Below are 103,264 nucleotides of genomic sequence, written 5' to 3'. Positions count from 1 at the left end.
CAATGTGTCCCTTGAATATTATGCATTTTACACCAAACTGGCACGCTTAGCCCTCCAGGTGTTCCACACCTATCCCTCACCAGCAATACAATCAGCAGCATCAATAATTCCACTATAATGTAAATAAAACATTATTATTATGAATTATTATAATTGGTCATTTATCAGATACTTTTATCCAGAGCAAGTTACGGAGACTAGGGGGTGAACCATGCATCACAATTGCTGCTGCAGAGTCACTTCCAATAGGAGCTCGGTTTTACGTCTCATCTGAAGGATGGATTTTCTACTTCAGCAACAATTTGCAAATCTATTCTATTTCTACTTAAAAAAAAAAATTCCACATGACCAAATATATTTTTTCAGTTGGCTATAGCATTATTCTAGCATTTATACTGTAAAAGCATAATTCTCACTAGACTTCAACATGCAAATTCAAATTAGGCTGTATCAATATGTACCGGTAGTACAGTTTCCAAAAGAATATAAAGCAATTTTGTATTCAATACATTGCAATGCTGGGCTAAGTAAACCACTTACAGAAAAGGCACTGTGCTGTGTTAACACCACACCATCTCTACAGTGCGAAGCTAAAAATAAGAATGCCTGATGAGACCAAAGTGATGTAGAGAGAGGGTTATTACAACAGCAATGCAGTCGTGCAGAAAAGCAATGAAAGCTTTGACAAAATATATACCATCAGAGTAAATGCACCAGATGTCAGACATAAATAACCATCACTGTTTTCTGGCAGCTTCAGTATGAGGAGTTGGTTACATTTGATGAGAAATAACAGCCAATTTACAACTCAACTCCATGTCAGCTCTACAGTGCTACAACTTTCACAATACTGCAAAGTTGTTTGCTCAGTCTACTAACAATAGAAATACAGTATAACGGACACCCTGGGTATTGTACTCAAGCTACAGCCTTTCCTAAACGGCAGATTAACACGGCCACACGCGCATGCATGCACACACTCCTATATTTGTGGGGACTTCTCATTAACTCACTATATTTTCATTTACTATTTCTAACTCCACTCACACAAAACTCCACACAGGGTGAAAGTCGACAACAAACTAAATATTTGGATCCTTTTTTTTTTTTTTTTGAAGGCATATTTAGTTCTTAAAAAGGTGTCTTAAAAAGTGGGGACGCCCCTACATTGTTTTTTCAGGAATTACTATCTTTATGGGGACATTTTCTCAAATTTTGTCCATATATTGATAGTAATTCCTGCCCCCCCCCAATCCCACACACACAAACCCCAAGCAAAGGTGTATTTGTATATAAACATGTATGTACGTACAGTACTGTGAAAAAGTATTTGCCCCCTGTCTGATTTTCGGCATTTTTGCATATTTTTGACATTGAACGTTATCAGATCTTCAACCAAAATCTAATATTAGATAAAAGGGACCCTGGGTGAACAAATAACACAAAATGCTGATGTTTATTTATTAAAGCATACAACACCCAATGCCCCCATGTGAAAAAGTAATTGCCCCCTTAGGCTCAATAACTGGTTACGCAACCTTTAGCAGAACTAACTGTAAACAATCGCTTCCTGTAGTTATTGATCAGTCACTCACAGCGCCGTGGAGGAATTTAGGCCCACTCCTTCATGCAGAACTGTTTCAACTCAGTGACATTTGTGGGTTTTCAAGCATAAACTGCTCGTTTCAGGACCTGCCACAACATTTCAGTGGAAGTCAGGTCTGGACTTTGACTAGGCCATTCCAAAACTTTAAATTTCTTGTTCTTCAACCATTCTGATGTAGACTTGCTTGTGTGTTTCGGATCATTGTCTTGCTGCATGACCCAGCTGCGCTTCAGCTTCAGCTCACGGAGGGATGGCATGACATTCTCCTGTGGAATTCTCTGATAGAGCAGAATTCATAGCTCCTTCAATACAAGTTGTCCACGTCCTGATGCAGCAAAGCATCCCCAAATCATGACACTATCACCACCATGCTTGACCACTGGTATGAGGTTCTTTCTGTGAAATGCAGTGTTTGGTTTTCGCCAGACATAAAGGGGCCCATGTTGTCCAAAAAGTTCCACTTTTGACTCATCTCACTCTTGAGGATCATCCAGGTGCTTTTTGGTAAACTTGAGACAAGCATTCATGTTCTTATTGAGCAGTGGTTTCTGCCTTGCTACTCTACCATGAATCCCATTTTTTGCCCAGTGTCTTTCAGATGGTGGAGTCATGAACCACTGACATTAGCCGAGGTGAGAGAGGCCTGCAGATCACTGGATGATTTGTTTAATTATTAAATATAAATGTGTCATATTGTGCAGTGTTTTTGTGACGTGTGCAGAGTCATTCTGACTCATTTCAGTTGTGAGCTCTGTCAGAACAGACCTCAGGAAAACAGAAGTGAATTTCATCACACTGTGCTTGTACTGTATGTTATTTCATTTGTTTGACACTACAACAAATTGCACCTGATGAAAACAGTTGAATTATTCATGTTAAGGTTCAAATGGCTGCACAATTACATTAGTGAGATAAGCTTTGTGTCTACATTTGTAAACATGTCTTGATTATTCAGCATTGTAGTGCTCCAATTTGTTTATTGCATGAAATTTATATTATATACAGTAATATAGAAAACATTTTTTCATACCAAGAGGTTTTAGCACAGTTCCTGTATTTCAACAGCAGATGGCTGTATGGCTCTACCTTGCAGAAAGATCTCAGCGATAAGGGGATTTTTCACCATTTTGCCTTCAGTGTGTGCGTGTGTGAGCTGTGCTCTAGAAGAGACACTAAATGTTGCAAATGCTTTGCGTGCCACTCAAGGGGGGGGGGGGGGGGGAGTTAATGATAACTGTGTGATGTTAAAAAATACGCAGCGGTCCTTATCATATATTAGTTGTATTATACAGTACCATTAAAAATACTTTCCAACCAAGCCATGTGGTTGACAATATGTATTTTAAATACTAGTGTATATTGTAGTACTGCATGTTTTAAACTATTCATGACATAGATTGAGACATAGATTAAAAACTAATGCAGGAACCTAACTAAACACAATGAAAAATAACGTTTAATAATAAACCATTAGTGGATGCTTTGTCTATAATCTGAAAAGAAGAGTCAATTAAACTCTTGCTTGGAACACAAGGCTGTATATGTCATAGATAGAGAAAGTAACTAATACAGTACTTGGCAGCATCACCTGGTGCTCTTCGATGCAGATTATCAACTATTGGACTTGAATTAAAGTTATTAAAACAAATAAAAGAATGAAAGATATTCAGCACAATGCAAGTAGACCCTGTGACACTGGAGTCTTTAAATCAAATCTGCTGTGCTTGAAACCATTTTTCAACTGTTCTAGAGAGGGTAAGGAGGTCTAATTGTGTGAACAGGACCACATCCTAAATAGGGTTGAAAAACGAGAGTATAAATAATAATAATAATAATAATAATAATAATAGAAGTATGACTCCAGTGGCTTTTAAAAGCTTCAAAACCTCTGAAACAACACCAGACATACCTGACAGACAAACCTTCACTATAGCACTAACGTTGCTAAGAGCAGGTCAGTAGTCAAAGTGTTGCTATGACACATACACTCCAGGATTCAAACGTCTTTATTACACAACATGAAAAAGGAACAAGATGTCATATCTAGCCGCTGATCATTTCAAATATGTCTTAGCTCGGAATCTGCTAATAAGGGACAGGGAGACAGTGGCTGTGATGCGTTGCTTTAGAAGTCAGGACAGAAGAATTCTCATTGTCTAGAAGCTATTGTCTGGTTCTTTCATCTAGAACTGTGGCACACTGATGGCTGCCCCACAAGCAAATAAAGAAAGCCAGATAACATAATACATCTTGTTACTTCTTACCGCAATAGCTTACCAGCCAAAACCTTAATTGCGGTTGTAATTAACATTCTTTAGTACTGGATCTTACACAGAAGCTGGTAACTGGTTTACAGTCTTTTTTTAATAATTATTATATATATATATATATATATATATATATATATATATATATATATATATATATATATATATATATATATATATTAGCTCAAAGAGCCAGCTGCCCAACGTTTCGATATGGTGTACATCTCTCTCTCAAGGGAGCATGTGTTTGAATCAAAACATTGGAGGTATTTATAGTTTTTGACGGCATGGCAACGACTTGTTATTGTTTATATTCAATAGCAATAGCAGGGATTCAGCCTATACCCGATACCCTGCAACCAATACTGTCCAATTTGTGTCAAGCACAGAAGTTTAGTGTCATTATGCAAGGTTTTGCTTACTTCTGTTGTTTATTTGATGCTATTTATACATGGCAAGGGGGCTGTATTCTCTCTTGGTGTGTAATTATACAATGCCCATAATAGAAGACCATGTCACCAATTAGGTGCAAGGGCATATTGAGGGTACAACGAAAGCCCAGTGTTAGCTGAACGCAAATTGGAAAAAATAACAGTGTATTAAAATAATGGGTCATGCTTTATTTTAAGGACAGCGTAATAACTATTAACAACCAGCTAATAAACATATTAATATATGTTATTTATTTTTCTGTTAATTGTTAGTTAATATATAATAACACAGCAAAAACTGCAAACATCAGAGCCCAACGGATTATCAATTCACAGTCGATCGTACTATGGTGACCCATTTTGTACAGCAGTATCGGTGCTATGCTTCTCCACCTGTGAGAATCCCCTGCTAGAGGAAACCAAGGTTCGCCACATTATTGTCAGAAGTGGATGCAGGTACCCCAGCATGCACTTGGAAAAGTGTAGCCTGATGAACAAGTCTGATGGCAGATTGAGGCTGGCAGGGGAGAGTGTAGCGTGCACGGGGGTAGGGGTCAGGGCTGGTAGGTGACACAATCTAAGCATGAAGACACAAGCCAGGTATCTGCTCCTACGAGGGAGCCCGGCTCTTTTGTACAGTGGTATTGAAGCTATATCAAAGTAGGTCCCGGGTTCAAGTCGAACCACTGCCTGTGAGAAGCCCCTGCTTGTGGGGACCGAATTTGAATATATTTGAAATCGGTTAAAATTATTACCGTAGTTAAAGCAGGTTGTTATTAGCGGGAGTCTTAACCACGATGTAAAAAAGCGTTCGTGGTTGTAGAGTTTTTAACCTCATCTCAACGACAGGGAACAGAGTCTGTAACAGCAATACATTACACAGCACTGCCCTTTACAATAGTTTATAAATGTATCAAAATGAACAACGTTTGTTAACAGTTAATAAACTAAAAAAGTGGCCCTTAAAATAAAACATGACCAACTAATGTCCATCGAGAACTGCCGAGAGTAGCTAATATTATTATAAACAGACTTCATATTTTACAGTCAGAAGACATACCATAAAAAATCTTCTGAAACTCTTATATATTACTATTCTATTCAACGATCTTATAACTAGCCAGCAATACAAGTTCTCAAGGGTGGCCACCTACCTTGATCTCATTAGAACAGCCTTGTTATGAATGTCATGTTGTGACTGAAAATGTCCTAATAGATCATATGAAATGCATATGTTTTCATCTACTGAAGAATAATAGCTCAGTCACCATTCTGCACCAGTCTGCAGCTCTTGTGTTAAATCTTAGATAAATGTTTTATCAATGTGGTTCAAGTTTATGACAATATAATTTTCTCAGAAGTATCCCAGTCAGTCATAATTTAAGGTCTTCAGAAAGTGACCAGTTCCATTCTTCAAAATATACACATGCAATCTTTAATAGTCCATATACTAGGCCTAGGTTTAAGGTTTAATCCAAGAAATCATACCATGAGAGCCCAGTTCCTCCTAACACAGTGCTGGGACATTGGTTGAGCTCGGCCCTGTAGAGGAGTGGTTCCTAGTGATCCAGCAACACAACTTTACTGTAGGTTCTTTCAAAGGCCTACCATCTGCCTAGGATTCTTGTTTGCCTGGTTTCTGAGGTCTAGGCATGTAAACAACTTTGTTACTGAACAGTCTGGCATTCCCTGAGGAATCCCCAAGTTAGCACCTTGTGTTTAATAATATTAAAGACAACTAAAGTAGGTTTCACACGTTGTAAAACTAAACCTGCTTGGAATGTAAACATTTAGCTCTGTTTTTTTTTTTTTTATCATGTTACTGTAGTTTAAATGGAAATGGGTTGTCAGTACATTTAACTGTGTACTAGTTTGGGTAAAATTATGCACAAATATTTATGTATAGATACAAAAGTGTAAAAAAGTGATAGGAATGAAATTGTATCACGGTAAAGATATGCATCCCAGACATGAATACCAGTACAAGGTATTATGGGCTCCTTTTCCGTGTTCTCTGAGGTTTGTAGGGATAGTACTTGCCTGCTTCTGTGAGGAGCTGTCAAGCAGGTTACCAGGGAATAAGGACTAGATTAGATATTTTTTTCTATAGAATAATACTAAACACTTCAAGCACCTATTATTGACATATTGATGTAAAATGGGCCAAACTGAAATAATAAAACAAATATTGTAGATTTACTCACAAGAGAATAAGACAGCTTTTTTAAATATTGTTTTAATAGGTCGAGAATAGCTGACAGATTTAAAGTTAACTTTGCTCTATTTTAATATGACACTTCACTGTTCAAAGGCATGCAAGTTTCACTGTGTTGACAAGGTGTTCCATGACTCGGGCAGGGCAGGTAAAGAACGGGCCAGTGCAGTGATCCTTTCCAACCCCGAGCTCCCCTCCAGGGTTAACCCCACTATGTCCCAGCTAATGACAAATTTTACAGGCCCATTCTCTAGCAGTGCAGGCTGTCAAGCGTTCATCCACACCATGCCTCAGATCTGCTCCTGCTAGCAAGCTGGAAGCTATGCCATGTAGACCACATGTCAGGAGAGCTGCAGCTGCACATACATCATGCTGGTCATTAGTGGAAGATCAGTCTGGACCTTTGCCCACTGCACTGCACTTTCAGTGAGGGAAAGACTATAAAACCCTAGGCTCTGTCACTCATTGTCATTTAAGCGAGAATCTATCAGGTCTCAGAATGGTCTCTGCCTGCAATGCTATGAATAATGAATGAATCTCAATGCCATACTCAGATATTAATAGGTCTGAAAAGACTGGGAGATGATCTTCGGTGTTAGAAGCATTGCTTTTGGTTACCCATCCTTTAGTTTCTGGATATGCCCCACTGCTTCTTACAAGAATCCTGCATTGAAAACCGTAGCTGTCGATATTCTTTGTGCCACTGTGATGGCAGCGTGTTTTTTTAGGATCAAAGTGATGGTTGTTCATTTTTCTTTCTACAGTTTGTTAGGGAGAGAATCTCACTTTTTTACTTTTAGTAATGTTTGATTAATTAAGGGACTCAACTGACAGGGCAATAGAAAACAAGACAGTAATATTCTTGAGCGTGCATGCTTGTTTCTTTCAGTGGTTTATCCCTCCTGTTCACTGAAGTGGTTTTAAGGAACTGAATGCAACCCTTTTTAAAATTTAAATGAGAATTTTGCTGTGTCTGAAACAACAACTCTCATGATCACTATAATACCTTTATATTGTCAAACCTTAGGGGAAAAACAGGTAAGTTATCAATTAGGACCTAATATCCAGTTAAGAAACAAACAAAAACAAAAACAAAGTTAGTCAGATAATGATAGGAATGGGTGAGGTTTGTTAATTATTAACCAACCAGGCAAAGTGGTTAAATATTGCACCTGCTCAATAAATAAAGAATCTCGAAACTCTCACTGTTTAGACCTATAATGATCCAGAAGAAAACTAAACCAGGTCTGCATACAGAATGACCATGGATCATAACAGTAGTAATTTCCTCTGCGGAAAAGTGGGGATTATGCCATTGATATAAACATTGGCAGGTGTAAATACTGCCACCATGTAATGATTGAAATCAGAACAAACCTAGCCATGCTAGGCATTTCTTTTCATTATAACAACAGCAGCCGTATGTAGACCTGCCACTGTTTAGAGCAATAGGACAGACCCCAGAATGCATCTGATAGATAACTACTGTTAGTCAGTTATTTTTTACTTGTGTTTCGAGACAGATCCCTGATTTAAAATCTTCATATACAGTAGATAATCACTTTGTACACAAAAACAACTATATTTACACATACAAAGCAAATGGCAGCCAATTCAATCAATCTAATGCTACCCTAAGCCTCTGATTACTGTATCTAGGGTTGCATGCTCTTCATTAAAATGTGTCACTCTTCCTTGCATGTTATTTGTATTGTATATTGCTAAATACACAGCAAGAACGCTTTAGAGAGAGCCCACTTTATTTCAGTGGGAGTCAGTCTGTGGCCAGTTCTTCAGGTGGGGTGGAGGCACAGAGATCAAGTGACTGAGCCCCAGGTTATTACAGCAAAGATATCTAAACTGTGACTAAAAGTCAATGACCCCTTTGGCTCCACCACACCGTTTATTGTTTAGTTAGTCAGATGTTTTTTATAGCTTACTCACCCATTAAAATCATGCTGAGTCATAGAAATATACTGTTTATGTATATATGGTTAAACATTTTACAGTTTTTTTTTTCACATCTGTGTTATTTTTCTACAGTGCAATCTAATCACCATGTTGTCTAGGCGTACAAGAGTTGTGGGATGGGTTCTAACAAAGAAAAACAGTGGTATATAAGATGTGGACATAGTAGGCAAAAAATACTATTAAGAAATATATATATATATATATATATATATATATATATATATATATATATATATATATGATATTAATAAGCCAAAAGCCATTCGTGTTCGGAGTTCTGACACTGTGAAAGTATATTCTCTTGGTACCATGGCAACCCAAAAACATCTGACACCAGAAGTGATGAAGGGATTAGGGTTGCAAAAGTAAACAAACACAACCACCAAACACGCTTACATGTTTAAATATTGTAAATAATAATAATAATAATAATAATAATAATAATAATAATAATAATGCAAAGTCAACACACTTTCATCCAGCTTAAATTCCATGTTTAGTAAATAACTTTGGACAAGGTTTACCCTAAAAACCCTAGGCTAGGTGTCACCCTGCCCCCTTTACTTCCGTGGAAAGCAGATAGCACATGTATATTTGTCCCTAAATTCAGGTCCACACAGAAATGAGGTGTTTGATACTTTTATTTGAAAAAAACACGTTGATGAAGAACTGAACAGGAGTATAATACCTCCCCACCCCCCATCCCACCTTGCTAGGACCTTGCAGCATCACATTAGGTTAAACATGTTTTAAATAAAAGGGTATCTATCGATCATACTTGTGCAGTACAAATAAATAATCAAATATACTGCATCATTTATTTAGAATGGCACCATAGCAGTGCATTCTGTGTACTATAAGAAGTAAAATGGTGAAATAATGGAATGAAGTTGACTTGCAACTCTGTAGAGATTCTAATGTAACTTCTGGTGTTAGTCAACATAAAATACTATGATTAGGTTAGGATAGGTCAGCTATATACAGGAAATGTGCTGTTCCCATGCAATAGACCAGCTATTCTGTCTGCAACATCCGATTCAACTTTGGTGTTTAGTTGTGAAAAAAAAAAAAACCAAAAATTGCTTGTAACACTAAGTTCTCCTTTATTTAAAGAAAGCCTTTCCAATACATTCATATTATTTTATATTAATATTCTTTCTTTCTTTGCAATTTTAATTTGAACATTCTGGTGAAAACTCTACTTCGGTAAACAAAGGTAAAAGCATAGGAAAGAATGCTAAATATATAGATACTGTGCCGATATACTATGGGTATTGTTTATAAGGAATACAATAGCATATTCATAGCACATACAAAACAATCAGATTGACCTGCTCTCAAGTACAAACGTTTATTTTATTTTTTTTATCACACTTTTACCAGTTTCCTTGGGGATTTCTTCACATATCAGATTCTTGGCATTTACAACTTACTAGACATCTGCCAACATTTCTTTTGCCGGATAGAAGCTTATTTTGGATCCTGCTGTGTATGCTTCTATACCTTTCTTCATGTGTGGCTGCCAATGCCATTATCCACTTCAGTACATTTATACTGTCACCTGGGAGATACAAGCAAGACTGGATGCAGCATACCCGAACAAGCAGTTTCTATGTTTGCTTTTGTTGTAATACTAAATCCTGCCACTGGAAACTGATTTTCTTTTGTTTGTTTTTTTGTTTGTTTTTTTGTACAATGTTATAGCAAGACAACCACAGGTATCATAAAGCATGAAGTACAATCACTAACATGCCTTTCAAATCACCATGAGAAAAGAATCTGTGACTGGGATAAGCTGAACATCCCCTGTCCCTGAGCCAGACTTACAAAATGCACTGTATGCGTGCAGTGGTAATCTTATTAAAAGTCACAGTGCATGAGAAGTAGTTGTTAGTTCCTTTCTGGAAAAAAAAAAACATGATGCAACTTTTCCAATGGAGCAAGAAAGCTTTGAAAATGATACTTTAGGGTTATTAACTTATATGTTTCCTGGAAATAAAGGTTATTTAATTGGGTTGTTGATCCATCGGCGTCAACACACACTAGGAAACGTTTTTGAAGAAAGCAAATGTACGTTTTCAAATTACATAATTAATTTAAAGAATTTTATTGGTCTCCTACAATCCACTTTCTGTGTTTTTTGTTCAGAAATATTTGATACACTTCTGCTATACTAATGTTGAAAATCTTACAGCGTTTATTTGCCTTTTGAGGGCCCGAAACAAGGAAGATAAACCTTGTTCCAGTTTTACTGGCTTGGCGGGAGGCTGAAACCACAGGACTGAAAGAAATGTGTTCTCTGCCAATTCTAACCCTCTTAAGAATAAAGGTGTTATTAAATTCATTGAAAAAAATCAGCAACCCAGTGTCATCAGATATTAACTCAGTATTTGTATGCCTGTTCTATCCACATGATGTACACACATTACATTGTAGCATTCCACACCTCTAATTATATTTTTATTTAATTATTTTATTTTCATTACTTTAAAAAAAAAAAAGCATGTCAGCAAACACACCTGAAATTAAAATCAGATGCTTCATTTGTTTGTTAAATAACCATGAACTTAGCCAGGAACAAAAATGTATTCATCTGGATTCTGTACTGTTTGTCAGTTGTTTAATATTGTTTCTCAATATCTGTTGTCTAATGTGTGTAACTGCTGCAATGTTTCAGTAAGAGTTTCATTCATGCAAAACTTTATTGAAATCAACTGGCAAAAAAAAAAAAAAAAAAAAGATTTTTAAAATAATTTCTCAGTTAAATCTTTAAGAGGGTCCAGTGCTTCAGAATTGTGTCATAGGTAATTGGAGGTGTTGTTGTTTGTTTGAGAAATCCAAAACTACAACAGCAGTGCTATAGTAGCTACACTTGCTACAGTTAAATTATTATTTTTTCTTTACATTTGATGTTGTCCAGTAAAATAATTTTACAGTAATATGTATATTATTATTATACTATATATATTATTATATTATATATTTATTATTATTATTATTATTATTATTATTATTATTATTATTATTATTATTATTATTTATGTTTTTGTTACAATTTAGTATTTAGATTTACTTTGAATTTATATCCAGTGATTTGAGTATGGAAATCAACTTGACACACATTTGGCTGTGCGGAAAGACCGACTTACGTCACCAAAAGAGACTTTCATTATTGCTGAATTATGTTTACTTAGAAACCAGTGAACACAAAATGTACCCTCTAAGCTGTTTCAGATGTCTCTGTAGAATACTGTGAACTTTAACCTGATGCTCCCTCCTTCCACCCTCCTAGTTTGCCCAACTCAAATCCGTGCAGTGGTTAGGATTCCAGTTGGCCCATAGTACAGAGGACACTGTAGGAAAATTGTTCATGGGGTTTTGTAGAGCAGATTGTTTTGTAAAGGAATACAGTTTAAATAGAATGTCTGTGGTCTCTTGTTCTTTATAAAACAATTCTCGTACAGAATGCATTTCATATGGCAACTAGGAAGGTAAATTGTTGGATTTCTGACATCTGGTAACAGTTTAATTTGTAGGCAACCTGTAAAACATTACAGTCCTTTGACAGCAGGAGTTTAATACACGAATGAGAGTGTTTGATAATCATTGCGAGAGTAGTGTAGACAGTTTGAATAAGGATTGAAATTTTTATAGGAGCAATAGGGAAGACTTTTTTGGCTCTTATAGTGAATGGACGAATAACAAAGATCGTATTTATTTTATTGTCCAGACTAGATATAGCCAGGGTTTGTCCTAAATTGAATCCCCACTGTTGAATTGTGCAAAATTGAAATTTGATTGAAACCACTTATCTGTTAGTTTGGAAAATTATCTTACTATACTGTTTGAGTTATCAGTAATCGTATTGAAATGGTTAACAGCAGGTGAACTGCTGTCTTGGTAATACTTATAAGTAATATATGAAATAAATAAACAGGCAATTAACTGTAGAGGCAGGGGTATCTTATTGACGGTGATATTTTTCAGATACCTCCAGGTTAAAGACACCAAAATGTAAACTGTTTACTTGGAAAATGAAAAATGGCATGTACAGTAATCCAAGCTGTTGTTTATGCACTATGTGGTATTATACTGTATGTATATATTAAGCACCATCACAATTGGTAATGCTGTCCAGTGCCCATTATATATATATATATATATATATATATATATATATATATATATATATATATATATATATATATATATATATATACACACACATTATATATACATATATACATTGGGTTTAGTCTCATAAATTAGCATTGAGTTAGCATTGGGCATCACAAACATAAGGTTTCTTGTTCATATGTTTAAGGCTAATGTTTGTTACTTTATTTCCTCCTCTTCAGACTCGTTACAATGATTCATTTCTCAATTTGTTTTGTAGTTCACTGACACCAATAAACACTGCATATAAATTATGTATAAAGGTTTGTCACACTATATTTTTGTAGACAAGCTGGCACTGCACTTATGCAATAAAACTTAACATTTTCAACAAAATACTCCTTTGTCACTTTGCAGCAAAAACTTAAGAGGATGACGCATACATTAATCTGATTGCACAGACCCTTATCAGGCCATTTTAGCCATACTATATTGATATAGGATCTTAGCATGACCAGTTGCATTATGAATGTATCACATTCCCCACTAAGGCGCTGTGATAACAGCTCTGCAGTTTGTTTGGTCATTGTGATGCTGTTAATAAATGTACTGGAGTCTATTTGCAGTGCTGTTGGCACACTGAAATATGTTAGAATAGAAATAGTGCATCTTTAAGAGATGCTTAATTGAATGTGATAAATGTCATTATTTGGGGCTGGTGATTAGACAATTTATAACTGGCCTGCTTATTAGATATTTCACCTAAATAAATCATGCATAGAAATGACATTATAGGAAACACTTTGGGAAGAATGGTATTTGTATGAAATATAGCAGGGATTAAAAAAATAAAACTCACAAATCTTATTCACCATCGGTACAATGGTGCTCTTACGGTGGACAGTGCATAAATTATGTTTTTAAGAAATAATAGGTCTCCAAGGGCATTTATTTCTATGGATTAAATGTCAGGAATGAAATATTGCATCTTAATTTCACTATGCCCTTCGTGGCAGAATTGAGGAAGTTTCAATGGAGAGCTTAGGGGAAGGTGATTAATTTCACTGCAGTCCTACCAACATACTGAGGTGCAGGCCCTTTATTTTGTAATTTGATTGATAAAGTCAGTGTTTTAATTGCAATAAAACTGCAAACCACTGACATATGTTGCATTTGTATTTTCCCCACCTTGTTGTTTCAGCTTGGCTACACTGAGTCCAGTCTAAGTGTGGTCTGTGACAGTCTTCACCTAAGTATAATTCTTGACCAGTCTTTGTTTTTGTAAGATACATTTTAATCAAAGTGAAAAGGCATTACCTAACTTTCAACTGTGTATTTTTCTACACGGTTTATGAATGTACCCTTTTAATTTTAATAAGTAACAAGCAACATTTAATCTTCTGACTTCCAATATAAGTAATCATTTACCATAGCACTGGCTGCAAGCAAGAATATTATGTATAATAACCACATTTAGCACCAAGAAAAAAACAAAAACAAGTAAAATCTAACATCTTTTGAATGTTTGGTAATTAACTTTAAATGCTCAAATCTCAAAACTATAGTTTTTTTCTGCTCAGCCAGCAGTATAAGCTTTGGTATCATACATTCTTCACCCCTTCACCAACCTCATTGTGAGAGATGAAGCCCACGCAGACCCACCTCCCTGCATCATTGGAGCTCTGCTGCTCGTCTTCAAATGACCTTCCATTGACTGTTGTCAGAGTTCTACTCGGTCCAGTTATCACAGCCCTAAACATATTCCAGCATATGACATATGACAGAATATCACTCTGCAGGTTTAATGTAAGATATAATGTTATACAAGCTTGTAGCTCCGAGCTCCCATGCGTGGCTTTGGAACCAATTGGAAGCAGTCTGGGGATGGTCTTTGTAAAACCTGAGTTTTGGGAGAACCTGAATCCTGTGATCTTCACCAGTTCTTTTTTTAAAATCTCAAACTGGATCTTGATTAATTTCTCTAGTAATACAATTGTACTTCTACTGTTTTCAACACACAATCTTTCATACATTGGAAGGAAGGGATGTAGCTGGTCTGCAGTAAGCATGTTTATTAGCCTACCCTTGTTCACTCCAGTAGTAGATATGTATAAACAGTTATAATGTGAATGACCACCAAAACAGGTTGTGTAATATTGGTTGACAACTCACTTTGCTGAACTACTTGGATCACTGAAAAGCTAGTGGTCCCCTAGCAACCACATTCTGAATGATAAAAAAAAAAAAAAAAAAAAACACTTAATTATACTCTATAGATCAATCTCCATGACATAACACTTCTTTGAGGCCAAGTAGTTAATGGAGCAATGTATATAGACTTAATTCATTTTCTCAAATATCTTTTTATCAACAAATAAGTCACACCTGTCCTTGGCAGAGTCATTGAGGAAAACAATACTGTAGGTCTGAATTGGATAACAAGTGCAGTATAGCAGTTATTTATTGTGCATGTAGCAGTCATATCATTTGCATTTCATTTTCACCTCGGATTGTCCAGTCTCAAGCACTCTGTGTGTGTGTCACTCACTTCTATTCAAGCCCAGGCATTCCTAATAGCACAGTCTGAATGCATATTAAAATTAAAAAAAAAAAAAAAAAAAAACATTATGGTTAACAATTAGCACGCTAATTATTATAAATATAAGGTTGAAAATAAATTAAAACATCTATTTATTATCCTCAGTATCTGAAATAAAGCCCACACTGGTATTTGGCATTAAAACATTCTGTTATCCTGTGAAACAGTGAAGCACTAAATACTGTACATATGCCTTTTAGCACATCAATGCAATTTACTGTAAATAATACACTTTGCAAAATCACAAAATCAAATGTGAAGCCTTACTGGAAATGATTTAGTGGCTGTGTTTAAAATCATTTTAGAATTTGTTAGAGATTCCTTTCAATTGTGTTTGTTCTAGAACTTAGAATTAGCCTGTGTTTTATTACACATGGATAAACTGCATCTGTCTTGTATTTTATTGTGCAATGTTTAACTCTGTTGTTCATATTTGGCTAAGGTAGTCTATATTGTATTGTGGTTTACATTCTGAAGTGCTGCTAGGTTTTCCATTTTATCAAGAACCCTATATGTAATCAATGACTTACAGCATGTAGATTCAATGCACCAGAATATCCTGCTCATGTAAATTATATATTGAAGCAAACATTGGTTATGGCAATGGTAAAGCCTCTTTAGATTCTAGCTAACAACACTCCCTGTGCTGAGGAGCTGTACTTCTTTATTGATATTAGTCCTAGCTACCACTGAACAAATAGCCTGTCCTTAGTACTTACCCTGGCTTATGCATCTTTCTTGCTGCACTCATTCACTCTGTCTGCTTTTCAGATCAGAAACCCAATAACCATTGATTCTGATACCTTAATTTTGAAATTCAAGTGAAAGCACCTGCTTTTTGTAAATGCTGATCTAACATGCTTCCTACTTTTTAATGTTACATTATACTTCAAATTTTTACAAAAAAAAAATAAACACAAAATAAAAATAAAGCACGGTGACTCCAACTCCATATAAATCGTAGGTGTCCATAAGTCGGCCAATTGTATAGTGAGCCATTTAAGAGCAGTAGGAGCAGCAATCCCAGACAAGTAGTGCTGGTTTTTAGAATCACAAACTTCAATACGGAAAGTGAACTCTGCCGTCCACTATTGTGTACAGATATTGTGCTAGATGGAAAACATTTTAATAACAGGATCAGGAACAGACTGCAATTCATATAAACACATGTCTTAAAGTGCTGTGCATGTCCAATTCCTGATGTGTCATTATCTCTCGCTCACTGGCATCAGGGGCTCTCAAAGTTCAGGTGATCTGACTTGTTTTTCATCAACATATCTATATAACCACATAAAAGATAACTACTTTTATATTGTGACAGGGTGAAGGACATTTAGTTGTAAAATTTGGCCTCCCGACAGGCAGAGGTGCTAACGCCATTAACATCCTTACTTTACCAAGATGGAACAGACCAACGTCTATGGCCGGTTTATGGTCGCCATCTTGGTAAGATCAGCCACATGGAGGCTTCCAAGTTCCAACCTTCCTTCTCCAATACAAGGATTAATGTGATACACACCTGACAACTAGATGCGTATCACTGACTGGGGAGGCGTGGATTAAAAGCATATAAGGGGACTGTGATGGTTTGGAAGTTAACTGCTTGGGAAGCACAAATAACTTCATTTTTCTTTGAACTTCATTCTGAGTTAGATTTTGTTTTGGGTTCTGACTAGCCCAGTTCCTAGTCCAGTTCACCTATGTGAATGGACAAAATATTCTGAAAGATTTATTTTTCATTGGGACTGGCCAACAGGATGAGGACATGTGGCATTTTTAAATTCAGCTCTGAAGTGAAAACAGCTGTGGAGGAAAATACCATTGTAGTGTGAATGCTACTAGTAAAGCCACATTCTGCATCAGGTTTCTTTTGAAATTTAACATGACGTTTGTTTTTAATACTGCAATTAAGGGGAGAGCATGTAAGAAAAGTACAAGTCATTTTTGAATACAAGAGCCAGACCAAACTGCACACTGTACAGTATGCTTGACAAAATTGGAACACAGCCAGTAACTTGCATTCTGTTTCAATAGAGGCTACCATATTCAGGCAAGGTGCACTGTCATAATTCTTAAAAATATACCTATGGCCACAGAATGCTTTCTTAATTGAGATTAGGTGTGCCTCTATGATTTTAAAACTGGACAACCCATCAGTCACAATAAGGAATACAGAATTACAAAGCATTACTGTATAAACAGGTTCACATCAGTGGTAAAATTAAAGCATTAATTTGTATTATATTCAATGGCCACAGAAAGTATATCTATAGCTATATTCAATTGCCCACAGTATTCTAGATATGGGGCAGTAAAGATCTCAACACTAAGCTCTCCAGAAGAACATCACTGCAGGGGTTGTACCTATTGGAATTCAAGTCCTTGGCACAGTAAACAAGACACTCCAATGAGCACCTCAACTGTATCCCAGGTACTTCAGTAAGGTCATTGTACAACAGGGCATGTAAGTCCTGTTCTGAGAAAGCATCCAACAAATCTTTGACTGGGGCTAGCTTCTTACTAAATATTGTGTTTGAAGTGTGTGCTTTATTGAGAAATAAATTGAGAAATAAATTCAGGGCATTTCAACATAAGCTTCCGTGCTAAATTTGGAAGTTTCAGTAATAAGGACAAACGATTTGTCATTAACCCATTAACCACCAAATTGCTTTTTCTTACAAAAAAAATTAGAAGATAAGCTGAGATAAGATAAGATTAACTTTTGCAGTTAACCCAATTACAGTAAGATATCAGAACAATATAATTAAATAGAACATTTAAATAACTGGTAGATGGCAGTTCAAAATATGAGGAAAATGGCACTTAATGGGTTAAAGCCTGTAGTTTCAGGCTCTGAAGACATCTAAAAAAACCTTTAAACAATAAATATACAAATTGATGATTTTTTTCTGTTCACATCTCCATTTCATGTGAACTATGTTTATTACTTTTGTATTATATCATACAAAAACAGACAAATATCCTACTTGCTAAACATTTATGGTTGCCTTTTATAAACGAAAAAGTAACAAAAATAATTTTTAATGGTTTCTGCCATTTTGTATCTAAAACTGTACTTCCACACTAACTATATTTTTTACCTTAATTTAACTGTTACCTGAAAAGTAAAAAAAAAAATCAAAAAACAAAAACAACATATTTTGCATGTAGTCATTTTAAATATATATACACACACACACACATATTTTTTTATATTCCAATTTCAATGCAGTACTCTCTTCGTCTTCTTCTCTTACCCCTTAAATAACCTTAACTGTGCAGTCGGGAATGTATGCACTATTCTGGCATTACTGACCAGGGTGCAAAAGCACAGAAAAATTGATTGTTGGAGAGCCTGTATGAAACCTATAAAATGTACACCCCACATTATACAGTATATTCATTTAACTAGTAATAATTACTCTTCTCTAAATCACTGTTCTAAGTAGTACCTGTAGATGCATTCAAAAAAGATCAATCAGGTACTATGTAAGGCTTCCTTGTACCTATCCAACAGGGTTATTATCAGTTCTAGCTGAAAGCTGTGTGGGAGGATCAGTGTAGATGTCCACATCACAAAACAACCAGCTGTCATTAATATCCATCTTTGGCCTTCAATAAGAGAAGCCAAGCATTGGATTTCCTTAAAGACTCAAATCTAGCCTCTCTCTGTCTAGGGTTCAGGACCCTTGAGGAACACCAAAGTAAAATTATAAATTCCTGTGCTATCCAATTATTTTTGTTGCATTGGACTGGATGAAACAATATCACAACAATCCCCAAGTTCAAAATAAACCTGCCAAATCCCCAGTGGAGGAAAAAAGTGATTTGGTTCTGGACAAACTGGCTAGAAATTAAGTAAAGCAAAATAAATATGCTTCAATGATTTACTGAATGTTACCTACACATTCGACAGAAACGCCAAGATTAAAATTTATTGTAGCCAGGGCTTCTCAAACTCGGTCCTGGTGACCCCCCCCACACACACACCCCCCCCCCCCCCCCCTCCCCTGGTTTTCATTCCAACCGAGCTCTCAATTACTTAACTAGACCTTTAATTGAACTGATAGTTTGCTTAATTAGACTTTTTGTTTTGTTTTGTTTTCAGCTCTTAAACAGATGCAGTTCAAGTTACTTATCAAATGTTATAGCTAACTTGAAATATGCAACTGTTCAAGAGCTGAAAACAAGTAAAAAGGTCTAATTAAGCAAATTCAGTTCAAATAAAGGTCTAGTTAAGTATTATTAAGATTATAACTTGCCATTAAGATGTATCCTTTTATCTGAAAGTGATGAATCCATTTTGATTAGTAATGCGTCACAACAGGCCCACAAATGAGGCCCAGAAGAATAAAGTGGCCAATGTTCTGGATAGAGGTGTAACAATAATAACAAAATCTGAATGGGATTCAGAGGTCATTAGTTGACTAGCTTGACATAATATTTAATATTGCTTGACATGATATAATCAGGTAAATTATTATTTTTATTTTTTAATACCCAACTCACAGCTTTTCTGGTCCTTTGCTGCTAGGCATCAAGAAGTATTAAATGCTGTAAACTGTAACTGCCACTAGATGGCTTTATTAATCAGCTCAATAAATTTGCCATCTGCAATACTTATTTTCATGATAAGCGGTGCAAATTATGATTATAAATAGCAACAATGCACACTCAAGCTTGGACAGATTCTCCTAAATTAGTTGGTATACAGTATAATCATTTTTATTTTACAGAAAGAAATATCCTATAAAGTGCATGTCATATCCTTACAAACTGTATATTACAATGTATCAAGATGTATACTTTTATATACCAATTGCAATAATAATGAATAGAGTATTATTTTGATAATGTTTTCAAAACAATTACCAGTACTAAAAAATGCAACATACTAGTCAGCGAGTTTTTAATTTGAAGATTAAATAAAGCAGAACTCTTTGGTCCCTCGTGGCTTGCATAGTAGAAATACTAGTCATGCTAGGGTGGTTCCAATCTTGTTTACAGATTCATACTGGGGTCCACATCAAGCACTGCATTGGCCTTTCAGCTTACTGTCCAAGTTAAATTACCATTTTTAAATGATGCAATAAACACACATGCAGGAAATATGCAGGAACACAGGACAGGTATTTTTTTGCAAAAATGAGACCTAGTGCTCACAAAATAACAAGATTTGAGTGTCTATTGAAAGCATAACAAAACTACTTTTTTTTTTATTCAAGGCAACAAGTTAACATGAATCATTGTTATTATAATATAATAATTTATAATGCAACTTATATACCATGATACACGAGGTATAGTCACAGCAACACCTACAGTATGCAGCTAATGGTGTTTTGTGGTAGAAGCACAATGCATGTATTTTTTAAAAAATTTATAAACAAATTACTGCCAAGTGCTTTACGCATATAGATACTCAATAGGATTGGCATTAATGTTTAATATGAACCTTTAATTGAATGCTTTTGATGGTATAATTGGAAAATACAACCATGAAATGAGAAAAAGATCATTTCAAAATGGGTATAATTTAGATTGCCCTTTCTACTGTCAACCAATCAAAGTACTTTTCTTGCTTTAACAAGATTCAATTGCATATTTTGTTCTTATTTCTGTACAGTCTGCAGTTACCCTGGATTTTCTAAATAAACAATCCTTTTGAGTTTACAAACAGAAAAAACACTGAATAATATATACTTTCTTATATAAATATATGAACGGTATTGCTTTGGGGAAAAAAAAAATACAGGATGAATCACTAATTTTCAGTTTGGCATTCTTGTCATTACACTCATTAGTAAATAATGCTTCCTTACACAGCAAGAGGTTGTTTGTTTTTTTTTTTTTTTGTTTTTTTTTAGCAAAAGGGAACACAGGATAAGCAACATTAAAGAAGTAACTCCACTTTTGAAAATTAGATTGTGCATTTTAGGTAATTATTCATTTTACAATGTAATTGTTTGTTATGGGCATACATGTGTCAATCAGCAAAACTAAATCACTCACTTTGTGTACAACTGAATTTATAACAATTGGACTTAAAAAGTAAAATAAAATAAAGCACAGCATTAGCTCACTCACGTAAAATAATTATCAGCCAAAATAATCACATTGTGCAAAACATTGGCTTATATTAGCACTGTAATTCCATCTGTATGGGGACATACTATTTAACACGTTAAACAAACATACACAACAAAAATAATTAAAAAAAAATATTTACGATAATTTAGTAACAGTTGAAAAGTCACATTTGTTGCATTACACAAGTGCATTGTGCATATATGGGAACTGAGATCATGTAATTGATACTAAAAACATAGACATATGTGCGAGAAGCAAGTACCAATCAAATATTTGTATTTTTTCATTTATTTCTTTTAGATAGTGTGGATATTTTATGTTTTTACAAGATTCAATTCTCTCTCCCTGGAATTTCAGTCATTAATCTACATTTCAAATGTATTTTATATTTAACACTGTTTATACTATAAATTTCTAGGGCATCTTTGTTAAAAACTTAAAGCATCTGCTAATTATGTAACAGGTTATTGTACTGGAGATGCTAATCTGATTTTGAATTAAATATTTTTTAACATTCCTCACTGTACAACAGTTCAGGTGTTTCTTTGCACCTGTCCTGTTTTACACCTTGAAACGTCAAAACACATTTCAGATAATGTTCTAATTTAAAATGTAGAGGCTTATGGGTTACAAAATGAATGCTAAGACTATGTGACGAGTTCTGTTGTGTCTTCTACCATGCAGTTCTACAAAAAAGGTAGACTTATTTATTTTTACTTCACTATATAAAGCAAAACATTGTAAAGCCAGCCTGCTCGTAACAGTGCAATGGCTTGAGCCACAATTCATTAAATATAACCTATACTTGCTCCATACTGTATTACCAACCAGATTGTAATATAAAGCATGGGTGGTTTAATCTGAAATTATGGGATATCAAGTTCATCAGGAGATTCTTCATGAGCAGAGAATATGCAATAAGCTTCACTACAGAAAGGTGTGCACAGTTTGAACAACAAAGAAACAAGAGTAGAAGTAATGGAATACAGAAGCTCTGCAATTAATAAGGCACATCGTATTGGGTGAGAAATATATATAGTAAAACGTAGGAGTTGTACATTACAGTGAGCAGTAACTGGACCAATAGGTCCATAGAGAAACACGTTCATCTGTACGGGAAACATAGTCCAAACATTGTTTTGACATGGACAATTTATGTAAATAATGCTTCCTTACACAGCAAGAGTGCCACTTTTTAAAATAATTACTGCACTCGTTTGACAGGACGGGTTGCTAAACAGGAAATTATACTTAATATGAATCTCACTTAGAGCCAAATTGGGTATTTGATGAAACCTATGGAGCTTATACCTTGTGTAAACTTTGTCATTTTCTGAATTAATACTTTTGCAATTAGGGTAAAGCAGGCACCATTTCTACTTTCAAAATCCATTTTCTGCCAGCAACACTGCCAAGAGTACCAGATTTTTAAGCGACTTCAAATTGGAAGCACACATCTCCAGTTTCATTTTACTGAATTACCCATTTAAAAGCAGACACAGTGTACAACTACACAACAGCCACAGTAATGTATGTTGCTTTCTGTAATAAAAATGGATTATATTGGCATGTGTCAAAACTACTAACATTTAAAACTAAAGCATAAAAAAATACAAAAAACAATAAAATAGACACTTAAAGCTTTTCCCTAACTCTAATGGAATTCAAATTCTTTATATGAAATAAGCAGTTTAAACTTGTGATGTCAATAACAGAACACAAACCAAGCAAGTACATTAAGAATTGTGTCATTCCATTTTTACTGCCACTAAACCTTGAGAGTAACACCCAGTACCACACCCTTCTTGGGCTTCATTAGTAAACACTTGTGCTTAACGGAAGCCAGAAATAAAATAGTTGAAGTACTCAATGTGTCCCAATGACATCTGTAGCACTGTCTTTGGGAGTGGGTGACTGCAGAAAACACTGGGAAATCTTCTGCCCTGTTTCTTAGCTCCCTGAGGTAAAAGCCTGCATCCTCTTTGCTACATCGTACACATAAGCAATATCGGGCCTTTTCTCCGGATCAGGGTTGATGCACAGATCTACTAGCTTTCTCAGCTAAAAGATACAACAGAAGAGAAGAAAAAGTCAATTTTTCATGGCTTAAATTAATAAAATGTTACTTTATATATAGATTTGAGCATATTCAATAAATACATTTTGCTTATAAATTAAAACAGTAATTGGACCTGATTTGGTTTATCTATAACTTCTTTTACGCGTTAAGTGTATAGAATTAAAAAGGGTTTGTTGACTCAAAAAAAAAAAACTAACCTTATATATATATATATATATATATATAGCAAGAGAGAGAGAGAGAGAGAGAGAGAGAGAGAGAGAGAGAGAGAGAGAGAGAGAGAGAGAGAGAGAGAGAGAGAATGAATAATAAATGGGCTTCAGTGAGCTACAGGAAAATAATTCCATCTAGGGTTTCTGTGACGTCATAAATTACGAGACCGAAGGAAACATGAGATGGAATTGTTTTGCCGTAACTCACTGAAGAGGCCCATCTATTATTTTTTATAATACATGGATACCCTTGTGATGCTAATATTAAAGAAGATGAGGTTCAGCAGTACAGTTGGGTTTTTTTTTAAACTTAGTGTTTCAGTGCTGTACAGACGTTCTATGTTGTTTAATTTCCTGTTCCACTCCAGTTTCTCTGAGTTATGAGTGTACCAGCTTTACATCTTTTTATATGTATTCTCATTTTGTTGGTCATTAATGAACATTTCTGTAATGTGGATGTTGTCGAGTGATTGAAAATGAGACATTTTGTGTTTGAACTGAAAGTCATTGTCTTGAGGAGTCAAATGGGTCAAAGTTCAAGTATATTTTCCTCTAGAGGAATTATCACTTTTTGTCACTACTGTGGTATTATGCCTTTTTTCGAATGGCTCAGGATGCAAATATAGCATACAAATATATAGTGTGTGTGTGTATATATATATATATATATATATATATATATATATATATATATATATATATATATATATATATATATATATATATATATATATATAAACACACACACACACACACACACACACACACACACAAACCAGCTGCCTAATGTTTCGATATGTTGTACATATCTTGGTCATATATTTTCTTAAACACTTAAACTGGGCTTGTATAGGCTGTGATTCTGCATTTTGGGGGACGTCGTCAGACTTATCGATACTAGCCCCAAAAAAAAGTACATGGGTTGAGATACCGTTATGAAGAGCTGCACTCCCCACACACCCAACTTCACACTTAAATGCAGTAAGAGGCTGAGCAGAGCAGCCCTGAAGGCAGGCTGACTTCAACCAACTACTAGTGGCACCATCATTAAAATCCTGCGCAAGGTCACCATGGCAACCGCCTGCTGAGGCTCCTCCGCTGCACTCGGCATCTCCTAATCAGCTAGCATGTGAAATGTAAATTTAGACAGTCTGAAAATTAGTCAAGAAGAATAGGGGATGAGGATGCAGATATGTGAAATATTCATGCACTTCTCAGCGGGGAAATAAGAATGGAGACAGTGTAAATGACACAACAAAGAATGTCTTCTGACAGATTTCCGAATCACTGTTTACACCCCAAATGTATTTCCAGGCCTCTAGAATTGAAGTTGGCTGAAGGAAACCCCCGATTATGCCACAGCAGAAGAAAGGAGTAATTAACAACTGCAATAAAATATGAATACAGATAAATAGGACACTCACAAACTCCATCATAAAAACATATTTTTAATTTTAATAAAAGAGTAAAAAAGAACGCTCTTATTAATTAATGTATTCTATCTGCTGGTTACACCATTTAGCACAAAATAACTCTATATTGAGTGTGTGACTTATGAAAGCCACACAAAACAGTTTAAAAATGTTTTATCAGTTTATATTTAGTAAATTGTGACTGTCATTTCCCTGAATGGGAGCCAAGCCCCTGTAAGCCCCTGAAAGAAGTAAAAATAGATAGAGATCCCAAGAAGCAGTGCGATTTTAACCTTTATCATATGAGTGAAAATACCTATTAATTTATACAAACCTTCTATCAAAGCTTTCAGAATTCATAATATTTTCTGTCTAAGTTCCACATTTACGTTTTTCTGATTAAAAGGTGGCTGGCAGACCGGAATCCAAGACCTGTACTCTGCCTATTGCCATTAAGAGTAAATCTCAGTATAAAAGCATGAATAAGAATGCCATTTAATGAAATGTCAAAATTATATAAATAGTTCTTATGAGACTCAAACACATCAAAATATAGAAGACAATGAATGTTAAGCTTGTCAAGATCAGTGAAACTGTAATGTGGGTCAGAACAGTTTAGCATGGTGTAATCTAGGCTGCTCAGGTAAGAAAAATATGTATTTAAACCTATTAAGATTCCACAAGAACAAAGTTGATGCCAATGTAGTTTTGTCTTAAGTTTTAGTCGACCAGTTGGTTAGCTTATACAAATTCATAGGGATAGAAAATACCTCTTCTGAATAGTGATCGGATGGAAGAGGAGGGTAGTCACACTGCTCAATCTTCTTACACAGAGAGTAGAGATTCATCTTATCTCCATAAAATGGGCTTTGTAAGGCAGCCATCTGTAAAAATAAATAAATAAAATTAGTCAAAAGTTGTAGGGAAATCAATTTATATTAGATCGACATGGCAGTTTTTATACACTTTATAAACAGTTTTGTATGTTATAAGCCCAACCTTAAGAGGTCATCCATGTAGGTATTTCCTGCAAAAAGTTGTCAGTATAATAAAAACTTATTTGGTATTTTCTGGAACTACAGTTGAGCTTTCTTATAACCCCACACTGCTGCAACTAGTAGCAAGAGCATGTTTGTACCACCCTCTTGAGCGCTGGTAAGTCAACTGGGTCTTTTCTGATGTAGCGAAGATACCAATGTGTCATATTTAACTGTATAATTAAATGCTGTTGTTGGGAAATTCCGTTTTAAATTTGAAATATTCTCAATCTGGACAGTGAATATATGACATGAAATCTCAGCAAAGGTGTTGCCTTGAGCTATATTTATCCGATTCAAAAGGCAGACTTGTTGGAGACAAAATAAAAGCACAACTACTTTCACAGCATTAGCATCATATATATATATATATATATATATATATATATATATATATATATATATATATATATATATATATATATATATAGAAATGAAAAGACAGGTTAAGGAAATCCAATTCCTTTAGGTTAGGTTTTGTATTCAAACCCTTATGGACATAAGACTCAATAAACGTACACACCAGATATTATATATATCTATATATATATATATATATATATATATATATATATATATAGATATCTATATATAATATCTATATATATATATATATATGTGGAAGAGGTTCACATGGGAAGACCACCGAAAGCCAGCCCAGACACGACAACAGGACTTTCAGACGCTGCCACGACTTGTTGGATGAGACAAAATTATAAAAACGCTACAACTACTTTCACAGCATTAGATATAATAATATATTATTTATATATATTTATATATATATATTATATATATATATTACTGAAAAACGAAAAGGACAGAAACAGGTTAAGGAAAATCCAATCCAAAAGGATGTTGGGAAAAATCCCTGTATTTGCAGTTTATGTAGTTATTGCATGTGGTGGTTCTGGTTTTATATTAATATATATATATAATATATACTTACTCCCTATAGAAGATTATATATATATATGCTCAACTATATTATATGGAAGAGGTACTAGGAAGAATTCAGTTTACTTTTAAAAACACAAAATCTACTTAATCAAATACAATATTTTTTTCAAAATATGCATGGTCAGTTCACAGTAGAGTTTTATTGTGTAACACTACAAATAAAGCATGAATACCCAGCTGATCATAAGAAGCGAGAACACTTCTGAGATGTGGAAGCACGTTTCTGCCAAAAGTTCAGCTGATCACATCCTCATTAGCTGTGAAAGGCTTAGATTACAACGAACAGATCATATGGCTCCAAGCCAGGAGATACTATGTTCAAAAGAAACATTTGCATGGCGATTTAAAAAATATAAATAACAAAAAACAGTTCCTACAGATGGTGTTGGCAAAACTTTTAATGGACCAAAATCTTAAAGGGATGTCTGGGAAATTAACGCAAATTTAGGGTACAATGAAAAACTAACTCATTTAAGTCATGCCACTTGGAAGCCAGTTTATTGGCCCTAACTGTGTATACAATCTTCTTATCTGGAGTAGTAACAGTATATCTAGAATGAAAAAAGCACCTAGAGCCCAAACATTATATCAGAGGACTTAAAAGGGCCATCACAGGTCTGGCATGGCTACAGAGTTTTGGTGGTCTGTTCAAACAGAGAATGTAACAAAACTGAACAAAAGCACAGAGAATAGACCAATAATTTATTTTTGACAGAGTTTGATCCATAGACATTCACTCCCCCTCTGCCATTAACAAAAGAGGGTCCCAAACTAATGTATCTTAATATGTTGCATGTTATGCGATAACAAACAGCATCTAGTGGTTTTTATAATATGGAAAATATTTTATCATAAGACTAATGAATAGTAATTTTGGCTCCTGGAACACAAAAAAATCCATAGTATTTTTTGTTACCGTCTGTCTTTACTGACTTCAATCCCCATTTTATACATAATGTAAAACAATGCTCATCTAATTTAAAATCATTAAAATAATATTAAACCCTTGACTGAGGTTAAAAAAAAGCATAAATCCACATAGTATACTCGTAGACCTTCACTACAGATTTTTACTTGAATTTATCCTCTTGATTATCTTAGCGCTAGTTTATAAATTTATTCAGTCATTCACTAACCTCCTGCCATTAAACATCTTAAAATTGTCACTTGTCACTTATCAAACTTTATGTATGGAAAGGACTGTTTTCTGAATTCATGCTGTCACCCATAATGAAGCACAGCACCAAACTAAATCAAGCTGCTTACAATCTAGCTGAGAAGATACCGCCTTTATACAATACACACTACATACCAGTGATGCCATCTGCAAAACACTAAATTAAATCAGTCTTGAGAGAGAGAGAGAGAGAAAACTAAATATTGTAGATCCTGTAGACAGTGCAATCAGATTCAGACAGTCCTCAAAACAGAACTTTTTGATATTAAAATGTGTATGAAAATGGTTTAGCTGTATGCATCTGATCTAATTTGCTTATTAGAACTGCTTTATCCTGATAAAACAGGAACCAAAGACAATATTTATAGATCGTATCCATTTAAACTTGGGGGCTACATTTTGCTTATTTTGAAATGTCCTTAAAATGGTTTTAACTTACACTTTAAAAATGCACTGAGGCATGACACCAAAAAAAAAAAAAAAAACAGTTTCTGGAAAATGTATTTATTAAGAAGACGCCTACCAAGAGCAACCACAATGCCTTCTTAGGAAACATCAGTTTGGAAAATCAAAAGCATTATAATGTAAAAATTCTACAACTTTAAAAATGACAATGACAACAACTTGGATATCAATTTAATAAGGCAAGCAACCAGGCAGACAGCATTGGCACTTGGAGGTGTCACCTCATCAACACTTGTAAAGGCTTCTCTCCCCCCGTCCCCTTTTAGACAAGATCTGGAGGCAATTTCTTGAAAGTTAACAACGAATAGTTTGTTAGGCATCACTTTATTTTTTGTTGCTGAAACTGTGCTTACCTATCCTCTATGTACCAACTTTTCTTTTTTTTTTTAAATAAACTGAATCCAGCTCATAACATGAGGGAATGTTTTGTGAGAGGCAGAGCTGCAGCTTCATCTTAGGAATCCTGTCCAAGTGCTGTGAAATCCCTCAAGCACAACAGTGTGAAGACTGCTGTGAGAGAAGCACTGCCCCAGAGTCAGTCACCCTTCTCTGCAAGTGCTAATAAGTCTGATTTTGAAAGGACAATGTGTACATTCCCCAGACAGACAACAGTGTGTGTGAAACACCCTAGCCCATCCTATGCTACTTGGTGAGCTTCAACAGGGACAGGACAAGCTGAAAATGGCTCTCATCTGTCTGGTTCACTTTCAAAATTGTGTTAACTCTTACATCGCCATACCAATATCACAGCAGATCTGTTCCAACGTATAATGCAAATGCAAACGGCTTGTGTATGATCTGTTTGAACATTTATAATGTTACAGCCACCCATCCCACTAAAGAGAACATCTTGAGGCAATCTGACAGCAATTTCAATTATCAGCAGTAAAAAAAATAAACACAAAAAAACCACGAGACCCTATCACAAAAAAGAAAAAAAAACAACAACTTTTAATTATCTCCACAAGGAATGGAATATCTGGACGTCAACTTTATTCTGTAATACTATGAGTTTGCAAAGACTGCTGTCGTAAGTTTTATGACACCCAATTTAAATGATTCGTTACAGTAAAAAGACCATGCATTGAGCTTTTCCTGCAACTGCTGAGATTCGGTTTTAACTGCATCTTCACATGAATTCGGGACATTTAGGTTATTCGAAAAGCAAAGCTTTAGATGTGTTTGCCGGTGACAGTAATTGCTTATGTAAGAGTTTCCTTAAAATCACTATACCTGGCAGCACAGCTTCTGACTATAGCACCTCATAATAATGCTTACAGTCACAAAATGCAGCAGCCCTGTGGGAAGCTTTACCATCAAAAAGTTCTATGTCATCATCACTGTAACAAAAAAATAACAATTAAAACCCACTGTTTGCCATAATTAGTCTTGGTTTTGCAACAATTTTTTCATATTCAGCAGCTGGATATTTAGGAATAAGATTTTATTATACTACTACTGTATTCACCTAACATAGTGTATATCTGTATGTGTGGGTTTTGAGTAAGGGGAGCGGGGGGAGGTGTTAAAGTGTTTTTAGATCAAATGTTCAGGAACAGTAAAGGGTTAAACAAGGACTACTGTATTTTCATGCATCTCCTGCTTTGACAGATGAAAAATGTCAACTGTCCTGTTTTTATTTTCAAGTTTTTGCACTATTCATCTGGTTCATTAGTGCATCTCGCTGCTGCCCCTGACAGCTGCTAGCCCTCTACTCCCAGCAGCTGAATTTTTCAGGCTAATTTGATCCTCCACACTGAGACGATCGCTGAAATGATTGACTTGCTCCCTGACCTCCAGGGCCCGACTTCTCCTGATTAGTATTCTGGGGCTGTGCAAGGTACAAGAGCCTGCTGTCTGTCTTCAGGGCTGGTGGCGGCACTCTCTCTTCTTTATCGTACGCCACCAACCTACAACCTCACAAGGAGGCAACCGCTGCTCTGAACAATAAAGCAAATGTGTAAAAACCACTTTCACTATGTAAAGGTCCTGTGTAGGAGACCAATTCTGCCATTATCTTAATTAATAATGATCCTTTTTTTCCCTTTCTGTGCATGCCAATTAAAGTCTTTTTTTTTCCCCTCTGTGGGTAAAGGTTATAATCAAGTGTGAAGAAATTAAAATGCTTCTAATATAAAAACTCGTCATTATTTTGTTGTACCAGCCTTCATGTTAAAACTTTTATGATATATTTATCAGGCTGCAAATTTCATTAATTTAACACAAGATCAGCAGGAATGTAGTTAAAGATATATACAGCAGGTGATTATTTGACTTTTCTTGATCCCCCTATCTTCAGATATGGGCCACCCCTCAGTTCTTATTCTTTTAGATTTAAGTGCAGCGTTCGACACTATTGATCACTCAATTCTGATTGAACGCCTTGAGAACCTCATAGGATTGTCTGGAAGTGTTCTGACCTGGTTTAAATCCCATCTCTCAAATAGGTCACAATATGTTAAAATTGGGGATGACTCCTCTCTTCTATCTGAAGTCACATGTGGTGTCCGCAGGGCTCCGTTCTAGGACCGATTTTGTTTTCTTTATATATGCTATCCTTGGGCAATATTGTTTGCAGTCATGTTGTAAACTTTCACTTCTATTCCGATGACACTCAACTATACCTATCTCTGAAACAGGTGACACTGCAGCCGTAAATATTCTGACTACATGCCTCGCTGACAAATAGCTATGGATGGCAAAAACTTCCTTGTTAAACTCAGATAAAATAAAGGTAATGTTGCTGGGTTCAAAAAAACAATTAAGTAAGACCAACCTGTGTTCATCACTGGAAACATCTTCCCTTTTGCGCTGAAGGCTAAAATGAAAAACTTGGGTGTAGTTTTTTGACCGAATTCTTACTTTCCAACCTCTTATTAGGACAGTAACTAAAGTGTCTTTCTTTCATTTTGAAATATTTCCAAAATAAGACGCTCTCTTTCACTATAAGACCTTTGTAACATATAATTGATTATTGTACTGTCTATTTCATAGCTTTCTTATGGTTTTATTGATCTTGTTTATATTTACCGCTGTTTTATCTATTTCTTAATCATTTACTCTCCTGATCATGTATTCTCATTTACTGTGATTATTGTATTTCTTGCCTGTATATTCTGTTTCGCTTTGAGGCATTGCTTTTGTGAAAGGCACTACATTAAATAAAGGTTGATTGATTGATTGATTGATTGATTGATTGTTTGATTGTTCAAAAGAAAATTTATCAGGAATTTATTTGTTATTGTACCAACATTCTCTACCTCTATTTAAATGGGGGTATAGTGCAACATTTGAAGGTGCACAGTAAGAGTAGATGCAGTCAAGCAAGTAAGATCATGAATATTTTAATATTTTTTAGAAGACTGGTAGTTGAGCGCCACCTATTTTAGTATATTTGAATGTACTGTCCCAAAGTTCTATGCATCATGTTTAACAAGCTACAGTATACACAAAGTAAATAGATATAATTGCTGCAAGTCATTTACTGTAAGCACTGGAAGTATCTGGTTGGATGGTACATATGTATACATTTGGAAAGGTTACACAAACCTTAGTACATTGGAAACAAAAAATATACTGCATATAAAAAAAAAGGATGTGGATCACAACTCTGCTATATATCTATAACCTTTTCAAAAAGGCTAGTAAATAAAAAAGGGATGTTTTTCTTAACTGTCAAGTAAAACAAGTTTTCCATGTTCCATTTAAGTCTAGTGATGTACAGTTTGAAAAAGAAAAGAATAGTAACAGAGAAGGAAGATGTACCTCACCTGTCTTGTTACTTTACAAACCAATGTTTGATAATGTGTTATTTAGGTTTGTCCTGGAAATGTAAGCTTAAAACATAATATTTCCAAAACTAATTATTTATTTTTTTATTTTTTTATTCTAAATGTAACGCTGCTTGTAATATCACTTAATGTCTAATATCACTTTTTTTGTAATTGCATTTCTGGATTTCCGTTTGGTTGATTATTATAATAATCTTTGGCTATGATGAATGTTTCTTTCAATCACTGTAGGTAACTTTCTCAGAGGAACCTTTCATAATATAGTAGCACATCATTTACCAGTCTAATAAAGGCAGTTTCAGTACTATGACCTGGGCATAAACCTGACTGAAATTTCTCATAAATGTTATGTACAGCAAGAAATGAGTTAAGGTGGTTCACTACTACCCTCTCTAAGACTTTAGATAAGAAGGGGAGATTGGAAATAGGCCTATAGTTGTTAAGAACGTTTAGGTCAAAAGTAGTTTTTTTAAGCAGAGGTTGTACCACAGCAACCTTAAACGAATTTGGAACAAAACCAGATGAGAGGGAATTGTTAATAATGCTTAAAGTAGTACTATCAATCATAGAGAATGCTTCTTAAAGTAATCTTGTGGGAACAGGATCTGAAACACAGGTAGTAGATTTTGCCTTAATAACTAACCAGTCAGCGTTAACTGACTTGATCAGAGAAAAGGCTACAAAAGACTGGCCTTGGGCAGCAGGATCTGAGGAAGTAATATTTTGAATGTTAGATGATGAATGGTCTAAGCTGGGTGAAATCTGATTTCTTATATTATTAACTTTTCTATTAAAATGAGTCACAATCATCTCTGCATGCTGGTAAATTTGGTACTTAATAAAGACTCCTTCTGCTTGTTTGTTAGTTTAGCTACTGTATCAAAGAGAAATCGAGGGTTCTCTTTATTTGTTTATATAAGGGCCACCAGCACGACCCACAGAACGTGTCTTCTGAAAGAAAGAAAAGCCTGCGGGACAGGCCTCTACTAGTGTTATATGCTTCACCCAGGTCTCAACTAAGGTTACAATATCTATTTTTGATTCCAAAATAAAGTTGTTGATTAGGAGAGATTTATTATTCAGAGACCTTGTGTTTAATAAAGCTAGACTGAGAAGGGGTCGATGCAGGACAGGCATGTCACCAGCTGAAATATTAATTTTAATTACAATCTCGGAGCATGAACCCCAGAAGAGGGCAGGAAATTGATCACTTCAATTGAGTACTTCAATGAAATGTTTTGGATGTAAAGTTTGAATACAAAGCAGAGGTTTGTGAGTTGCTTCACCGAACGACACACCAAGTAATGCTGTGCTTACGTGGGCAGGGGGTGGTTGAACGGAAGAGATAGGGATGCATGTAAAATTATGATGTCATGCATTATTACAGTCATTCTCTATGTTTTGTGTTAATATGAATGTGCCTTTCCTATTTGGGTGCAGACCATCTCTTTTAAAGAACCCCGGTCTTTCCCAAAAACAAATCCCAATTATCGAAGAAGCCTATGTTCTCTAAGGCACACCATTTACATAGCCAGCGATTCAGAGAGAAGTCTACAAAAGGCTTCACTTCCCCTCTTAACTACAGGGAGAGGGCCAGAGATAATTATATTGTTACATAGTTTTTTTTGCTTTTAGACAGATATAAAATGATCCTTAAGAAACTCAGATTTTCTACATCTAATATTATTGGTCCCCACATGAATAATCAGCCTAGACACTTGACCACGGTTACCAACCAGGCTTTCCAATTGAGCAGTAACATCCAAGAGTCTGGAACCAGGACAGCATTCTACAGAGGCCTTTTGTATGTTTGCAAGTACACTGATGTAAAGTACTAAACACATATGTATGCCGATATGCTTGGGGTGTATACATTTCCAAACCACTGGCGCAAAAGTTCAGATTCAGATTAAACTGATGGTCTTGGCTTAGCCTGTTGCAGTTGTACAATCATAACACCAAAAATTCAGCAAAAGCAAATATTTATAATACAATGCTATAGTAAAAATGTTGCATTCGGGTATACTGTTATTGCAGCTCGACCATTTGAGTGTCTTTGGAACCAGGAAGCAGCATCAGTTTTCACTATAGTGCTGAATTTAAAATATCTGCACACCCCAAATTAAAGTGTAAAAAAAAATATTTCCTTTGCTATCATTCCTTTACATGCATAGAATCTGGGAACGCAATAATTAATTATAAAAGATATAACAAAAGTGCAGAGGTGTGTACTTTCCCAGGAACAGATTTCCCAGCAGTATTTTATGGAATAAACCTAAGTTATACAACAATGGAGGTGTACTTTTGGGTTTTGCTGTCTCTCTGGACACTTGTTATTTAGATAAAAGGGGTCAACCCTGGTAAACAATATTAAACCAACACAATTCCACATCTAGATGACACAAAAATAAAGAAAATGCTGATTTTATTATTTATAAATTCAACACTATTGAGTATTAGTTATGGATGATCCTTTTAAATAATTAGATTATATTTAAATTGAACATGAGCTTTCAAAGAAACAGTGTATTTAAAACATGTGGTCATAACTGAAGAGCATGAAAAGATAATCATATTTGTTTTAATTGTAAAAATTTAACAAGCTGGGGTAATGTTTAGGACCAGGGAAGACTTAAAATGACTTAGCGGGATTTCATGATTTATGTATATATAAAAACGTAAAACAACCAGAAAGACAGCTGCATTTTTAACCAAGATACATCCCACTAGCTATTTCAACAAGTGCTATTAAAGACAGTTTAAAAAGACTTCAAAAGAACATGTAATCCATATAAATGCAGATTCATCGATTTGCACACTGCCTGTCTTTAATAGACATTGTAGACAGTTTGCTATGAAAATAATTCTTGTGAATCACAGATCATGCTGATTGCCATCTGCTAGTTTACTGTGGCCTTTTTCTCGGGATTATAAAACCAACAGCAAAACTTCAGATGAAAATTCCTTTGTGCATGAGTCTTCTTACCCACATTAATAAAATTCCAGTTTTTTTTTTTTTTATTGTGAACTGTCAACGGAGAAGGGGTTTTCTATGTCAAATAATGGTATCATAGGCCTAATTTATTTAAAAAAAAAAAAAGAATATAAAAACAGAATATGAAGGCTATTGATTCTGCTACTAACACTAGATAGGGACATTCAATATCCACTCAGCTTTATCAGATGTGTACCATCCAGAACCAGGCATAATTTATGTTGTTCTGTGGTTACGCTTGGATTAGTTTTTTCCTAATCCCGCCATACTATTTAAACCAAATTCTCTATTAGGGAAATGAAAACTGAAACCATTAGCATCTAGGAAATAACCCAATTCTTGGAAATCCCCAATGCCCTGGAGATTTAATGTGGTGAACAATACAGCTATTTTCCAAAACTTCTTTTGATTTGTTTATCATTGCTTTAGCTGCTTTACAATGCTAAAAACACCAGTCTACACCAAAAAACCAGAGAATGCAATGTATCCACTCCTCTTCCAGTTAAGATGTTGTCAATAAGGCACCCGCACAGTGCCTGTATATGGCATTGACTACTCCTGTTATCTGCCAAAAGACAGGTCAGATCAAGTAATTTGGTTTAAGTAATAAAAAGATACACAGCATGGAGAAAATAATAAATATGGCAGGGTGTGTAATACAATCATTTGCATTAAAATATCCCTCTGCCTAAAACTTAGCTAAGAGAAAAAGTTCCATATTACTTTTTTTTTATAAAAGCAAAAATGTATTATAAAAAAAAAAAAAAACGATTTCTAGATTTTGAATTGAACATAGCCACTGAAAGTGTAGTTTTTCTTTATTTGATTTGTTGTACTTCTTGTAATTCTTAGTTTGTTCATTACAATTTAATGTAAAATATTACTGGCCATTTTCATTGTGACACAGCACAAATGAGTCTGCCTTTAAATCAGGCAGAACCTTCTTCACAAGACTGCGACAGGATCAGGATCGTTCTTTGTTATGCGGGGTATCCATACCAGATTTGTGCTACCACTTCACAGTGGTGAGAAAGACGGCAGTTTGTGCAAAGTAGGTGGCAGCAGGCAGGGCTTGAGATGCAACTGACCAGAGAAGAACTGAGAGGGACGGGGGCAGTGGCAACAAACATCCACTTAACCTCCAGTCTCTTAAGAGCAATCCAAATCTTTTTTTAAAAAGCCAAAAACGATATAGTTCAAGAAGAAGAAGAACGATCAGAATGAAGAGTTCTGAATTGACTTGAATACTTACTTTTGCCTTTCTTCACTACTTTAATCATTGGTGTCTGATTCACTTTCAATATTTCATCACACTGGTGTCTGATTCATATTTACATAAATCTCATGTACACTTCTGTTTCCCAAAAGGTCAACATCTACATAAATCTCATTCTTTTTTTTTTTTTTTTTTTTTTTTTTTTTTTTTTTTTTTTTTTTTTTTTTTTGTGTGAAGGAGTAGCAAAATGGACGTATAAAGTTTTACCGATAACACACATGTAATTCCAGTGTTAGAACAATCCCCATGTTTATTGCAATAAATTCCAATTTTTTTTTTTTTTTTTTTTTTTTTTTTTTTTTTTTTTTTTTTTTTTTTTTTTTTTTTTTTTTTTTTTTTTTTTTTGTCATGTCTGCAATATTTTTTTTTTTTTTTTTTTTTTTTTTCCTTTCCTATGGCGTATGGATATTTACCAGTGATTTTCCCCTGTTTGAAAAGAAGTGCCGACCCATGGTAATATGCTATAATAGCAACACCCCTTTATGACCTGCTTTGACAAATCAGGATAGAGTATTTAAAATACCCATTTTATAAAAAGTGACACAATTAATAGAAGTGGGTTTGTGTGTACGATTAAGGCAACAATCTATCATGATATTAAAACCAACAAACCCCTGACATGGCATATATAATATTCCAATGAACACCAAAACCAGTCTATTTTAGTGTAACTCTTAGCTTGTAATCTAATCTCAGATTAGTCTAGTGTGGTCTTTGTTTCAAGTCATGTGATGTGACATGAGATGCAATTCTCACGATGAAAGCACCCACCCCACAACCCACATGAATCAGTAGTATTGTTTACAGGACTGCCCAGGAATGAAGTGCCAACAGCACCAAGGGATCTGAAATGCAAACTTGGTTGGTCTCTTCTCACAGACGGGTCTGACTTGAGTTAACAGCTAGGCAGGTGCATTGTGGGAGACTAATTAGTAACGGGAGCAATAGTCTCTGCACAGCTTAGAGTTGGAATCTCTGCGTTTGCAGCCGGAGGCTCTTTGGAAGTTGTAGTTACTATTGAATTACCAAAAAAATAGCTAACAACATTACACACAGGGAATCAAAAGGAACATCAACTGCTTTCCTTTCAGTGATTACATTTTTATTATGGGAAAGCTGAACACCATTTTTCCTCCTTAGCTTTTCACCAGAGCTGTTTATCCTTTATGTTTTTGATGATTCACTCAACATAATGTGGATGGCCCCTCAACTTCCTTTAGTAAGCTGAGCAAATTTTCAAACTCCAAAGTACGGAGTTGAGTATAAGGAGATTCAGTGGTATAAGCTACAACAAAAGGAAAATATACAGTGCACTCCATTTATAAGAATCACATCCGTCCCGGATCATTTGAGTCTTATAAGCGGTTGATTCTTAAAAGCGGACCGATATGATTACTGTGGTGAAGTGCTGCAGAATCAGTATGTTAGTTTGAGAATGAAAGCTTTGTTCCCTGCAGTGTAATGGGTTGACCACTAGATGTTCCCATATGTATGCACAGGGGCCACACAAAGTATTGTTTAGTTAGTGCTCCAACTGAAAGTAAGGTTTATTTTCTTTGTTTGTTTTATTAGTGGTTGTTTCCCCACCACACTGTAAGAAAAAAATAAAACCAACACTGGTTTTAAACTGTAAATCAAGACTCCAGCCTGATCATTTACACTGCCCTCGGAACACGTCACATTACAATTAGCAAAACACCTCTGCGTGTCAGCAGTTTAAATACAGTATACACATGTCAATGGTGCTCAGTCACTGAGGACAATACATCAAAACAAGTCCTCGTGGGTAAGCAACTTGTTATATGATCACGATTATTTTTACTCAAGGCTGCAGAATCCTATTTTACTACAGTATACTTGAGAAGCGATCGTCCCGTGAGGGTGCCTAGTTTAACTGCTGTGTGGCATTACGTATTGGCCTTTGAATTAAAATGACATTATAGTACAGTATTTTACCGTCAGGACTACCCAGCATTTACTTGTTTTCTGTTGCGATGCAAATCTCACAGTCTTTTATTAAGCAGAGATGCAAAGCAGTTTTTAAGTGTAATTATAGTTAACGTGTCAACATCATTTTCCAAAGCTCTTCAAATATTCTACAGATTTCCGTTTCATATTGCTTTCCTTGTAAAAATGTGATACTATAATTTCATGATAGATACCTCATCTTAATAAGGCTAGTATTACATCTCGTAAAGTGAAGAAACATCAGTATATTAAGTTGGTGGTATTTTATAGTTTACCTCATAGAGCAAGCAGCCTAGTGACCAGATGTCAGATTTGAAGTTATATCCATTTTCATGTATCCTCTCTGGAGACATGTAATAAGGGGTACCCACTGGAACACAAAAACACAGAAGAAATATGTTAGTTCTGGTATTTATAATTTAATGTTGACCCCTGAGATTGTGCCAGGCAATGCCTAGACATGTATAACATTTTGAAGACTACAACTGAATATTGTTGAATTTAAAGCGCTTTATTAAAAGAACAGATACTGCATCGAATATTGCTTTTTGAGAGACTGAATTTAAAAATGTATCTAAATTATATTTAAATCTCTGGCAGGCTTTTACAGCAAACAGAATCAGTAAAAGCCCACCTTTTTATAAAAATGCCACCCATTCTGAAATATATTTCACTCAATCCCTGTCCTGATAATAAACACAAGATACAGCCCTGCAGTGTAAACTGCAAAGCAATTGCACTTAAATATTGTACAATAGCCTTCATAGTATTAGTATTTACAGATTCAAATTAGTAATAAATAAAATCCCAGCTTAATCTACCCATATTTTACAGTTTAATTAAATGTAATATAGAAAAATAAAAAAGTAAGCACCCCACCCCTCCCCCTCCTATTAATCTACCTTTTACTCATACACTGTTTGAGCTATAGACCTGTGGTAGGTGTAATCGTATTGAAAATTACATTTGGAAGACAACCAAAAGATGATGCACCTTAACAAAGTGTTTGACCTTTGACCTTCGGGTGAAACCCCAAAAATAAAAACATGCAGTAGAAAAGTCACGGTCTCTGCTTCTTATGTGCAACATTTTAAGAAGGTAATACATTTGGTTTGCTGTGAAAAAAAAAAAAAAAATCGAAACCTAACCTGGCCCCCTCCATTTCAAAAGAAATCTGAATAATAATCAGGTAAAAATTCCAGTGAAATTTTCCGCAACAAAAATGTAATTAGACTCAGATGACATGACCAAAGGAATAACACGCTGGCGTGCAATTTCCAGTAAAATGACACCTAGCACAAATCTGTAGCACAAACCATTTCTGAGTAAAAGGTTAATTAACATTAGGGATGATCAACCTATGTCAGAATCTAGATTACACATATTTTTTTATTACCAAAATCAGGCAGGGGTGAAATTACACCCATTACTAACATTGGGTAGATATATTAGGCATACTTAAAATTCAAAAGGTAGAGCACAGCAGTCATGCTAAAGAATCAAGTGCATTTAACATATTTACTGATTACTGATTTGTTACGTCATATTTTCATAAAACAAAACATTCAACTTTAAAGCTACAGTGTGCAGTGCACAAGCACATCATGAAAAAAACACATCTGTAGGAGGAAAACACTGAAATAAAAGTTGCTACATTTAAAAAATGTAGAAACAATTGAAATGTTTGGTCCATTAAAATGGTTACATAATCTCTGTAAGAAAGAGATAGCATCCAAAGTAACACTACAGCATTAATATGAGCAATACAAAGAAAATGGATTGTAGCGCAACAGGAAAGCATAATCAATCAGACTTCAGGATCTTAATCATCTGATCCGAAACTGCACCGTTGATGTTGCAGCAATAGTCTAAATCATCACTGCACAGAGCAACTACTTGTAGGCAGTTTTTTTTTTCTATTCATGTGAGCCGCGATATTTCCCCTCAGGTATTACTTGCACATGGTTATTAAAAACCAGAAAATAATGATGGAAATTTTACTTTCAGCTAAAGGTTGGGGGGAGGAGAGGGCAATCATTCAAACCAAGGGCATTGACCCTGCAGAATCCGGTATATACTTTCGAACCAGGTTTCTGTGTTGATCTAGAAATTGGGGAGGGACAAAGTCAAAGATCCACCCTTTTCTTTGCCAAAAGACTAAAGGTAAATAATTGTCAGTGAGTAATGTTCAGACAGGCAGCTGTAGAAAATCCGCAGGGGGCAGGTAAAACACAAAAGTTTGAAGGATCATAGTTTACCGAAAGCAAAAGTAATTCCTACCAGCAGCTCAAGGAAAGCTTCTGGAACATTAGGGGGTAGATATGAGTGTAAAAGATTGATGATAGGAAAAATACAGACAAATGCTGGCAGTTTAGCCCTAGTACAACACCTTAAATGCACTACAGTCTAAAATCTCCTGTGGCCACCCGAGTGAAAGAAATACACCACAGGTATATAAAAACACATTGCATAGGAAGAAGCAGGTCATTAAGATTTACAGTATGATTTAAGCTGGTTAAGCATTTTGCAGTTGAAACATACAAAATCAATACATCTCTCTTCAGTTTAATGATCCACTTTACACTCATATGCATCACACCTTAAACTACACATCATCTGAAGGAAATACCTTAAGGCATTACTGGAACAGTGACACACCATGAATCATTACATACTTAACTTATAAAAACCTAAACATAGTTTAATATATATATATATATATATATATATATATATATATATATATATATATATATATATATATATATATAACAAGTTGTTAATAAAATTATTTAAAATATTAAATATCTAGTCTAACAAAGAATTAAAAGGACACAGACAAATATGATTCGTATTAAAAATAGAACAGCAACATGGCCATTAACAAAAAGATCAGTAGCTGCCTATCTAATTTGATGGTTTTCGCCTCACAATTTGCATGTAATAGCAGCATCTTTAGGTTAAGATAATTAGTACTATTCTTTGTGGAGACTGTTTGGATTCAATGCAAATATACAGTAACTCAAGGATTGCAATTATTTTTTCACTTTTATATAACTGGTTTCTTCCTGAATGGCTTTTGTTTTATTCTTTTCTTGCAATTTAAAGGGGAAGCAGCCCCTGGATCAAAAAGCTTAGATTACTACGATTTTGCAGTTTTTATCTGCAGGCAGCTCAGATGCTGAAAGAGAAAGTTAAAAGGCTACGTCTTGGCTTCTAAAGCAGAGAATTGACAGGCATATAACACAGCCTCCTGAACCCCCATCCAACGCACATCCCAGTGTTCTATAGTGCAGGTTTGTCTCATTACAGCTCCAACTGTCAAGCCCCCTGCAGAGTGTGGCTTTAGTCTATTCACCCAGTGGGAAAGCAAAGTACAGGGTCTATATGCCCCTGGGTGAATTTAACCCACCATGTAGAAATCTATGAATTGCAGACGCTGGCAAGTTTAAGCTTAGTAAATCACAAAAGAGAAATAAAGCACTGTAGTGTGTCTTATAAGAAAGGCAAACACAAGTTAATTAATAAACATAAAAAAGATTATGTAATTTGTATTATGTCAGCTTTACAAAATCACTTAATATTTGAAATGTAAAGTGTTCACAAAAACTATTCAAAATAATCTGTAAGTGGAATATAATATTTTATTCTCCAGTGATTGTGTGTGTGTGTATGTTTTTTTTTTTTTTGCCTGGAGCATTTCTTTACAGGATTACAGCAAAGGGTGCACATTCACAAAGATAGACAAAATGAGGTAAAATAAAGAAGCATTCTATTATTATTTAAAGAATAAAGGGCTTAATATACAACATATTGACTGTTCTTAAAAAGGATTTTCTTTTTTATATTTTTGTCTACACATTCGTGACTCAAAACATGATTTTTTTTTTAGACATTTGAACAGTTAAAGGATTTAAATCTAGTTTAATAATATGGAAAATCTTCCATGTTAACACTTCCTATAAACCCAATTAAAACTGCATTTCCCAACATACATTGGGTAAAAACCAGGCCTAAACTACACAAGAGGGAAAACAAGAGTAAATGGACAATATATTTTGTACTAGGGATGCACCGATAATCGATAGCCTATCAGCATGGTAATGATATAAGGGAAAAAAACTCAAATCGACTAATTAGCAGTTTTTGTTATTTTTAGCTGATAATGTACACCGATATTCATGCTTCAGTTTCTTTCTTTACTGTTTGGTCAGGCATGCTTACTAATGATATAAAAACATGAGACAGTCATTTTCATTGCAGGGCTGTGTAACATACAACCTGCAGTAAATTTGTCTCAAAAGAGCGGTGTTTGTTATCTGAAGACAGCAGAACCCAGTTGTGTGCAGCAGAACAGAACTGATGCTATATTACTGCGAGTAGAACGATGAACTGCGAGTAGAACATCACTGTCTTGCTTAAAAAAAAAAAAAAAAGTAGTTTGAATCCTAAATAACAGTAATGGTGAGTTATTATTACTACTACTGCACAATGTACCTTTTGTCATTTTTGTTGATCTTGCTTAATCTGCATTGGTTGCGGGTGTATTCAGCGTCATTTTGAATCAGAAATTGATTACTGTGTCATCTTTTAAGTAACAAACTGCTATGTTGTAAAACAAATATATAAATTGCTGTCAAGCATAATACAATATTACATTATTCTTTGTGTTCATTCTCTGAAGTAAATGCAACAGGTAAACAATACCTGTTCATTTTTGTCATAAATACACGAGTAAATGATATGTTCATTAACATTTATAAATTATAAAACAGTTTAAGACTGAGTTGATTAAGAGAGAGTTGATTAAAAACTTGTGCTTTAGTCTCAACCCAAACAGTTTCACACTGTCTTCACGAAGGGTTTTCGGGTACTGTGCAGGATGATCGTTTGAAATTACAGTACAATTAATTCTGTAGGTTTTAGGTGGCTGTTGTTGGGAACCAAAAATATTTACTTTTCTTTGCAAGAAAAATCACCTAGTCGTGACAATTTCTGTGGTGATTAATGGTTTTCTCCTTCCATCGCTGAATTCTGCACTGCTCGATCACAGAATCCTGGAGGGACTGTCTAGTACTATTGTCTAGGACTGTCATACATGCTCAGCTTCCATTATTTTGGTAGTTAATGTTTATTCCTCTGGCAGTTTTACCAGTCTCCAGTGGCAGAGAGTTAAAGCTCAGAGCATCAAGCCACTGAACCACTAGGTAACCTGCTGCAGTGTCTACAGGGTTAGAAACTCCCGCTCGCCCAAGTGGAATTAAATCTGATGAGGACTAGTTGATGTCTGTGTCTCAGTGGTCCTCTGGGTGAGTACTTAATAATAAAAAAAATGTGTACATATACTTTTATACTCAGTCTTGCGTTAAAAAAATGCAGGAAAGTCAATTTTCTAACGGGGTGTAGCAGTGGTGAATAAGCATTCACAAATAATGCTTAGAAAACATTCATTCAAATTGAAACCTCCCTTCATCTTCCTTGCAATGCCAACCCCACTTAATATAATAAATAATAATAATAATAATAATAATAATAATAATAATAATAATAATAATAATAATAATAATATATTTTTATTTATTTTTACATAGTGCCTTTCATAGTGGCTGTGAACTGTGCATTATATGCAGAGTCACTTAAAATAGGACACTGATTTACATCTCATCCACCGAACGGAGCTCAAGGAGGTTAAGTGACTTGATCAGGGTAACACAGTGTGTCCGTCAGTGGCAGAGGTGGGATTTGAACTGGTGACCTTTTGGCTACAAGTCCTGGACTTCAACCTGTGGATCACACTGCCTCCTAATGACTTTTTAGTTTTGTGATCTCCCTCTGTGCGGGATGCGAAGTTAACCATTTGAATTTACTGAAACACGTTGCATTTTTGAAGTGTAAAGCCATTTTACGAAAATGTAGAGATTTATACTGGGTTACAACCCTGACTGAAGATGTCATTAGCAAAGGGGGCCGGTTGTACCAACGAGGTCAAACAATAGGTCACATTTTACTAAACATTTTAAAACTAATAAACAATTGCCATTAATGAACATTATTGTAGTATGTTGCTTAAAACATAATAACACAGTATATTCAGTTTTTAACTATAAACAGTAACATGTTTAAAGCTTGGGACTCGCTGTCTGTAGCTTGGTGTTGTTTACATCATCGTCAGCATATTTTAAGTGATTCGAAGCTGAAATTTCTTTTTTAAAAACACACTTTTCTTACACCAGTACTGTATTGGTGAGCGATAATCAGTTTGTTTGAAAAAAAAGGCTTTAATCACTAATAATAGGTGCACAGGCAGTGATTCTGTGCGCTCTGGGGCTCAAGCACAAGTGGGGGCAAATAAATCACCTCTTCTGCATCACAAGCAGAACTGTTCTTGCAGCATTTAAAAGTATAAAATCCATTTACACAAAGTCTCCCAGTTTTTTTGAAAAGATCTGTGTTTTCCTCATTTTTATTTGTTATGATCTATAGCAGATTCAGCGTCCGTCAGTTCTACTGTACTTGCTGAAGCCGTTCTCCCACTGCTAATTAAAAAAATAAAAATAAAATAAATAGCCACCTAACAATTTAATCCCGAGGGCTACAGTGAAACGTACAGTCTTTAAATTGAGACTTTAGTGAAGACCGCATGTGTACGTGAGTACATTAATTATTGATGATAGTAATTCATAGCCAGTCAGTCAGCATTTTTGTAAATATCAACACATGTAATGTACAATAAAATAAACATTTTGTCATCAGTGTCAATTTCAGACAGAGGTTCATGGTCGGCAAGGTGACACAGCTGAGAGAATGTTTTCCCCTGTCATCCCATCTGCTGTTGTCAGTGTCAGTTTCTTAGCACACAGTACAAGTCAGTCGCTCAGTAACAGGCGATTGATCGATCTGTATGCGCGTTTACGAAGGTGCTTTTTAAAAAAAAAAAAAAAAAAAAAAAATGTAAATCTAAATTTTAATTTATAACCGTGTTAATTTTTTAGCAAAATAAACTCTAAGCCTATTTTTTGGGACCCCCAACTGTTGTTGTTGATTCCAACTTAAGCACTTCACATAAGGACTGGTAAGTTTACATCAGGACTAGCAAGTTTCAAAAGACACTAGTTCTTTGGACAAGTAGCACAATATTGTTAGTTTCTAACCCTGATCTATATATAAATAAACTTCATTTTTACCACTGCTTGTTTCATCACGAATCAAATCCAGAATACATTCTTGAAAGGGTATTGATAATAAAATAATTTTATTTTCATGTATTTAATTCATTTTAAATTGTCTACAGCTATTCATGAGCAGATCATTTCAGCATGAGTTGATATATTAGCAAACTTCTTGAATTGTAGATACAGTATCTAACTGCACCGCTCAAAACAAGGACGGCATTGAAATCAACACCCCACTAGAGACATTTTTATGGGGTGTCAGGCATTGCTGCAATACAGGATTTAGGGATTTACAGCCCCTATCTGAAAATCACTTCATCATTTATAGCTGTGTATTTTTAAACAGACATTTTCAAGCTTCTCAAGGTTTTGATTGAAAATCATTTTATTACAATTTTCAAAAAAAAAAAAAAAAAAAAAAAAAAAAATTTGAAATGTTTTTTTTTTACAAAAATAAATTTAACAATTTCTGCTTTTTTTTGTTTTATTCCTTAAAAAGATCAGCAGGTCAGCCCAGCATGGGATCTCAGTGCAGTCCATTTATCATAGCCTGCTTGTTTTTTTATGGCACTCTTGTGCAATCAGACTGCAGTAGCAGGGGTTAGACTTGTTACACCCAGGCATCATCTGTGAAAAGGTTGGAGGTCAAGGCAACAGGAAGCCCCTAAGTGCTCTATGAAATGGATATACCCAGCACCGCTTTGTAAGGTTTGCCTAAGGCTGCAGGAGTTTTTTTAACAATAGACACATGGTTTTAGTCTATGTGATATAATGAAACACATCCAGCTTCTATAATTAAATTGGCCTTCTACTGTGCTGAACTTGAAGGCTTTCTTACCTAAAGAATGTGCTGCTGTAGTTTTTGAGCTGAAGAATCGGCCAAGTCCCAGGTCTCCTAATTTTACTACCCCGGTGGCTGTAATGAACACATTAGCTGGTTTAATATCTGTAAAACATAAATAAAAAAAAATAATAATACATTGGTAAGCGGTTTAATTTTAATATGCAAAAACGCAGCTACGTTTGATGGATGTGTGTCACACTAGGCAGGAAGGTTCTGACCCCTTCTAAACCACACCCATTTACTCCTGGACACAATGGAAATGATGTTGTAGAGAGAGATGAAAAGGCACGATTCTGAAGGGCGGACTGAGATCACCTTCCTGTCTACACATAGATAAAATGGCAAAAGCAATTCACAAACATCTCACAACCTAAATTGCTGTTATAAATAAACAAACAAAGTAATAAAAAAAAAAAAAAATACATAATACAACATTTCACTTCATACCCCAATGAGAGTAAGAAAGGTGTCACAGCCACTACGAAGGTCAGAAAACAGAAGCTGATGCAGTGACTCTGCAGTTCTGAGTGAAGTAACAATTTCACCACATTGAACACAAGACAGCCATCCTTTTATGTTTAACATCTCTGACTGTAAAAGTGCCCTGAAGCATTGTTACATTAATTTAATTTGATCAGGACTTGGATGGGTCAAGGTAGAGTTATATTGCAAAATTGTTTAATACAATTAGCAGAAATTTTCATGTAACCTTGTTCAAGAATACAACCTGACGTTTAGAAATATAGCTTCTGGGCTGATGTTTTACGCCTTATTAAAGCGTTTTATTTTTCTACTGATGTTAAATGCAACAGGGCACAAAGTAATCTTGATAAAGATGATTGGTACCAAGATTCTCAATTAATACTATGTTCTGAGCACCTTCCTGATGTTAAATTAAACAAATAAATAAATACAAGATTCAGATTCAGAAATCTGGCTACAAACCATACAGAAGGAAACAAAAGCAGATATGCTGCTTTTCTAAGCACACAGATGTCACAGTAGATGTCCATCTGACAAGAGTACCAACTGATTTATTCTACATTGTACCTGGTGGAACGGCAAAGCTCATGCCACGATCTGCAATACTTTATTTAGAATGCAGAGTTGTACACAGCAAAGTCTGAAAATGTTGCTCTTGTTATTTTAGAATAAATAAAAGCAAGTATGTTCCTGGCTATGAATAGTGATGTTTTATATGAACAAAATGAGAGTACCTGTCAGTCACCCTTGCAGAGCATCATTTTTGGGGGTAAAATGATGAGAAAATGTTCCCCCTGACATATCTGAACAGTGGGTAACAACTGTATGGAAGACACTGATGCCAGGGATAGGAGTTATATAAAATGAACAAATGACCACTCTAGCACCAAAAGCGTGTTGTGTGTGTGTGTGTGTGTGTGTGCATGCATTTATATATATATATATATATATATATATATATATATATATATATATATATATATATATATATATATAGACACACACACACACACACACACACACACACATATATATATATATATCAATTTTAGCATGATGATATCTGGATTACTCTCGAAGTTTCCCTTGACTGAAATACCTCGGTGCATGACACGTCGAGAATGCATGTGTTCCAAGGCACTGCACAGCTGAACGAAATATTTCCAGACTGTCCTCTCTGGTATCAACCTCATGTGTTTCTTAAAATGCTGTTGAAATAATAATTAAAAAAACCAAAAAAGCCTCAATTTACAGCTGCCCAAGCACAAGACATCCACTGTACAAACTGCAGATACCACCCTATAAATGAGTCTGAAAAACTTGCAGGCACATTCTTGTGTACGCCCAAAACAAAAATTCTTGTACAGGTTTTTTTTTTTTGTTTTTTTTATAACCTGGATGTATGAGTATTTTCTTTTAAGGGCTTGACATTTTATAAGTAAATAAAAGTGAACAGGTGAGAAATGACAACAGGATTAATATTCAGTCTTCACTACAATAACTACCTTTGTGGAGACACAATAGGAACCCACTGATTGTTTTTTATGTCAAAATATAGACATTCATGAATTAGGTTGACATAACAAGCTCTATCAAAGTTCAGCAATGTTGGTCTACCAAAATCAGAACACTTCTCTTTTCATCATATTTTATACAGTAAAATATAATCTGTTTCAATTTAAATCACATGAATACTCTGAAAATCCACTTTGTGGTTATTTTCTTGTGTGCACATCTGGTGCATAACTTTAATATACATAAAATTGCCCTTTCTCTAAACTTTTTCCATTGATTTCAGTTTTAACAGAATATTCTTTTGGCTTTGGCCTATTTTTATACATCTTCAAATGAAATGAGAAAAAGGAGAGCATTACACTGAATTACTTTCCAGAATCTGATGGACAATCTACCAGACACTGAACCATGGTTATTTTGTCAACTTTTTAGGCAGAGGATTTTGAAAAAAATGACCCTTAGACATAATGCATTCTCATGAGTTACAGTATATAAAGAGTGCTGTTTAAGTGTTTTTTTATTAATTAAAGTTGGGATTTTATGAACCGTTTTATACTAAAGGCTTTAATAACTGATGACAAAAGTTTGATCAATACTAATAAAACTATGTAGAAAATAGAAGCAGAAAGAGGGGTTACCAAGAAAAAGCCTTCTATTTGTCCCTTGCCTTACTGCAAGGTGGTAAAGTGTTGCGTTGTGCAGTATCTCTACAGCTGATTGTGCCTATTTCTGTTTTATCATATGGAACTGCACCATTTAGTTGTTACACACTAGTTAAGAAGTGTGGTCGATGTAAATAAAGGAAAGAGCTTGCTAGGCAGGCATGAATATGATAACAGTAAGAGCAAACTAAAGCTATACATTACATTAAATATTATTATAAAGGCACGGACAATGGAATAGAAAGCCCCCCCCCCCCACTAAATATTAACATACAGTAAAAAGTCATTATCCATCTATTTTAAAACAACTGATATTTCTTCAATTACTACCACATTCTGTATATCAGGTACTCAGGTACTAAAATGTTTAATAATCCTGCAGTAAAGGGGTTACCAGTTTTCGCATCCTTGAAGAAACCAACTAGCTTTATGCAAATGTTCACCAACTGATATCAAGCAGGTTATATGCACACTATTCATTATGTGCAAGCAAAATATATTTATATAAAAATAAGGATGGATTATTTCTTTGTTCCTTTATAATTTTATTTTTTCCCATATTTAATACAACTTCTCAATATAGAATGTAGCACAGGAACCTTGGCCGGCAGCCAAACAATGCTGGTGGACCTATTCTTCCCGTAGCTCACTTTGCGTATCTGAGGGTTGTTTGATGTCAACAGGGTGCAAATCGGCCATCGATGCATTTAAAAACAAACGCATGCAATATTCTGTAAGTATATGCAATTGAAGGGCCATTTGATTTAACTTGAATTCTGAAATGGTCAGACTAAATCATATATAGATACTGCTGCTTTACATTTGCTACGGTATACTCTTCATATAGATTCAATAGATAGATTCAATCTGTTGTTGATTCTTGGGCCGTAATTTTGTTTCATTTTCAGAGTCCATCCAACTTCTGTACTTTCATTCTTTTTGTATTGATTTGGGTATCTACTGTAATACGAGGGTCAGCCACCAACTAATAGCTATTGTACATGATGAACTAAGCTACCAAACCAGGTTTATACATTTAAAAACAAAGAAAAATAATTTAAACAAACCAAGACCATTTGAGATCACTTTCTTGCTGGTAGTAGATGGAAACAAAGCATTAGTCAGAAATAACCTTCCTACCTTTATCATTCGTGAAAGGTCGCCAGCATCTGCAAGCTCCAGGACTATATTTAGCTCATTCTCTTCAATGAATGATGCATAATATTTAATTACATTTGAGTGGTTCAGTTGCTGAAATGACAAAAGGAAGTGCAATTAATGGTTTAAACATGATTTCTTTGAGATACTGAGCTTTCTTAGGGCAAGTGATATTAATGAAAATAAATTTTAAAAAAGCATTACCAAGCAGTTCACCAAAAAAAACAAAAAAAAAAACAACTTGGCTAAAGTAAAACTATAGTCATTGTTTTTTAAGAATGAACAGCATAGTATACTATATAGAATACCATAACCCAAGTATACTGTGAAATCCCTATAACACACAACCTGCACATAAAAACACAGAAATGATCCGGAAATTTGTAAAAGGGGTGGTGTTACATTCACGAAATGAAAATAAGGAATATTGTACGTGCAACATTTAATATTATACTAAACTTTCACTTCAGGCAAAAAATATTTGGCTATAAAAGCTGACCAATATATGGTTTGGCTGCAGAACACACAGATTTTAAAAGCAAATTTACATTTTAAAAGGAGACGAGTTAAAGGTCAACTACTGTGTAATATTTCTAGAACAAAAAGTGCCTAGTGCAAAACAAGATTGCCTTGTTGGCTGGTCAAAGACTCACAACATGCAACCACAATGACTTTATACATATATTTATGAACAGAACCGAATAAAGCAAATTCAACCAATCATAGAAAAAGTATTTGTCAGAGACCATTAATTCAGGACTAAAGGAGCAGACATGACATACAAAATTGATAGGATAAGGATTTACTATAAACTTACTAAATGTGCAGAATGATATTGCATTTAATTTTGGCAATGTCAATATAAATATTTCAAAATATTAAAAAAAAAAAAAAAAAAAATATATATATATATATATATATATATATATATATATATATATACACACACATATATATATATATATATATATATATATATATATATATATATATATATATATATAATATATATATATATATATAAAAAAACACTCTACATGGCACAAAAGTTTGAGAACCGTGGAACAGTAAAAAACAGGTTTAAATGTATTAGTAAAACATGGTACAGTTAAAATAGACACTGTCCTAAAATAAAGACAACCAAGAGCCACAAATTAAATTTAACTTTTTTACTATTCCAGTTTTATTTTGATTATTGCTATGCTTGCTGATAAAGCATCCACTATTTCTTGACAGTCTGTTAATTGCATGATGCAGCCTGGTATATTGACAAAAATCAATTACCAGTTAACTGTAAGTAACTGCTGGCGGGGGGGTTGGCAGGAACACACACAACAAGAGCGTATAAACGTGACTACTAAATTAACTTCTCGCCCCACTGAAGGCCATGTACATTCATGTTAGCTGACTGGCAAAACGCTGCTTGGGAGTGTGAGATTGCATTCACCCATGCTGTGACTCGTGTGGCTCGTGGATGGACGTCTCCTGTGTCATCAAGCCTCACCTTGCATGAGCACTGTCACACAAAGCCAGTCATCCATAAACAATTACCCTTACCAACCCAATGAAACAAATTTGGTGCTCTCAAAACATGAGCGCTTGCTTCCTCAGAGCAAGCACTATTTTCTGTGCCAGTGTAATTAGTAAAAAAAAAATGTAAATCCCAATTTATTGATCTTTTTCTCTCTGTCTCTTTCTCTCTCTCTCTCTCTCAAAAAAAAAAATCCCATTTCAATACACTGTGCCATTTATTCAGACAGATAGTTTTCTGGCATTAAAAAAGAGTCAATCTGGGCCTCAAGGAATGATATATGGAAGCTACTGTAGTGATCTGCATTCGCCTCACAGGAAACTGTGCATCTGATACAGATCAATTGTTTTTCTTCAGTATCAGGTTTCAGCTGAGGCACCTTTAGAAAACATAATACAACACAAGATGCTGTTTTTAACTCCTCTAGTGTTTTACCTTTAGGAGATCTATTTCTTTGATGCAATCTGCACGAGCTTTGGCATCCATCAAGTCGAATATCTATCAAAAGTTCAAAAGAAAATGCTGTTATGGCATATCAGTATACAGGATTGCACACAAAGCATTACCATACAAAGAAACTGCAGTTGCGGTACACACCTGGATAAACTGCAAACTTATGTTAATACAGGTAAGATCATGTATCTACTGTTTTTACATTACATAACTGAATTTGAATCTATTTTTTGCAAGCATTTTTTTTTTTTTATTTCAACCACAAAACACAATAGCATTTATTTGGATATTGCTCTGTGGTAAACTTTTCAGGACATGACATGTAAGTCACCTAGTCAGAAATTCTGAAAAAGACTATCAAAGAGAAGCAGTACATAGATCTTAATGTATGCCATCTTCAAAGAAAAGAGTGAAAACACGAAAGAAACAAATCTATGAATTAATTTGAGGTATTTCAAAATAATTGGATGGTTGGTATATAATGTGTTTTCTGGAAAAAAAAAAACTGACTGAAGGAACCTGTTCCTGTCTGGAAAACAAGTGAAATGGGAGTGGCCAGTATCATATGACAAAGAAGGGAATCCAGCTTTGACATTTCTAACTTACTTTTCTAAGCCTATAAAACCACAGAGAAGAAAAGGCCTTTCCAGCCACTGTGCTAGTGTACTGTCAGACAGTGTGCTACCAATGGACCACAGTCATTTAATTTGCAATAAATCACATTGCTACGCAAGCCAAGGCCACATAAGACCATTTTGTTATACATTTATGGATATGCTGTATGTAAATATCTAACATAATTTAAAAAAAAATGTGGGGGGGGGGGATTTATGTGGTTTCTGAAGTCAAGGCACAGACTTGGTTAAAAATAAAGTATGCAGTGTGAAAACTCATACTGCAACTAAATGCTTGTTATCTGCCAGCCATTAGTGGTGTATACCTGGAAAGAGTTCCTGCCAGGGTCCTCATTGCAAGTAATGATCCCCAACAACAATGACAGCACCAGCACCAGAGTGCAGAGAATAAAAGGATTAGGTTACAAACAGTGGCTGGCTAATGAAAAACTGCAGGAGCTAAGACTGTTTTTAATCTTTTTGTTTCCAATTATTTTTTTAATGATGTATCCATGGGAAACTGTATAATTTGTGTCAAGATAAATGCAGTAAATGTCACTTCTAAATTGGCTTTATGTCAATGCATTTAATACTACAATTCAGGACAGGGATACCAGTGCTTCATCAGTTTCTTTTAATCAGTTTAGATTTTTTATTAGGCCAGACAATTTGTGTTAAAAGATATATAGAGTTTTTACAGTACATGAATTTACCCACCCACTGTAAACTATAGTACGATTACTGTATTAACTCATAACTTGACCAGATGGTACAAAGATTGGAAAGACCTTTGTGGTATATTTTTCTTCTTCTCGATTTTATGTATTACATCCCTTATTTTAAAGGCCAAGATCAATGATCTGGACAGCAGAAGGCTGAAAAGATCCATTATTGATGGCTATAGTAAGGAATAACACTTGGGACTTGTTATTTATACTTTACACAGAGCACATCACCCTTACAAAAGATACAAAAAATATTTAGATATTACGCCTTCTAATGCATTACATAAATGCACTTTAAATGTATTTATTTATTTTTCTCTTACCTGCACTTTTTTCAGGGCTACTGGCATGGAATCTAGCAAACATGTTGCTCTGTACACTTCACTAAACTGTCCTTGTCCAATCTTCTTCTCAATCTGAAAATTTGCAAGTGCATTGTGACCCATATCTGGCCGCAGTGGCTTCTGTAAATGAAGTAGAAACAGCATTTATCACAATAAGCCATACTTGGATTTCACAGTAAATACATCTATCTACAATAGCTGTGGAAGAATAAAAACAAAAAAATACAAACTTTTTTTTTTTTTTATGTGACAACAAAATGCCATTTTCAAACATTTAAATTTAAAAGGCAGAGCGCATAGAAACAATAACACGAGCATTGTTTTCATTCCCACTGTCGTCAGCAACGTAGCAAAACAGCATGACATCCCTATCTTTGAAGTGACTTAGGTTGGATCAGTTAGCATGGAATCCCCCAAAATCCTTTAAAAGATAATTGTGTAGCACTCTGGTAATATTCAAGATAAGCCCTTTAGTTATAATTTTAAACACTGACCATTAGAGGTTTCTTTGTAACCTTTTATTGTTTAAAACTGTGGCAACAAAAGGTGACGGATATCTGACTGCCACATGTCACTGATGATAGTGGGAAGATGGCAAAGGGACTCTCTTGGAACCACCAAAGTTTGTGGGGAAAAACAGTATTTTAGAAACACAAGCATTAGTGCAAGCATCAATGTTGCTATATTCATGGTCGGACAAATTCCATATACAAATAGTCCTGGGGGTTTAAATCAAAGGATCTACCATGATATACTGCATACATTTTCAATAGTCCATTCAGCACATAGTTCTAGGTACAAAAGCCCTATGTGACTAGCGCTAAGGGCAACTAATTTGCCTCCTTCAGGAAATAAGTTGCCAAAGACAGAAGTACCAACAAATTAGTCAAAGCAATTTATTTAATTAACTATGTATTTATTGTTTTCTCTAATATTGGTTGAATATGAAAAGTAACCTTAATTAGGCACAGACAGTTAGTTCTATGCAAATGATACCTTGCAGTGCATTGTATATTCACAAAGTGTTATAATAGACCATACCCAATGCTTTATGCTTCAAAAAAATAATTCAAATAAAAAAACAACAAAAGGAACAGCCAATTTAAAACAAACATTCTGTATAGCTTAAAGGGTGACAGCAGATAAAAAGGTGAACTGAAGAATAGTGTTACCCAATTAGTAGAAATAAAGTCTATAAAAGGAGGAGGGGATTGTATGTAGAGCAGCTCTGTACTGTATACAGTTTGAGATTAAGACCAGGAATTACTTTCACTCACTGCATGGTAAGTTGACAAATGTTAGCATGAGCCTCTAAAGCAGTGTGACAACCGCACGCTGAGACCAAAGTCTCAGTAATGTGTTCTGGCATGCAGGTTTGTAATCACACATTTACATATGCAATGACCTACATTTGCATGTCAGATCGCACACTGTCTTGCTTTATTAACGCTGGGCACCTCCCTGTGCTTGGCGGCCTCAGTGGCGAGAGAGGGCCAGAGGGTGGTGGTTTTTTTGGCAGCCATGGGACGAACTGCCAGCGAGGATTAGGCTGATTTGGTCTGAGCATTAGACACTTCATTAGAGGTAATCTGTTTAACAGTGGGCAGTATATGTAAACTTCACAGCCCATTTGCGGCACCTTTTCACCCCATGGCCTCCCTTCAAAGGGCAGCGTGGCTGAGTGACAGCTTGTCTCATCCGCTGCTTTGTCCTGTCATACAATTTAGAGTGGATAGCTGACATGAGGAGCAGCATAGCTGCACATCACTGACGGCCGCTGGGTCATTCGCAGACACAACACAATTTGTACAGATTGCATCTTGAGGAAAACACTAAGCTTTTTTTTTTTTTTTTTTTTTTCCGCTGCAGGACTGAAAACACAAACAAATATCTGGGAACACAGTGGTATCCGAAAAGATATTAGTGTATAAAGCGTCAACCAAAAAACTTTACTGATAAAATAATTGTTCATATTCTGTAACAAGACCAGAATCTCATAAAATGTTCTGAATCCCACCAACCCAAAAATGTACAGGCTACTATTGACATAATTAAATGTTCCAGTTTGTATGGTTTTTTGGCTCCAGCTACAGGGTTTTAAGCTTCCTTCCACCCTACGTCACTCTGAGACAAACCAGGACACTCCTGCTTCAGCAGGTTAGACATCTAGTCTAGCAGATCTGTTACTATATAAATTGTCAAAACATGCAAGAAAGCCACGTCAATCTACTTAAAAGAAAAAAAAAACTACCTTTCAAACCTAAAAAAGCAGTTTACAATGACTTTGTAAGATTTTATAATGATATTAAAAGATATTTATTAAATGTAATTATGTGTTAAATGTTTCCATAAAGATTTCCTCAAAGCACTAAGAGTTTTGTTAATGTGCTGTGCTAAAGCTGTGCCAACAACTGTGTCCTTCTCCTAGTTGGTTTAAAAAAAAAATTATAATAATAAAAAAAATGTATACTGAGTTTCATTGGCACTGCATTGTTTGTTCCAAAGCTGTGCAATAAGCATTTCCTAAATGAAGGCTTGCAACAGGATTACAGTACACTTGATTCTTCAATTTGTCCCTTGAATTTGAGGCACGTTCACCCATGGAACAATGTTAAATCGTACTAAACTGGCACTGGCCTAGCCCCTTCAACCGTTTAACGCTTGGAACACGCATTTCCAAAATCTAGAAAAGTATAGTACTGTAGGATATCGAAATTCTAGAAAAAGAACGTTCCAATCTGAGTGCTAAAAGCTGTTGTAGCAGTTTTATTTAAACTTGTTTTACCCTTTATGGAAATAGATTATGTTTTTTTTTTTATTTATTTATTTATTTATTTATTTATTTGTGAAGCCAAATTTATTCTGCCCTTCAGGAAAATCAATAACTGGATTTTGCTGTCTATTATAATGCTGATGTTGCTTCAACAGGATTCATATATTACAGACTGAACGATATTTAACCATCTAAACACAGCTAGAGGTCAGACTACAAAAGTCTCAATCAATACACAATTCTTCATTGATTCAAGATTACATACAACAGCACAATGGAAGATAACATGAATATTTGCAACAATAAAGTAAAATAGCTAATAATTTACTATTACTTGTATAAAGACTGTCAACACCAGATTATTATTTTTCCCCTGAAGCTAAAATACACGTTTTAGGGTACAGTCAAGAATACAGGTCAGTTTTGGTTTTATTTTTTTAATCCAGGTGTGCATTTTCCCATCTTAAACTGCAGTCAGTGAAACTGATTCATAAATGTATGAGAGCAATGATACTGTGAATTAAAGAGTAAGTAGCAGGGTTCTGAAAAATATCCTGTTACCAGTCCCCAGACGTTACTTCAACTGTTCAAATAACGTACCTGTAATTTCTCTTTTCATTGTTAACACCCTGACAACTTTTTAGACTTATAATTTGAAAGCCTGTTTCAAAGCTATTTTTAAAAGGCCCGCTCTAGTGCACCGATAGTGTAAGGATTATTGCCCAAATTGTCAAACAGGTAACACAGCAATAACGATCCATGATGTACGGAACAGAAAAGCCAGAGCACTTGTGTGGCAGAGCAAAGCTCTGCCGTTTAGAAATTGGCAGGGATGGGGTTAATTTCTCCTACCTGCCTGGGTTTATTATGTTCAGGTGGCTGGGGTTGATCAGTTGATTAGATGATTAACTTAATTAACGATCAATCAGCACCCAGCCACCTGACATAAAAGGAGGCCTCTGCATCCCACTAGGAAGAGGGAGTTGAGAAAGTAGGTTGGTGGTTTTTGTTTGTAACCTTTGAATCCAGCGAAGGCATTGCCCAGCCTGAAAACCTTTATTTTGTAAGTTTTGCTTGGCCTTTTGTTATTTGTGTTTAAACACTGTTATTTTTTGCCCTTGTACACTTTCATTTTTGTGTTTATTTATAAAAAAATAGTTATTTTTTTGAACTGCAGTCTGTCTCTGGGCCTCTATATACTCGCCAGCCTGCCACAACTTGTTACTTTTTTTTCTCTTTATCGCTTGTCCTACGCTGATTTAGAGGACAGATCTCAAACCCCAGTGCACTAACAGCTATTTTGAAAATAGCTGTAAGTGTAAAAAGTTATCAGGATGTCAACAATGAAAAGAGAAATTACAGGTGCATTTTTAACAGATGTAGCCACAAGTGATCACGTACATATATTTTTTTTGAAACCCCACTACTCTTTTTATCACTGCACTTTAGCTCAGTGATATATATATATAATTTAGTTAAACATACAAGATTTTTTTTTTTTTGTTGTTGTTTTAGTCAATATTGGACATAGAGCACCTTGTCGTAAATGTTCTTTAATTCACAAAGAATTGAGCTAAAAGAATAACTTCTAAACAAAGTTTTGGTGTACTGCAGCAAAGTCAGTAAACTTTCAATAGAGTTAGACTCAATACTGGGCAAGTCATTAGCAGATGGGCAACTCAAACGTGCTTTCTAGATACCAACAGAAGTCAGAAAAGCTAATTTAACTTTTATATGTTTATAACTAATGCTTTTTTACTGCAGGAAACATATAGCCTATTACTCAGGATTGAACAGAAGCATGTATAACTCAGTGTGAATTCTACACTTAACATTTTACACTTGCATTATTTCAGCGGAACCATAAGTACTTTACCAACCAGTACAGCAGAAGCATTAATTTGTGTCCACATTGCTTGAAGATCAATTACTGGTATATTTTGCATAATCATATGAATCCCGTAGCCTTTAAATTCAATTCCTGCCACTTTTTGAAGATTGTTTCCCTACAGTCTGCAGTAAATAGATCAGGTTACTGTACCTGCGGCTGAAACTGAGGAACTGCAGCCTGCTGGCCTTTCGGTTGTTCATCCATGGTGGCAGGAATGGAGTCCCTTTCACCTCTGTTAAAATAAAAAAATAATATTAATAATTCAGAACTAACTTTGTACAGTCAGTTTGTTGTAGTACTGTAAACTTTTAGCTATCACTCCTGTAAATGAGCATACAGTTTACAGGAAGACTGTGTAGAAATCTCAACTGTGTTACAAGGTCTGGTTGTCTCTGGGTCTGTATGTTACTGCATACACCGCAGAGGTTATTGAACATCAGTTTCATATTTTGGATTACATTTGAAAATGTAATGCTTTTCATTACGATAATGAGAGCCTGCTGAACTGAAAAACTTTGGCACATGTGTAGATCATGTCATAAGTTTATATCAGTAACAATTATCGTTAATAAAATCATTTTGGGTTGAAAGGCTTAGTCAACAGGTACATTCAGATAAAATAAATAAACAAAACGCCTTTTGTGCTGTACATTTGTGGTACAAGAAAATACTGCAATTCCAGTTCATCTTTCAATGAATGCAATTACTGTAAATAAATCAGAACAAATATTTAAAGAACAATCACCACATGAAACCACAGACTGTGATTAATCTGATGACAAGTACCCAAACACCAACTTCATGATGCACTATCAAAACCCACTGGCAATATTTATGCAGGGATAAGAATTGTAATGACTGTCATTTGCTATTTTTAACAGCACTATAGTGTCCAGTACGGTATAGCAGTGAAGATGAATTAAAATAGTAAAATACTAATAAGAATTATCTAGGCCAGCAGGCCACTTTATCAACTGCAATCATTAATTCTTAAGAAAATTAGACAAACATGCTAAAATGTGATTATAATATTGCCTATTTCTTTAGAAAAAGAAAGTCTCTCTTATGAGTCACATTCCTGGTATAAAACACATATGTTTGCACTAATAAGAGTACCATAATAATTACGTACACATTTCATGCACAAAGTGTTTTATTGTCAGCCACTTAAAATAATGTTCACACTCTGGCTTACAGCCCATCATTTTATATTCTCTAGAATGCACAGTTATGTGATTTTGATCCATTTCATGTCATTGGAATGTATAGTGTGTGACTTGAAGCTTAATTTTCTACTATACTTTCTTTTACCCATCAATGTTCCATAAAGTATGAAACATATAATAAAAAAAAGTTGGCAATCCTGAAGAGGTGTACAACAGGAGGGTAAATGGTTCAATTTCCACACTTTTTTTTTTTTTTTTTTTAAGTCCCTTAATTTATTATTATTTGTAATATTTACCAATGGTTTCTCCATATGCTTTTTGAAGTGTGAAAATGGAAAGTCTACATTAATGAAAGAACAATCCTTTAAAAAAAAAAAAAGGGGGGTGTAGCCATGAAAATTTAATATGGATGTTTTTAATACAGAGTAGCTAAATCGGTCCAAAAATATATATATATAGGAGCATACCCAAGAGTAATTGGTTATGTTGAGTGGAGTTATTTTTTCTCTTCAGGAGGTCATCAGTGCTGAAACAGTTAATGTTACCTCAGTGACTGAACTTCACCAATATAAGACAGTGCTAAAATAAGCTGTTAGTAACACGAATGCACTAGCAGTTACTGGCAATGGCAACAACACTGTCTACTGCAGTTGTGACAGAATCTTCTTACCTCTAGTGTGATGCCTCCACCTCCTAATTATAATTACTCATTATGTTGTTCGTCCACCCCCTCCCCAATCTCATAAAAAGCAGTGCAATCACCTACACCCTTTGCTAAAGTCTTTATCTCACTGGTCTAAAGCATCAACAGGTAAATGTCACAGTCGAAGTCAAAAAGGGATTCTGGTGGCTGGGAATTGTGAAAACTGAAAATCTCTGTGATTTACGGTTGGACACCTAAACCACACAGAAATCTGAAACTGGCGTTAAAGATACTGTATTGTGGGGTGGAAGCTCTCACTAACAGTTGTATACATTTTCATGTGTTATAGGCTGACTTCCTCTACTCTCGTCTTGACCTATCTACAGCAAGAGCCAAAATACTGCAACTCCACGGCATTGTATTGACATCTACAACTCACCAAGTTTCTTTACACCCTCATTAATATAATCAGTTAGGGAGGCCAGAACACATCAACAACAATGAGGTAGATAGAAATAGTTAACAGTGTAGAAATAAGAAGCTTACTGCATTTCATCTATCTATATAGACTACAGAACTTTAAAATCTAACAAGGACGGTCAAACTACGTAATATTGCCTGTGTCAGAACACTATTCAATACCACAAAGACTTTGGTTCATGGTCAAAAACTCCTTTAATGGAGATGGGTGGTCAATCAAGGGTATGGATGAGGCATTGGCAGAACAGAAAGGGCTAGATTCTAAAAGCTCTTTCGCCCAGATCTTCATTAGCACATCTTTTTTTTCCAGTATGTTATTGTACAGGAAGTAGTCATAAGTCGGTTCTTACTTTATAGGAATGCGTACAGTAATTGGTGCTTTTCCCCCCTTCTGAAAAATCTGTTCCATGAGGCCGCAGAGATCAGATATCTCCAGGCAAGTGGGCAGCATTCTTACACAGCCTCTTGTGTTATGGGTGTATGTCTTTCTGAGTGGACCTGACGGAAAACCACCACTTCTCAAACACTCGAATGTACAAGCAACACAAAACAACATTAAAACTTAACTTAACTTAACTTAACTAGGGCCGATATTACAATTTTCCCTTTCCTGTCAACCCTTTCCTGCATCATCAAAAAGAAGTAAAGCACAGGTCACTAGTCGTTTTTTTCTCCGGAAAAAGCTGAGAAAACATTTAAATGGCCAAATGAATCCAAATGAATAAAACGTGGGGGGGGGGGGGGGGAGCAATACAGATAGCCCCTGCACCACAGAGATAACACAGACACAAACAAAGGAGATAGCTGCTTCTGCATCCAAAGCTTTTTGAGATGTTACAGTAATAAAATAATGATTTGGATTGCATTATTGAGGAGTTTGGTGATAAGACGAAGGATCAGGAGAGGACTTATCAGTATGCACATCTACAAAGGTATTTTATGTGAAAAATAAAGCGAACAAGGGGTGGGACTTGGCTGGAGATGCACTGCCTTTTAAACCTGTTTTACTCTGAAAAAAAATTAAAAAATTAAAACAGTGCATGTAAAATTAACCGCGCATGTAAAAATAAATTGGACCCGACGTGCCTGACAAGCGCCGAATAAATGGACCGCCAAGGGTTAAACTATAAATCCACTATAAATTCTAACCACCGTAGGAAATTATGTCAGCAGACTGTACCTCAATTTGTATTATACAGAGGGGAAATTAATGTGTTAACCCCCTTTTATCTTTTAAAATAGTACTCATATTGAAAGTTTGTTTAAAGATTTCAAGAGACTATGTCACAGAGTGTTTGTTTCAAAGGACAAAACTCTACCCCTTACCACTGCCAAAATACTAATGCTTGAAAACAAAAAATAAAAAATTAATGATTAAATTGTTAAAACTAACAACTCAGAAATTTAAAACGTGTTTGATGTGATGTTCAGTGTTTGCTGAAAGTGGGGTGGTTAAATTGAGCATGTCAGCTCAACAAAGTCTGAGCAAATGTCAGTGATTTTACCATGAAACTGAATAGTGGCATTTGCTGTCAATCACACAGTTCGTGGTATAATATATATATATATATATATATATATATATATATATATATATATATAATATATATATATACAGCTATATATAGGATCAGCTGTTTATAAAAAATAAAAAAAGAGGCGCTGTGGTTATACAGTGTATAGTTAAATGAGGCTGTGTGCACGACTCCCCAAACCTCCAGAAGAGTGTTGTCTTTTTTAAACCAATCAGAATGAACTAACGCAGGAAGAAGATTGCTCAGTGTGAATTACAGCCTGCGCCTGCTCATAGCGTCCGTCTGAATCGTATGCCCAGTGTGAACCAGCCTTTAGACCCAACGTTCCTAATTACAGACTGAAGTTATTTATTTATTTATGGAAATTAGGTAAAGTCGTTTGTAAATTTAACATTGACATGGATGTTACTGTATATTCTGATTGGCCTCTGGTCCTATATTTTCATCAAAGCCGAGCACCACATCAGCAGCAGTCAAATCCCAAAGCAGTAACTGTACTGCAGCAGGGCTTAACCCACTAAGCTCACACCTCCAGCAAGATGAAATAACATAATACACTAACAAGTTAGGATAAAGCATGCATCACACTATCTGAGTCTCAATGGAGACCAAAATGATGATGCAACTGCATCTTTTTGTTTTAAGTCTTTCAAAGTGCTCAATTTGTATTTTATGGAGTGATTGAGCTTGGTTTGTACTATATGTAATACATTTCAAAGCAAATACAGAATTTTAACCGAACAATAATAGGGCAGGTCAAATTCAATATACAATTACAAGAAGATTTTCAAATCAGTGCCAGACAGGTTTATTGCAAATAAATTTATAGTTTTTTAAAATATTAAAACAAACTAAAATCGAAAGAAAATGTAATGCATGTTAACACCTTTTAAAGTGGTTACTGAATTACAGTGCCAAGTCCATAATTACAGTTTATATATACATTTTTTGAGTTAAAAAAAGGAAAAAAATAATTATTTGATCATGTCCCTCTTTATAAAATGGCAAAATACAAATGACAGTTGAATACATTATAAAACAGTTTGAGAGAGAGAGGGATGCCAATTATTGTTCCCAATACCCTGTTTACACTAGCACACTAGTACGGGTATGGGTGCATTTACACTAGCAAATACCCGAGCCGAGCCAGAACCAAACTGTGAAATTCCAGCCCTCCAACATCTGAACCTAGCTTGGAGCTTAAGCGGGCAGTGGGCAGGGTTACGACCTACGTCATTATGTTTGTTTTCATCATCGACCAGCATTCGAAGAAGAGAGGAACCGTTACAAGATGGACTCCAACGATATTGACGGATGGAAAATGCAAGCCTGGGATGCCTATGAAGTACTGGTAACTCTCTGGTGTGATAGAAGTTTCCAGGGAGAACTTCGTCTAGTGTAAGCAACAAAAAGAATTATGCCAAAATTTCGGTAGACGTGAAGGAATTAGCATATTCTCAACCTCTTTAAGACCATTGACCAAATCCTACATCCAGCCACCAACAGATCCATCTCCTGTTCATTCTCCTTTTTATTTCAGAACAAAATTGACAACATCTACTCTACGCTCTCCCACCACAAACCCAGTTTACTACTTGACCACCTTGACGATCCTCCAGTTGCCCCTCCTGCCCTTCTTCTCTCCATTGCTGATGTCTCTGTCTTACTGTTGAAATCAACTACTGCCACAAGCCCCCTGGACCACTGGCCAACTAACCTTATCTGCCGCTGTGCTTCTGATCTTGCTCCTTCCATTATGCATGCTCTCAACTTGTCCCTGGACTCTGGCTCAGTTCCTGCTGCCCTTAAGCTTGCCCAAGTTACACTAGTACTCAAAAAACCCTCCCTCAACCCGGCTGACTTATCTAATTTCCACCCCATCTCCAATCTACCTTTTCTCACCAAAACTCTCAAAAGGTCTGTAGCTAGTCAGCTGATGAAACATCTCACGGATAACAATCTGCTTGAATCTCTACAGTCTGGCTTCCGGCTGCATCACAGTACTGAAACTGCTCTGCTCCGGCTTGTGAATCATCTCTGCTTAATGCTGATGCTGCTGCTGTCTCTGTGCTTGTCCTCCTTGACCTGACAACCGCTTTTGACACCATAGATCATGGCATTCTTCTTGACCTCCTTCAGAAGTATGCTGTGATTTCTGGAACCTGTCTCTCCTGGATGTCCTCTTATGTCTCAATGTCTTTCTTCAGCTGAACACTAGCAAATCTGAACTCTAGCAGGATCTAAAACAACTTAAGCCCTGAACCTCAGAAACTGTCTTCTGCTGCCTTCCCCCGCATTACAAAGCCTTGGTGTACTTCTTTACAGACACTCTCCTTTCATGCCCACATATCCTTTGTGGTCAAATCTTCCTTCTACCATCTTCAAAATATCTCCAAGGTCCGTCCCTAACTTTCCCTCCCAGACACGGAGATACTTTGCCATGCATTTGTCTCCTCTCGACTACTGCAACTCTCCCGGCACACACCATAAATTGACTGAAGCTAGTTCAGAATGCCGCTGCCAGGATCCTTACCAAATGTAAAAAAAAATGATCACATCGCCCCCTTCCCCCCTCCGTCTTGCCCAGCTGCACTGGCTACCTGTAAAGTTCGGGATTACTTTCAGAACTCTACCGCTTACCTAAAATGCCCTTCATCCCTCAGGTCCTGAGTACTTCCTCAACTTGCTGGCCCACTACGTCCCTGCCCGCAGACTCTGGCCTGCTTGTTATCCCCAAGCAAAAGTGCACCACACTTGTAGACCGCTCATTTAGCTTCATGACTCCGACTCTTTGGAACTCTCCCACTCTCCCAGCTTTTCGTGTTTGCTTCAGCTCTCAAGACACATTCTCTTTGGAACAGCTTTGGTGCATGCTCTTTGCTCCCACAGTCGCTTTTAAATCAACTCTCAAGACCCACTTATTCTCTCGTTTTCCATGCTCTTTAAGCCGAATATCTGCTATTAGCTGCTGTGTTGCTGCTACTATTTCATGTATTATGCTACTATCATGTAATATGCACTGGGTTTTTTTTTTTTTTTTACTGCATAGTATGTATTATGCGTTTCTCTGTATTTAAAGTATTACAGATTTTTTTTTTTTTTTTTGTTACTGCATCTTGTAAAGCACTTTGTGATTGTGGTCCACTATGAAAGGCACTACATAAAATAAAAATGGATTGATTGATAGATATAACCAGAGTCCCAAGTAGTGTTGGGAGAAAATTAAGAAACTAAAACAGTATTAAAAAAATAAAAGAACATAAAAGTGGAGCCGATAGTAAAACAAAAAAAAATATATATATATATTATGGACTCTGTATCAGGACATCGATTAACTGCCACTGGAGGCAGTGGTGGATCCACCAGTTGAAGAAGGAACTTTTTTAAAATTTGAAGATGCTCTTTCTTTAGTACTCAGAACACATTCCCCAAAAAAGTAATCAAAATGTTAGAGTATAACAATGCCTGCTGTTTACATGTTATGTTTGGTTTTTTTTAAGTTATTTTGATAACTTAGTGCTATTTTGTTTTATGTACATTTTTGTTTTAATGTACATTTTATTTTGCAATATAAGGAGATATAAAAGCATAGCAATTGCAAGTAATACATTAGTCAAGAAGCAGCTTTGCTTGTATTTTGACATACTAAATGCTTTTTTTCCTAGGAGGATGCAGTGCTAGAAGATGAAATCAACATTGAAAATCGACAGCAGTTCTAATACGACTGAAAATTGTTTAAAAACAATCCTTGTCTTTCTACATTTTGTTGTGTTGCGGATATTACTTTGTAAAAAAAAAATATATAAAATGTATTATATACAGTAAAATGTTGTCACACAGAAAGTACTCAGGGCCTTGCCTGACAGATTCTGGTTTGTATATGTTAACATTCTGTAAATTTTGCATAAAGTTAAATTATGCTTAAGTTTTGTGTTACCATTTACATTATTAATGTATACAGTGTATATGTTCATACAGTTATTTGAGTAAGTTTATACAGTTAAAATACATTTTATGTAAACACTGAATACTTACAAACAAAGTAACAATACTTAGGTAACAAAATACATAATCAGTATTTCAAATGTCAGCACTAAAACACTCAACAAGGGCTTCACATACAGCAGCCCCTTCATTCACACCTCTTTCAGGTAACACATTTACAGGTTGTGCTAATTCCAGTGTGGCAGCACAATCATCACTGTAGTATTCCCCATGTTTTTTGCAGAGGATGTTTTTCTGGAAGGAGTATTTTGGTTACTGTCATGCAAAACTCTTGCACACATCTGCATACAGTTGCACTGCTGACCCCAAACAGTTGCCCCACACTTCTGTACTCTGAATTAGTTGCAAGGTTCCACAAAGCAATAGCTACTCTTATGCACAGGGACACACAAGCGGAATTGTGGTGTCTGATCTTTGGAGTGTGGGTGTCAGTCTTTGGCATAAGTATTAAAAAGTTTCTCTTGGCATTCTGAAGTTGTTAAGCCACTGGGCGTCTGAAGTTGCCAACAATTCTTTCCCACCAAACTGTCGATCAAATTTGTGTCCATACTGAGCGCCGCCTTTTGCACTGGATCTGATATTGCTGGATTCTCTAGAAGAAAAAAAAAAACAAAAACAATAAATCGGTTAACAATTATATTACTTTCTGAAAACATGGAGATTGCGAGTAATATCTGCATTGTTTATTAAATCAGCAGTAATTCATAAGCATAATCCCTACCTACACAAATATTCCAATATACACCCAAATCTCACAATATAAATAGAAAACTGAAATGTTAACCCTTCTGTGAATTACATTTACCTATGACTGTGCTTACTTGATAGGAGTGTAGCACAACTGTTGGTGTTTATATCATAAACTCTTGCTTCTGTAACTTTTTTCTGCTTGTGCTTTTTTTACATTTATAAACAGTGGCATTTCTTGCCGTTATACTAATCTTTTAACAGACGAAGCGAGTGCTTTACCGCAGTAAAAGTTTTGAAAAAAAAAAAAAAAATACCTTCAACGAAAATCTTTTTTAGTCAAACACCGACATCAGGCACCAACAATGAAACTACGTTTGTTTCCAACAAAGCTGCTAGTATAACCGGCTACATTTTCCATTTTAAATTTCTTAGTTTATTTTTCAAATTATAAATATATTTCCGCACATAACCTTCTTTTACCCATTTAGCAAACATACTTACTCGTTAGAAGCCGACAAATCAAAAATGTTTAGCTTATGACATGTGTATCTGTCGTAAACAAAACACAGAAAATGAAGGACTGTTTAGCTACAATAGTTAACATACATGTTTACTAAAGGGCTCTCGATTTTTTTAATGCATTTATTTCGTCCTATCCTTTCTATTAATATTTTTTTACAAGGATAAGGGCTACTCTTCAGCGGTTCATACTACATACAAACAGTTAGGAAAGTATAACGTTAACGTACTGCATGAGATTAAAAAAATATATATTATTATATAATATATATATATATTATCTATAGATATATATATATATATATATATATACCTTTTTTTGTTACATTTTTGCAAATTTTGCCTTGCGTCTTCAGATTGTCGTATTCGTCTTCATAAGACTCAGATTGTGACATTTCCAGAAGCACTGTTCTCTTCTTTGCATATTCAATCCTTCGATGCATTTCAACCAAATTATTCAGCAAATAAAACACAAAAAGATGCAAAAAAACACAACCACAACATCTTGATCCACCATTTCCCACCGTCCCATAAGTACTGCATCATCAACTTGCTACTCAGCACGTTGATTAAGTGACGTCAGTCGTTCAGCTTGCCTTTCTCTAGTGTAAATGCAAGCCAAGCGATCCGAACCACACAAAGCTGGCACAAAGCCGCCCCAGCTCGGCTCAGTTGTACTAGTGTAAACAGGATTGTAGGAGATGACATTCTGCATAAAGTATTAATTATGTATTTGATTATAAGTTTCTTTACTTAAGGATTAGTTTCATATTTTGATATAACTTAAAGCACGTGTAACTAGCCAAACAAGATATTTGCAGTTTCTCATATCTTGGCGTCTGGGCAGATAGCCAAAGTTAGAAGGTATATAATCAAGATGTGTGGACACATTGTGAAAACAGAACACCACAAATAACAGATTAGAGTAAGACAGTCTGTAAAATACTTAAATGTGATGCACTATAGAACGTTATAGAGTTGGGTGAGTTTCCCCCCCTTTACCAGATGTGTTGAAGGTGTGTGATAGTGGGGTGGATCCATACTGATTGGAAGAAATGGGGGTGGAAATGCCAATATTCATACTATTTAATGTAATGTTTTTATTTGAATCGTCAGTCACTTCCTTGAATTGACTGCACATGACATCTGTATTGTGATTGGCTCATTGGCTCTGTGACCAGCGCGTCTTTGCTTGCTTGTATCCATTGTTTATACGACTGAATTAACTGTTATGCGTATAAAGTATTTTTGATCAAAAATCATGCGTTTAGTTATTTTCCCTGCACAGTATAAATGTCTTAAACATACAAAATGAAAGCCAAAATCCAAATGAAAGCTCTCACTTACCTGGCCACTTTGTTCCTGGTATACCAAATCCTGGGTAACCACTGTCTTTTGACCTATCCTGGATCTTTGTTATAGCAGTATGGATTTGTAGTAGACAGGTTGACAAATGACTGCCTGCAATAGCTGTGTGGTCTATAAAGAATAGCAAATGAGAGAGAATAAATATCAGTTTATTTGTGCAAACCTGTAAGGATAGAACCCAACAAAGCCTTAAAGAGCAACTCTGACAATGTCAGTTTGCTTAATGTTTTCTTCTTGATTGAAATAACTGTACAGTACTTGGCTGTATATAATTTTCAGTCATCACATCCAGATGATATTTAAACACTAAGAGGTTTAAAAGCACTCTTCTTGTGGCCTCAAAAGGGCTCTAAAACATGTTTTGGAGTTGAACTGGTACACAACTAACCATCACCCACGCAATATTGTGCCCCAGTACAGTAATAAAGAATAGAAGGATATAATTTTTCCAGCTATGGAAAGTGCCTGGTCTTTTTTTTTTTTTTTTTTTTTTTTTTTAATCTCGGTCAGCATTAAGGATTATGTATGAGAAAATAGAAACCACTGAACCATAAAAGCAGATATGATGCATATGCAACATGTACATTGTAACTACTGCATGTTATTCTAATCAAAACACATAGAATAGGCTTTTATAGTACCCTTGAGTATTCTCTCAAGTTTCCATCTTAATTTGAAAGGATGGCTGGATAGTTATGTATGTAAGCCTACTACCATGCTTGTCCTGCTCTTGTATTTTTTTTCCCTTCTCATTGAAGCAACCCACACAAATGCCTACTGCATTAACAAATACTCAAGTACATGCAGCTGTCACTTTATTTATTTTTTTGTATCTCCTCTTTTGACTAGTCTGCTTAGAAGACTTGGCACACCACTAAAGGATCACCACATTATCTGTAGCACAGCACCATGCTGTATAAAGCTGCTCCAAACCATCTCTTATTATAAACCATGTACTTGGGTTGCAAGCCTTTGTTATGTTGTAATTTCTAAAGGTGTTTTCAAGAATACATTTTCAAAAACCAGTTGAATAATCTTTCATTAGACACCATGTAATGGCAATTAATATGCATGCAGTAGGTCCTGCTAATACCCAAGTATGACACACAAACATCCTGTTAATTGCCTGCAATGCAGCACTTGCCCTTCATTTTCAATGAACTGAAAAGCAGAGATAACACTATACGAATTGATACAAAAACATGTTCATCTTTTTCAACCCAGTACAGTAGTTGCATTACATGTAACGTTATATCAGTTAGAAACCCACGCTTGCCCGCTAGTTGATGTCTGTGTCTCAGTAGTCATCTTGGCGAATGTACACATATAGTTTTAAGTTTAGTCGCGTTAAAAAATGCAGAGAAGTACATTTTCTAACAGGGTGTAGCAATGGTGAATAAGCATTCACAAATAATGCTTAGAAAACAGTCACTCGGAACTGAAACCTCCCTTCATCTCCCCTGCAATGCCAACCCCACTTAATGACGTTCTACATTTGTGTTATCCCTCTGCGTGGGATGCAAAGTTTATCGTTTGGTCAGCAAGGTGACAAAGCTGAGAGAATGTTTCCTCTGCCATCCCGTCTGGTGCTGTCAGTTTCTCAGCACATAGTACAGTTACGTACACACACACTGCAGTTGGCTCAACAACCGCACGTGCAGTTGCAGTTGCAGTTGTTTGTTGTACAGACACACACCTTTCATTACTGAAGTGAGTGCACTCCCTGTTTAAACAAACTACTGAACCTGTGATATCATTACATGCCGATCGTGAGGTTTTGTGTGACAAAATGGAGGCTGTGTTTTTGTTTATGCTTTTGGAGAAAAGTACTGTACATAACTGATCGAAAGTTCACCAAGCACAGCTATGCTCTTTTCTGCAAAACCAGCGGAGACAATGTTTTGCTTTTTCTGCACTGCTAAATACAGTGGCGACGATTTGCAGTACCATGACGATAGATGGAAACATCTGGGCGATCTTCTGACCAGAAGGCTGGTGGGAACGACTTGAGTGGTTTCCAAATGACTGGATTAAAATAAAAACGTATGCATGTCTAAGGAGTCTGTCATTTACTGAGACACTTCATCGAGTGCCAAAACACACAGAAGAGATGTTCGGTATTGATGGAGAAAACACGTTTTTTGTTTTGTTTTTCTTACAACAAAATAATATACAACTGTACTTTGATTAATTAAAAAAAGCATATTATATCTATGCACTACTTACCGGTGCCATTGTTATGAATTTACTATTCATCAATATTACAAAATCAATTTGGTTCATCAGGCACCTTGTGACAGAGATCGAATGACGCTTGGTGTTAGATCCCCCTCCCAATCTGAGAGGGCGCTAGGTAAACGGAACAGAGTACCTGGACTAAAAGGCATGACACGATTCCCGTGGGTAGGTGGAAGTCGTAAGGCTAGAAAAGGGGTGGAGCTACAGTACCCGAACTCAATGACCCGACGGGAAACTGCATGGCATTTGCGGATTGGAGAAGCGGATGCGCTCGTTAGCCAAAGGGTCTTGAGGAAGGGTATAAAATAGGGGCGTAGCAAAGTAATCTGTTCCTTTGTAAATGGTTGGATTTGACCTTGAAGGAGTAGAACATATTGCTGAAAACCATGAGTGTTTGTTTTGTGTTTGTTAGTGTCGGCTGTAACTTGTTTGTCTCAACAGACTACTAGTAACATGATCCGAAGCTGTAGCATAAGCCAGCATCAACCTGGACATCACTTTCACCCCTGCATTTCACAGAGAACTGTAATCACACCACTAGCACCTAATTTCACTCACTGTCTTACGTTTCTTTTGTGTGTGTAAAACCTGGACTTTTGGTTGCGGGTCAAACCCAAGGATTATCATTACGAGTGACACACGCCACTGAATCTCTCCAACATTTATTATTTACAGGTGGTTTGCCTTAAGGCTCTGGACATTGTAATTATTTCAATAAACACCTTTGCACCTGAAGATAATCGTCTGTGTGATTTATAGCCGCTCTGCACTGTACTCACCTATATCCACTCACAACACACACATTATATATACACACATATATATACACACATAAACACACACTGTAAGATAATAGGGAGACAGTCAGATTCTTCCCTGCTAAAAACATGTGCAAATGTACATTTCGTTTAATTTATTGTTAATTATCCCCTGCACCTGGGAGGAACTGTAAATTAGAACCAGGTGCAGGGTATTTAAGGAGAGCAGTCAGTCTGCTCGTGAGCAGTCAGTATAAGTAAGTGCTGTGAAAAACTGTTTGTTTTGTTTTTGACAGGTAAACGGCTTAGCCATCCTGCGTGTTAGTCAGGGACCTGGTCAAAGTTCAGTTAGTACTCAGAATGAGTTAGGTGTTTAATTACTTTTTTTTTTTTTTGTTATAGTATATTAAATATTAGCGCACAAGCACTTAAAAATCAATTTACTGTGTCCCGGGTCTTGCATATTGGGGGCAAACAAACGATCCATTTACTATCTATATATATGTGTGTGTGTATACAAACCGTATTATGAGAAAAAGGTGAACTCGCCATTGCAGTTAGCCTGTGTGTTTGCATAGTCACTTGGTAACGACCTGCAAACAGGTCATTGATCGATCTGTATGAGCGTTTACGAAGGTGTTTTGTTTAAAAAAAATAAATAAAAAAAAATCTAAATCTAACTATAGAAGTGTTTATTTTTTTAGCAAAACAAAATCTAAGCCTATTTTAGGGAACTCAACTATTGTTGTTGATTCCAACTTAACATCAGGACTACCAAGTTTCAAAAGGTACTATTCCTTTGGACTAAGTAGCACAATATTGTTAGTTTCTAACCCTGTTATATTCTTCAATAAAACTTCTTAGAATAAAAAACTGAAAAAAAAAGGTTATATAAATATTATTAAAGCTGATTAAATGATCTTGCCCTAAAGACACACTATTTATGTTCATTCACCAACTGATTTTTCCAAAGTCAGAACTTTTGTTGCCACAACAAATCTTACCTGTTCACATGCGATCCCATAGTCAAAACAACGGCAGTGCACATTCTAAAAAATTCCCGAACTGTGCACTGCAGTGCCAATTGTAAATAAACAAATAAATAAAGTTCAATTACATAAATACCTTTTTTTAATTTTTAATTACAGTATTACATATTCTGTCAGCAGAATATTGAGATTTCAGTTATACTAATAATGGCACGTCAACAATGTACACGGACTATACAAAAAAAAATGACTATTAGAAATACAGTATGCAGTTATAATAGCATAAACATAGTATGCTTTATAAATATCCATACTTCATTCTTCTTTGCTACCATTTCTGGAATTTCATTTTCTGTATATATAATGTAGAATACCACATAACCGTATGTGCTATTAGATAAGCATTTATTATCCTTTCTGCATCACTTACACTATGTGGCCTGAAGCTGCTCCATACTGTTATAATTTAATCAGCAACGCAACCTGGATTCTGGCAACCCTGGCGAGTTGGTTCACAGTCATTTATTTACATATGGTCTAATGAAGGTATTTTCACTATGCCGCTGACCGCCAGTGTGCTTTAACACCTTTGCATGCAATAGAATATGACAATACAATACATGCAATCATGATAAGTTATATTAAGCCATGGGCAATTCAAATTGAAGGCAAAAAGTGCATTTTAATCAAAATCGGATAATAAACAGTTCAGTGTCACTGGAGTGAACCAACTATCCCATTTATGCCTCTAAGAAGTTTTCTTTTAACTCTTGAGGAATAAAGACCGCCCTGAAAGCATAACAACAAGAAGAATCATTTCATGGTCTGATGATCATCTCCCTATCATAAAACCTTTACATGATTCCAATAATCTTCTTCTGTTCCATGTTTGATGTGACTGACTTAATGAAAGTAGGTACAGTACAATACACCAAACGCCTCACAAAACCATCAGTGAACTGTTTGGTTTAAAATTAATACATCACATACTGTATTAGATTTTTCACTGCAACAGCCTAAAAACATACTGAGTATACCGTATAGTACTGTAACACCATCTTATTCGTGTAGTTCAGATTCTGCATTGACACCTATCTACAACGATAAAGGTGAGGAATCAAGACGAGGCAAGATTTATTAAGAATAACAATAACAAAAAAACTTAATACTGTACAGTACTACAAAAATAAGGAAATCCCTACATTGTTGTTCTGAAGAGCGTATTTCCTTTTTTAAATAACCATCATGAGCTTACAGGAAACCATTCAGTGACAGTAATAACCATGTTTCCGGTTTTCAAGTAAATCCAATTCTGTTCTTAAAAACTGGTTTGCTACTATACCTGCTACCAATGTTAAACAAACAGCAAGCAAGCCATTCTTTTTGTGATTTCAGGGGATAAAAGAAAAACTGCTGAGCTATCATTACAGCATTCTACAGCGTGCATTGCTGTAAAATTATTTTTCTACACAATCATGAATGTGATGACATTTTATTCACATGCCCTTGTCATTAATCAGCTGGGGGATCACTAGTCCCTTGATAGGCCTAATTTCACTACCCCACCATTAAACTGTCTCTTAGTAAAGGCCACCATGTAATTGTTGTAGTGTATTTTATTTATTTATTTTTTAACATATAACATGCTAAGGTAAGCTGTATACTGGAAAAATATAGTAAGTTTTGTCTGAAGACATTCTTCCTTAAATTTGTACAGTAACGGTGTGGTTGTGTTTCCACGGTGTATAGTCAAACAGTCTATACATAGTTTCCCCATTAGGTCTTAACAAGCAACACCATCACGACACTTGAACTCCTCTTACTGTACACAGTATGCATTGCTAAAAGTTCAACTCCACATACAGAACCCTCTGCTGCATCACTTTTACATTCTTGCTCTTTATTATTTTCCTCTTCTGATACAAGTCTACTCAATCCCATAATAATTCTACACAATACAGAATACATTTGTACAACTTTTGTGTTGTAATTTTATAATTATAAAGTGTAAATAAGTTTAAATATAGCAAAGTACATATAAATATTTCAATAAATGCAGTTACTGTATTTCCATTCCAAAATGTGCTTTTGACTGTCAAGCTTTTTTTTAAAAAATGTTTTAATCCAAAACCAATATAGTTCTTTAACACACAGCATGACAGGAAGACACAAAACCAAATCAGGGTAATCCCAAAGGGGAATTACGTGACCTGCATCCTTGCATGACAAACAACACCCTTTCATCTGAGTTTTTATAGAGATACAAGACTAATGTAATCTGCCATTTCCTAGTAGATAGATTTAAGATGCACTTTTTACAGGCTTTACAAATGCAATAAATAGGGTTTACGGTACTCGTCCTGTTTACAATGTGCAGCATTCCAGGATAACACATACAGTAAAATATTCACTGTTAAACTGTCAATGAACCTGGCTCCTACCCAGATAGCATGCCAGGATGTTCAGCACCCGCACGTTTTTCTTCTCCTTCGCTCGCTCAAACTTAAACCAAACCTCCCTGAGAACAGCAACACATCCTGCTGGCTTCCCGGCCATGCTTTCGACATCTGTAAAATATTTTTATACACTGGCCGCAACCACTGGTAAAGGTCTCATAGTCCAACTTGGCATGACTTCTGAAACAACACAGTGCTTCCTGCAGCTTCCAACGGCCTGTTTGTTTCCTAGTGATTAAGAATACCAAGGCCCCCCTACTGTGGCCAGTAGATTCTTGTGGCTCAGTCCAGACTCAACCAGCCCACTGGCTAAATTGAGTACAATTCCAATTAATTCAACCAGGTGAAGTTTTTTCAGAATAAGTATGGAAAAAAAAAAAAAAAAAAAAACACTTTGCTATAATGGAATTGTCAATAAATTGTCAATAAATAGAATCAGGATCTATTAAGAGTCTAAATGTACTTGAGTCATCTCACAGTTTTGTGTTGGCAAACATTATAAAGAGGTTCTTACTGCAGATACTCAAATGCGTTTTTTTGGTTTTTTTTTGGTTTTTACCAAGCCTGTGTTAAAATTCTCTCACCTGAGATCAGGAGCTGCTCTTTCAGTTCTAGTTGCTCGTCTTAGAAATTAGAAGTGAGAGTCAGTATCATTTAATTATCTGCTACATCTGACTGCTTTCTTTTGTTTTGCTGGCAATACTGCAGTGCATTTGATCAGGGGTCGGCAAGTGGCGGCCCGCGGGCCAATGGCAGCCCATTTGAGGTGTGGTGGCGGCCCCTCTGAGTTTCTTTATCAATGTATTACATTTTAAAAAAAATATGAATTAGATCCGCCGCCTCGGCACTTGCGCAGCCAGCTTCTGTGTTGTTGTTGCCTGAATAATTTTCTCACACCGCATGCAGTCTGTCAGTGGTTGTTAGGCAACAGTTCCAAGGTGCGCAGCCAACGTCACGTGGAAGTACACAATCAATGCTTATGCAGTAACTGTATGCAAAGTGCTGAGCCAGCGGAACGACAGAGGTGAAGTTGGCCAAATTAAATAAATTGTTTGTTTTAATTTGAGAATTGTTTTTTTCCCTTGCTGGGAGCAAAATGTTCAATTTAATAACCACATGTAATGTTAAATGGGAATAGATTAAACCTGCATTTGTGTGTTATAGCTGCTTTTGGTGCGAATCCCCGCACCTTCAAAATACTATTTGCCCACTTATTTTAAGTTGGAGGTTTTTTTTTTTTTTTTTTTTTTTTTTAATGAGAAACACAGAAGAAATGGGCAGCTAGTAAATGTAACTGTTTGAATTCTGCGTGGTTTTACATTGTGAATTGTGTGGTTTAAGATTGTTGACTGAAAAGACGATAGCAGCGGTATAGCGGTAATGTCTTTGTTCAAAGATTACCATTTTTTTAAATAAATACAGTATAATTGTACTCTATGCTTTGCCCAGTGTGTTTCTGTAAGTACGCTGGTCTTTTGCATGTATTACAACCCGACTATTGGGTTAAAAACTGTTCAGTTTTGTTGGTGGTGGCTCACAAGCCGTTTTGTGGGCTGCTACAGCAGCCCCTGGTTAGTTGAGGCCGTCGACCTCTTTTGATGATGCTGGTGAACACCAAAATAATGAACCTTTGGCTTATCCAGCCCATATTACACTATGGCAGGCAACTAGATCTGTTGAGCAGCTCCTGATATCACAGTCAATGCAGAACCACTATATTGTATATATATATATATATATATATTATATATATCCCTCATATGTATATATATATATATATTATATATATATACTATATGAATTTGATAATGTTTTGGTTTTATATATGTTTCCAAACTATAACTTTAACATACAAAACCACAATTGTCCTTATTAAAGTCTGCAGAGGTTCATATCCCCGACAATGAGGATATAATGGAGGTGACCGTAAACACTTTTTTTTTTAATTTTTTTTTTTTTACACATAATATGTTTAAACTTGGTTAAGGTAAGCTGAAATACAGTATTTACAGCACACAATAGTTTGTGATTGACTGGGCTAATGAAAGCCATATCCTGGCTACCACCTTGCATAAGTCTGGAACTAAAAACTAACTCAATAGTAGTTTGAGCCATTCTAGGTTTTCCTGCTAGCCTTAATAGTTAGTGGACTGTACCAAATTTGCATGGTGGTCTGATGAAGTTAAGGTGCATGTAAATATACTTCCTACAAAACCGGAAGTCTGTGTGCCAAAAGAAGGATATTGCCCTATTCTTTTTCTAAAAGTCTGTATTTAAACATAGTGCAGTAAATGCACAATATTTGAATAAAATTAGACAGCATAAATGTATACATCAACAATATAAATTCAGATTTTGTCCAATAAAACCTAGTGGTCTTTTTTTGATTCCTGGGATTTCACTGAATGAGAAGTATAATCTCAATTAGTAACTTTTCTGTAAATTTCTAATAAAAAGTATATATAAGAAAAACAGAAAAGAGAAAAGGATATTTTAGGTACTTAAAAAGGTAGAATAATTGATTACAAATCAATTATCAGGATGTTTCATTCTACAAGAACTTTATCGTAATTTGTAATTGATTTGTAATGTCAACAACAGTGAAATATTGCAGACACTTTGTATGTTGGTATTCTGCAACAGTTTAAAAAAATCCTGTCACACAAAAAAGTAATTAAAAACAAACAAACAAACAAACAAACAAAAAAGAAAACTGAATGAGATACTGTGCCTTTTGTGTATTTTGGTATAACCCCTAAAAACCTTTTGATAAATTATATAAATAGTACATCCAGCAAATAAAGCTCACTGTAGGGCTGGATCACTCAGGTCAGCAGTAGTTTCAACTGAGGTATTTGCATGTAATTTATTTTTTTGTTAAAAAATTATCTTAAAAAAAAAAAAAAAAGCCTAGATGCTACAGTTGCTATGTTGTTATCTTTCAATGCCCTTGTCGTTGTTCAGTTCAACATTTCATTTAGAATATTTGTTCATACTGCTAAACATGTCTGAAGGTATATCACACCATTCTTCTCCTCCATGTTGAACCGTGGGTATAAAGTACACCTCAATACTGAACTACAGGTAAATAAAACAGGCTGGGTCACAGGCGAAACCAACATGTATATGTTAATCTTCCTGGGGTGGTTGTCAAAATACTGCCAGATTATCAGATTTGCTTATTATCTGTTTATTTATTATTAAACCCTACATGCATTTGAGAGTTGGATATTCTAGGACTATAAAACTGGTTAACTAACACTCCTAACATTAACAGTCCCTATACAATTGCATAAAAAAATACCAAGATTAAGATCACACAATCATACTGACATGTAAAATATCAGTCTGGAAATTAAACGGCCACAGTGCCACTTTCGGGCATTTGGAAAGCTATGGCCTGTAACCCAAGCTAATTATCCCTGCTGATTACAGTATTGCACTGTACTGGGGAAATAGGACAAAGTTCGTTTGGTAATTGAAATCCCAAATCTCACATGTAGTGATTCAAATCAAACTCTTATTGGAGGTGTAATTTTACTAGTATGTACTGTATAAGTTTTCCTTAGAACAGTAAATATATAACTGTTTTAGCACATCCAGACTATCTTTTTGCAACACCTTACTTAAAGAGAAAAAAGCTTTAGCATGTCTTCGCCCTAGTTTCCTAGGGGTGGGTCTAAGCCTAGTTACCAGGTGTAGTGTATAAATAACATTACCACCAAGAATCTGTTGCCATGCCTCTATTTGTGGTGCCCTATTTTTATATAAACAAACACAATAATGAGTCATTGGCATTGCTCAAATTGCAGAGAACCCTTTACAACAGAACATGAGCAAGCTTAGCATGTTAGTTACAACAGTACTTTTAAAAAGTTGTCTACTTCATCGTACACAACTGTAGTTATGGCTGACAAAAATGCAAATGCAGACAAAATGTCATTTAAAAACAAAGAAAACTGTGATTGAATGTAACTAACATCTGATTAGATATTTGTACATTATCGTATGTCCAATCGATGTATTTTTAGGGCCCTTAACAAACACATGTTGTTGTACATAACGTTTACATTCATATGGCCTGTAAATAAACCAACAAAGTGATACTCACTTGCTTTCACCAGGGTCGCCCCAGCAGGACAAGCATGAATTTACTGACAGCTAAATGGAGCCGGGGGGGGGGTGGGGGGCGGTGGAATTGTCAAGTTTCTTTTCTGCAATCAACTGCAGTACCCGTGTTGGTCAATTTCTCTTGGTTACAAGTCCATGACAGTGAACAAGGCAACCCAGTCTAGACAAAAAGAAAGACTGGGGCGGTTCAATATTTGGTTAACTTTTACGACACTTTAGCCCTCGCCAATTTTTTTTTTTGTAACGGTCATCTGTTAAAACATATTTAAAGCTGTATTAAGAAGCCGATCATGCAAAGCATATATCTAACAGTTTGCCTGTATTTCTTACCAGGAAGTGCCTTGGTTCTCACTGCAGTGTCTTGATGATGGCGGGTTTCTTTCTCTTACTTTTCTTTCAAGGGCTGCGGTTAAGTTTGTGGGCCGCTCCTGCGTGGCAGGCTACCATTCGGGCAAACAAATGTTAACGTGTGGGCTTCAGCAGTTAGCTGAAAAGTTTTGGTTTGTTTTAAGGACTGTGTCTCAACAACTCCTCATTTCTAATCAGTGCCAGTAATGTAAACATCCCAGCATTCCCAGAGGAAAGGGGCGGGCGCAGGTCGCTTGTGTTGGGGCTCTGTTCTGCAGCGGCGTTTCGGTCTGAGTTATGCCAGTAAGCACGGTAACATTTTGTGCGCAGAGTGGATCATAGGTTTTGACCTAAGTTTAACGTATTGTCTGTTTGTTTACCGTTTTTAGCATAGTACAACTGCTTCAATTCGTAGTGAAAAAAGTCAAGTTACAGCGCCAAGTGGGTATAGTAAAAGTGAAGGTCCCCAGGACAGCCTAAAATGTTTGATGGTACCTCGTCTGGTTTTGAACAATTTTTTTTTTTTTTTTGAGGTTACATAAATAATGCTTTCTTTGTATTTCATTGTGCGAAACATTTCTCCTGTAAAAATCCCGTAGGAGTGTGCTGCACTGTGTAAACCGACAACTGAGACTCAGGGCAGATATTGAAAATAAATGTGTCTAGAGGTTCAATTATGCACATTGAACAGAAACAAGATTATCTGGAAAAATCTTAAAATTGATCTGTTAAGGTTATTGTGGTGTGCTACTAAAGCAGTCAGCATTTGTATGCAAGCAAAAGTGATCTGTCAATTACACTGAAATGTTAAAGCAATAGTATTTAGAAGGTAACCCATTATTGGCGATCTGCTTTTGTTATTGTTATTGCCAGGTATAAGCCATATATGTACCCTATTGACATTCCAGTTGATGCCCTTTGCCAAGAGATTTTTTAATGACAATGCAATATTTACTGGTGAATAGTAACAATTACATTTTTTTACCCACTGTATCTATGTTATTGTACTAGTATATCCCAATACAAGTAGTTACAAATGTGATGTGTTAACAATTTCTCAGCAGTGTTATTATTTCAGTCTGGAGATACAGTAGCAATTCATTTGAATTTTAATTCAATTTTCTGTTTAATCAAGTGAGGCAGGTTCTTTGTTCTGCAGAGACCAGCTGTTCCCTAGTTAACTTGAATTAGCATCTACACCTTTTTATATCTGATTGTGGCATTAATGTACTTGTTAATCACATCTGTGTTAGCATTCCATTTAAAATGTGGATGATGTTACTATTAAATATCCCACTGTGGTTTCAAAAATTAATTAGTTGTACAAGTAAGAATCCAACCCTTATGTAGCAGGTTGTCCAATCCGCATTAAACTAATGTATGAATTGTAAAATAAAAAAATAAAAAAAACAGTAAAGGCATTCTTAGTAATTCTTTACAAACTATTTTCTTTCCTCTTATTAAGCTTTATTGGCATCATTACTGGTCTATTGTATTGAGCTAAGAATCTTCTTGTTCTTTACTTTTTAATTCAGGATATATGTCTTTCCACTATAACACTACAGATAAACTGCTTGTACCTTTGATGTAGGTCATTGGAAACATTCAGAAAATCACAATAGTGTTCTGAACCCTTGCCAAAAGTTCACTAGTTCATAACATAGTCATTATAGAGTGACCATGGAAGAACCACATTTGGCACTGGCTATGGTACTGTTAAGTAAGACGAGAGATGGTGCACAGTGATTGTTCATGCAAGTTACACACATTTCATAATGATCCATATGCTTAAGACCATTCACAGATGACTACCATTTAACCCTGTCATTTTCAGCATTACGCACTTGCATGGGTTCAGCGAAAACTCCAGATACCTAAGAATAATGCAGTTAGGAAACTGATTTGGGCATTATAGTATGATGCACTAATTTACAAGCTGTATAATGATCTAATTGTCACATTGTGAGGTACTGACCCAGGGTAATGGGTCAGGATTTGCGTTTGGAATGCAGTGACCCATACTGTACATGACTTACAGCAAAAGATGTGTCTTGTTCCCAACTCTCTACAAAATGTCGGTTTCTAAGGGAAGAATTACTAGGGAAGACAGATTGTTGAGGGAGAAGAAAGTTACATAGTTTATAAGGATCATAATGACTGCTACTGTTGGCATCTGTATTTATATTGAACTCCTTATAATGCAAGAAATGGATAGTATGATCAATAAACCAACAAAGAATACAAGGACCATTTAAAAGTAAAGTGTTAAAATTATTGTTGTTCTTTGCTATTTCTGTAGTATTAAGTTTGTTTTTCACTTTACAAAAAGGGTGCAAACTTAGCACAGTGGTAAATGCTTGAATATGTTGTAATGTGCTCTTTGTGCTTCACAGTAGTCTTACAGCAGACACATGAATTGTTTGGCATGGGATTAGCCATTAATGACAAGACCTGTAGCAATGGCTTCTCCTGTAGCAGACAGAGAGGGGAAAAGGCAAAAAATTTTCAATAATAAAAAAAGTCATTAGCACTACTGTATGTACTGCACTGCCCACAAAGGGAACAGGCCTGTGTAAACAGCAGGGAACTGGTTTGCAGGAACACTACCACTTTTACAAGCCTACTAACCTAATTGCCCCAAAGGGGAGAAAAAGAAACATACCTCACATCACCAGCATGCAACAAGTCTTCAGGTATTATGTACACTCCAACAAGTATTGGGACAATGCAGACAACTAAAACATTTCAGGGTTTTGGTCAACTGACAACACATTATATTTGGTCAAATGCCTGATTCATAAGAATGACAGTGGTGTATGAGGTATAAAGGATTAAAGGTGATGGTTACCAAGTAGCTGTTTTTCACATCCTAGTTCTTGATCATAGGTGTTATGTCTGTGTTAGTATTAGTTGTGCTACAAATTCATACTCAGGGTCTATTGTGAGTTTCTCTGACAAATTTGATGATATGCTTGGTTCCTATGACACACCCTTGTAATTATGTACATCCGAAGCTCTCTCAATTCCAAATGTCATCTATTGTGTATACAAAAATGCCTCACATATTCAGTAAAGCCACAATGCAAGCAATCGCTTTTCCCACCAAACAACTTTTGTGCATTTAATGTAATTCTAATCAGTATGTAATTAAAACAAACAAAAAAAAACTTTTTTAGAAGCAGTGACCTCTATTGGTGATTTGTGTGTATGAAAATGTAAATACATTAGATACAATACTGTTGATTTTCAGTGTACTTATGCTTTGACACCGAACATATTGATCATTCACAGTAAACCAATTGATAGTTGACAACACGCTCTTCACAGAAAATTATTATTTGATGCTTGTCTCTCTATGTTCTATGTTTCATTTTTTTTTTGTGTCTGCCAGTCCAGACTTCTACACATCATTGTTGCTCATAATTTACTGTTTATTGAATTTTTTTTTTAATCCAGCCTTGGGCAAAGTAAAATGCCTTATTCATGATTTTGAACTTTCCATCATCCCCAACTAATGTATTGAAAAGCAGAATTAATTCATCGTGTGTGTGTGTGTGTGTGTGTGTGTGTGTGTATATATATATATATATATATATATATATATATATATATATATAATATATATATATATATATATATATATATATATATATGTAATGTATATATCTTGAAAGCATACATGAACTATATTACTTTATTGTTTGGTTCTAGGTTTTTTTATGAGCTGTACTTCAAGATTCATGACTTGGTCTCCATTAGCTCTTGAACTTTTGAACTGTGGTCTTAAAGTTCTCAACAGCAACAATAACACAAACATTTATGAACTATCCAATAACTAGCACCAGAGTAATTAGGGTCAAGAAAAATTCTAGGGGTTCACTGTTGCAAGAATATTGTTTTATGAAGCCAAATCTGTACCACAATGCAATGAATGTACACCATGTTTGTACTCCAGGGTGACAAACAACAGAAACATATTTCACTCACTCTTGGATTCTTGGATTATGTACTGAATATCATATTAGGTTTAATACTTGTTGCTATTCTGTCATATTGGCAATCCAGCCATACAATGATTTTATGTGCTGGCTTCCATCTGGTGATTCCCGCATGTCATTGTCAGTTAGTTGTATTAGAGATGATGTGGCCCAGTACTTTCCTTCCCACTCAGCAATAAAGTATTGCATTTGCATAGTAGACATGACCTGAAAGCATTGGACTTTCCTTATTGGCCCTGAATCATTTTGAGAACTGTCAATTCACAATATTTGTACGTATATCTTATTCTAATCAAAGAAAACCACAGTTAAAATAAACAATTTTTATTGAGTTAAGGTCTAAGGAATTTTGTGTTTGGAGCAGAGGTTTAATATCAATTTATTTTCCTGACATCATCGTGCAGTCCTAACTGGCTGTTGTAAAAAAAACAGAGCCATGTTAAATTCTGTCATCAGCTTCTTATCATGTAAACTATTCTTTCAGAGTGATTTGTATTGTTTTTCTACTTTACTGTTGCAGTACCTTAAGGCATATAATGTGTAAAGTACTATCTAACAGAATACATAAAGAAATGTGAGCTGAATAATTGATATAGCTAGAAAGAGGTTTGCAGGATCGATTTTTATGTTATCTAAAAACAATACAGTTCTTCAAAACCCCAAAACGCATATGATGTTTTTTAAGGTTTGTAGTAGTATGAATGTCCACTGTATTTTTATGTAATAAAGATATCCTATCCTTATAACAGCCTTTATAATGTACAAAAAAACAAAACAAGTAACAAATGATAAAGACAGCAATGGGTTAGCATTTTGAGCAGTGTTAGGAGGATTATAAACTGCATACAGTTATCATATATTTTGTTATTTGATACTTTCACCTGTAAATTTAGGGATAGGTTTTTGACATTCTCTGATATCCAAGTAGCCACAGTAATCAAACATTTATCCACATGGAGTGCCACCTTTGAAGTTGTGTTTGTCGTGAAGGTGTCCTTTATTAAACATACAATACAGCAGACAGTCAATCAGAAGGCAAGATTTTCATCAGCTGTGATCAGAATTTATATAATAAACTTTTCAGATTTTTTTTTCATACAGTATGCTAAGAAAGTCCACTGCAAGCCAGACCTGAACCATAGTGTTAAGAGCAATCTGTTTTTTTTTTTTTTTTTTTTGTAGTCTCTAATTACTAAATGCAGATGCATGGTGACCAAAAGAAAACACTATAAAAATATAGTATGTATACATAAGGTTGTGTATGCCTTCTGGAAATACATTGTAATTCATACTGGAATGACTATTGACTACAAAAAACAAAGCAAAAACAGTACCCTTTAAGTTAGCAATGCTATATAATATAAATATGAAACCACTTTGAAATGAACTATGCACCATAACAAAAAATAAAGTGCACTGCCTTCTAAATATTATGGAAATTATTGTAAGACAAAAATGTTGCTCTAGCTACCTAATGTTAATACATAATGATGTGCATCAAAGAGCATGGCAGAACACAACAGTTGAAGATGGTTTCATATTTAAGAAAAAGTGGTATGACAATAATACGTCATGCTCAACCTTTTGGTCATGGCTATGGCACAGTGATAATGTCACAGGTCCAAAAATTATTTTCTTATTAAAACCTTTATACCACTATTTACCTGATACACTATATTCACTCATGAATATGAGCCTCACACTTTTTTTTTCTTCATCATTGACTTAGTAAGATTGTTCCACCTTTCCAGTATTTTGTGTACTTCAATAAAAGATATTCAGCAAATAATTATTTTAACATCAATGCTTGTAAAACGCAGAGCCCTGTAATGGATGTTTTGTTTTTTGTTTTTTTTCCACAGACAGTGAACCTAACAGTAAAAATTAATTGTTAGTGTATTTATGATTTGCAAGTAACCAAATACCACGTCTCAGATAGAACAGTTATGTCACAGTCAACTTCTGTAATTTCATTTCTATTAAAAATAACTTCCATGGATTTGTTGATTGTGGCCTTGTTTACCCTCACCACACTACCTGAAATATGCATAACCGAAACATGTTAATAAGTTAACTGTGTGGTTATCAGTCACTTTATTCACAATCATAGATGTGACAAATACACAGTTTTCAGTTAAATATGACAATTAAAATATTAAAGAATAACATTAATTACAATTTTAGAGAGCTAAGTTAACAGAGCAAAGCTATTGAATTAATTTATATATATATATATATATATATATATATATATATATATATATATATATATATATATATATATATATATATATATATATATATTAAAATATATAAATATATATCTTTTTTTAAATTAGAATTTAAATGTGAGTACAAGTTTAGATTTCATTTTAAAACATTTATAAAGTATAAAACTAGATCTGGCTTTTGTGGTTAAATATTTTATTTGCACTGCATTTGCATTAGATTTATGTGTGTATCCCCTATAGCTATTGCTCTTAATGTTAATTTAACATAATGTTTATAGCTATTATTTTGATTAATGTTTTAGTTATTAACATAGATCCAATAATAAAAATGTACCTGTAGTCTTCATATACAATTGTTGTAGACAACAATGGATTCTTCCAGACATGAACAGGCAAAGAACATGAATGTAAAATTTCAGCTAGAATAGTTTCATAGAAGTTAATTAATATATCACTTGCCAGTAATGTATGTTATGAAAATATAATCATGTGTAAAAGGCTGCATTGAAACATTCGCCCAGTGATCCTTGTCAAAGGCATAGTAGTCCATGTCTACCTGTTGAATTAAATTTTGAATAAATAACGTGTCTGAAACAGGTTACAGATTCTAAGATGAAGAAAATAGATAACAGTGTGTTTTATGCCAGGTGGATGTTGTTGTTTTTTCTATGTTACTATATTTTATGTAGTTGGACAAACTGTAAGAGATACCATATCGCTTCTCATAATACATTGATAAACTCATTAATACATACTATGATCACACAAAATGTATACATTTAAATTCTGTCAAGACAACAAAATGTCTATGTTTTATTTTGTTATGCAACACAGATTGTGGTGCTTTTAACACTTATAAATGTTGTCCCCATTTAAACTGTTTGTTCTCTGTGCAGGCCCTCCAACCAGGTATATACAATACATTGTAATAATGCATGGTAGCCAACTCACAGTATCTGAAAGCATTGTTCTATTAAGCATTCTTCTTAGAGCAACACAATAAAGGCATGTGTTCAGTGCATGTGACTTTCAACCAAGTCAGCGTGGGGGCCAGTCAAACAAGCTATAAATGTCTGGGATGAGTTCCATTGATTTTTCTTTTTGTCCACCATTTTTTAATGAGGCTTGTCAAATGACCATGCATGTACTACATTCTCGAATGATGCTATGCTGTTTAATGTTGATTTGCAAGATTAAAGAGTACTGAAAATAATCCAATGGCTCCACTAATTGCATAGACAGTTTGGCAATAATATAGTGGGCTACATAGCTTTTTCTTTCTTTTTTTTTAATGACTTACAAATATTTTTCTATGCAATGGGCTGGAAACAGCAAGTACCTTTAAAAAGTATTGAAACATTTAGATAATTCTTCTGAGCACCTACATGTGTCTTCAAATAGAATGCACTATTGACATTGATGAAGCTAACAATTTCTGATGAATGTTTATTTTACAGTTGACATCAAAAAGAGGGCATCATACAGAAACTTACACATCTTAGGAAATGCTAACAAAGTGCATGCAAATTATGAGTCCTGTTCATTTATTTTCATTCTTTGTGTGTTTGTTTAAATACAGCCAATTTCCAGTGAAAGAGCGCTGCAATGTCTAGAGGCTATGCGTTACAAAGATGACATTCATGACAAATACTTTTTAGCAAGCTGATGGAATAAATGTGAATGGATTTCTACAAGTGTTTCTGTCAAATGAAGATTGTGCTTTTTTTTAATTGTGGATGTGCTTTCTTTGAAAAGGGCAGTTACCCCAGCTGGTTACTCCCAGGTTGGAGACTCTGTTTGTTTTATATATATATATAATATATATAATATATATATATATATATATATATATCTATATATATATATATATATGTTGAAAAAGGAATGATATGAATTTCATTCCAATACAAATAAAGGTGGTATCTTGTTTTACATTTATGTGAGAACAGATCAAAGTACAGTTTTTTTTTTCCTTCATACGTTCAAACATTCAGGAAATGGTATTTGAAAAGTCTCTTTTACATTTTTTGGCTCAAAGGTTTTAAATATGCAATTATCATAACCTAATAATGTCTTTGTCTTCATGCTGAGGAATTCCGATCAAAGTTTTCCCCTTCTTTTTATACTTTAGGGAATTTTCAAACGCCGGGAAGTGTGGCTGTAATGCCCCAAGATTTGTTCTCCCTGAAAGAAATCATAGTAACAATTTATTAAACTACAGAGCAACCTGGTTTTTAGGGGGGGTCTGCATTTATTGTACTGCTTAGTTGTATTTGTTATAAAATATATGCCTGCCAGCATTTGTTGAGTTTATTAGCTGAAGTCATTTTCATGCATTAACACCTACCTACAATTATCTGTTTGGTATTGATTTTCTATAGGGTTTCATTTGCAAATCAGTGGGGCATTACTTTGTAAACAAATAAAAAAGGAATAAAAAAAAATGATGTAAACAATTTGCATTGAGCATTCGGATACTGAATGATATTCAATCTGATGATGTCACTGAAAAAAGAAACACTGTGTAAAGTACCACACATTCTTGAATAAACACAACACTTTTTTTTGATTTAAAATATAATACAAAATAAAACTCATTAAAAACAAAGTATTTTATTCACACAAATTTAATAAGATATATCACAACTGTTTGGTCCATAAATATTTAAGGGGAAATAGCTTCTATACACCATCTTTATCAAGAAACAAAGAAACATGAACAATCTTGTTAGACCACTTACTGTACTATAAACACGAAGATCAATATATAAGATTCATCAACTATAATTGAAAGAGTGCACAGCTGCTTTCTATAACATCTCTGACCCCTTTCAACAAGATTTACCATAAAAAGATCTTCAGAAATAAGAAGTAAAACAGTACAAAACTAGCAAGGCGTTAAAAGGATGTGAATCAGTTAACAAACAACATACATATCCTGATTTTCACAAACTGTCTCCCAAGTTATAGCATAAGGCACATAGTAGAACTGAGTTAGGCATCTACTGCAAGTAGATCTATAGTACCATTTTTGTTCTGTGAAAGAACAACTTTTTGACACTTTCAAAAAAAAAAAAAAAAAAAAAAAAAAAAAAAGTCTTTAAACAAGCAATAGTTTTCTTTAGCTTTCAGCCAGAAGAAACATGTTTTTGGTCTGTTCAGTGGCAAATGTCCGTAATGAAATGAAAATGTGTTTTTGATAAAGTTAAGAGGGCGTGAATGATATTATTCCACTGGCTTATTTCAATTTCAATTGACATGTGAGAATGGGTTCATAGTGTCTTTTCAGTTCTAGATCCTTTTTTTACAACAGTAAGTTTCTAACACCCTGAGCAACATATCTAATAATAATGCATTTTGTATTGGGCAGTGTTGTCAATGTTCAATTACACTTCGACAACATGTACTGGAAATCTGTAATGAGGTTGCACCACATTACCATTGTATTTAGGCACTGAGGCCTGAATTGGTAAAAGTGCTAGAACAATCAACTAAGAATACCACTCCCCTTTGTCTGATTTTAGTTTAAAACAATAAAAAATGGAGGTCCAGATTTTTTCAGTATTGGAATTTGACACATCTCATACAATGTATCAAGATTACCAGATGAACAATTACCACTGTACAGATCTCAATAATCCTGTTAGCTTCCCGCTACAGTAAACTGGAGTATGACAAAACAAAACATAGATTGAGGTCAGCATCCACCTGGCTTTTGAGTTCAGGAATATTGTCATTTTAGATTTTCAGGACTTTTGTTATTTGCAGCATATCTATTAACTGAAAATACTGTGTACAACTTTGTACTTCACAATGATCTATTGCTACCTTTTACAATATGTTATTATTTTACATAAATACGTAGGCAGTATTTACCATACAATAGTTTTAAAGGTTCTATTTTGCTGATTTTACATTTTTTTACAATCCAATGAAACTCAATATAAGAGGAAAAAAATAAATAAAAAAAAATCTCTCCTTAAGTTAATTTTGAAAGTTTGCTAAACATTTCACAAATACATATTTTACTTATTTCCATAAAGGAAATGATTAAGTTATGACAAATCTAGCACATAATGATGGGATTTAATGTGGGGTATGAAAAAAATTATATATTAATATCTGTCAATTCGTGTTATTTGTGTTCATAAAAAAAATTAAAACAATAAATAAAACATGTACTTTTGTGCTGCAGCAGGATTTTTAAAATTGGAATAAATAAACTCATGATTACTTTAAACAACTGCCTAGAATGGTGAAATTCCTCAATGCAAAATAAAAAGTTTTGAACACATTAGCTAGAAACTCAGCTGCCAAGTGGTTGCAAATGCTACACATCAAGATTTTCGTTTGTTTGTTTGTTTGTTTGTTTGTTTGTTCTCCCACGATCTGTCTGGTCATTTATAATGTCTTGTAAACTGTTAGAATAGGTTTGTTAAGGTAGTTTGTGAGGGGCTCCCGGATTCGTGGCTGTCCAGACTAGAGGTCACTGAAGTCACTACAGTGATTGTGGGATTGGTCAGGTCTGTTAAAGTGGTTGCAGTGCTGGGTGGAGTTAATGCGCCGCTGTCTGACGAGGGTGGAGGTGGTAGTGAAGTGCCATCAGCTTTATCAACACCCCCATTCTCCTGTCGCAAAACGTTCCTTCTGAATTTGGCTCTTGCGTTTTGGAACCAAACCTGCAAACCAATCCCAATTGATTTCTTTACTTTTCTTTACTTCTTCTTTATTTGTTTAGCTATTTGTTTTAAATTGCAATTATTTGTTGTATCTAATTAAAACCACAGTTGTCTTGCTACAGGTTGTACCACAGGTAAAAGAGTAGATGGCATTATGTACTTTGTCACATACAGAACTGGGGGACTGATTGCGACACAGATTAATGGGTAGGAATCAACTAGCAATAAAAAAAAATCACTTTAAGCTGCCTCCGCCAATCAAACATAAATACTGTAAAATGGTTAATAATGGTAATACATTTTAAACTGTGCTGAAAAAAAGGCATTCTGTTTTGGAAATGTTTAGAACTCATCATTGAGTGCATATTGATACTTGGGGCAATGCCAAATCCTTAATCTGTTGAACAGAACCGGTTAATGGCACTGTTTGGATACAAGCAGTGGGTTGCATACACACCTACACAACAATGCCCTGACAATAAAACAGTTTTCCTCTCCTACTCCACCTGCATTACCTCTAATACAACCAATGGAATGGGTCCTGATACAAAACAAAGATTATGTAAATAACAGAAAGGTAAAAAGTAACAGTGAAATTCTAATTGAGGACATGCTTACCTGGAGAACTCTTTTGGTTAGCCCAGTTTTCTGGGCCAGTTGTTTCAAGTCTTTAGCGTCAGGGTTGTGGTTGATGGCAAAATATGACTTCATAGTACGGAGCTGGTTGTGCTTGAAAGATGTGCGCATGCGCTTGGACTTCTGGGAGGAGGGGTAAGGTTGCTGGTCTCTGTCCAAGTGATCAGCCTCATTTTCATTACAACCTGATTGGAGAATAACAAGAGCTCTCAAAATAAGAATACAACCAAACACTATTCCAGGCATAAGCAGTTCACATTGTGACATGTGTTTAACATAATCAACCTTCTACCTATATTATTAAATAATACATTACATAGTTGGAAGTAAAATTTTGCTCCACCAAAAATGTTAGATGAGCTTAAAACTCTTATTTGACTCAATCTCTCCACTCCTCGAAACCAGTTTTACAGGTAAATGAAACAGAGACCCATGAGGTAAGAGGATTTGCATAAACTATTACTGTTATTATTATTTGTTTTTTAAATCAATCAATCAATCTTTATTTTATATAGCGCCTTTCATAGTGAACCACAATTACAAAGCGCTTTACAAGATGCAGTAACACCAAAATCCATAATACTTTAAATACAGAAAACTTTTTATAACACATGATATACAGTAAAAAAACAATGCCAAATACAACACAGTGAAAAATGCATAATACATGATATTATAGCAAAATACATGAAATAGTAACAACAACACAGCAGCTAATAGCAGATATCAGGCTTAAAGAGCATGGAAAGCAAGAGAGAACAAGTGGGTCTTGTTAAAAGTGAGGAACAGTGGGAGCGTCACGCACCAAAGCTGGGAGAGAGTTCCAAAGAGCTGGAGCCATGAAGCTAAACGAGCGTTTTCCAAGTGTGGTGCACTTTTGCTTGGGGATAACAATAAAACGTGTAAACAAAACATGTGTAAGCTCTGCTTTTCATTTAAAAACAGAACTGACATTTGAATGTTATTCAACCTTATTAGCATACTAGCATACAAAAAAACCCCAAAAAACTATAACCCATTGTGCTATTTTCTACAATCACAGCTGGACGCTGGGCAATTTAACTTCATTCCAGACAGTCTAGCACAATAACCTGATAAAATACATATGAGTTAATTTACTCGAGGGCCTCAGTTAAACTGAGTGGGTTGCATGTTTAGCTTAATTTTAATTGCATATGATCTACGTATGTTAATTGGACTGATAGTATTTCAGAATAAATTACTGAAGGGTTTTTTTGAGGCGTTATGTTGCGTGTTTCATGTGTAATGTAATGAAAAACATACTAATTTCAGGGCACTTGGTATATATGCAAACATAAGTCATCTGTCTCAAAAATAAACTTGTTGTGCGTCCTGCAAACACTCTCTTTTTATGAACTTACTCACCTGCCAGCACTAAATGTGACCTGTATGCGTGTTTATAAGACGAAAAGGGTCAAAGCAATTCGAGCAATTCATTCTTTATGAGATATATTTTTAAAAGAGCAAAAGATTTCAAATTCTCTTCTTGTGGCCAGCTGTGAAAACTTGGCCTCTATGGAAAAAAAATATTGTATTTTTTTTTTACGGTGTACTCATCACAATTTGGTATTTTGCTATTACTGGTGCTCCATAATGACAAAGGGCCCTTGTTGAGAAGATGCTGCCATAAAACTCATGAACCTATTTTCCTTATTGTTTTTTTATTTTGTATTGAGTTAAGTTATAAATCACTTTTATTGCAACAAGGTAGACATATCAGAAGAAATTAAAAATATATTTATTTTTTATTCTTTAACAGGCCTTTTATGTTTATCTTCCATTGACTGATCTGATGTTGCACCAAAACATTGTCTATACTTATATGTATTAGTGTTGTCAGTTCTGATATTTAGTCTGTGTTATTTAACACTATCTCCATTTTTTTAAACGATTGCTTATTTAGAAACTCAATTAAATAACGATTCCGTGCTGATATGAGGCCGTCTTTGCTTTAATTAATTTCAGCCTGAACGCGGCCACCAGGGGTCCCTAGAGCACCATGCTAGCAAAAACACCCTTATAAAAAAACAAGGCACAAAACATTTTTAGTCTGGCCATTTTAACGTAAAAAATTGTTATTATACGTTTTAAAATAATAATTTAAAACAAGATACTGTAATATCTTACAAATATGTGTAATGTTGTGTATGCAACAAATATATGTGTACAATAATCAATCAAAATACCAATTCATTATATTTAATTATATTTCAATAATAGCATTTTTTAATATTTTAATATTTTAATATTTTTTAATATTTTAATATTAAAAACAAGCATCACTGTTTTGTAATCTGCATTATACAGTTTTGGTCGATTATTTAAAAATATAGGTCTTCATATTTAAACATACTCATAGATGTATAAGATGGGTGGAAAATGAACAATAAAAAATGCCTTCTCGTCCTATTTTTTTTTCTTTAGCAATAAAAATATAGAAGCCTATAATTTACATACATAATGCAAGTAATGAAAAGCAATATCTGTACATAAATGTACATTTTAAAACAAGATGTCCCTTTTTGCGTTTCTGCTTTTGAACAGTTGTGTGAAATTACCAGGCCCTTCTATGTTCTACAGTTTGATTTACGTTCTATAGCCATTCCTAAATCCTGCACAACAAACAGAGGGTTCAATATAACGGGTTAATTACAAAACCAAATGTTTCTAAATAGACATATTAAGGGGTTGATAATTACACACTTCATAATTATGGATTATAAATAGAGCCATTTAAGCCAATACAACTCTAGGGACTCCCTCAATGTTTGAACACAATGGTTCTGGAACTATGTATTGTTCAATATAGAGGATTGGTTCTTCATAGAACACAAATAAACAAGGGTTCACGAGAAAGCCAAAGGTTCTATAGAATACTTTGGAACCCTCTTTGTGTATAGCAGACGGTTACTGCAATACAAAAAAGCAAACCAATTATTAATTCAATTGTGGTTTGTTTTTACTGTTTTTAACATTAAAAATAAACATGAAACTCAATTAAAGTCAAGTGTGTGTTAATATATGTTCTTATATAAAGCCTACCAGGCGTATTCGTGTCGCGAAGGACTTTTTAAAAACATACTTAATACACGGTTGTATTTGTGCATTGGTAAATCTAGTCAGAAAACAAATGGTAGGCCTTATGATTAGCGTAATACAACATGTAAACTGTAACGTAAAACATATACAAACGAACTAAAACACATTTTTTATAATAACATTGTGAGCATGGTGTTTTTGTTACTTTGTTAGTGTTACACCTGCTGCAAAATAGCACAAACATAATTTTCATAATTCGGGATTATACGTGCTATTTTCGTGCAGGCCGTCTCGAGTTATATGAACTGCGGTGACCTGATGAGGGTGATTAAAAACTGTTTGGAAGCCAGGGATTCCTACGTCACCTTCAATTAAAACAGAACAATTAACACGCAGATTACCGCGATTTCACTGCATTCAGGACAAACAGCAGAAACTTGGCACACAAAGCCAAACTTTCTCGACCAAGCGATAATTACAAAAAAGATTACAAAAGAAACGAACTGGGGGAAAAAATACGACGACTTCAACGAGCAGATTCCATGGCTTGACTGTTTGCAATTATTGTATAAACTGTTGTCCCTATAACTGCTAAAAGGATATTCCAAAATAATAATGCTTTTATAGTGGGTTACAACCATTTTTACCGTGGTGTAAGTGATTAAAAAATGATCCAATATTTAAAATATGAGAATATGAAAATGATATGCTCGCTATCGTTTGAAAAACCTATTCAGTTATTTGCGCTATACAGTGCATAACATAGGTCTTGCAGATTTGCTTAGTGCAGTTAGGCAGATTATTAATAGAATTATTAATAGACATATTTTTTTTTTTTAACTGTGTAAAGGATATAAGAGAGTGCATACTAATATTACTTTTCAGCGGACGAGACATTAGTTTTGTATACTGTTTTGTTCTAGGTTGGTGCTTTTATGTTGAACAATGCGTAATCTGCTTATAGGAAAACAAGTATATTAAAACTAATACAATCAAATACATTAATGCAATTATACATAAAAGTTCCTAATTGAACACACACCACCTAGGGGATGATTACGTTTTGTTCTCTTTTTATCTCTCTCTCTCTCTCTCTCTCTCTCTCTCTCTCTCTCTCTCTCTCTCTCTCTCTCTCTCTCTCTCTCTCTCTCTCTATATCTCTATATATATATATATATATATATATATATATATATAATTAAAAATAGCCAAAACGATACGGCTTCTTTGAATATTAAATAATAGCAGTATGTATTATATATTTATAAACAGCTGGTTTGCCATTTCCGCCTTATCGCTGTCGCTTTAGTGCTTGCAGGCCTATTAGTGCATTTTAATATGTACCCTTGCCTTTTTTTTTTTTTTTTTTTTTTTACTTGGATTTTTTTTTAAATCATCTATGTCTTTTTGTTGTTGCATTTGTGTCTTTGTAAATAAGGGATTGTGCTGTTCACTTCCGCAAGTGGAAGAATCGCAGTGCTACCCACCTGGATTGTAATTGGCTATGTCTACTCTCATTGCCGGACTCTTTCTCTTCCTTGGCCTCCCTTTCTGCACCGTGCCAGTGCTGTTAAAGTAAGGCAGTGCCAACCCCCCTCCTTTGGCAGCTAATTCAGTGTAGTTTAACTGTGGGTGGTATTCTCCTTGCAGAAGGGTCTCGAAGTGGACCCTGCAGTACACCAGGTTTTCTTTCATTCCAAAGTGGTCTCCCGTGGTCAGCGTCTTGTTGCACGTGGTACAAGTAAAGCAGCTCAAGTGGTACACCGAGTCCCGAGCGCGCATCACCATTTCCGAGGCCGAGATCCCAAGGTGGCAGCGGGCACATCTCTGCACGGAGAACCTTCTGAAACAGCAAATATATCTTAAATAGCCTTTTTCATTTCACACATTTCACTTTACATTTCACTGTATTTGCAAAAGCATTTTTAAACATATATAGATAAACACAGTTTAAATGCCAAATTTTCAATTTAAAAATACTATTATATATATATTATATATATATATATCTATATATATATATATATATATATATATATATATATACGGATTGGAATTAATGTTGTACGTGTGCTGACACTTTGCTGTACTATAATTCTATGCGCTTACCTGTAGTAATCCTCTTTGCAGTAAATGCTGCCATCCTTTGCGAAACAGGTGAGTTCAGATTCAAGGGCTAGTTTACATTCACAGCACTTCAGGCACCTAAGGTGCCACTGCTTATCCACCGCCAGTAAATAATATCTGTCAGAGATTTTACCGCCACAACCAGCGCACAAGGCAGGCTTCTCCGGACTCATAGCGGGCATACTCTGAAAACAATTGCCAAGGAAAAGAAAATGGTTATTTTTGATCAATGAAGCTCAAATTATGCATTTTAACATACACTGCTATGGGTTTTCAGCTATTACTAACGAATTAAGAAATTACTTTCCGTGTTCTTAGATAACCTTTAAAGATATATACACACACACACACACACACTAAATAGATAAATAAGGAAATAATAATCGATTAACAACGAAATGTCATGACAATATATGTAGGCCTATACAGCCAAATAGGATTACATTCACGAACATTATTCTGAAAACAATATGAAATTGTTTTTGGAAGGGATTCAAATATTAACGTTTTTTCATTGTTGTCATTGCTTTGAGCCTCTGTTTTTTTTTTTTTTTTTTTTTTTTTAATGTTTAAGACTTGACAGGCGAATAATGTATAGATCTCAAAAATAATAAAGAAGTCTGCCAATTAACTTTGAGTAATGTAAGTAGAATTTAACTTACTTTAGCACTGTAAAATAATATAGGTCATAGACCGTTTTCCGAAATGACCGAATCGTTTTTAACACAGTCGAAAGTTGGGCTACTGTTTTATTAAACACAAAAGTTTGTTCACCCTAATAGAATATGACTTTCCAAAATAAAAATGTTAAGCAGATACATTTAAGCTATGTATTCATTTTATTTACATTATATTAACAGTATTTTACAATATTTGATACTTTTTTTTTTGGAAACGGCTTCCTATTAGTTTTCTGGGTATTGGTAACTCTGAAAATATGATTTATTGTATGTCCATTTGGCTAAATAACTGACAAGGTTACAAACTACGAAATGTATCAAACATTCACTTCGTCTCTGTGTTTTAACTGGGTATAACGCATTTTATCAGGCCTGTGAATACAATACTGACGGTATTAGTCAAGGTTTATTACACAATACACATATTACATTATAACTGACCGTTAGTGCGTTTTACAAACTTTTTTTTTTTGGTGAGAATTGTTATCAAATATGCGGTGTGTGTATTTGTTAATACAATAACGGTTTCAAATATTTTTTAAAGGTAAGTTAAAAAAAAAAAAGTTACAAAATATAGATCGGCCTTATATTTAAAATTTTGCACAAGATGTAACAATGCATGTAATGTTGTCGTCTTAAATAACGGGCAATAAAAATAATTAATATAATAACACATTATTGAGCAAGTTACTTGAATACGTGTATTTGACCAATATACACATTTAACCTGAACTCAACCAGAAAAAAAAAAAAAAAACTTCATAGTAAACACAGTGCTTTTCCTTATACCCACCAAGGGCGTCGTAAAACTAAAGAAGACTCGTTTGTTTAAGTGTTTGAAGATAATTCGTTGTTTTAATTTTGTCCTTACCGTTTCCCTTACGTTCATTTGGACCCCCTTGACCAGGCGAGATTCTGATTTAGATCTCCTTTCCATCTCCTCCATGATTCCTTGGATATGATCCCCGGAGATTCCATGGAAAAGCATGGCTGATGGACGGAATGTGCAAGTGTTTTCTTCTGCCCTGCACCCCACAACTTCCATATACACCCAAGAGTATTAGACGATCATCCAAAAATATCTACAGCAAGAGATATACACACAGATGCTTACTTTTACTTTTGCAAGTATGAGTACAACTTAAAACTGTTAACAAAAAATGCAAAGAACAAAAACAAACTCGCGGCATAGAGATTGCTGCCCACTTTTGGTAATGCGCTTGCACAAAAGTGTAGTCCAGATAATAAGGCAACCAACTAAACAATCGTGGAACAAACACTAATAATACGGGTCGGTATTTTTCTGCAGTCCCTGATTTCGTTTAGGGGTTCCAAGTGCTTGAAGGTCAGGTTGGAACTGCCTGGATTTCAGCGCTCTGTTCTATTTGTGAAGGGAGTAAAAGCCTGCCCAGTTTGGATAATTGGGTAGGAGGAGTTCTCCTTCACTGAATTGCCACTGATTTCTGTTCAGCAACAAAGACCTGTCATACTCTTCTCAAACCCCTGGTGATATGCAGCAATGGTAAAGAGAAAGGCAACGTGATAATGATGCTTTTTTATTTGGATAATTATTGGAAATCATTTTAGAGTCCTTTATATTTTACGCAGGACAAGTTAAGCAAACGTCGTCCTGGATTTCTGGAACAAGAATCCCTTTTCAGATAATTAACCAGGGCTGCAGTTTAAAACACGCAGTCATTGCGACATCATTTATTTCTGTTATACGTTTTTCTGAATAAATAACGTGATATATTTAGCTTCACGTTGATAGTCAAGTTATTCAGGGGGGCAAGTTATCCATTTCTCCCTGGTGACTGCAATATAACCCTAAAGAAATCACAAGAAAATCTCATGGCTGCTTCAGCAGCTTGTTGTCGAGTAATAACAGTTTCCTTATCAATATGTAGGCTACAGTGATCCATAAGAACCAGTTATAATAACAGATTATTTCTCGATTATGTTGGCTATTGTAACACGACCAAAGAAAATATTACTGAAATCATGGCTACATGTAAATAAATAGCAATGATAACTGATAACTGTGCACAGTATACAATAATGAGAAAACGAATATGCAATTTCATGTTTTTTTTTTTTTAATTTAGCAACACACGCAATCAGGTTAAGTTTCTTGTCATCTGTATTGCAACGAAACAGTGTGACAGTTTTAATATGTAGTTTATTTAGCATATAGTTTAAGTATGTATACTGAACAGTTGTTTTGTTCAATCTATTGAAACCACGTTGCATTGAAAACGTCTTCAAATTGTTTGTACTCGTTCTGTTATTGCATTTATATGTTATTATTATAAAGCTAAAGATAGCCAACTGCCTACTTTTAACGTTCGTTACCACGTGTCATATTGCAAAGCATTGTGCTGAGTTAACTCCTTTGTCTTGGTACCAGTATGTCACTAACCCTTCACAAGTAGCGTCAGCCAACTGTATAGATTAAACCTCAAACCATTCTGCAGGAACTTCCTGATAGCGAGGCGTCTCTCCTCTAACCCTTAGGGATCCTACCACACCCCACCCCGGCACCCACCTTAAAATCGCGTGTAAAATACCCACCAAATCAGATTTAACTCCTTTGCATATACCTCCCGAGCTTGTTAACAAACACAATGAAATTAATCAGGATCCAATTTCAATCTGACTTCTCCGCTTTTGTTCTATAATAGACAAATACAAAAAAAGTCCATAAGGCACAAGTGCATGTGTAAATTATACTAATCAACTGAAATAAACTGTGATTTGATTTTTTGTTGGCATATTGTAATCTGACAGCAGGCCTGCTATTTACTGTAAGTAATGTAATTAGTCATTTTGAAGAGAAATCGATGCTCTTTAAATAAAACAGCTATCTATCCTTGACATTTTAATACTCAGTAGGAATATCAATTATCCGAGACTGTGTTTTCTATGGCAGCACGACATTCCTAATAAATTTGGTTTACATCAGTTTTGTGATTTAATAGAGTTAAATAGATTAACACATATCATTGCCTGCAGATATGATGTAAAAGTATAGCTTTCAAACGGAGAGAGAGAATGACATATTAAGAAAGAGGGCACATAATTTGTAAGCAACCAAAAAATTAACGAATTATATTTTTATTTTACAACAAATAAAATAAGAATAATACATAAAAGAAGAAAAAAAATCTGTGCAGGAAATTTACACCAATTTTGCAAATTGAACATTTACACCAAATGCTGTAAGCAAACTTGCATGAACGGAAATGAGAGATGTGTACAATGCAACTAGTTCATCCTGTTGTAAATTAGAATGTTGTAGTTTGTCTTAATCATGCATGTTGTCTTTTTAATGCTAGATTAAGTGCTTTATAATTACGATGTTACACAGTTCAAAAAGCACAACGCAGGGTTACATTTTGATTGCTTTAACGAACGCATACATCTACGGTTTAATTGTAAGGTTTCAATTCCCCCATCATCTCAGTCTTGTAAAACGGTTTATTACCTTTTATACCGATTCTTTTCAAAGGAAACGTATTAATAAATGGATGAGCAGTGTGTTTTTGTTTTCGTTTTTTTTTTCTAAATAAAGGAAAGTACTATCCCTCTCGCTCAATATAAACCCGCAGGTGCATTATAGCAATGCTTGCCAACACGGATATGGGAAAAATGTTTCATTTCCATATCCATCTAGGCTCAATAGCTCAACAACGTGTAATTGGCAGCTCAATAGCACAACTCAGAAAGGCTAAACCTCACAACCTGGATTCGCTATTAATTAAGGAGTCTGTTGTTTTCGCTCCATCAGTCCCGTATAACGTATTCTCAATAATTTTAATGACAGCGGCGATTTGTACACGAAGGGAGAACGACGATACTTAACCTTGGATCAGCAACATATATGGGTCTATACTAAAAAAACATTAAATAAAATAAAATAAATACATGCAAAACAATAATATTAATAATATAAAACAGTCAGCTTTGTTAGTTGCAAATGAAATAACACCATATTCATCGTACAACCTTATTTCTTTTTAGCAAATGATAAAGGACGAATTGTGTGAAACCCAACTTTTAATATTGTAGAATTAAACATATTGAAATTTTAATTTGAAATATTACTTTTGGTGGTGAAATTAAATGAATGGTAATTGGCTTTACCCCAGCATAATACATTGTAAAAGAAAAACAGTTAACGTGCTCACCAATTAAACCAATTTCCTTCGAGAATAATAAGGTCAATTCTTCTGACATTATGAGTTTGTTATTTTGAAATATACAGCAGTAGCCTTTAGACCTTCCCCCACTAAGAAAGCCAAGTGCCATAGTTTTATTAGCCTATTGTATGGAAATCTTAAGACATTCAGAGATACTTTTTTCTCTCCTTTACCAGTAAAGTCTTATAATAAATTATTAGCATGAGATTTGCCTGCTATAATTTTTGACCACGGGTTAAGACGCGAAGCATATTTCAGCGTGAAGAATTTAGCTGTACGTGGTTATAGAGATCCCTTGTGCAATGACATGCCATGCACACAAATGTAACTATAATACATGTGTAGGCCTATAATCATAAGGTTGACTATGTTGTTAAAACGCTATTTTTTATTTTTTACTGTAAATTGTGTAAATAATCTATTTGGTACTAATTTGATACCAAGTTTTTATTTTTAAAGTCATTTTGTTATATACGCTATCGCTCGCGATGAAATTAGACACTGGCTATTGAAATTGTTCAGAGGTTTAGAATAGCATGCAAGATTTTAAATTACTTTCTGATCTGAACATAACATATAAGTATAAATCGAATTATAGGCCTACAGATCAGTAATACACACACACACACACACTCACACACACACACACACACACACACACACACACACACACACACACACATATATATATATATATAGATATATATAGATATATATATATATATATATATATATATATATATATATATATATATATATATATAAAATATAACAACCTTTCTGAAAACGATTTGATAAACCATTAGGAAATATAATAATATCTGTTTGAAACAAACAGAAATCTTTTTTTTTTTTTTTTTTTTTTTTTAAGGATGATAATTCATTTCAAACATATTATACCTAATGGTTAACTGGCTTCACTAAAATGACAAAAGCAAGTTCTGCAATGATGCTACATTTTTCCCGTATTGGAAACGTGTTTGAAAATGTAGACTTAGCAATAGTTCAAAAAATAAGTTACTTTTTTTCAAAAACGTGCTCAACCTGATAATACATTCAATGTTATAACATGAATTAGCTTCTCATGTAAAATACTTGTGTTGTGTAGTATTCTGCAGTTCCATGTTGAAAAATATAAACAACATATTAAGTTCTAATAGCTCATGGGCAAACACATTGTAATTAATACACCAACCTGCTATCTATAATACAATTTCATGATCTGTCTTTGGCGACTGTTTGTTAGCTATAACAAAAGTACTGTATTATTAAGTTATTTAATTTATTGTAAAATAGTCTATGCCCAGGCTTCTTCTAATTTCATATCCTTACCACTCTAAAGATGTGTAATAATTTATGCCGATAACCAATCCACAGTCCACGTTACACCACATTTACAAACAGGATGACGATGCGACTTACGGGACAGGTACATTGCCCTATTGGCTTTCCAAACAATACCTGCCAGTAATCAAATATGCACCAGAGGAAACCA

General features: G+C 34.9%; 2 protein-coding genes across 6 annotated transcripts; both read right to left on the bottom strand.

Annotated features, from left to right (window-relative positions):
• Nucleotides 1-20,392: 20,392 nt before the first annotated feature.
• LOC121330962 (serine/threonine-protein kinase Nek7) lies at nucleotides 20,393-80,408 on the bottom strand. Of its 3 annotated transcripts, none has more exons than XM_041277987.1 (12): nucleotides 80,142-80,408; nucleotides 79,792-79,988; nucleotides 69,219-69,350; nucleotides 58,984-59,065; nucleotides 54,149-54,289; nucleotides 52,469-52,531; nucleotides 50,485-50,595; nucleotides 48,267-48,375; nucleotides 46,679-46,786; nucleotides 38,944-39,038; nucleotides 25,770-25,883; nucleotides 20,393-23,356 (listed from the first exon to the last, which is right to left on the bottom strand). In XM_041277987.1, the coding sequence occupies exons 4-12, from the start codon at nucleotides 59,035-59,037 to the stop codon at nucleotides 23,246-23,248; spliced, it is 906 nt and encodes a 301-aa protein (XP_041133921.1). In that variant the 5' UTR covers nucleotides 59,038-59,065; nucleotides 69,219-69,350; nucleotides 79,792-79,988; nucleotides 80,142-80,408; the 3' UTR covers nucleotides 20,393-23,245. The 3 variants fall into 3 exon arrangements, with proteins under 3 accessions (XP_041133921.1, XP_041133920.1, XP_041133919.1); XM_041277986.1 differs by having other exon boundaries at nucleotides 79,792-79,971; XM_041277985.1 differs by lacking the exon at nucleotides 79,792-79,988 and having other exon boundaries at nucleotides 80,142-80,407.
• A 7,877-nt stretch (nucleotides 80,409-88,285) lies between these two features.
• LOC121330584 (LIM/homeobox protein Lhx9-like) lies at nucleotides 88,286-99,061 on the bottom strand. 3 transcript variants are annotated; one of them, XM_041277203.1, is made up of 5 exons: nucleotides 98,442-99,061; nucleotides 96,873-97,075; nucleotides 96,251-96,606; nucleotides 91,686-91,888; nucleotides 88,286-88,572 (listed from the first exon to the last, which is right to left on the bottom strand). In XM_041277203.1, exons 1-5 carry the CDS (start codon nucleotides 98,613-98,615, stop codon nucleotides 88,516-88,518), a joined length of 993 nt encoding a protein of 330 aa, XP_041133137.1. In that variant the 5' UTR covers nucleotides 98,616-99,061; the 3' UTR covers nucleotides 88,286-88,515. The 3 variants fall into 3 exon arrangements, with proteins under 3 accessions (XP_041133137.1, XP_041133136.1, XP_041133135.1); XM_041277202.1 differs by lacking the exon at nucleotides 88,286-88,572 and adding an exon at nucleotides 89,466-91,067 and having other exon boundaries at nucleotides 96,251-96,603; nucleotides 98,442-99,059; XM_041277201.1 differs by lacking the exon at nucleotides 88,286-88,572 and adding an exon at nucleotides 89,466-91,067 and having other exon boundaries at nucleotides 98,442-98,971.
• Nucleotides 99,062-103,264: the final 4,203 nt, after the last annotated feature.

This window comes from Polyodon spathula, chromosome 18 (genome assembly GCF_017654505.1).
Source record: "Polyodon spathula isolate WHYD16114869_AA chromosome 18, ASM1765450v1, whole genome shotgun sequence".
Classification (NCBI taxonomy): domain Eukaryota; kingdom Metazoa; phylum Chordata; class Actinopteri; order Acipenseriformes; family Polyodontidae; genus Polyodon; species Polyodon spathula.
The sequence above is the reverse complement of the archived record's forward strand: the minus strand, read 5'-3'. Positions and strand labels throughout refer to the sequence as shown.

What these genes read in the sequence shown, in the direction of transcription:
- LOC121330584 (XM_041277201.1), bottom strand. Translation starts at nt 98,615, where the DNA reads ATGGAAGTTGTGGGGTGCAGGGCAGAAGAAAACACTTGCACATTCCGT. An exon ending in CATAGCCAATTACAATCCAG is followed by an intron (nt 91,889 to 96,250) that starts GTGGGTAGCACT and finishes TTCTCCAATCAG; the next exon opens with GTTGTAATGAAAATGAGGCT. An exon ending in TAACCAAAAGAGTTCTCCAG is followed by an intron (nt 91,068 to 91,685) that starts GTAAGCATGTCC and finishes ATTGGTTTGCAG; the next exon opens with GTTTGGTTCCAAAACGCAAG.
- LOC121330962 (XM_041277987.1), bottom strand. Translation starts at nt 59,037, where the DNA reads ATGGATGAACAACCGAAAGGCCAGCAGGCTGCAGTTCCTCAGTTTCAG. An exon ending in AAGAAATAGATCTCCTAAAG is followed by an intron (nt 50,596 to 52,468) that starts GTAAAACACTAG and finishes TTGTCATTTCAG; the next exon opens with CAACTGAACCACTCAAATGT. An exon ending in TAGGCTGCTTGCTCTATGAG is followed by an intron (nt 25,884 to 38,943) that starts GTAAACTATAAA and finishes TTATTTTTACAG; the next exon opens with ATGGCTGCCTTACAAAGCCC.